At 45.9% G+C, this 121,896-nt stretch overlaps 4 protein-coding genes and 1 long non-coding RNA gene across 5 annotated transcripts; all 5 read left to right on the forward strand.

Annotated features, from left to right (window-relative positions):
* The first annotated feature begins 20,111 nt into the window (after positions 1-20,111).
* On the forward strand, positions 20,112-49,784 carry Canx (calnexin). The gene is made up of 15 exons (XM_052758053.1): positions 20,112-20,258; positions 32,153-32,333; positions 32,918-32,991; positions 33,768-33,826; positions 35,466-35,607; positions 36,025-36,106; positions 37,156-37,348; positions 41,046-41,235; positions 42,368-42,481; positions 43,216-43,372; positions 44,545-44,760; positions 45,310-45,429; positions 46,626-46,749; positions 46,888-46,970; positions 47,946-49,784. The coding sequence occupies exons 2-15, from the start codon at positions 32,160-32,162 to the stop codon at positions 47,997-47,999; spliced, it is 1,782 nt and encodes a 593-aa protein (XP_052614013.1). The 5' UTR covers positions 20,112-20,258; positions 32,153-32,159; the 3' UTR covers positions 48,000-49,784.
* A 1,264-nt stretch (positions 49,785-51,048) lies between these two features.
* Positions 51,049-93,560, forward strand: Maml1 (mastermind like transcriptional coactivator 1). Its single transcript, XM_052758052.1, has 5 exons — positions 51,049-52,874; positions 80,022-81,452; positions 83,224-83,457; positions 87,479-87,575; positions 90,455-93,560. The coding sequence occupies exons 1-5, from the start codon at positions 52,539-52,541 to the stop codon at positions 91,438-91,440; spliced, it is 3,084 nt and encodes a 1,027-aa protein (XP_052614012.1). The 5' UTR covers positions 51,049-52,538; the 3' UTR covers positions 91,441-93,560.
* On the forward strand, positions 64,488-64,907 carry LOC128122458 (stress-associated endoplasmic reticulum protein 1-like). The gene has a single exon (XM_052758054.1). It carries the CDS (start codon positions 64,599-64,601, stop codon positions 64,797-64,799), a length of 201 nt encoding a protein of 66 aa, XP_052614014.1. The 5' UTR covers positions 64,488-64,598; the 3' UTR covers positions 64,800-64,907.
* Positions 93,561-97,490: 3,930 nt separating the features above from the next.
* Positions 97,491-100,463, forward strand: LOC128121954 (uncharacterized). The gene is made up of 2 exons (XR_008222294.1): positions 97,491-97,947; positions 99,987-100,463. It is a non-coding gene; the product is annotated as an uncharacterized LOC128121954 (long non-coding RNA).
* Positions 100,464-118,687: 18,224 nt separating this feature from the next.
* Ltc4s (leukotriene C4 synthase) lies at positions 118,688-120,885 on the forward strand. Its single transcript, XM_052758069.1, has 5 exons — positions 118,688-118,918; positions 119,938-120,037; positions 120,117-120,187; positions 120,279-120,360; positions 120,631-120,885. Exons 1-5 carry the CDS (start codon positions 118,831-118,833, stop codon positions 120,770-120,772), a joined length of 483 nt encoding a protein of 160 aa, XP_052614029.1. The 5' UTR covers positions 118,688-118,830; the 3' UTR covers positions 120,773-120,885.
* The last annotated feature ends 1,011 nt before the right edge of the window (positions 120,886-121,896 follow it).

A 121,896-nucleotide genomic window follows, 5' to 3' on the forward strand; every position in this document is an offset into this window, starting at 1 on the left:
CCGACATTCATCATGACCCATTCGGCCTCGCAGAAGGTGATCCATTTCTTCTTCCTGACAATGACACCTTCATTGTTTCCTCGGGCCTTAACATCGGACCAGTGGTCCTTGGTTAGGCTCAATGGGGTGGCGACAGCCTGTCCCATGGTGGTCTCCAAATAAAGAAGGGTTAAACACACAACGAGAAACAAACAGACAAGACAGACCACAGAATTTTTCGCTGCGCGGCTCCGGCGTAAAACCGAAAGCAAAAACTCAGATGGGGACGTGGAGTGTTTGAATTCTCCGCCCCCTGCCAGTACCACGTATCCTTCTGATGCGTGGGTGGCCCTGAAAAACCGTGCCCCAGAGGGGACTTCCCGTGCCCCAGAGGGGACTTTCCGTGCCCCAGAGGGGACTTCCCGTGCCCCAGAGGGGACTTCCCGTGCCCCAGAGGGGACTTTCCGTGCCCCAGAGGGGACTTCAGATACCCGTGGAACGTCTTCCAGGGTTTCGGTGGGCGAAGTCCGAGCTCGTCAGCTCCTTCAGCCCCCACCGACTCAGACCTGACTTAGGACGTCCGACGAAAACGAAAGACAAGTAAACAGACTGAGACAATACAGACAGACAGTGGCCGGCCAATTTACCTCCTGACAGTGGGTCGGTGGTCCCGAGACGAGGGTCTCCGATCCCGGACGAGCCCCCAAATGAAAGACCCCCGTCTGGAGTCTTCCCTCTGGAGAGACCCTCGCCCAGAGATCACACCGAGACCACAAGTCAGATGCAAACAGCAAGAGGCTTTATTCAGGAACACGGGTACCCGGGGCGATACAGTCCCTCCAGAGGCTGAAGAGACTGGCGCGCCGACGGGCTGGAGTGGAGGGTTTTTATAGGGTTGGGCAGCGGAAGGGCAGGTACAGAAGCAGGAAGCATAGTTTACAGGGTTCTGATTGGACGATTCGTATGAGGCCAGGTTCAAACTCAGACAGTGGTTTTTCCCCGAGCTCGACACGCCTGCTGACTTGGCTCTTATCCAGGGTACAAGTTGTTTTTCTGACCTTTAGTTACTTTTCAGGCCTTGCTCAAAAATGGCGTTAGGCTAAGCAAGTATGCTGGGGCCCTTCATTGTAAAGAGAGAGACGCATTTCAACTGTCTGGATGTTGACGGTCAGTGAGCACTAAGGAATTTGTTGGTGGTACATGTATTATATAAATTTAGTGAAAGTAATCACTCTTAAAATGGGTAACCTTTATAGTGTGTATTGTAGTCCTAGCTAGAGCTGACTGAGGCTGTGTTAAAGATCACTTGACATCAGGAGTTCAGAGGCAGCCTGGGTAACATAGTAAGACACCAAGCCTAAAATAAAACATCATAAAACCATGGGATGATGATAGGGGCATTCCACTCTACACGGGCATGTCTGGATTCTACACTGGGAAAAGGATTCTACAAGTGTGTTAATATCGCAACACAAGGCGGCTAATGGCTTCTTTGTTCCAGTTGATTTTGTTAGCCCAGATGATACCAAGAGGAGCAGAAAGTTGATATTGGCAGATCATTGGAGCTGTCCGTCAGTCCAGAGACACAGTACTGAGAAGTCCACAGAGTGATGGGAGGGACAGGGGATCTCAGCAGCTGACCACCCGATCAAGGTAACACCTAGCTCCTGAATGACTGACTAACTCCTTCCACCCCACTACAAAACTGGCCGGCTATCGTAGTGTTGACATGGTCTACCCAGGGTGCTAAACTGGTAACCTTCTCAGATCATGACACGCTGAATAAAACACAACTTAATTTAGTCTCTGGGTTGGAGAGGTAGCTCCGTTGGTGGAGGGCTTGCCCAGCATGCATGAAGCCCTGGGTTCAATCCCCAGCACTGGTTAAAACTGGGAGAGGGGCGCACACCTGCAGTCCCAGCACTCAGAATTTGAAGGCAAGAAGTCAGAAGTTTAAGATCATTCTTGGCTACATAGTGGATTCAAGGCCAGCCTGGGGTTACATGTAAACTGACCTTGTCTTAAATACATACATACATACATACATACATACATACATACATACATACATCAGTTCCTAGTTCTGCCCACTGGTCTTGGTATTAATAGTAACAGGAAGCATGATGTCCAGTATTCTGGTTATAAATTTATATTTTTTTAAAGTGTTTATTTTTGTGACAGGGTCTTGTCAGATTCCTCAGGGCGGTCCTAAACTCCTAGGCTCAGGCAGTCCCCCCTTTGCCTCAGCCTGCTGAGAAACTGAGGGCGCAGGTTCATGCTACTCATAACTGGCTGAGAACATACATTTTGATTATTTTTTGGTGTCCTCTCCCAATTATTCGTTATTTATTCATTGTGTGTGTGTGTGTGTGTGTGTGTGTGTGTGTGTGTACCACTTCCCACGTGTCAAGGTCAGAGGTCAATGTGGTGAGACCCCAGAGATTAAACTCAAGTTGTGAGGCTTGGCCACAGGTGCCCTTCCCTGCTGACATTCCAGCACCCACCCACCCCTTTTTGTTGTTGTTGTTTGGTATGTTTTGGTTTGGTTTGGTTTTTGGTTTTTCGAGACAGGAGTTTCTCTATATAGTCCTGGCTGTCCTGGATCTTGCTCTGTAGACCAGGGTGGCCTCCAACTCACAGAGATCCACCTGCCTCTACCTCCCAAGTGCCGGGATTAAAGGCGTGCGCCACCACCGCCCAGCGTTGTTTGGTATTTTTGAGACAAGATCTTACTATATAGCCCTGGTTGGTCTCTTTCTGTGGTATTCTGACTCTGTCTCCCAAATCCTGGGATTCCAAGCCTGTGTCACAATAGCTGGCTTACATTTTCTCATTTATTTTAATATTGAGACAGGGTTTTCCTATACTGTGCAGGCTGGCCTCAAACTCTTGAATTGAAATGACCCTTGAGTCTTCCAACCTCTGGGATTATAAGCATGTACCAGCTTACCCTGCGAGAACACACATTTTTTTTTTTTTTTTTTTTTTTTTTTTTTTTGGTTTTTCGAGACAGGGTTTCTCTGTGTAGCTTTGCTCCTTTCCTGGGACTCACTTGGTAGCCCAGGCTGGCCTTGAACTCACAGAGATCCGCCTGGCTCTGCCTCCCGAGTGCTGGGATTAAAGGCGTGCGCCACCACCGCCCGGCTTGAGAACACACATTTTTAATGCTGGAGATAGTTCAGCAGTTAAGAGCACTGCTTGCCAGGCCATGGTGGTGCACAGAGGCAGACAGATCTCTATGAGTTCAAGGCCAGCCTGGTCTATAGAGTGAGTTCCAGGGCAGTCAGGTCTACACAGAGAGAAACCCTGTCTTGAAAAACCAAAACTAGACAAAGAGCACTTGCTGCTCTTGCAGAGGTCATGGATTCAGTTCCCAACACTCACATGGTGACTCACAATCATTCAACCCCAGTCCTAGGGTATCAGACATCCTCTTTTGACACCTATGGGTCTTAGGCACTCATGTGGTGCCCATACATACATGCAGATAATAAATGAACAAACTAGTAAATAAACAGAACACACTTTTCTTTTTTTTTTGGTCAGCAGGTTGGCTTGGTGGGTACAGTGACTCCCGGCCTGGCAAGGTGAGTTCAGTCCCTGGAACCCACATGGTGGGAGGAGAGAACTGACTCCTGCTAGCTCTCCTCTGTTCCCCGCATGCCCCCATGGCAAGTGTATAATCTTCCACACCCAAAACGTGAAAAGCATTTTTTAAAGAGTGTGTATTTTGGTGATGGTGCACATCTTTAATCTCAGCACTTAGGAGGCAGAGACAGGTGGATCTCCTTGAGTTTGAGGCCAGCCTGGTCTACATAGCAAGCTCCAGGCTGGCTAGGGCTACATATTTCTTTGTTTTTCAAGATAGAGTTTCTGTGTAGCCCTGGCTGTTCTGGAACTCACTCTGTAGACCAGGCATTCTCAAACTCATTGATCTGCCTGCCACTGCCTTCCAAGTGCTAGAATTAAAGGAGTTCACCACTATGCCCGGCTTGAGGCCCTGTCTTAAAAAAAAAGAGAAAAAAGAAAAAGAAAAAGAAAAGAAAAGAAAAAAAATGGAGAGTACCGGGCACTTCTCCTTTCTCCAGTCCTGACCCACTTTTACAGCATGTCTAATCAGGTCTGGGTCTGCATCCCTCCTGAGAAGGCAAGTGGCCAGTCCTGACCAGGGTCGTCTCCTGGGACATTAACAGAGTTGGTGCATCTGGATCAGGGGCTGGCAGTGAAACAGTGGGAGGCAGCTTGGTTATTGGCCATTTGAGGAACTGTGTCTCAAGCAGCAGCTCATTTCCTGTGCCATTCTGGGCTCTGCCTCTCTGAGGCCATGGGGTTCTTCTGTTTGATGGTAGTTTTCCTCATTCTGTTTGCCATGTGAGGCTCCATCACGTCACCTGATGGTCCCTGATGCATTAACTCCATGCCAGTCCTGGTGCTGGAGTATGCTGAACTGTACCGTTAAACACAGTCTCTCTCTCTCTTTCTTTTTGTTTTGTTTTGTTTTGTTTTCCCAAGGCAGGGTTTCTCTGTGTAGCCCTGACTGTCCTGGAACTCCCTCTGTAGAGCAGGCTGGTCTCGATCTCACAGAGATCCGCCTGCCTCTGCCTCCAGAGTGCTGGGATTAAAGGTGTGTGCCACCATCACCTGGGTAGTGTTTCTTTTTCTTAGAAAGAAAGAGGGAGAGAGAGAGAGAGAGAGAGAGAGAGAGAGAGAGAGAGAGAGAGAGAGAGAGAGAGAAGGAGGAGGAGGAGGAGAAGAAAGAAGAAGAAAAGAAGAAGAAGAAGAAGAAGAAGAAGAAGAAGAAGAAGAAGAAGAAGAAGAAGAAGAAGAAGAAGAAGAAGAAGAAGAAGGAATCCTACTGACAAGGATTACAGTGTGAACCAAGAATCTGGAACAATATTTTGATTGAAAGACTGCCCAGCACCACGAAATAAAATAAAAGGAGGGCTGGCAAGCTGGCTCACCAAGTAAGGAAGCTTGCTGCCAAGGCCGATGATCTAAGTTCAAGCTCCAGAACCCACATGGTACAAGGAGAGAACTGACTCCCACACAACTGTCCTCTTATTTTCATACATGCTTTATGGCACACCAATGTATGCACACACATACACAGACACAATGTGTTTAAAAAAAAAAAACTCTAAGAGCCAGACCCCAAATACTATAAAGTTGTCTGCCATCTCTCTGGAATATGTTCTAAGGTATTCCTCAGATGCCTGGAACCTAAGATACTGCTGAACCTTTTATATCCATTTTTGCTAAACTCATACACCCATACTCATGGTAAGTCAATTTTATGGACATAATAAAAGCTTAACAGGAATAGCTAATAATAGGATAATTGTAACTATACTATAATAAAAGTTATTTAAAACTTGGTTATTTTTATTTCTGGAATTTTCCATTTACTAATTTTGGAGTGAGGTTAAGTGAGGTAGCTGAAATTGTAGCAGAACTTTGGGTAAGGGAAGGCTACTGAGGATTCCATGTTTATGAAGCTCTACATAAGACAGACCTTACCTATAGGAGCAGGCCAGCTTTCCTGATGCTGGTGGGAGGGAGAGCCTTGGAATGGGGTGAAGTATAGTAAAAACTGTTTGGTTCCTTCCTCAGAGTCCCAAAGCCTTTGACTTCTTGGGGCTGGAACTACCCACTGCCACCCACCCAAAGCCACACTTACATGAACCTTTCTACAGAGCAGATGATTGATTGAAACTTCTGTGATTTTGCAAAGCCAGTGTTTCCAGGTGGGAAGCCAAGTTCTCCTGGGATAGCTTCAGCTCTTTATATAAGCCATGTATTGCCTACCTCTCTGTGTAACCTAATGTCCTTATAACTATTGAGTAAATCCTTGTAGAATGTACCAGCAAGACCCCTATCTTCCCTAACAACGTCACCAGATAACATCTGAGGCTAGAGCAGAGGCTTCCTCAAGCTGCTGTAATCTTCCTACCTGGTGTTTCTACCCATCTATACTTTGATTAATGGGTTTTTTTTTTGTTGTTCGGGTAACCTAAATCTGTGTCTATGGGCCATGGTCACTCATATTGGTTCCCAGAATCACCTTATTTCCTTTAAGGTAAGAGATGAGTTGTTGAGTTTTGAGCCATCTTTTGTACTTCACAGAACCCCTTTCAGCCATTCTAGAGTTTGCGTGCGTGAGATGAGTCCTGATGGACTGTAGACAGCTTTGACATGAGGGCTGGTGGCCAAATCAACCACCATGGAAGCACTGCCTTGGACGTTTCCACTCTTTAGCAGAGAAGAAAGGTCTTGGAGACTGAGTTCCTATGGCTAGTAATTTAATCAGTGATTCCTATATAATAAAACCTCCATATACCTCTCAAAAAAAAACAATAAATTCAAAACCTAGCAGATAGAATTAAGAGAATTTCCCACTCCATCAACAACTGAGGTACCAGGAGAGTGGCACACACAGAGAGAGAATGGAAGCTTCAAGCTCATGCCCTATCACCCACCTCCTGCTCTGTGCGTTTCTTCATTCTATGCTTTAGAATAAACCGGGAAATATAAGTAAAGCACTTCTCTGAGTTCTGGAGTTATTCTATTTAGCCAATTACAGAGCCTGAGGGGAGTGTGTCAGAATCTCCAAACTTGACATCAGTCTAGAACTGCGGCTGGGCAATCTGGGCATCCTGTTTGCAGCTGGCATCTGAAGTGAGTGTGGTCTATGAGACTAAGCATATGGAGCCGGGGCTGTAATGGGGTAGTGTCAGGACAGAATTGAACCGACAGAAGTGGTGTCCATAAACAAGGTGTCACATTGGTCGTCAGGTGACAGCACACACAAGTCTGGCATCAGGAGAAGTGGAAAGAGCATTGGGTAGTAAAATGGTCTCTGTCTTGACAATGGTAGTGGTCACATGGTATGTTTTGTTCATTTTTCAAAATCATGGAAATGTACAATAAAGGTGATGTTTTGAAAACACAGATCAAGGAGTTGGCAGAAAGGTCCATGGGTAAAAGGTGTTTGCACAAACCTGGCAAACTAGTTCAAACCCCTGGGACCCACGCAAATGGTTGAAGGAGAGGACAGAGTTCACAAAGTTGTCTTCTGACCTCCACACAACTCCATGTGCACACCCCAACCCATGCATACAAAATAATTCACAAAACTACAGATCAAGAAGTTGGTGATTTACTCAGTTGATACTATGCTTACTTAGCATGCAGAAGGCCTAGGGTCTCATCCCCAGTACTGCGTAAACCATGTGGCATCTCATGCCAGCACTTAAAAGGTGAAGGTAGGAAGACCAGAAGTTTAAGGTCATCATCAAGTATAGATTGGTTCCAAGGCCAACCGGGTATACTTGAGACCCTGTCTCTAAATAAGGAAATAGATAAATAAGTAAATAAATAAGGGCTAGAAAAGTGATTCAGTGGGTAAAGGTATCTCATGTTAAGCCTGATGACCTAAGTTTGATCCTGTAAAAGAAGAGAACTGATCTCCGAGTTCCAGGTCAGCCTAGTCTACAGATTGAGAGGACATCCTGAACAGCTGGTGGGGCAGAGAACAACACATTACATAAACTGAAAATACAATGTTCATAGCAGCATTATTCGTAATAGCCAGAACGTGGAAACAACCTAGATGCCTGTCAACTGAAGAATGGATATAAGAAAATGTGGCACATATACACAATGGAGTACTGCTCAGCAGAGAAAAACAATGACAGCATGAAATTTGCAGGCAAATGGATGGAACTAGAAAATATCATTCTGAGTGAGGTAACCCAGACTCAGAAGGACAAACATGGTATGTACTCACTCATAAGTGGATACTAGATATAAAGCAAAGAACAATCAGACTGCAACCCACAGATCCAGGGAGGCTACATAGAAGGGGGGACCCTAGGATGACTGTGACTTATAATAAGTTTTGGTTTTACTCAAATCACTGGGCAAGCCTCAGTGAAACATTTCACTATTAGGATAAAAATTTGTACTGTATCAAGCTGATGATAAAAAATAAAATAATAATTTTAAAAAAAGAAAATACAATGTTCAGAAAGTGAGAGGCATCAGAACTTTCCATTCTAAATGGGATAAATGGGATGGCTTCAACAAATCCTTCCCCTTAGGGCTTGGGGAACCTTGTGGAAGAGGAGGCAGAAAGATTGTAAGAGCCAGAGGTGACAGAAGAGACCAAGGAAATAAGGCCTTCTAAAAACATTAGACACAACTTACATATGAACTTGTTATGCCTGTGTCATAAGTGCCCACCCTCCCCCAGACCACAAGGAGTCCGAGTTCATATGCAAAAGCAAAGAGCCTTTATTGCAAGCTCAAGCTTGGGCTCTCTGTCCATTCTGATACAGCGGTTGGGTCAGGGAGAGCTCTGAGCTCAGTTATGGCAGGGTTTTTAAGGAGTAAAGAATGGAGCATCTAGTATTTGTTTGTCTCAATTCTGATTGGTCTCCTGCAGGGTAAAGTTGTGGTGATATTTTCTTTGTGTACCCCAATAAAGTTTATCTGAGGATCAGATGAAAAAGCCAGCCACTATAGTAAACATAGAGGTCAGGCACGTGGTAGCACACGCCTTTACTCCTATCACTCAGGAGGCAGGGATCCATCTGGATCTCTGTGAGTTCAAAGCCACACTGAGAACAGAGCCAGGTGTGGTGGCACATGCCTTAAATGCCAACACTAGTTAACCATAAAGGTTTGAAGGTCTGTACAAATAGACAGGAAGTGATGTAGCTGGGCAGAGAGAGGAAATGAGATAGCAGAACAGAAAGGCATATAGGCGTGGGTATACAGGAAGTAGGTCTCTTTGGAGACTGAGGTGTCAGTGAGGTGAGGTTGTCTGTGGCTTGTCCTGCTTTTCTGGTCTCTCAGTTTGTTTGTTTGTTTTTTTTTAAAGATTTATTTATTTATTATGTATACAGCATGTATGACCGCAGGTCAGAAGAGGGCGTCAGATCTCATTATAGATGGTTGTGAGCCACCATGTGGTTGCTGGGAATTGAACTCAGGACCTCTGGAAGAGCAGTCAGTGCTCTTAACCTCTGAGCCACCTCTCCAGCCCTGGTCTCTCAGTTTTTAACTCAAATATCTGGCTCCAAGTTTTTATTTTTTATTTTACTTTATTTTTTTTTAAAGATTTATTCATTTATTATGTATACAGCATGTATGACTGCAGGCCAGAAGAGGGCACCAGGTCTCATTACAGATGGCTGTGAGCCACCATGTGGTTGCTGGGAATTGAACTCAGGACCTCTGGAAGAGAAGTCACTGCTCTTAACCTCTGAGCCATCTCTCCAGCCCCCCCCCCCGAGTTTTTTATTAATAAAACTGTTTAGCAATTCGTCTTACATACAGTTTGTGGCTTTTCCTGGTTATTGTAACGGCGAGGCCTAGTTCTAGTATTGTTAGTTTGCAGCCTGTTATGGCTGCACTGATATTAAGTTAGGCCTCTTCAAAGTCACTGAGACTATCACAGGATGCACAGTGCCTGCACAGGTATGCACTAGAACAATAGAAATGTACATGATTAATGCAAAGCGTTTAACGCCTTTGAAATGAAATGTTTTTTCCCCATCAATTACTTTGACAGTGTCAGATTAGTATGCGTACAGAAAAATGACCAACGTCAGTGTACCGAGTAAGAAAGGAGTGGGTGGAAATGTGAGTGTTGTTGGTGGCAGTAGGATCGGATCAAGTACAGGAGGTTGGGGGTGAGGGCAGTAAGAGTGGTTTCAGTGGAAGGGTGAGGGGAGAAATTAAGGTTTAAGGAAAAGCTGAATATGAGCCAAGTGGTGATGGTGCACGCCTTTAGTTCCAGCACTCAGAAGGCAGAGATAGGCAGATCGCTGTGAGTTCAAGGCCAGCCTGGTCTAACAGAGTCCCAGGGCAACCAGGGCTACACAGAAAAACCCTGTCTCCAAAAACCAAACCAAACCAACCAAACAAAAAAATGTGAAGCACAAATGGTTCAAGAATTTTGTTTATAGACATTTTATTTTATTTGTTTTTCCTTTGAGATAGGATCTCATGTAGCCCAGGATGGTCTTGAACTCACTATGTAGCTGAGAATAACCTTGTATTTCTGAACTTGCCTCTACTTCCCAGTGGTAGGACTACAGGTGTGTGTCAGCATGCCTGGGTTATCTGTGGTGGGATCCAGCCTACAGCCTTGTGTGTATCAAGCAGGCATTCTCCCATCTGAACTACTGAACTGCACCCCTCCCCTCATTACTTTGTTGTTTTGGGTTTTGTTGTGGTCCTGGGAATAAAACCGAGGGCCTCACATCTGTTAGGCAAGCACTCTAACACTCTGCTGAAGTAGGATTTGTACGGCAGATGATGTGTATGCTTTAAAATGGACAGGATTTGTTTTGAAACCCATATCCTAGCCATCTTATATACCATGAAGTCCTGTTTGATTCTACATCTAAGAACTAAGACGAAACAACCAACCAAAAAAATTCCCAGTCCCTCCCTCCCTTCTTCCTTCCTCCTTCTCTCCCTCCCTCTCTTCCTTCTAAAAGACTGGATCTTAATGTGCTGACCAAGTAATGCCCCCCTCAGTTTTCAGAGCGGCTGGTGCTCCAGGCTCATTCCATCGCACCTGGCTCTGCTTATTTATTTTAACAATATCTCAAAGTTCTTTTTGGATTATCAAGAAAAGAATCTCATTATTAATATTCTGACCTGCCCCTTGGTAGTGCCCTGCATCCTGACGTAAAAGCCTCATTTTAAGCAAAAACCCCTCCTCTTCCTCTCTCTCTTCTGCTTTTCCTCCCAGGAGGCGTGCACCCTTGACCTTTCTCTCTCTTCCTCTCTCTCTCTCTCTCCTCTCTCTCTCTCTCTCTCTCTCTCTCTCTCTCTCTCTCTCTCTCTCTCTCTCTCCTATCTTTCTCTGTGTCACTCTATTATAATAAACCATTTCCACACAGATGCAGCGCCTGGGTTGTGAATGACTGGCCACGGCCCCGCCCCCCATGCCCTCACGGCATAGGTCATCTGTCAGCCCACCCACCGCTGCATCTGCCCATCATGTCAGCATGGTTGCCTGCACATGTGGGACACCCTGGCCCAGCCAGCTGGGGATCCCCCATGTGTTCAAATTCATAACACTCGTTCCTCAGGCTCCCTCTTTGAAGAACAATCTTTAGCTGAAGAATCCCAATCCATAGCTATGACTTGGGCCCAGAGACAGGACTAGCCTCTCTTGCCTTACTTTCTGCTCTGCATTCTACAGTGCACTGCCAGCCATCCAGGCCGAACCATCAGTGTTGGCTCTGGCGGTCATTCTTCAGCAACAACATCCATTGGTTTTGTTTCTATATCCCTGCTAATCCCACTCTTGTATTCAATATAAGAGAAGGCCTCCTCACTGCTGCCAGACTTGTCTGCAACAGCATTAAAATAATTATTCCCTGAATATCTCAATCGCGACCACAATCTGTTATTTGTCTACAGACTCCCTGGCTACGGTAGGCCTTCAGAGCCTGGTCCCACCCCAACTCTGGAGCTGACTTCTGTTCATTCCCTAATACCCTTCTCTAATCAAAATATTTTATTTATTTATTTTTGTTCCCCCCACATCCCATGACAGGGTTTCTCTGTGTAGCCTTAGCTGTCCTGGAACTCACTCTATAGGCCAGGCTGGCCTTGAACTCAGATCTACTTGCCTCAGCCTCCTTGGGATTAAAGGCATGTACCACCACTCCACCACTGGCCTGCAAAACATCTTATTTTTGTCAGGTCCCAAAGAAACCTGGGACAAAAGGCTGAGGTGCCTATTAGCATACCAAAGCAGTTGCTGTCCTCTAGGTTGCCTTGGTACCCTTTGGCTCCCTCTGCTCTTCTTACCCCCACCCCCTACCCCAAACCTCTCCAGCGGGAGTGGGGGTTAGGGGGGTGGGGGTATTGTTCCCATCCCTTCCCCAGCTTGCCTATATAAACCTGCCATTTTGACAACATTCCTGTTCGGTGCTCAGCTCTCTCTTGTCCCCTCTCTGTTTCCCCCTCTTCTCTTCCTCTCTCACCACCCCCTCACCCCCCATGGCCTGGTTCAGTCTATTTCTTTCTTGTCCTGTTCTGGACTCTTCCAGATGCCTCTGGCTGAACTCTCATATCTACAATAAAATCCTTCTCAACCGTACCCTGGAGCAGTCATGTCCTTGTTGGTGTTCTGCTTTGCATGGGTCTGTGGAAGAAAAGGTCACTCCAAGATGAATTTAGGCTTAGCAAATGCTAAGGTGAATCAGCATCCGGTGAACTGACTGCCAGTTGCTTCGCAAAAAGCTTTTTTATTGTTACACGATTTATACCTTTATCAAGTGACTTCTGAATATCAAAACCTCTTATCTGGTGTTGTTTGAAGGAACCATCTACCTAAGCAATCCTCAGCCATAAGACCTCCTCGTGTGCCAGGTCCTCTCATTACTAAGTTTTGCAAAGGTTCTGGAGTCCTTCAGGAAGAACTCAGATAAGAATCAAACATTTCAAACAAAAGGTAACAATCACAAAAGGTAGCAATCACAAAAGGCAGTTCAAATCCTAGGTGCTGAGACTCCAGAATTCAAGCCAGATGCAATGTCTCTGTGGCATCTTTAGCTACATGTCTTTATTTGCATTTATCTGGTGTCTGAAACCTGGGGGAGGGGGCATATATGTGCTCCCTTCTAAGGGACTCAGCTTCTACAAACCAGGCTGCTGAATTTGCTCTCCCAAGTAGATGGGGTTGTAGATGAGGATTTCTGTCCGGCCAGTCAGCTCCCAAATAACCACACAGAGGCTTATTATTAATTATAAATGCTTGGTCAATAGCTTAGGCTTGTTACTAACTAGTTCTTACATCTTAAATTAACCCATATTTCATATCCACACTCTACCACATGGTGGCACCTTTTTTCAGCATGGCATGTTCATCTCCTGCTTCCTCTGCATCTATCTGGCGACTCTGCCTTTTTTCATCCTTGGGCTCTCCTTTTGTCCACAAGTCCTGCCTAAACTCTACCTGCCTAGCTATTGGCCTTTTGGCTCTTTACGAAACCAATGAGAGTAATACATATTCACAGTGTACAAAAGGATTATTCCACGGCAGTGGGTCATTTGTTTCTGCTGGCTTCTGCCACCCACCAAATTTCACTCCAAATTCTAGAGTCTGCATCCTCAGCCTTCTTCCCTCCACCTGCTCTAATTATCCTCCTGTCCTACTCCATTAGTGTCCTCTCTGGCTCCTGAAGTCTGCCATGCCCTCCTGGGGTGCCTGTCACCTGGGCATCTCTCCATCTTTCTGGCCTGCTATGCCCTCATGGGCATCTCTCTGCTTAGACACTTACCCCTCTTCCTCTATTGAAACCCTCCTTTTTCCCAAAAGCCTCTCCAGAAAACACCTCTTCAACTGTTTTCTCATCTACCTGCTCTAACCACTCATCTCTCCTCCTCTACTGGGTGTCACCCCAGTGCTGCCTGCTTTGTCTGCTGTTACTGGGCCTCTATCTCATGGAAAGGGACATCTCCTTTCTGTGACTTGGGACATTTCTCTCTAACAAGTCTTTCAGTATGCTTGGGAATGCCCCAGATTGAAATTCTTATCACCAGGACACTTATCCCTTCTCTCTCCCACCCTTTCCCCCTCTTGGCCTGTTCGTAGCTCCCTCCTGGAGTCTCCCCAACTCCCCCTAGGAGCTGCCTGCTAAGCCCTGTAGCTTCCTTGTGCCCTCCTGGGCCTCTATGATCTTGGAACCCTCCCTTGGGTGGTCTGCAACCCTGCCCCTTCTGTCTATCAGCTCCCTCCTGGAAGTTCCACGGCTCCTTTATGTCCTCCTGAGCCTCTAGCTTCCTTGCATCCTCCTGGGTCTTATGTGAACCTTTCTGTCTTCCTCCTGGGACTCAGAGATTCCATTAAAGCTTTGCTGTCTTACTGCAAACAGCTTGGCTTTATTAGAACCCAATGGCCAAAGATGGCACACTAGATTTTCAAATTTTCTTGTCAGGTAACAACTTCTGCCACTGCATAGACAAATGATCCCCCAATCTCCTGTATCTAAATTTTCTCTGCTCTACCCTTCCAAATCTATTTCTGAGGTTTTTCTACTTTCCACTCTTAAAAATCTTTTTTTCTTTTTTTCTTTTTTTCCCCGAGACAGGGTTTCTCTGTGTAGCTTTGTACCTTTCCTGGATCTTGATCTGTAGACCAGGCTGGCCTCAAACTCACAAAGATCTGCCTGCCTCTGCCTCCCGAGTGCTGGGATTAAAGGTGTGTGCCACCACTGCCCTGCTCTTAAAAATCTTTTGTCGATACAATTTCTTGGCTCACTGCTCTCAAAAAAAAAAAAATATCTTAGAACTACTGAGTAAACTCCTTTTCTCAGGATTTGTAAGTTTATTTGGTATGGTTAAAATATCTGTAAAATTTGTTAACAAAAATTTAACTTAAAACTTGTAACAAAAGGCATACAGTTAAAAAAACTATACATAGGTAATCTTAAATTGCTACAACAGGGGCTGGAGAGATGGCTAAGAGGTTAAGAGCATTGGCTGCTCTTCCAAAGGTCCTGAGTTCAATTCCCAGCAACCACATGGTGGCTCACAACCATCTGTAATGAGATCTGGCTCCCTCTTCTGGCCTGCAGGGATACATGCAGGCAGAGCACTGTATGCATAATAAATAAACAAATCTTTAAAAAAAAGTGCTACAACAAATCATATATGTGAGTCAACTCTTGTTTATAATATACTGTTTATATTAGGGTTTCTATTTCTGTGAAGAAACATCGTGACCATGGCAACTTTTTTTTTTTTTTTTTTTTTTTTTTTTGAGACAGGGTTTCTCTATGTAGCCTTGACTGTCCTGGAATTTATTCTGTAGACCAGGCTGGCCTCGAACTCACAGAGATCTTCCTGCTTCTGCCTCCTGAGTGCTGAGATTAAAGGTGTATGCCACCACAGCCCAGGAGCCACAGCAATTTTTGTAAGAGAAAACATTTAATTGTGGTGACTTGCTTACAGTTCAGAGGTTTAGTTCATTATCATCATGGTGGGAAGCAAGGCAGCATGAAGGCAGACATGGTGCTGGAGAAGGAGCTAAGAGTTCTTACATTTTGCCTCACAGTCAACAGGAAGTAGTCTGAGACACTGGGCACAGTTTGAACATATACAAGACCTCAAAGCGCACCCTCACAATGAAACACTTCCTCCAACAAACCATATCTACTCCAACAAAGCCACACCTCTTTTTTTTTTTTTAAAGATTTATTTATTTATATGTATACAGTGTTCTGTCTGCATATACACCTGCAGGTCAGAAGAGGGCACCAGATCTCATTATGGATGGTTGTGAGTCACCATGTGGTTGCTGGGAATTGAATTCATGACCTCTGGAAGAACAGCCAGTGTTCTTAACCTCTGAGCCATCTCTCCAGCCCCAGCCACACCTCCTAATAGTGCCACTCCCTATGAGCTTATGGGGGCTAATTACATTCAAACTACCACATTCCACTAGCTGACCCCCAAAAGCTTGTAACAATGCCATAATGCAAAATGCATTTATTCCAATTTTAAAACTCCCCATAGTCTTTACAGTCTCAACAATGTTTAAAAGTCCAAAGTTCAAAGTCTCTTCTGAGATTCATGCAATCTCTTAACTGTTATCCCCTAAAATCAATATAAAAAACCAGATCACATACTCCCAACATACAATGGCACAGGATATATGTTACCATTCCAAAATGTAAGAAAGGGAGTATAGTGAGGCAATACTGGATCAAAGCAAGACTGAAAACCAGCTGGGCAAGCTCTAAACTCTGTATCTCCCTCTGTGCCTGATGTCAAAATGCTCTTCAGATCTCCAACTCTGTTCAGCTTTGTTGACTGCAACACACTTCTTTGTCTTGGGCTGGTTCCACTCCCTGTTAGCAGCTCTCCTAGGCAGGTATCCCACAGCTCTGGCATTGCCAACATCTTAGGGTCTCTAAGGCAATCCAGGCTTCAACTTCACAGCCTCACACAATGGCTTCTCTAGGCCTCCATTCAGGGACAACCCTGACACACGCTTGGCCTCAGTGGCTTTCCTTTCTTTCTTTCTTTTTTTTTTTTTAGAGCTGAGGACCGAACCCGGGGCCTTGCGCTTGCTAGGCAAGCGCTCTACCACTGAGCTAAATCCCCAACCCTCTGTGGCTTTCCTTAGGTGCAGAGGGAGAGAGATTCCATAATGTCTTTCTTCTGTCCTTGATTCTAGAGCTAGAACCATGTGGCTAAAGCTGCCAAGTTCTGTTGCCTGCTGGGGCTGGAACATGGCCTGCCTGTTCAATTATATCTTCACCAGCTTTCTGTTTTCCATGATTTCCTTCATTGCCTGAGCTTGGCTGTTTTGGAACTTGCTCTGTAGACCAGGCTGGCCTCAAACTCAGAGATCTGCCATCCTCTACCTTTCTGGTGCTGGGATTAAAGGCATGCACCACCACACCTGGCTCTAAGCTTTTTTTAAATTCCTTTTCACAATTGGAAATTTAGCTGAATGGGATCTTGCCCTGAGGTCACCACTCCCTTTATTCCATTTCTTACTCTGTTTCTCTCCTTGAACACTGGATTTAACTTTATTCCACTTCCTGGTGCTCTTCTCAAATTGTTCTATATCTCATATTTTTTTATTGTTCAGCTTTCTCCTTTCATTATAAATCTTCATTAGAGTTACCACCAAAAACCACAGGACAGTCTATATACCAGGCTGTTTAGAGATTTCTTCTGCCAACAGAATTAATTCAAAACTCTTCACTTTAGCCTCAGGCAGACTCTTCGGACAAGGATAAAAAGCAGCCACATTCATTCTTCACCAAAATATCACAAGAATGATCTCTAGGCCACATATTAATATTCTTCTTCTCTGAAACCTTGAGCCATTCCCCCACAGTTCAAATCATGTTCAGCACCACTGTCTTCCATGTTCCTACTAGGATGGCCCATTAAGCAGCACTTACATTATTCAACTGCTTTTCTTTTCGTTTTCTTTTTCTTTCTTTCTTTTTTTTTTTTTTTTTTTGGTTTTTCGAGACAGGGTTTCTCTGTGTAGCTTTGCACCTTTTCCTGGAACTCACTTGGTAGCCCAGGCTGGCCTCGAACTCACAGAGATCCACCTGGCTCTGCCTCCCGAGTGCTGGGATTAAAGGCATGCGCCACCGCCCGGCTCAACTGCTTTTCTACTCAACAGTCTCAGGGTCCATATTCCTTCAAAGGAAAACATGATCTGGCACATCACAGCAATACTTCAGGCCCTGGTAACAACTTCTTTCTTAAGGTTTCTATTGCTGTAAAGAGACACCATGACCACAGCAATTTTTATGGGGAAAAACATTTAATTGGGGTGGCTCACTTACAGTTTAGAAGTTCAGTCCATTATTGTCATGGTGGGCAGCAAGGCAGCATGAAGGCAGACATGGTGCTAGAGAAGGAGCTGAGAGTTCTTTTATTTTGACTCACAGGCAACAGGAAGTAGACTGAGACACTGGGCATGGCTTGAGCATATGTGAGACCTGAAAGCCCACCCCCACAGTGAAACATGTCCTCCAACATGGCCATACCCACTCCAACAAAGCCACACCTCTGAATAGTGCCACTCCCTATGAGCTTATGGGGGCCAATTACATTCAAACTACCACACTATAAATGTAACTTGGATTTAACTCTTGATTAAAAAAATTGAAATACAGCCGGGCAGTTGTTAATATTCTGACCCGCCCCTTGGGGCCGCCCTGTGTCCTAATGTAAAAGCCTGATTTAAGGAAAACCCCCTCCCTTCTTCTTTCTCTTGCTCTTCATTTCCACGAGGTGTGCACGCTCGACACCCCTCTCCTTCTCTTCGTCTCTCTTCTTTCTGTCTTTCCCTTTTTCCCTTTCTCTTCATCTCTCTAATAAACTCATTTCTGCAAGGATGCAGCACCTGAATGACATGAGGCTGCCCTCCTCCGCTACATCTGCCCAGCAGGTTTCCCTCAGCTGTGGGACTCCCTGCTCTGGCCAGCTGGGGGTCCCCCACGTGCAGTACCATAACAGCAGTGGTGGCGCACGCCTTTAATCTCAGCACTCGGGAGGCAGAGGCAGGTGGATCTCTGTGAGTTCGATGCCAGTCTGGTCTACGAAGTGAGTTCCAGTACAGCCAGGACTGTTTCACAGAGTCTGGGGGGGTGGGGCGCGCGCGCGCACGCGCGCGCGCACACACACACACACACACACACACACACAAACACACACACACACACACACACACACACAAACTCTGTGATATTCTATAATGGTGCACTATGAAAGGATCAGAAAAATAAGGTTCCCAGTTTCTCTGGACTATATACTTTGGAGCAGTCATGTCTTTATTTTCATTTAATTTTTCACAATTACGATTGTGTGTATGTGAATGTGTGTGGAGATCAGAGTACAATTCAGTTCTCTTCTTCCACAATGTGAGTCCTGGTTATCAAATTCAGGTCATCAGACTTGGTGACCTGCAGAGTCTTCCTGATGGCCCCCAAGACATTTTTATAAATGGATCCTTCAAATACCTGAGATTTGCTTCTTGCTTTCCCATACACCTTTTACTCATCTCAAGAACTCTCCTTCTAACTCTACCTTCAGAAATTGTGATTATCTATGGGGTCCAGTCCAAGGCTCACCTCTTTCTCTGTCAGTTTCATACAGAAAGTTTCAGCTCCTCTACCCCTTCACTACTGACATAATACCTTTCTGCAGTAGTTGTTTTTTTGGCTCTTTTAAGTTCAAGGCCATCATGGGTAACATAAGCCAGAAGCTTATTTAAAATTAACTTTTAAAAATATTTTTAAAATTATGTGTACTTATGTAGTATCTGTAAATTTTTAAATTATGTGTACTTATGTAGTATCAGTATGTATCTATGTGTACCTCGGAGTGCAGGTGTCCTTGGAGTCCAGAAGAGCCATGAAATTCCCTGGAGCTGGAGTTATAGGCAGGTGTGAGCACCTGATATGGATGTTGGGAACTGAACTTGAGTCCTCTGCAAGAGCAAGCAAGTGCTCTTAATCGCTCAGCTATCTCTCCATATGCTTAAGGGGATCCTCCTGCCTCAACCTCCTGAGTACCTGGGAACTGGGACTAAAACATGTGCCACCATACCTGGCTTCAAATTTTTGTTTTGAACATCTTTCCAAGGCAAATAAGGAAAGCGAATTCTGTGTTATAAAATTAGGGACTGAGAATTGGCGGTTACTAAATTGACTCAAACATTAAACCCTGACTGCCTTTCCCTTGGGATGGCAGGAATAAAGCTGGTTTTATGTTAGTTACATAGATGAAAAAATATGCTGATTCTTTCAGCAGTCTTCAAAGCTTTGGGTCACAAAACACAACCAGAGGCGATCAGGATGTTCAAAGCCACTCAGTCTTACAGGGTTTTCAGCATATTGAAAATGAAAAACGAGTGGGTTACAGATATGGGTATTTTAAATCTGCACATGGCATCACCCTTTTTTCCCTCAATCTTGTCGCTAGGGTATGTATAATTTTAATGATCAAAATCGGGAAACAACACGGGAACACGGTAAGGTGACTTCATGTTGCATGACTGTGAATCTAGACCGTGTTTTGTTAGGTAGAGAGGTCTCAGACTCCCGGGCTCAGGGCAATGACTCCGCAGGAATGGTGGCGCCTGTGGCCCAGCGGGATCGCACTCTCTGTACAGGCATACCGGCCCGACCTCCCTCCATTTCTGATGGAGGCCATGTGTCCCTGCAACGAAGGGCAGCCAGGGCTGGAACAGGCTTCGTAGCTCAACGGGTGGGAAAGGCGTCTTCTCGCAATGGCCGCTAACACACCGCCCACTGAAGAAGCAGGGCGACCCCATTCGAAAAAGCATGCCAAAATCTACTGGCTCCGGGAGAGCGCACCCGCCCGTCCGTCACGGCCCGCCTTCTTTCTTCCTGCCCAATCAACAACCACTTCCTGCCTCGCTCTTGACCAATCATCACGCTCCACGAAGAATAGCCCTAGGGGGCGTATGGGAAGGCGGTTTGAGCGATGGCTATTTCGACCAATGAACTCGCAGATACTGCGCTAGGGGGCGGGATTTGGCGTTCGTTGTAGCCACTCAGGACCGAGGGGCGGACGCGGGGTTGGTCTTCGTGCGGTGGGGCTCGCTCGCGCGGCAGCGGTAGCGGAGGCCTCTTAGTTCTGCGGCACGTGACGGTCGGGCCGCCTCCGCCGCTGTCTCCACTGCAGCGCGGGGCCGGGTGTGCGGGTGGGAGAAGGTGCGGGAGCCGCCAGTGGTCCCCGGGAGGCTCGAGGTGAGACGGGAAGCGTGTGCGGGAGCCTCAAGCCTGCGACGAGCCTTGGGGGCCTGGGAGAGCGGCGCCGCGGCGGAGGGGTCGGGCGTGGCCGAAGTCTCGACGGCCGAGGGGTCGGGCGGGCGTTCGACCGGCGCAGGCCTTGGCGGACGCTCAGGGCAGTGAGGAGAGCGGCCCAGGGTGGGAGGCAGGCCTGAGAAGCGCGCCTAGGTCGGGAGGCGTGGCAGGTGACCTGGGGCTTCCCTTGACCTCCGAGAAAGCTAACAACTTTCTATGGCTTTGCCGCTAGAGTTTTCTTAGGCCCGGTCCTGGCCCACTTGGAGGTGGACTGAGTAATCCGGTCCAGGTGTGGAACTAGAATCGGGCCTAGTAGCCCCCCGAGTAGTAGGGAAAGGTGAAGTAGACCGAGAGAGATGAGCGTTACAGTTCCAGTATTAGAAAATAAGATGCCCAAAGCGAAGACTGGACCGTAGCACTCCGACGAGGGAGAAGAATGTACTAGAACGTGTAGCGCTTGAGAAACTTGAGGTTTAACTATTAGAGCACCTGCTTATTCGGTGGGGGATAGTAATCCAGTGTGGGTATTCACTGGACCATAAAAGCAGGAAAACCAATCGAAAGTTCAGCTAGCCAGCGGAAGAAACTGAGGCCTGGAAGTTTGAAATAACTGGCCCAAGGTCATGCAGGTAGTTTTAATGGTCACGTTGGGATTGTAACTTGAGGACTAGACAGTCTTGGTTTCTTAGTTAGGGTAAAAGACCCGATCCAAGCACTTTTTTGGGGGGATGGGAATTTGGGAGATTTTTCTACTTGAGTGCTCATTCCCCAGTAGTAGATAGAATGCCTGATGGCCTTGTATTAAATTAAGAGGTGTGGAAATGGGAAGTTGGGTGTATAGTAAAGGTTCAGTGGGTAGTAATTGCAGTGGCTAATTTTGTAGTCTGAATGCCTTGGTCCATTACACTGACACACTAATTTTTGAGTTAAGTCCTGTATGCCAGGACCTGAAGACACATTCATGGCACCTTACATATTAACTGCTGCTCATGGCACCAGAGATTGACTGTGAAGTTAAACTGAGCTGAATATTAAAAGCTTAAGGACAAAGGTGAGCTCCAGTTTCTTTACCCTGAGGAAAGGAAGATTATGCTTTAAAAAAAAAATAATTTGCCCTTTTTTGTTTACTTTTTTTAAATGGGGGGGGAATTGGGTGATCTTAAAAATCTTGATATTTTCCAGTAATGTTTGGAAGGGCATGAACAGAATCAACTCTCGTGTTGTATTTGTGCTTTAATTAAGCTTATGGACCAGGCAGAGTGTACAGGTGAGCCAGGCCCCAAGGAACTGTGTATTGTAGTAACCGTCCACAATAGAAGGTGTACCGACCTGTCTGAAAATGGGTGTCAGCATCCCTTCTCCACCTTGCTATCTTAACAGTGCAATTAGCTCCTTATCTTTCAAGGGACACAAGGCACGTGCATATTGACAGAGTTGCCGCAGCTTTGACAGTCACACTGTTGCTTCCTTGTCCTGCAGAGGTCACTTGCCCTGCAAGAGAGCTTTAAGGGAGTAGAGGGGCAGTTGGTAAGTGCATCTGCAGAATTCTGTGTCCAGCATGGTAACTTTGGTTCCTACACCTTTAAAATGGGAATGAGTCTCCTACCTGCCTCACTTTTGAGGGGGCAGACAATATGAAACTGCGTAAGGAACTGGACAAATAGAATTGGCAGCTCATATAAAGTCGTAAGAAGTGAAGTGCTAAAGATAATTGTAGTCTGTATAGCTTACTGGAAAACTCATTAAGAAAGTGCTTGCTTGTTAAATACTTTGTTGTGGCTACAAGCGCTAAGTGAGAAACATTTTTTAGGTTTATTTTTATTTTATATGTATGTGTGTTTTGCCTGCATGTATATCTGTGTATCATGTATGTGCCTGGCACCTGAGGACAGAAGAGGGCACTGGATCCCTTGGAACTGGAGTTACAGATGGTTTTGAGTTAGTTGTCTTGTTGGTTCTGGGGATCAAACCTGGTCCTCTGGAAAAGCAACCAGTGCTCTTAACCACTGAGCCATATCTCCAGCCCAGAGGCTGCTTCTTCTTCTTTTTTTTTTTTTAGGGACTCCAGAGAATTTTGTATTGGGATATTCAAGTCTTCAAAAAAAAAGTCTCTTTAAGAGTTATTGAACAAAAATGTCTTATGTTTATGTCAGTATGAGTGTATATATTCATAGGTGCCCATGAGGCCAGAAGGGGGCATCATATTCTCTGGAACTGGAATTACAGATAGTTATGAGCTGCTCAACAGGAAACTGAACTCTTAAACCACTGAGCCATCTCTCCATCCTGGGTATTCACATCTTTTTTTTTTTTTTTTCTTCCGAGACAGGGTTTCTCTGTGTAGCTTTGCGCCTTTCCTGGAACTCACTTGGTAGTCCAGGCTGGCCTCGAACTCACAGAGATCCGCCTGCCTCTGCCTCCCGAGTGCTGGGATTAAAGGCGTGCGCCACCACCGCCCGGCTAGGGTATTCACATCTTAAAGTGAATTAATAGGGGGATAAGTTACTAAAATATCACTTGTATGTCCTTTGCACACATAGCCTGCACATACATTAACATCAGTAGTATGCCAGAATGAGTGCATAGCTTACATAGAAATGTGCCATTTCAAAAATTACTTAATATTTATTTTAGAATAACCAAGAACATTAGATCATTTTACTATTCCTGTAATTTTCATAAATGAAAGAAATTAGATTTGAAGTTTCTTTTTGTTTGATTTTTGAAACAGGGTCATACTGACTGGCCTGGAATATAGACCAAACTGGCCTCAAACTGGAGATCATTCTGCTTCTGCCTCTGAGCCCTGGAGTTACAGGTCTGTAACACCATGCCCTGCTTGAATTTGTTTGTTTTTAAATTCTGATAAGAAGTAAAGTCTTTGGGGGCTGGAGAGATGGATCAGTGGTTAGCAGCACTGACTGCCCTTACAGAGGACCCGACTTCAGTTCCTAACACCTACTTGATGGCTAACAACCATGTGTAACTCCAGTTCCAGAGGATCTACTGCCTTCTAGCCTTTTTGGCACCAGGCACATACATGATATGTAGATGTACATACAGGCAAACACTCAAACATAGAAAATAAAAAAAATAGTTTTTTAAAAGTACGGGCATTGGTCAGTAGTTGTAGTTTAAAGGTTATAGAATAGAGGGAGGAGGACTGTATGTAGATGAGCTGACCAAGACCGCACAGAAGCTTGAGAAACCAGAACAGTTTTCCCTGACAGGACAGATTACGCTTCCCCAGCACTGAACTGTCTTCAATAAGGAATTGAAGTTTCAGAATTGGGAGCCTGAAGGTGAGGGCAGAGAATGTGGAGCCTCAGCACTGCAAAACAAAATCTGAAGTTTCCTCCTCTAGGATTTAAGATAGTTCGCCATTCTAAAAGTTAAGTGGGTACATTAGGTAGGTGGTTTTGAAGATTCCTTTGGCCCTGAAACTAGGCCCTGTTTCTCTGTCTTTGCTAAGTGGGGAAGCATGCCAGAGTCTTCATGTTGTAAATAATGTATTTTCTTGGCTTTGTGTTTATATGTCCATGGTTTTTGTTTTATTGCAGGTCATTTGATTACTGGGGAGCAAATCTAGGGCTTTCACATGCTAGACAAAGGCTCCACCATTGATAACATACCCTAAACTTTTTGTGGGTCTTTGCAAGGATGTGTGCACATTCATACGGGTGGCCATGCATGTATGTTCACTGAGGCCAGAAGGCCACCTCAAGGAGCAGTCTACCTTGCTTTTTTTTGGTTTTCTGAGACAGGGCTTCTCTGTGTAGCTTTGCGCCTTTCCTGAATCTCGCTCTGTAGGCCAGGCTGGCCTTGAACTCACAACCTGTCTCTGCTTTCCGAGAGCTGGGATTAAAGGTATGTGCCACCACTGCCCAGCCTCCACCTTGCTTTTTAAGATAGGGTCTGTCATTGGCCTAAGGTTTGCTGTTAAACTAAGGCCAAGTGGTTAGTGATTCCCAGGAACCTCTTTCTCAACCCTTCAAACCCTTCTAAATTCAGCAAGACTAAACTTCATTAAGCTCACATTTCTTCTTTTTAAGTTTAATATATTGGGGCTGGAAATATGATTCAGTACTCTTGTAGAGAACCTGGGTTCTGTACCCAGCACCCATACAGTAGCTTATAGCCATCATTTTCAGGGACTCAGACTTCACTTTCTGACTTTCACAGGCTCTGAGCATGCACATTGTGCACATACTTGCATACAGATACACATAAAAAATAAAATATATTTTACTATTGTGCGTGGTGTGGGTGCACATGCCACATATGCATGTATTTAGGTCAAGAATATAGTTTGGAGCCGGGCGGTGGTGGCACACACCTTTAATCCCAGCACTTGGGAGGCAGAGGCAGGTGGATCTCAGTGAGTTTGAGGCCAGCCTGATCTACAAGGTGAGATCCAGGACAGCCAGGACTGTTACATAGAGAAACTCTGCTTCAGGGGAAAAAAAAAGAATATAGTTTGCAGGAGTTAATTCTGTCCATTGTGTGGGTTCCAGGGAATGAACTTAGATTGTCAGTCTTGGCAGTGAGTGCCTTTATCCACTGAGTTATCTTGCCAGCTTGTCTTTTTCTTTTAGCCAGTCTTGCTGTGAATCCCTGGATAGCCTGGAACTTGCTGGCTTTGAGCTTGTGATGGTCTTAAAGCCACTGCCTCTCAAGTACAAAGCCATCTTCAATGATTTTGTAATATATTAAAAAAAAATCTAAAGTTTTGAGGTAATTATAGACTTAAAAGAACTGGCAGAAATAAACCAGATATGATGGTACATACATTTAATCCTAGCCCCTGGAGGTGGAAGCAGGGAGATCATTAAGTTTGGCTTGGATTACATAGTGAAAATTCTGTCTCAAAAAAAACCAAAGACTAGGCATGAAGCTCAGCAGTAGAATGCTGAGTGCCAGGCTAACATGCAGAGGCCCTAGCACTTCAAAAGTGGCAAAAATACACAGAGCAATCTCTTATACCCAGCAGCCGCTGAGCATCCTTTTACAGACAGGTAACTAAGTGTAAGACCCAAACCAGGCATTTTACATGGGTGTGCTCAGAGTATATTCAGACCACACTCACTTTTACATGTGTAGTTCCTAGTTCTGAGAAGAATTTATTTTTGGATTTTTTTCCCTTTGGCCTTGGCTTTTTTTTTTTTTTTTAAAAACATTGGGGAGGGAGCATTGGGAATGTGTGTGTACATGTCATAGCACATGTGTGGAAGTATGAGGGCTATTTGCAGGAGCCAGGTCTCAAAGTCATGTAGGTTCTTGGGATCTTCATCCACTGAGCTATTTTGCCAGGCTTTGTTTTATCTCTTTGAGAGAGAGCCTGTGTGTCCCTGGTTGGCCTTTTCATTCTGTAACTGCTCATCCTTCCTGCTTAGTCACCTAAGTGCTACCACAGGTATGTACCTCCAGCATTCCGGTTAAGTGTATCAAGTGCTCTGCTAGGCACCAGATGCTGCTTCTCCTTGGTCCCCACAGAGTTTGTGTAGTGTCCAGTTAAGAAATAGTCTTGGACTTGACCAGCTCTTTTAACGTTCTGGATCATAAAGTGTGTCGTGTGTATATGTTAGTCGTTCTCTTTCCACCGTTGGTTTTATTATTTGCTTTAAAAGCTAAGCCATTTCTAAGAGAAGTTTTCCTTGCAGTAAGCTCAGATGTTAAGATTTTTCATGTCTGTGGCTTTGATTTCTAATCATTTGTCTCTTCTGAAGGTCTATGGCACTCACTAGTAATTTGTAATTTCACAAGACAAAGATTTGAGCTGCAAACAGGCACAGGTCTGGTTTTGCTACTCAACACTACCAAAAGGGAAAGAAAAAGTGGGAAACAGATTTTACAAGGACATATACTAAGACAGTTGTGTTTGTATTTGTAACTGGTAGCCATGCAGCCTTGCATTTTCAGTCTAGCTCAAAGGGGCTCTGTGGCAACAAACTTAAATGACAAAATCCTGTGTGCTTGCGTAAGATTGTTAGGGTGAGCCTAAAGAAGATTAGAAGACAGGGCTGAGGTAGTAGTAGCTCATTGATAGAGCATGTGACTAGTGTCTGCAAGCCACTGCGTTCAAGCACTGTAGGAAAAAACAGTAAATGAAGAACTTCAAGAAAACCAGAAAGTGATATATCTTGTAAGCAGAAAATAAAATTATGTTGGAAGCTGGAAAAAATGGTATATAGGAATACCAGAAGCCTTACCTTAGAAACAGAATTGTAGGAAATGTGTTTCTGTATAGGAGTAAGATAATGTCTGCATTGACTTTCCTGAACCTTGCAGTTCCAGGGAGTACTTGCTAACTGTGGCTTCAGAGCTCTCTGCGGACTGTTTTTCACATTGGTTGCAAAACCAGACTTGTAGCATGCCAGGCAAGTACTCTACCATCGAGCTCTAATCTGTCCCCTGCTGCTTGATTTTTTTTTTTTTTTAAATGAAAAAAACTTGATTGCCTGGATGGTTCGGTGGGTAAAGAGGCTTATTGCCGAGCCTGATATCCCGAGTCCAGTTCCCACGTCCCACATGGTGGAAAGTGGGAAAGAGAACAGACCCTAGAAAGTTGAAAGTAGTTCTCTGACCTTCACCCATAATAAATAGATTAAAAACAAGCCTTATTGCTTGCTTTTTTTTTTTTTTTTTTTTTTTTTTTTTTTGGTTTTTTTTCCGAGACAGGGTTTCTCTGTGTAGCTTGGCGCCTTTCCTGGAACTCACTTTGTAGACCAGGCTGGCCTTGAACTCACAGAGATCCTCCTGCCTCTGCCTTCCGAGTGCTGGGATTAAAGGCGTGCGCCGCCACTGCCCGGTGTGCTTTTTTTCTTTTGAGACAGGGTCTCTAAATAACTCTGACTGTATTGGAACTCACTGTGTAGACCGAGCTGCTTTGAGAGTTCAGCCTGCTTCTGCCTTAGGAGACTGTAGATGTAAATATAAAAGATTTGGAGTGAACCAAAAAAAAAAAAAAAAAAAGGAATCATTGTAGACATTAAGATATATGAATAAGCCGGGTGGTGGCGGCGGCACATGCCTTTAGTCCCAGCACTGGGTGGGGGGAGAGGGTGCACACGCACGCGCGCACACACACACACACACACACACACACAGCCAGGCTGATTTCTATGAGTTTGAGGCCAGCCTGGTCTATAGAGATCCAGGACAGGAACCAAAACTACACAGAGAAAACCTGTCTCAAAGAAAAAAAAAAAAAAGATATATGAATAATAGCCAGGAATGGTAACTTGTTAGTCTTGTGTAATCATTAAAAGACTGCTCAAGCACAAAGACGACACAGGTATTACTCAAGTTTCTTTCTTTTTTTTTTTCCGAGACAGGGTTTCTCTGTGTAGTTTTGGTGCCTTTCCTGGAGCTTGCGCTGTAGCCCAGGCTGGCCTTGAACTCACAGAGATCCGCCTGCCTCTGCCTCCGAGTGCTGGGATTAAAGGCGTGTGCCACCACTGCCCGGCATTACTCAAGTTTCTTAGATTTCAGTTTGTCAAACATTTGTTTTTTGGTAGTTTTACTTTCTTTTTTTTTTTTTGAGGAAAACTGAGGAGGTATTTTGTGGACTATGCTGCTTGGGATTTGCCTGTCCCTTCCTTAATCCTACTGCAGACATGGGTTTTAGGGGAAGGTCAAGGGTTCTACTACCCCCTTTGTCACATGGTATCAAGGATGTATGTTGTCAATATGGCCCATCTCTGATCAAAACTGGCTGAGGTAGTCTGCCAGCTTTCTACACTAAACTCCCTCTTCTCCTCTTCTCTGTTCTCTTTAGAAAGCTGTGACAGTGCAGCCTAAAGGTCAGGATTGCTCACAATGCATGAAGGGGCAGTGTCAATAAATTCTAGATTCCATGCAGGGACTTGGTAGGAGTGTATAATCTAGTATTCTAATTTTGTTGCTCAAACTATTCATCTTTGACCCTTCAGCTTGTTCAGTAAACTATTCCTCTGATGTCCTTTTGTGATTGTTTCATTGATCACTTACTCTCTGGCACTATATATTTAGATTTCTTCCCCACCCTCCTCACTATGGAACTGGTCTGCCTCACTTAGTTTCCTGAGTGCCAGGGTTCTAGGCATGTGCCACCACATCTAGCTTCCACGATTGTCTTGCAGGTTATCCAGTTCTCTTAGAATTAGCTATTTCAAAGAGTGTTCTTTCCTTTTGTGAGAAACTAAGAACTTATATTTGGTCCATTGATGGTTACAGTAATGTAGTGTCTTTCATTTCTTTGGGCCTTCTGAGTTGACAGCACGGAAGTATGTATGCATTCCAACTGGTTTATGTATGCAAATACATGCCAACATTTTTATGTAACTGTCTGTATTAAGCTAAACATTCGTACAGATGTCTCTAATTCTGTTTGCATTGCCATATAGATTCTTCCAGCCTCTATTTGCTTATCTGTACATTTTTATTTCAACAGAAAAACTGGCTGCCATCTACTTAATTGTTCAATTACTATTGACACACCTTGCCATATCAGAATCATTGACCAATCTGCCATGGGAAACAGCTCTCAAAGCTGGTGTGGTACTTTGTTTTGGTTTGGTTTTTATTTTTGTTGTTTTTTGAGACAGGGTTTTTGGATGTATAGTCCTAACTCTTCTAGAACTCACTCTGTAGACCAGGCTGGCCTCAAACTCACACAGATCTGCCTGCCTCTGCCTCCCAAGTGATTGCATTAAAGGTGTGTGTCACCACCGCCCGGCTCATGCAGAGTTGATTTTTATGGTCCAGTCTCTTGTTCTGCCCCTTTCAGAATGTTAGTAATTGGGATTCTGCAGCAGTTTGGCCTCTTGCTTAGTTAGCAACACACTGTAGATTCACCTGTCGTCTCCATGTTTGAGCACTTCTCTCAGTGATTAAACAAGATTGCCTAATATGGATGAACTAGTTTATTTTTCCATTCACCTGTTGGAAGTATATTTTGATTGCCTTTAGAATTTTGGGTACAGGTCAATGACTCATTCCGGGCCTCTAAAGTGCTGAGCCATGCATGGTCTTTCCCGCTGAACTGTACTCCCTGCTTTTGCTTAGATTCTAAATGGGTTCTCTCTTATGCTGAGGCTTATTTCTTTGTATGTTTAAATCAAGTCCATCAGATGTGTGTTTTGTAAATATTTTCTCCCAGTTTGTAATTGTCCTTTACTATCTTACGTTTTTAAAAGAGCAGAAGTGTTTTTTTTTAAACCCATAACATACACCAAAGTATTTTTAAAGATTTATTTCTGCTTTTTATTATGTGTATGTGTCTGTAGGAGGTTATGTGCACGTGAGTGCAGATGTCTGTAAAGGCTAGAATTGTTGGATTCCACGGAACTTGGAGTTACAGACAGGTGTAATCCTCTTGACGTGCTGGAAACTGAACTTGGATCCTCTGGAAGAGCAGGAAACACTTGAAAGTGCTGAGCCATCGCTCCCTCTCTTAAAGTCTTAAATCTACATATATGTGTACTATAGTTTATAAGGAATTTGTTGTTCAGCGTTAGAACAGGTGGTTGACATTTATTTTAGAAACTTAATTGGTCAGTAGAGTAAATTGGGCCCATTTCCTTTTCCTTTTTTGTTTTAGACTTGCCTGCAAAGTAAAGATCTTCATTGTAAAGAAGAGAAAAAATAAGTTTCTTTCCTCCCTCCCCTCTCGTTCCTTTTTCTTGTTTTAAAAAAGTTTTTTTTTTTTGGTTGTTTTTTTAAATATAGTTTTAAAAAGAAGTTTGTGGGGCTAGCATGATGGCTCACTGGTTAAGAAAGAGCATTTGTTGCTCTTGTAGAGGACCTGGGTTTATTTCTCAACACCCACATGGTGGTTCACAATCATCCCTAACTCCAATTCCACAGAATCTGACCTTTGCAGGCAAAACATTCATACAGATAAATCTAAAAATTTATTTATTTTGATCTTGTATGCTTGTGAGTGCCACAGCATATCTGTAGAGGTTAGGGGACAACTTTAGGGAATCAGTTTTTTAGGTTCACCATGTGAGTGAGGGGTTTTGGGAAATTACTATGCAGAGCAGCCTGAGAGAAAGAACTGATTGCTAGCCAGAGGATGTACAGGTGTCTGCAGATGCAGACTTCCATGACAGGGTTTTGGGGTAAGGAATCTTACCTGGGTGTAGGGTGGCCTCAGAGAGGAATAATTGAAGCCATGATGAGACAGGATGTCAGCAAGTATTCTGTTGTTGGTAATGGAGAGTGAAAGATCCGGGTTGGCTTGGTGACCATGTGGGAAAGAGGAAATTGTACCCTGTCAAAGGCGTGTTTATGCTTGTACATCATTCACTTGTTTCTTTCTCTTGGCTCTGCTTTCTCAGGCCCCATCTACTCCCAGCTCACTTTGTGTGCTCTTAATAGCTTGCTCAGCTTTTATTTCAATAGAACTGTGATCCTTAAAAAGAAGGCCTACCTACCACCCATGACAGTCTAGTTTAATACCAGAGACCTAAGTGCTTAGGAGATGAGAGATTGAAGTAGCTTAATGTTTTTGTTGAATCTTAGAACACTAATTTTAAAATATGTCTACACTTGAGAACCGAACAGCAGCAACAGCAATGTCTTTGAGTGTGAACTGAATTATTTATTGCCTCTGTCGTTTCGTTTTAATGTTTTAATCAGTAACTGTAAATTAGATGTGAAAGATATTTTGAACGTTATGAAATAGATTAGGAGTTAAGGAGATGGCATGTGGGTAAAGGTGCCTGCCACCAAGCCTGATGACCTAAGTTAGATCCCTAGACTCCAATGGTAGAAAGAAAGACTCCTGAAAGTTGTCTTTTGATAGCTTTGAAGAAGAGGGCACATTGGAAATAACTGTAATAAACTGGTTAATTGAATACCCTTGGTGTATTGTTTGACATCGTGTATGAGAGAAAGAGACAGGGTTTCACGTGGTTTAGGGTGGCCTTGAAGTTAGGGTTTTCCTGCCTGAGCCAACTGAATGTTAGTACAGGTATGTACCAGAACACCCAGTTTATATTGGTATAGTTAGATCTGCTTGAGTGTTGCTTTTAACTAACTGATTTTAGAAAAACCCTTTCTCCCAGGGTTCACCCCCCCCCTCAGCCCCCACTTTTTTTCCTGGTTTTTCAAGACAGGATCTCTGTGTAACTGCTTTGGCTGGCCTGGGACTTACTTCGTAGACTGCGCTGTCCTCAAACTCACAGAGATCTGCCTGCCTCTGCTTCCCAAGCACTGGAATTAAAGGTGTGCACCACCACACCCAGCTCACTTTTCCTTTTTTTTTTTTTTGGTTTTTTGAGACAGGGTTTCTCTGTGTAGGTTTGCGTCTTTCCTGGATCTCGCTCTGTAGACCAGGCTGGCCTCGAACTCAGAGATCCGCCTGCCTCTGCCTCCTGAGTGCTGGGATTAAAGGCGTGCGCCACCACCGCCCACACTTTTCCTTTTTGTTATTTTGTCTTTTTCCCCCCCCAGAGCTGAGGACAGAACCCAGGCCTTGCGCTTGCTAGGCAAACTCTCTACCACTGAGCTAAATTCCCAACCCCCACACTTTTCCTTTTTTATAGTTTGAAATACAGTATTTCTTTTAGTTCCTTAATTTTTTTTTTTTTTAAGATTTATGTATCGTGTTCTTTCTGCCTGCATGTACACCTACCGCCCAGAAGAGGGCACCACATCTCATTACAGATGGTTGTGAGCCACCATGTTGTTGCTGGGAATTGAACTCAGGACCTCTGAAAGAACAACCCGTGCTCCTAACCTCTGAGCCATCTCTCCAGCCCTAGTTCTTTGATTTTAAGCAAGGAGCAGGTGAAGGTTTTATGGGATTTAAAATGGAAGACAACACATCTTATATTCTATTCTTTTTGCAGGTAGATCATGGGAGGGAAGTGGTTACTGTGTTGGCTACTGGTCCTTGGCATTGCAGCTGTTCAGGCTCATGAAGGACATGATGATGACATGATTGATATTGAAGATGATCTTGATGATGTTATTGAAGAGGTAGAAGATTCAAAATCGAAATCAGATACCAGCACTCCTTCATCTCCAAAGGTTTGAAGTAGATCTTTTTGTTGTTGTTGTTGTTTTGAGTAGTAAGACAGGGTTTCTCTGTGTAACCCTGGCTGTCCTGGTAGAAACTCAAGAGATCCACCTGCTCTGCCTCCTGAGTGCTGGGATTAAAGGGTTGGGCCACCATGCCCCACTTGATGTAGATCCTTTTAGCTCTTGGTTTAAAAATCAAAAAATATGAAGCCAGAGTCTAGGAATATATAGTTCAGTGGTAGAGTGCTTGCCTAGTATATGTAAGGCTCTCAATTTGATCCCCAGCAAACTCCCTCCCAAAAAAGATTGTTTTCAGAGGCAAAGCAAACTTTTTAAAAAGGTATTTGGTAAGCCTTCTAGCAGCTTTTGGTTTCATATGGATTAAATTCAGGGACAGCTGTGACAATTGAAATTAAACCAAGAGAGTACATTCTAAGGAATGTTACTAAATGCCCCTCCCCTCCCAATACCACACAGTCTTCTTGTAGCTCTGGATGGCCTGGGATTTGTGATCTTCCTGAAGGACTGGGACTGTGCCATTGCTGCCCGGCTTAAAATGTTACTTCTTAATTACATTTTCATGTTTAACACAGGTCACCTACAAAGCTCCAGTTCCAACAGGGGAAGTTTATTTTGCTGACTCCTTTGACAGAGGATCTCTGTCAGGGTAAGTGTTTTCATGGGGGTAAAAGTTTGAAAGGTGAATGTCTTGTACATAAGAAAATACTGGAAAAGTTCCTGCTCCTTTTGAAGCAGTATTGGGGTTGAACCTAGTGTCGCATGTGGGAGGTAAGTACTCTGCTGAGAGCTACAGCTTTAGAAAGTGGGCCCCTGGGAATCCTGCTGAAGAGAGGGAGGAAGGATTGTAGGAGCCAGAGGGATCAAGGACATCACAAGAAAACTCACAGAATCAACTAACCTGGGTTCATAGGAGGGGAAACTGGTCGAGATATAATTTTTTTTTTTTGGCTATTTTTTCGGGTTTTTTTGTTTGTTTTTTTTTTTTGAGACAGGGTTTCTCTATGTAGCCCTGGCTGTCCTGGAACTCCACTCTGTAGACCAGTCTGGACTCGAACTCACAGAGATCTTCCTCCCTCAGCCTTCTGAGTGCTGGGATTAAAGTTGTGTGCTACCCCCACCCAGCTGGGATGTAAACTTTTGAATGAATGAGTGAGTGAGTGAGTGAATGAAAGAAAGAAAGGAAAGTAGGCCCCTGGGATTTCGTTTAACAGGCATGTGCAGTGGTACAGCTCCAGTGTTGTCTTGGAACTTTGCCTCTTGTTGCTTTCATTCCTGTTCTCCTCTCCCCTACATTTCATTCTTTGGGAATTTTTTGTTTCCTCTTGAGCTTGTTAAGTAGGCTAGATGGACTAGGAAAAAGATGCGACTCGAGGCAGCATTGACTGTTACATGAATTTTAACTCGGGTTTGTCTTAATTACAGGTGGATTTTATCTAAAGCCAAAAAAGATGACACTGATGATGAAATTGCCAAATATGATGGTGAGAATATGCTCTAGATACAGTATGATTTCAAAGAGGCATCTTGTTTTCATGGTGTCTCTTTTAAAACATAACATGCTTTTTAATTTTTGAGGATTTCATATGTGTATATAATGTATTGATCTCTCTCTCTCTCTCTCTCTCTCTCTCACACACACACACACACACACACACACACACACACACACACACACACACACACACACACACACGCCCCTCCCCTGACTCCTCCCTGATCTATGTCTCTTTGTCCCTCCCAACTGAAAGCCCACTGATTCCAGTTTGTGTTGCCGGAATGCTCACACTGGGGTTAACCTCTAGGTCCATGGCCTTAAGACTAATTCAAAAGATGGTTGATGCTAGAGTATGGTTCAGTCAGGAGCATGGGTTGCTTTTCCCAAGCCAAGTTTGATTCCCAACACCCATGTCAGTGGCTTACAACCACCTGTAACTCAGGCTCTCAGGATTAGAAACCCTCTTCTGGCCTCCATGGGTATTCACAAACACAATCACAAACAGAAATAAAAACTTTTGTTTTTCTTTTGAAGCTTTTTTTTTTCTTTTTTTTTTTTTTTTTTTTTTTTGGTTTTTCGAGACAGAGTTTCTCTGTGTAGCTTTGCGCCTTTCCTGGGACTCACTTGGTAGCCCAGGCTGGCCTCGAACTCACAGAGATCCACCTGGCTCTGCCTCCCAAGTGCTGGGATTAAAGGCGTGCGCCACCACCGCCCGGCATCTTTTAAAACTTTTTAATCTTTGAAATTAAAATACAATTACATTGTTTTCCCTCTTTCCTTTCCTCCCTCCAGTCCTTCCCATGCACCCATGCTCTCTTTCTACTTCATGGCCTCTATTTTTTTATTATTATAATACATTTTTTCCTAAGTATATGAATACAACTTGCTAACTTTGTATAGAAAGTTATTTGCATGTATATGATTTCAAGACTGACCACTTGGTAACCAATTAGGCCTCTTCCTAGGGAAGACTATTTCTTCTCCCACTCCTGTCTTGGAACTTGCTCTGTAAAGCAGTCTGTCCTAAAACTCAGAGATCTTCCTGCCTCTACCTCCAAAGTGCTAGGATTAAAGGCTTGTGCCACCTTGCTTGGCTGAAAAATAAATAGTGTAAAAAAGAGATATTTTCAGATTCTTTTCCCCCTTAGGAATTATACCATATTTGTATATGGCTTTAGATGTAATAGAAATAGACCTATTTAATAACCATGTTAGAAATGGAAGTTCCAAGCTGGTTGGTGGTGGCACACGCCTTTAAATCTAGCACTGGGGAGGCAGAGGCAGGCAGATTTCTGTGAGTTTAAGGCCAGACTGGTCTACAGAGTGAGTTCTAGGACAGCCAAGGCTACACAGAGAAACCCTGTGTCGTGGGAAAAAAAAGGAAGTTCCTCTTTAGGTGTAATGAATATAACTAAAGTTATATACCTACAGTTATTTCCAAACCATGTTCTACCCTTTAACAGATAGACACACACTCTACAGTAACTCAGCTTACAGGTAAATGTAATGGTAAATAAACATTGATCATTGTGATACTTACACATCCTGGAATTTAGTTTATTACCATTCAAAAGACCTTAAATGGTATGGCTAACAGTGGAGAGCTTTTTTGTATTGTCTTGTAGGAAAGTGGGAGGTAGATGAAATGAAGGACACGAAGCTTCCAGGTGATAAAGGACTTATACTGATGTCTCGGGCCAAGCATCATGCCATCTCTGCTAAACTGAACAAGCCTTTCACGTTTGACACCAAGCCTCTCATTGTTCAGTAAGTTCGGTGCCTTCTTGATAGTTTGTAGAAAAGGTAATCTTAGTTGATACTTAACATACAACAACAAACCCATGAGATGTTGACAGTGGGAATTTTGTGTGAATTTGAACACGTTGAGTAGTTTGTTTTGTTTTTAACTGCTTAGCAAGTTGCTTCAAAACAGTCTGGTTGTTTACCCTCTTGATAGCAAACAAATGTCTGAATTTTGCATTAAAGATTGATTTTGTTTTGTTTTTTGATTTTTGCGGTTGAGTGGCCCCATGAAAGCAGTAGAGGATGGAACCCTTTGTGTGGAACTAATCATACGACCTGTGATGAAATGTGACCAAACTGGGGAGAAATGAACTGGGAAGTGTGATCTTTCAAAGTGCCATAGGATTTTTTTTTTTTTTTTTTGCTTCTCTCTGAAACTAGGTATGAGGTTAATTTTCAGAATGGAATAGAATGTGGTGGAGCCTACGTGAAGCTGCTTTCCAAGACCTCAGAACTCAACTTGGTAGGTACTCTGTTTATGTAAAGTTTGTTTTAAAGATCTTAAGAGTTTGGAGTGTAACTCAGTGGTAGAGTACATGCCTACCACTCACAGGGCCCTGGGTTCAATCCCCATCATTTAAAGAGAGAGAAAAGTCTATAAGACTTTTGAAAATAAAGGCTGTTCTGCTGTCAAACAATGGAGGCTTGACACTGATGTGCTTGTGACTTGATAAGGTGACTGTTGAAGCTTTAGCTGTATTTTTTTTTAAGATTTATTTATTTATCATGTATACAGAAGAGGGCACCAGGTCTCATTACAGATGGTTGTGAGCCACCATGTGGGGTGAACTCAGGACCTCTGGAAGAGCAGTTGGTACTCTTAACCTCTGAGCCATCTCTCCAGCCCCACTTTAGCTGTATTTTATCTCTGGTTTCTTAATTGGAATTTTTAGGGTTTTTTGTTTTGTGGTTTAATTTATTTTTTGACACAGAGTCTGTGTCAGGCCTAGAACTTGCTGTGTAGACAAGGCAGGCCTTGAACTCCAAGAGATCCACCTGCCGCCTCCTCACAAGTACAGGGATTAAAGGTGTGTATTGCCAATTTTCTGTTTTCTCAAGTTTATTTCTTGTTTTTGAAAGAAGCTTATATGCATGTAACTTTGTTTTCTTAAGCATTTTAATATTTCTGGAGAGTGCTAGTTATGTTTCATTGGTATCTGAACAAGCTCTATAAAGCCATGAGATTTTCTTTAAAAGAAGTAGGTTAATTTGTATTGAGTTTTTTAAATGATTTATTTTTATTTTTTGTGCATTGGTGTTTTGCTTGCATGTATATCTATATGAAGGTGTCAAATCACTTTGAGCTGGATTACAGACAGTTGTGAGCTGCTATGTAGGTGCTGGGAATTGAACCTAGGTCCTCTGGAAGAGCAGCAAGTGCTCTTAACTGCTGAGCCTTCTTTCCAACCCCTTGTATGGAGTTTTGTGAGGAAGTATTATATACTTTTCAAAGTTTGCTTTTTGAATTCTTTGACTAGAGTTAATTAAAGCACTTCACCTTTGTCTCTTAAGGATCAGTTCCACGACAAGACCCCATATACTATTATGTTTGGTCCAGATAAATGTGGAGAGGACTACAAACTGCACTTCATCTTTCGCCACAAAAACCCCAAGACAGGTGTATATGAAGAAAAACACGCTAAGAGGCCAGATGCAGATCTGAAGACCTATTTCACTGACAAGAAAACGCATCTTTACACATTAAGTAAGAAAAACCAGCTGCTTGGGGGTATAAGACATTGCATACTTACCATCTGGTTAATGTTAAGTTTGCAGACTTGAATACTTATGCTTACCAGTAAAAGCCTTTTCTTTATAAAGAATCTTTGGAAAGATCCTATGTACTATCTTCCAATGAAAATGGATAACAGACTATGCTCCCACCTCACCAGGAAACTACTAAAATGCTTATGGGCTCAAAGTAGAATTTGATGGAGAGGAGAAAATGTATGGTGACTGAGAAGGTCTTGATGCCATGTGTGTATATTAACAAGTTCCATGGTCACAGGTTTACTGCAGAAAGAAAACATGTGCTAATACCAGGAATGTGAAAGACTATTCTTACCGAATTCTCCACAGGTACGCCTGCCCTGAAGACATTTCTACCAGGGTCCAGAACAGAAGCTACTAGCGGCTAGGCTATTAATCTGATGGTTATCAAATGAATCTAATAAGCACACGGAGTTCTTTAGTCCATTCACTTTATTCTTCTCAGTCAATTCTATCTGCACAGTTTCTTTTCTGTTCTCATACTTAGCTCCTCTCAGTCCCTTCTCCTGTTCTCTCATATCTATCTAATTCTTTCCATCTCCCTTCTCATCTTTTTTCCCCCAAGCATGCACACACACACACACACACACACACACACACACACACACACACACACATATAATCTCCATTCATTAACAACTTGTTAGTAAAAACTACAAAGTAAACTCTCAGGGACAAGTATTCTGATAAGAGTCACACTTGGCAAAGACTTGGTCAGCTTAATTGGTGACTGACAACAGCTATAGGTTGTAAAAAGTTCTGGCTATCTCTTAAAAGGATAGCTACAAGGGTTACAAGGAAAGAAATTAAACCAATGAGAGTTAAGGAAAAGGCAAAGAATATGTGTACTGTTTTATGTGATTAATAATATTCAGACATGGTTAATCAGTTAACAGCCTTTTTCTGTTAATCACCTGAATCTCAGGACCTATACATAATTAGTCTGCTGAGCCTAAAATCTTGCATTAAAAACTGGTGTAAAAAAGCCGGGCGGTGGTGGCGCACGCCTTTAACCCCAGCACTCAGGAGGCAGAGCCAGGTGGATCTCTGAGTTTCAGGCCAGCCTGGTCTACAGAGCAAGATCCAGGACGGGCACCAAAAACTACACAGAGAAACCCTGTATTGGAAAAACCAAAAAAAAAAAAAAAAAAAAAAAAAAAAGCCTGGTGTAAAAATAAATACAAAGTGTTAATTGTTTTCTGAATCAGAGTGGGGAGGTGTCAGTGGAAGAAGCTTAGGACAACATAGGTGCTATTGATCTCTTGAAAGACTAAGATCTACCAAGGACAGACACCTGCGCTATCACTTCTACTTCACTGTAATTCTTCTGAAGGGTTTTGATCCACAAGGCCAGGCACCTGCACCTCTGCTCTGTGAAAATTCGAGGACACTTAGTCCGACCAACTTTGCCTTGTCAGTGGTGAGTGTCCAGTCCACATGGAACAATAGCCTAGAATGAAGTGCATTTTAGTTTGTTTCTAATCATACAAATTGTACAATTAAATAAGAAATCATCTTCTAGACTATCCACAATTGTGTATGCCCATAAAATTGAGATGTAGTCATGAGATTACATGTAGAGCTAACATGGAAGTGCACAGTAAATGGGGAGAATCATAGCTATTATTGCACAAGAAGTTTGCAAAAAGAAACTGCCAGTTCGTTCAAAAGGCAGTAATTCCATAAGGCCTTGCATAATGTTTCCTCCTTGTTAAATAAAAAATTATAATGAAATATTTTTTCAATATTGAATAGCTGTTGGTTAGCTAATTCCTTTTTCATATGTAGTGTGTTGCATTTATCATTTGAACTACAAAGTTTAGAGCAGATTGTCTTCTGTTCCTTTATATAGTAATAGGAGTTGAAGTTTTTTTTAATGACGTTTTCACAATCTGAGAAAAAAATCTTTTTTTGTTTTTGTTTTTCGAGATAGGGTTTCCCTGTATAGCCCAGGCTGTCCAGAAATTCAGAGATCCTCCTACCTTTGCCTGCTGAGTACTGGGATTAAAGGCTTGTGCCACCACACCTAGCAATCTGAGAAATTTTTAAAAGTACAACTGTGGAGCAGGGCATGTGGTATAGTTGTTGGATGTTTATCTAATGTGTTATGCCTGCATATGTATCTGTTCACCACTTGCATGTCTGGTGCTGACATTCCAGAAGAGTGTATTGGTCCCCTGAAGCTGGAGTTAAAGACAGTTGTAAGCCACCATGTAGGTGCTGAGAATTGAACTGGGTCCTCTGGAAGAGCAGCTGCTGCTCTTAACCACTGAGTCTTTTCTCCAGCCCCTATCAGTGAAGACCTTTGTGGTTTGTAGATAATTGTTGTGTGGAAATCAGAGGACAATTTTGTGAAGATGTTTCCTCTCCTACCCTAATGTGGGTTATTGGGATCTAACTCAGAGCATTGGGATTGTGTGGCAAGTGCCTTTATATGCTGCTGTGCATTTCACCATCCCATTCATTCATTCATTCATTTTTGTGGCTGTTTTGAGACAGGGTCTTATTGTGTAGCTCTGGCTGTCTGGGAACTCATTATGTAGCCAGGCTGGCCTCAAACTCACAGAGATCCAACTGTCTCTGCCTCCCAAGTGCTGAGATTAAAGGCATGTGCCATTCATTACACCTGGCTGTTTGTTGCTTAGGCTGGCTCAGACTCTCTGTGTAGCTGAGAATTATTTTGATGGCCCTGCCTCTGTCACCCAGATGCTAAGATCACAGGAGTGTGCTACCATGCTCAGCAAGTTTATTACTGTTTTTGAGACAGGGTCTTGCTACATGACCTATCCTAGCCTCAAACTTGGATTGCCTAGCAAGTGCTGGTATTAGAGGAATGCACTACCACATCTGGCCTGGTGTAATAATTTTAACTTTTTTTTTAAGTTTTCATTTTATGTGTGGCTTTTGCCTGTGTGTATGTCTGTGCATCGTGTGCATACAGTGCCCTCAGAGGCCAGAGAGGGTGTTAACTCTCCTGGAACTGAAGTTATAGATGGTTGTAAGCTACCATATGGATGTCAGGAACCAAACCTGTTCTTTTCCACTGAGCAATCTCTCCAGCCCCTTATTTATTTTTAATTATTATTTATGTGATGGGTGTTTTTTCTCCATGCATGTCTATGCACCATATGTGTGCTTGGTGCCCATAGCAGCCAGAAAAGGTTGTCATATCCTTTGCTGCTGAAGTTATAGAAGGTATAAGCAGCCATGTAGATGTTGGGAATTGAACCCTGATCCGCTGGAAGAGCAGTGAGAGCTTTCTTAACCACTGAGCTATTAATCCAGCTCCTTTAACTATTTTAATAGGTAAATAATAGCTATTTAATAGCTCCAGGGTAAGAGTGCTTATTTAGTGTGCACAAGACCCTAGGGTTGATCTCCAGATTGGAGAAAAAAAAACCCTTATTAAATTTGTAATTTCTAGGAACCTAAGGCAATGGCACTGGGGCCCCCAAGCTCTTTAGAACTAGGCTTTGTCGACTGGTCTTCTCACCCCAGTGCCCTGAGCTCTTTGTTCCATGACTGCTCACTGGTTCTTTCTCAAGAACACAGGATCTGTTGTGTTGGGTTGATGGGAATGTTGGGATGAATGCTTAAGTCAGTATTTTTAATTACATTTAACTTCTTTTCAGTCTTGAACCCAGACAATAGTTTTGAAATATTAGTTGACCAGTCTGTTGTGAACAGTGGCAATCTGCTCAATGACATGACTCCTGCTGTAAACCCTTCACGTGAAATTGAGGACCCAGAAGACCGGAAGCCTGAGGATTGGGATGAAAGACCCAAAATACCAGATCCAGATGCTGTCAAGCCAGATGACTGGTAAATCTTGGAGCTCCATCATTGAGTATTAGCAAATATTTTGTCTATTCCACATAGCTTGAACACCTAAATGTTGACTGAATGAGATCTGATTGTTTAAATAATCTGTAATCTGAACATTCAGGAGGCTAAGGCAGAAAGATTGTGAAAGTGGAACCAGTTTGGGCTACATGGTAAGACCTTGTGCCCCGATTGCAAGAAGAGAAAGGGAGACTTATGTACTCTATTTTACAGGAGAAAAGTACCAATTACTGTGGCTGGAAAGAACCCAGTAGTGATAGTATAAATTATCCCTCCCCATTTTATAAACTAAAGGATGCTAAAACTGTTGTGGTTTATTTGTACTGACAGAGTTGGCTTGTGGCAATCTCTTGGTCCAGTCATTCTAGGGCTTTTTTACTACTGGTTTTTACTGAGTTACAGTGCTAGGTAGGTATTGAACCCAGGGCCTCCAGCACACTAAACATGTGTTGTGTTACTGAGGAGTGATCTACTACCATCCACATTTAAAGCTAACATTCTGAAATTCCTAATTTTTTTTTTTTACTTATTTTTATGTACATTGATGTTTTGCTTGTATGCATGTCTGTGTGAGGGTGCCTTGTCCCTTAGAACTGGAGCTACAGACAATTGTGAGCTGCCGTGTGGGTACTGGGAATTGAACCTGGGTCCTTTGGAAGAACAGCCAGTGCTTTTAACTGCTGAGCCATCTCTCCAGCCCTCATGTTTTTGTTTTTGTTTTTTTAATTAGAAAAGATTTCTTGAAGTTTATTTTTGAGACAGAATCTCACTATATAGCCCTAGCTGACCTGGAACCTACTGTATAGACCAGGATGGCTTCAAACTAACAGAGATCTATCTGCCTCCCAAGTACTAGGATTATAGGTGTGCACAACCACACCCAGCTAACTTTAAATTTGTGTTTGTATGTTGAGCATCCCTCTGACTCTTGATTATTCCTGTAGTTCCATTAGAGAAATGTCTACTTGATCTTTGGCTGCTGTTTTCAGTTGAGCAGGCCTAGATAAATGATTTAGAAATGATTTCTAGGATGAATTAATTGAGTTTTCTAAGAGACTACATTGACTGATTCTCTGGCCAGTATTGTTATAACTGGTGTTTTCTATTTAAGGGATGAAGATGCCCCTGCTAAGATTCCAGATGAAGAGGCCACAAAGCCTGAAGGCTGGTTAGATGATGAGCCTGAGTATATCCCAGACCCTGATGCAGACAAGCCAGAGGATTGGTGAGAATTTGAGTTTGCTTTTAGAATTACCTGTTGTTTTGTTTTTAAATTAAAAACAATAGATCTGGACATGGTGGTGCAAACCTTTGATCACAGTACTTGGGAGGCAGAGGCAAGCAGATCTCCCTGAGATTTGAGGCCAGCCTGGCCTATAAAGTGAGTTCCAGGACAGCTGTCCAGAGAAACCTTCTTTCTTGGAAAAACCAAAAGTAAATAAATAAATAAAAGTAATAAGCGCGTACACACGAAGAACCCAGGCGTGTTGCTGTACACCTTTAATCTCACCACTCAGAGCCAGGTAGATCTCTTAAGTTCAAAGCCAGCCTGGTCTACAAAGAATTCCTGGACACAGAAAAATCCTATCTCAAAAAAACAAAAAGAAAAAAAAAAGGCAGTAAGTACAGCCAAATGCCCAAGTTTAAGTGGAGAGCTCTATAAACTTTACTAAATTTCATTGTGTAAAAACAAAATTGATTTTTTTTTTTTTTTTTTTTTTTTTTTGGTTTTTCGAGACAGGGTTTCTCTGTGTAGCTTTGCGCCTTTCCTGGAACTCACTCGGTAGTCCAGGCTGGCCTGCCTCCCGAGTGCTGGGATTAAAGGCGTGCGCCACCACCGCCCGGCCCAAAATTGATCTTTTATGAAAGATCATTGCTGCTAGGGATGAGAAATGAGATACTGTTCTGTATCAGCACAGGGCTGGCTGTTCAGTTGTAACTTGGCTTGTACCTCCACAGGGATGAGGATATGGATGGAGAATGGGAGGCTCCTCAGATTGCCAACCCTAAATGTGAGTCAGCCCCTGGGTGTGGAGTCTGGCAGCGACCTATGATTGACAACCCCAAGTATAAGGGCAAATGGAAGCCTCCCATGATTGACAATCCTAACTACCAGGTTTGTGCCTCCTGATGGTTTACTTGTTTTCATTAATCTGTTTACTGTTAATGGTTTACTGTTCATTATCTGGGTAGAAGTCTGATAAATAATGAGGTAGTAGGTTTGATGACTGTATTGAAGCTGTTTCATCAAGAAGAGAAAGTAAATTTAAGAGACAGTTGAATAATAGGCTAAACATAAAACCTAAAAACGGGAGAAAAGTGTTCACAATTGCTGTGTGACCTTTGTTTGAAACTAAAAGTAGAGCTGGAGAACCTGTATACCCTCTTGTCGTCAAGTGTCGGGGTTGCTTTAGCTGCAGGATCCAGGAGTTATATTGGCCATAAGGGAACTGTGATGGTAGTTGGATCTTGCCATGTCAAGTCAGCTTATTGCTTGTTCTCATTGGTTTTCTTCAACTGCCAAAAGACCAGGTGCACATGAAGTGGTAGGAATATGTATAGTGAAGTTGTGAAGCCCCAGTTGTAGTCTGGGAATGTATCTATTCAGATTTTTACCTGGCTTCAGTTTCCAAGCCAAGAAAATTACAATCATTTCCATTTAGACTTTAAGATGTAAATTATAGGTACATCTGTATGCATATACTGTGTATGCTTTTTCTGTTGTAAAATGTTTTTAGTTGTACATTTAGATAAGTAAGATGAAATAAAAATTATATTTTGGCTTGCCGTTGAACTATCTGGATATGTTGATACATGCCTATAATTCTAACACTTGGTCATCAGCATGAGGACCAGGAGTCGAAGGTCAACTTTAGCTATAATTAGGAGAATCAGGAGTAATTTAAGGCTAACCTGGGCCTGAAACCTTGTTTAACAAAATCAAACGAAAATCACCACTGGGAAATGGCTTTACTGACTACATTCCACCAACACTTAATAAGGGTGGAGTGGGCTGCACAGAACCAGGGGTTGGTTCCGAACAAGATCCTGGAGATTGGAAATTGAATTAGGTGGAATCCAGAAATCAGAGTATAAAAACATCATTAGCGTTTATTGTTCTGCTGTTTGTTTAAATTTGACAAAGTTAATGCTTATCTCTGTTAATCATACAAAAATGAGTCTTATAGGTTTTCTTTTATTTTTATTATTATTATTATTATTATCTGAAATGATGTTTTGAAACTTCTTTTCCTACCTCTACCCCCACCCGCCCCCCCAAAAACCTAGGGAGTCTGGAAACCAAGGAAAATACCAAATCCAGATTTCTTTGAAGACCTGGAACCTTTTAAGATGACTCCTTTCAGTGCTATTGGTTTGGAGCTCTGGTCCATGACTTCCGACATTTTTTTTGACAACTTTATCATTGGTAGTGACCCTAGAGTAGTTGACGATTGGGCCAATGATGGGTGGGGCCTGAAGAAAGCTGCTGATGGGGCTGCTGAGGTTAGTGATTGTTCATTACTGTGCATTTATATCTGCTTTTTGGGGGAAACTGATTGCTTTGTGAAAAGCAGTTTTTTTAGTGTTAAGACCTGATTCTATTAGTCTCATATTCTGGCTTTAGAGCCTGTATGTATGTACTGTTGTGTGTATGTGCGTGCGTGCGTACGCATGTATTTACAATTTAAGTATATTTAATGCACTAAAAATGCTGAATCTTAGTTTACTCCTCGTATGGAATTTTCAAATAACTAATGATGTGGCTGAGCTGGGATTTGAAGGGCCAGAGTCTAGCTGGGATGAAGACATTACATTCTTCATCTGTTTTCTGAGTAAGGGACCTTTTGCAGTTGTTACAAGCCACCTTTTCCTGCACCTGTGCAGGTGAAACCTCATGATGGTGAGAGCAGGAAAGTGAGGACTTTTTCCTGTTTTCCTTATGCGCATCTTAGTTTGACTCCTTTGAAAAAGAAGGAACCAAGTTGTGCCCATTCCTTGAGTAACATGGGACAATTAGAAGCCAGTTCTTTGAATTATTGTTTGGTTTTTCAGCCAGGTGTCGTGGGGCAGATGCTGGAGGCAGCTGAAGAGCGTCCATGGCTCTGGGTGGTCTACATTCTGACTGTAGCTTTGCCAGTGTTCCTTGTGATCCTCTTCTGCTGTTCTGGAAAGGTAGGAATATTAGACAGAGTTCTTTGATGTTAAGAAAAAATAATTTACACTGTATTTATTGACTGCGATTTTCTTTAGTAGTAGTGTCGATAAATACTTTGTCATATTTTGCATTGGCTTTTTTTTCTTTTTTCCTTTTTTTAAACAAGATCCCCCCTGGGTTTGAGCCAGGGGAGGTGATGTTTCTATCTCTGCCAGACTTTAAAAGGAGTCTGCTCTAGCACAGGTCACCTGACCGCCTTAAACAGCAATAAAGTAAAATAGAAACCTTTATTTAGAACTAAAGCCAACACTCGAGTGTGACAAACACACCTTTCAGCTCGAAGTAGCACTTCACTAATGGAGCAAGTGTTTTGTTCTGCATAATCAGGCCGTGGTCAAACCTGGGAGAGGGTGCAGGGATACCGCAGGACTGGCAACTAGTCCTCTTTGCCCGGGTCCCTTCTCTAGTGTGTAGGCCATGATTGCATTGACTTGTAAAACATTAGTCACCATTTCTCTGTGGGCCCTTGTGCCCAGGTGATGACAGGATTTAAGAGTCCTTTGTTTGTGATTTCACTGTTACTAGTCTTAATATTTGGTGGCAGCTTTTAAAGAAAAAAGAACAACTTAGATACAAGATCATCCATCTAGGAACACATCATTTTCTCTCCTGATGTTATTTTTATTCTTATATTTTGTTATTTGGTCTTTAATTATTTATCCATTTCTCCCTCCTTGCCTTCACTCTGTCCAAACAATACTTCTCAAAACTATGCATGCAGGTTTTACAGGCTCAACGTTTTTTGTTGTTGTTGTTTATTCAACGTTTTTCTTATTTGGCCCTTGTTGCATGCTGTCTCATAACTTAGGATTTGATTTCTGTGGATGGCACTTTGTCAGATTCAAAGGTCTCTTTGCAGCCTTACCCTCACCACTGTTTGAAGTATCTGAGTCAGCTTGACAAGCTGGGCCTGTACTTCCTGCCTGAGCCTTTGTTCTTACTGTTTATTCTATTTTGGTACCTCTCTCCCTCTGCTCCCCTCTCACTTTCCCTCCCAGAAAAAAAAAAAATGAGTAAGAATATGTTTTTCACATGTCTGCATTTCTGCCCTGTACACAACCTTGGACACACTTTGCCCACAGACATTCAGGAGTTGAGGGGTAATATATTTGTGACAACATAAACATGGTTCTTGCACTTGTTAATAATCCAGAAACAGTCCAATGCTATGGAGTACAAGAAGACGGATGCTCCCCAGCCAGATGTGAAGGAGGAAGAAGGGAAGGAAGATGAGAAGAGCAAGGGAGATGAAGACGATGAAGGGGAAGAGAAGCTTGGTGAGTGGGACCTAGAAATCTGTCTTAAATCCTGATTAACAAAACAAGTCACAGGAAAAGATTGTTTTTAAATGATGCTCTAATTATTGTCAAAGCCAGATGTGAAGTTTTGTTCAATTGTTTTATTTTCTGTCTTAGAAGAGAAACAGAAAAGTGATGCTGAAGAAGACGACGGTGGCACTGGCAGTCAGGATGAGGAGGAGAGAAAACCTACAGCAGAGGTGAAGGGGCTCATCGATATCTCCAGTCATCTCAGCTGAGAGGATGTTTATTAAATGGGTTGTTAAATTAGTGTATGTGGGGTGGGGCGGTATGTATATATGAGTGCAAATGCTTAAAGATGCCAGAGGTGATGGGTCCCCAAGGCACTGGAGTTACAGGTGGTATGGGTCATCTAAAAGAGCAGTATGTGCTCTTAACCATTGAGCCCTCTCTTCAGCACAAAGGGAATGTTGTCACAGATTAATTAATGATCAATATTTTATTTGAATCTCAAGTTTTTCTGTGCACAAATTTTTTATTTTGTTTATTTACATTTTTGTATTAAGTAGAAGTTGGAAAAGAAAAATATGGTTTCTGAGATGGGGAGTGTCAAGTTTCTTAACAGTCCTGTGACATTTATGTCTCCTCACTGTGCCCTCAAAGGTATTTCATGCATACCACTGTATTTTAAACTTTTTAGATAGGGTTTCATCTAACCCACACTGACATTGAACTCTGCAGTCAGGGATAATATTGAACTGCTCATCTTCATGCTTTCGTGCCTGGTATTACATACAGTTCCATGCTCCAACTTACTCTACTCTATGTGGTGTTGTAAGTGCTCTTAAGGGCACCCATATGGTGGCTCACAACTGTCTGTAACTCTAGTCCCAGGGGAATCTGATGCCCTCTTCTGGCTCCAAGGGTACCAGGCATGCACAGGGTGCACAGATACACATCCATGCAAACACTCATAAAAATAAATGAAATCCCCCTCCCAAATTAAATTATTGATAGGTTTGAGGAAAGTGTATGCTTTTGGAAAAGATTGAAATTGAATACCTATTATAATCCCACTACGTGTAACAGTATACTTTTTTCTCCTGTTTTTCTCCAGTTGAGTAACTTATTTTAAATGGTTATGGAAATTCAGCAAAATTTGGTTTTCAAATATGCTAATTATATGGTGATCTTCTCTCCTTTTCATCTAATAGGAAGATGAAATTTTGAACAGATCACCAAGAAACAGAAAGCCACGAAGAGAGTGAAACAATCTTAAGAACTTGATCTGTGATTTCCTCTCCCTCCCCTTCCCCTGCAAGTGTGGTCCTAGGAGAGGGCCTGGTATACCTTAGGTGGGAACTCAGAAAACCTCAAGACGTCACCATCTACAGGTTCCAGTGAATACTAGTCTGTAATTTTAAACATCTAGCAGTAAATAATTGCAATTGTAATGTAAAGGACCCTGTTTCTGTAGAAAAGAACATTTAACATAATGGTTGTGAAATGTAACATGAAGCAACTAACTTGTGTTTTTATTTTAATGTTTTTAAAATCTTTGGGTTTCCCCCCTTTCTTTCTTTCTTTTTTTCCCCCTTTTTTAGATAGAATTTTTGCCAATTTAAAATCTTGGCTTAATTTAATATATTAATCTGTTTGTGCAGAAATAACACCAACATTAGGAATGCTAGGGGGAATGAATTGCAGTTTTTATAACTTTTTTTTTAAGTTTGGTATTAAAACATTCATGTGTCTCTGTCCCTAAAATTGTAATCACGTTCGAGTACAGTCATTTGTGGTTATAATCTTGTTTTGTGTGCTTCCATTACTTAATTCCTCCTAAAGATATAAGAGGAATTGGATGGAAGCCCGAATTTATATCAAAGTTCTCTGAGTTATATTGAATAGACCCAAAAAGAACTAAAAGGAGACTTTGGCTGGGTGTTGGTCAGCTCATAACGTGCAGTGTTGTGTTGTCCTCGGGACTGCTCCATTCACAGACACCTATGCAGAGGACAAGAGCTGGCTTAATGCAGCAGTTCCCACTGTACTCCCCATGGAGGAGGTGGACAGCTCGCATCCTCTGGAGCACAAGGCTTTTGAAGGAATGTTGGTGGTGCCGAAGTTGACAGTTTCATCACTTGTTCCACTGCGTTGACACTGCTTTCCTCACGGATCTCCTCAGTCCCCAGCTTTCTCTGCTATGCATTTTCTTCACAGCGCAGCTTGCAGTCCGTTGCTGAAAATTATAAGCTCTGCATAGTGTTAGCTTTACTGTGATTACATCTGTTTATTTTAAGCAGGCCCACACCTTTCCAGGGTCCAACTACAGGATAGATTACAGACTTCGTTAGTGTCTATTTCTTTTACTCTGTGTAGACTTTAGAAAGTCTAATTCAGAGGTGGGCCAATTCAGAATTGACTGTAATTGAACATAGGCTAAAAGTGTTTATGGGAGGATTGACACATAGCATGAGTTATTTGACTTTTGTAGGATATTTAAAATCTTCATTTGCAGTTCATGTAAAAGTTGTGTCTTAAAATTCACACAATAAAGCAGTCCTGTTCAAAATTTTTTTTTATTGTCGCTTGAAAAATTTTTTAAAGTGAATTTATAGAGTTGTTTTCTTTTTCATGTGGAATGCAGATGGGTGCTAGAAGAGCCTCTCCCGCATCACTATAGTGTAATAATATCATTATTACACCGCATTGAAATGTATTCAGAAACAGATGTTTCAACTTCATTCTTTCTCTAGAGGAGTTACAATTGTACCGATGATACTGTTCCTTGCACTGAATATATATAAACACTCCACAGTGTTTATATTGGGGAGATACTGGGAAAGAAATATATTTGTAAAGGGTGAAGGCTGTGTTATTTGTTGTCTTTTTAAACACTGGTTCATTTCATTTCTTTTGAGGGTGGAATGCAGTTTTCTTGCTGTTCAGTGCTTTATCCCCATCTGTTGTTTGTGGTCACAGTGACCATAGCTTTGTAGCGGGTGTTCCCAAATTGTATAGAGTGAAATAAAGAGTTAATAGCAAGAAACGAATACATGTCTGCAGGTTTCTCCTTGAAGCAAACATGGGGATGATTGCTTTTTTAGAAATCTGTTTATCTGTTTAATCATTCCACATTAACATATTTCATGCCTACTTTATTTCACCCAGGCTGTAAAATGACAGATTTATTTATGTGATTGGTGGTGGTCATTGTCTTTCTGGGTCCTTCTTTCTCCCTCAAGGTGTTGAAGCTACAGCCTCCTTAAATGTCTGACACGTTAATGACCAGCAGTCATCTTATAAAAAGCTTACCGGGCTGGTGTTATAGCTCAGTAGGTAGAACTGTCAAGCATGCGCAAAGCGCCATAGGTTTGATTCCCTGGCACTGAATGAAAAAATAAAGACTCTTATTCTGATATTATGTGCTGGATTCCTTGTCGAATTGTTGTAAAATACCCATGCCTTCAGCTTGTGGTCTTCCATTTTCTTGTCCATAAAGTACTCTTCACTTCAGATTACCATGTTACTAAACGGTGTTATATTAAAGCCCTGTGTTAAGTGTCTGCTTTGACTGGACTTCATGATAACCTAGGATGCATTTTACTGTTTGAATAATGGTTTGATCTTTTCATTGGCTACTATAGAAGAGTTTGATTCAGTCGTGTATTTAACTTCCTCTGTCCAGTAGTGGGTTAGTCATTTCTGTTGTGTAAAATGGACAGCAGCTCAAAAACAGAAGTTTTCTGCATGTTTTTTTTTTTTTTTTCCAGTGCTGGGATTTGAACCAGTGCGTTACCACTGAGCTACACCCTCTCCTATATAATACTTTTTAAGATGTGTGGAAAACTTTCAACGTTTTTATTAGAAAGTAATCTTTGTGTGGGGTGTGGTAGCATATGCCTTTAATCCCAGCTCTTGGGAGGCAGAGGCAGGAGGATCTCTCTCTGAGTTCAAGACCAGCCTGGTCTGCAAAATGAGTTCCAGGACAGCTAAGGCAGATAACCTGTCTTGGAGCCGGGGGATAATCTTTGCTCAGGCTCCATATATGAGGTTATTATTGAAAGTCGTGCCCCAAGATATTTTGTGATTATTGCAATTTTAGATTGTTGCCTGAATTGAAACACTATAGTGTGTGTAGTGCTTCTAGTTCTGAAGATCGTGTACTTCCATAATGGTGCGCCCTGTAACCCCAGCACTCAGGATGCAGAAGCAGAATAAGGCCAGCAGCCTCAGCCAGACAATGCTTTTGAGGCCAATCTGGGGTACCTGACACTTCTATTTTTTTTTTTTTTTTTTTTTTTTTTTTTGGTTTTTCGAGACAGGGTTTCTCTGTGTAGCTTTGCGCTTTTTCCTGGAACTCACTTGGTAGCCCAGGCTGGCCTCGAACTCACAGAGATCCGCCTGGCTCTGCCTCCCGAGTGCTGGGATTAAAGGCGTGCGCCGCCGCCGCCGCCCGGCAACCTGACACTTCTTAAAAACAAAGTTTCATGGCTGGGTGTGTAGTAAGTGGTAATGGCACTGTAGCATGAGGCCCTGGATTCAACCCCTCAGCACTGCACACAAAAATTTAAAAAGTTGCTTGTTTAACCTGAGTGTTATTGGAACATTTACCTTTGTAGACCACTTCTTCCACCAAAAAAACTTGAGTTCCTTTTTTCTACTGCATTTGTATAAAAAATTTGGCTGTTAGCTTTTTCCCTTGTCATTTTTAAAGTAAAACTTTCATGAACCCTAGTAAGAGGTTAAGAGTAACATGTTTGAGTGGCTGGTGGTCTCTTCTAGTGTGCAGCCTCCCATCATCTCCAGATGTCAGTTGGGTTGTCAATATCCATTTAGGGTTTATTTTATTTTATTTTTTTTTTGTCCTTTTTCGGCTTTTTTCCTTCGCCCGTTTGCTTGCTAGTTGCATCAGTGGAGCCCAGCGTCTTCAAGGTTGGATTTTGAGTGACTCAGTTTTACATACCAATCGGTTTTAAGTGTAAATCCCTGGGGATCAAAGTAATTCCAGTTTCCACTAGTGAGGCTGAAGACTGCTTTTCCCTCCTCCAAGTACTGACAGTAACAGTGATTCCTAATAGATCTGTCAACTATAAAGAGAAAACCTCTACTAGCTCAATTATGAAGCTGCATGTAAAGAATTAGGTCAGAAATGGATGACCTCAAAATAGTGTGGGCAGACTGAAAAGGTAGACGGCTTCGGGTGTCTGGGTTTGGCGGCTTCCACCACATTCCGATTTACCCCGCGTTCCTCGCGAACCCGGAAGGGACTGCCTTCAGGGGGCGGTGTTGAGAAAACGTGGCTCCTCTTGGATAGGCTCCTGTCAGTCACAAGTCCGCTCTCCAGCACTGAGCCCGCCTCGGGGCTTCCCTTCCCTTCTTGCCCGAGCGTTCAGTTTAAATACCCGAGCAGTCCTAACGTGCTCGTCCCCACGCCCTCGGGCAGCGGGTTTCGTCTGGTTGGCCAGAGCTTCTGCCCATCAGCAGTGACGCAGGGTTCGCCGGCCCAGGCCCCGCCCTCTTCCGAAAGCCCCGAAAACAATTTTAAGATGGCGGCGGCAGCGGCGCGGAAAACAATGGGGCAGCGGTGCAGGGGACAGGCCGAGGCCTGAGGCGGGCGGCGCGCGCTGGCCTGGAGTCGGGCCGAGCGGGGCCGGAGGAAGACCCGCCGGCGCGCCCGAACCCGCTCCACCGCCCGCCGGGACATGGCGCGGCCGTGAGGCGGACCGGGGCCGCCAGAAGCGGAGGAGCCCTAAGTGCCAGCCGGCGCCGAGAGGCCCGGTCCCGGCCCGCGCCGCCCGCGGCCCATGGTGCTGCCTACCTGCCCCATGGCGGAGTTCGCGCTGCCGCGGCACAGCGCGGTCATGGAGCGCCTCCGCCGGCGCATCGAGCTGTGCCGGCGCCACCACAGCACCTGTGAGGCCCGCTACGAGGCCGTGTCTCCCGAGCGCCTGGAGCTCGAACGCCAGCACACCTTCGCCCTGCACCAGCGTTGTATCCAGGCCAAGGCCAAACGCGCCGGCAAGCACCGGCAGCCGCCCGCCGCCGTCCCGGCCCCGGCATCCGCTCCGGCCCCCGCCCCGGCCCCATCGGCCGCGCGCCTGGACGCAGCCGACGGCCCGGAGCACGGCCGCCCGGTCGCGGTGAGTAAGGCAGCTACTGCCGCAGCAGCCCTTTCTCCCGAAAACGTCTCCCCGACGCGGATCGGGCCTCGGAGAAACTTCCCCGGGCGTCCCCACTTCTGGGTCTGGGTCCTGCGAGGAGCCTAACATGGCAGGGAGCTGGGCGCTTGTCATCTTCGGGAAGTGGCACTGCCTTGTACTTTGGGAAAACGTTACCGTGAGGACTTTGAGTAAAGTCGGTGCTGGAAAAGCAGGAGAAGTTTAGTTGTTGATAGGCTTTTCTCCCAAACTTAATTGCCAACTGTTGAGAACTTCATCTTGGAATAGACCCGCGTTGGAGTTGCCTACCACTTAGGGCGTTCTTGCACAGTAGGCCTGGCCTCGTTTAGTCTTCAAATGTTGATTGGATCCTTGCTCCGTGGAAGGTCCGGAGCTGTAGGCAGGGTTAGGGCTTTAATATGGAAATAAGTCGCCCTTCAGTTGACAATATCCTACGGCTTTCGAATGGAAAATTGAAAAGCCTTGGGAAGCTTCAGTAAACTGTACGGTCTGCTCATTAAATTGCATAAAAAGTATTTCTTTTTTAGGGAACCCTGGAATTTTGTGAACACGAGATACTATACCATTGACAGTTCCCATTTTAACCTGCTAAGCCCGTTTAAAATTTCTGATAATATTAATAGTTGTTGAACGGGGGAAATGACGTTAGTTGTTGGTCAGCTGTGGCCTTTGGTTTTTTTAGTAACTAATCCTGAGATTTATTGGTTAGAAGTGTTGCCTCCCTGAAACTGATTTATAAAAGGGAAATGTGTGTGTGTGTGTGTGTGTGTGTGTGTGTGTGTGTGTGTGTGTGTGTTGGGGGGGTTACTAAATTCTTGGTAATTTAAAAGTAAAAATTTACAATACTTAAATTGTTCACTAATTCTCATTCATGTCTTTATTGCCTTTCACTTGGTCCATTATAATACTCTTCCCTGGGTGATGTAAAACTCATCCCTAACTAGTGGTTAAACTTTCAGTCACTTAATACCCTTCCTCTTGAAATGTTAGAATAGAAGCCTTTCTGTTGCTGAAGGGGATGAAGTTTAATCTTTGGTTGGCTTTTGGGACCAGTCTGACCTAACCTATCTTTCCATGTCCCCCACAGAATTATTGTTTTCCTTCTTTCCCACATTATCTTTGCTGCCGGACTAGAAGACAGAATACCTGGGTTCTGACCCAGCTGGTCAAGTCTTTTCGTCCCCACTTTTCTCACCTGTAAACCAAGGGTATGTTGGGCTTCTTACAAGGTTGCTTGAAGGAATCAAATGAGTATGAGGTCAGGTGTGGTAGTTCATGCCCAGAGGCAGGCAGAAAAGAAATGAGTGTGGATGTGAGTGAATTTCACAAGCTGAAAGGCCGCTAGCAGGATCTTCTCAGCACTCTTCTGAACCATGTCATCCTTCAGCTACAGCCCACCTTCCTTTGCAGTGAGTTTCTGAAAACCCAGCCCACAGCAGAACCTCCTCTATCAACTCAGTTATGAAATAGACCTATGCTGTCTGTTTTTAGCACATAGTTACCTTGCAAGGTAGACTGTAAGCTTTTGGAGTCCATACATATTTTAGGCTGTCCGAATATTTGTTGAGTGATTGATAATGAACTTGGTTGTGCTTTACCAAAATGATTTAACTGAATGAGTCACCTTTACTAACAAATCTTTCTTGAAGGAAAGATCCCCAACTCGCCTCTAATCCCTGCTTTGAATTGAGCCCAGGACTTTGTACTTACTAGGTGTCTTAGTTAGGGTTTCTATTGCTGTGAAGAGACACCATGACCATGACAACTCTTATAAAGGAAAATACTTAATTAGGGCTGGCTTACAGTTGAGAGGTTTATTTAGTCTATCATCATAGCAGGAAGCATGGCAGCACACAGGCAGACACAGTGCTGGAGAGGTAGCTGAGAGTTCTACATCTGGATCAGCAGACAGCAGGAAGAGAGTGATACTGGGCCTGGCTTGAGTATCTGAAACCTCAAAGCCCACACCCAATGGCACACTTCCTCCAACAAGGCCACTCCTACTCCAACCTAATAGTGCCAAATGAACCAACCTATGGGGCTATTTTCATTCAAACCACCGTACTAGGTAAGTTCTTTACCACCGAACTACACTCCTAACTCTACAGAAAGACTTTTGAGAGTGCTGGGTCGTCATCCTAATTGAAGTAGATTATGAAAGCTCATTTAAGAAAAAAGAGAAAAAAAAACAAAACCTTACCTTGGGGCTGGAGAGATGGCTCAGCAGTTAAAAGCACTGACTGCTTTTCCAGAGGACCTGGGTTTAATCCCAGCACCCACATGTTAGTTCACACATGTCTGTAACTCCAGTTCCAGGGCTTCTGACACCAAAAGTACTTGCACATATAAACAGTTGAACACCTCCTAGAAAGAACATTAATAGTGTTTGAGTTTCTGTCTAAAACTATGGTAAAACTTTAGAATTTACATCATTTTATGTTTTTTATTTCTGAATCACTGGAGAAAATTTGAGTTCCCATCCAGTGTTTTAAAAAGAGATGTTAGAGCCGGGGGGTGGTGGCGCACGCCTTTAGTCCCAGCACTCGGGAGGCAGAGGCAGGCGGATCTTTGTGAGTTCGAGGCCAGCCTGGTCTACAGAGCGAGATCCAGGAAAGGCGCAAAGCTACACAGAGAAACCCTGTCTCGAAAAAACAAAAACAAAAACAAAAAAAAAAAAAAAAGAGATGTTAGAACTTGAATCTGACAGGTCTTGGTGGTGCGTGCCTGTGATCCCAGGACTCAGGAGCAGAGACAGGAAGATGGCTACAAGTTCAAGACCAGCCTGGTATATGTAGCTAGGCCAGCTAGGGCTATGTAGGGAGAGCCTGTCTCAAAGGAAGGGTGGGGAGAGGGAGGCTGGAGAGATGGCTCAGCCATTAAGAGCACTTGCTGCTCTTGTAGAGGACCAGGTGTGGTTTACAGCATCCATGTGGTAGCTAACCATCTATAACTCCAGTTCCAGAAGGTGCAGTGCCCTCTTCTGGCCTCTGAGGACACTGGACACATATATGATGTACAGACATTGAGGCACAACACTCAAAAAATTGAAAATAACAACTTTTTTTTTTTGAGACACAGTTTATCTATGTAGCCCTGATTGTCCTGGAACTCACTCTGTAGACCAGGCTGGCCTAGAACTCAAGAGATCCACCTCCTCCTTCTCCCTCCCGAGTGCTGGGGTTAAAGACATATACCACCAAGCCTAGTTAGAAAACAAAATTTTAAGAATCATCTTGAGACTGACTTCTCAGTAAGTCCTTTGAGTGTGAACCCTGACCAGATGTGCCATGTCGAGTTGATGTGACCATGTTAAACCTGAGTGTCTTGTGAGCTTCAACTTTAGAGTGGGTTAGTGTTCCTCTTCAGGCTGCGAGTTACGTGATTCTAGCTGAGCTGTTCTGCCTGGGGATGGGCCCAGAGGTAAGGATCACTAAGAAAACAGTGGTGTTTCTATTTTAGTGGCTCCTTTAGAGGGGAAAAGAGGCCTTGACTCTGTACGATTTTGACTTAGAGAGCACAGCTTTGAATTTTCTTACTCCATTTTTAAAAATTTTATGTGGGTGTATGTGGGTGGGTGTGCATGCCACTGCATGCCTGTGGGAACTGGAAGAAGAGAACTTGCTGGAGTTGGTTCTCCCCTTCTACTAAGTGGGTTACAGCGATTGAACTCAGGGCATCGGGTCCGGTGGCAGCCCCCAGTACTAGCTGAGCCATCTAGACAGCTCAGGAACACAGACTTGCAGAGAGATTTTTGACAACTGTGTGTTTACTTGATCTCATTCATCTTTCCAGAAGGACTGTTAACATACCCCACCCTCCCTCCCTCCCCAGTTTTGTCAAACTGGTAGGCAGTGAGAGCACAGCCAGAGTTCCCTAACTGGCACACCTTGTGTGACAAGATCAGATATTACTAATGAGAGTTCCCCTTTACTTCATGTTGTTTTCTTCTTAAGATAAATACCCACCCAGCCAGGAGGGGAACACACACACCCTAGCAAGGACCAACTGCTCTGCTGTGTTAGAGATGAATCAGGAACAATACTTCAGGCTCTTTTCTATTCTGGCTTTTGAGGAATGAGCCTGTTCGGTTTTCTTTATAATCTGCTCTTGAAAAGAAAAATACTAGTATTCTCCCCTTGCTTGCTTGTTTTGCATGTGTTGGAAGTAGGGTATCTGCATGGGTGCTGGCATACTACCGTTGGAGTGTAGATACTCCTGAGTGTAGATTCAGGAGTTGGTTCTCCGCCATGCGGGTTCCGAGGAACAAACTCAGGTTGCCAGGCTGTGCACAAGCCCCTGACTCACTCAGGTATCTCGCTGGCCCCAAATCTAGTATCCTAGTGGCAGGATGGCCTTCTTTTTATTAGGCTTGCTAGATTATAGAAAATTATCCACCCATTTCATAAACACCTTCATTCTGTGAGTGAAAATAGTCTTTCATAGTAGTGTGAATAGTTTATTTCTATAATAAAGTGTTATAAAGGTTTATTTCGAGTCTCTCTATAAACTTTTGTTAGACTTTTGCTGTTGTGTCAAGAGGAACTTAACCCTAAGTGGTTGTGACAGTTGACAGAATTCATCCCTGTAGCTGCTTTCCTTACCTCATTTATCATTTAACTTATTATTTGTTTGTTTGGTCTGCTTTGGTTTTTTGAGACAAAGTCTCACTACAGACCAGACTGGCCTGGAACTCACAGAGATCCATCTGCCTCTGCCACCTGAGTGCTGAGATTACAGGTGCTCACCACCGTGCACATCTTAACCTGTCATCAGTAGTACAAAGAATCCCTTGTTGCCAGGGAATGACAGCACACACCTTTAATCCCAGCATTCGGGAGGCAGAGGCAGGTGGATCTCATGAGTTCCAGACCAGCCTGGGCTACTTGAGAAACCCTGTCTTGAAAAGCAGACAAAAGAATGCCTTGCTTTGATTGACCTGCTGTCACCTTTGGGTTCCAGTTGCCTTGTCATTTGTCCGTTGCTTCCCTCCCCGTCCCCACTCTGCTTTGTCCTGTGAGCCGCCTGGAGAGTCACACTTCTCTACTCCCAGTTACCCAGTGTGTCCAGCCTAAGAGTAAGACTGGAAACTCATGGAAGAGTTACACCAGTAAATTCAAAGAATACATCCTTCTGGCCAGGCAGTAGTGACTCACGCCTTTAATCCCAGCACTTGGGAAGCGGAGACAGATGGATCTCTGAGTTCCAGGCCAGCCTGGTCTACAGAGCTAGTTCCAGGGCAGCCAGGGCTACAGAGAGAAACCCTGTCTTGAAAAAAAACAAAAAGTAACAAATAAACAACAACAACAAAAATCTTTCTAAGCATAAAGAAACTACTGCACAGTGATCGTGAGGGGGTAGGGTGGGGCACAGTCTTTTGTTTTTAAAGATGACTGATGTGGCTTCAGGATCCCATTTTCCCCCTGAGGCCTCCCACCCTCCCCCGTGGTACTCATCATTTCCTTTCTCACCAGGCCTTTCCCTTAGTTTGCAAACAAGAGCAGACATTCTCTGCACTCAGTCTTTTCTCTTGTGCTTTCTCACTCTCCAACTCCTTCTGTGTTCTCCCTTCCCTCGGCCCTTTCCACCTGACAGCCCATTGTTATCTGTTGTTTACCCTCCTACTTTTCTGAAGTTGCCCCCTTAAAGGACACCAAAGATGGTATTGCCAAATTCAGTGGCGGCTTAGTCATCGCGCTGACTTCCTCCTCTGAAAGACTCTTAGCTCTGTCTCTTCTGATTTTCTTTCCAGCTTTCACTCCGTGTGTGTGTGTGTGTGTGTGTGTGTGTGTGTGTGTGTGTGTGTGTGTGTGTGTGTTTCTCAGTCTCCTTCCTATTTTTCTTTAGTTCATGTAACAAATACTTGAGCTCCTACTGTGTGGGCTAGAGTGCTCTAGGTACTAGAAGTATACCAGTGAAAAGACAAATTAAAACTTGGCTGCCATGGAGAAAAAGGACCAGTAATTTTAAAAGTTAGTTCTACTCAGGTGTGTTGATGTGCACTTATGAGCCCAGCTGCTCAGAAGGTTGAAAGGAGGGTCTCTAGTTTGAGACCAGCCTGGATAACTTAGTAAGACCCTATTTCAAAATAAATAAATGTATTTATTTATAAGATAGGGTCTCACTGCGTAGCCCTGGCTAGCCTGGAACTCAAGGGATCCACCTGCCTCTGCCTCCTGAGTGCTGGGGTTAAAAGTGTGCATCACCACACTATCAAAGATGCTCTGTTCGTTCTTATTTGAATTTAAAGGAGGCCATTGGCTGGCTGAAAGTCTTAGGAAAGAACATTCCAGATAGTCCCACCTGCACAGATTTTCTGAGTGTGACGAAAGGTCAGTGTCAGGCAGGTAGGTGGCTGGCAGGTTATGGTAAGCAGGGATAGAAGTCAGGTTCATTGGAAAGCAGTAAGCAGAGGAGTTGAAACAGAAATACAATCTGGCTTTTCTTCAGGCTTTTATTTTTAATTTTTATTACATTTATGTATTTACTGTATGGGGGAGGGGACATGGAGTTAATGGAGATTTAATTCTCCTTCTACCATGCTGGACCCAGGGGGACTCAGGTCATCAGGCTTGGTGACAGTGTCTTTACCTACTGAGCCATCTTACTGGCCTCTGGCTTTGCTGCTGCTGCTTTTTTTTTTTTTTTTTTTTTTTTTTTTTTTAAGATAATTTTGGTGCCAGGTGGAAGATATTTGTGGTTGGTGAACAGTTCCCGAAGGCAAAGACACAGGTCTGGATTGCTAGACTAGGTAGTTTGGCCATGCTGAGAAATGGACTTAAGAAAAACAGTTGGGGGAGGGGGTGGGCTGGAGATGGCCCAGTGATTTAGAACACTTACTGCTATTGCAGAGGACCCAGGTTTGAGTCCCAGCACTCACAGTAGCTCACAACTATCATAAAACTAATTCCAGAGGTTCTGAGGCCCTCTTCCTACATCTGTGGGCAGTGCATGAATGCATGCGCATACACACACACTCTCTCTCACACACACACACACACACACACATACACACACACACAAAAGCAAAACAGTTATACACATAAAATAAAAATAGAAAGAAAACTTGGGACTGAAAGTATAAGTCAATGGTAGAACATTAGCACAAGCATGACCCTGAGTTCGGTTCCCAGCTCTTGAACAGAAAGGAAAGAAAAGCAAAACAGCTTTCCTTTGCTTTTTTGTGTGTTTGTTTTAGGGAGAACAGAGACTCAGGTAGTCCAGTCTGGCCATGTAGCTAACACTGGCTCACACCCTTGGCCTCCACCTCCCAGTCTCTGGTCTTACAGGCACCACGCCTGGCTTTCTTCCTCTCAGATGTCTTTTCCTTTATGGGTGTGCATATGTGCACACATGCATGCAGGTACCAGAAGAGCGTGTCAGACCCCCTGACATGGGGCTAGGAGTGGAACTCTGCTCATCGCTGAACATCTCTCCAGCAAACTCGACACAAGATCTCACTGTGTTACCCAGGCTGTTCTTGAACTTGTGATCCTCCTGCCTTAGGCTCTAAAGTGCTGGTATTACAGGAATACAGTATTATACCTGGTTCTTTTTTACACATTTGGAAAAATATTAATGTTCCTAGGCAACTATCTCCTACTTTTTTTTTTAAATAGGTGATTTTTTTCCCCTAAGTAATGTCACTGATTCTTTTCTGACTTTGTATGTTATCTGTAATAATTTTCAAATTTCCAGGCAAGATCAATATTTCTGCCAGTCTACTGGCCATTCCCACATTTATTCCAACTTATCTAAAGTGGCCTTCTTCCCTGTCATATCTCACATGTCTTCTGTTTAGTCCACTTAGCTACCGGTATTGCTTTCCAGTGCCTCCAGCTCAGGTCCTTGTTCTTTCAACACCGGTATTAGCAGCTTGATGGGAAGGGCTGACAAAGCTGTGTGAAGGGCGCTGAAGCCTGTGGGACTAGTGGGGGAAGGGATGCCTCCTGAGTCCTGTTTGGAACACTTGAAAAGAACCGGCTTGTCAGATGAGTCTTGATTTAGCCGTGATTTTTCAAGGGTTCAATGGAGCACCAATTTTGTTGGCTATTTCACAAGTTCTAGGGACTGGTGGGATATCTTGGTGGCTCAGTGATGGAACACTTGCCTAGAGGCTCTGGGTTTGGTGTTCAGCACCACACACACATACAGAAACTGGAGTGAAATATTTGGGAGACACTAGGCTAAACAAATGTAACCAGCTTTCATAATTTAGGGCATTACAAACTATAACAGGCCGAACCCATGAAGACTTGCACACTTACCAAAAGGCATCTAATTGGACTTCGATTCCTTTAGGAAACAAAGATTTGTTTCATTTTATTTGTGTATATGTGTTTAAGACTGAGCATATGCCACATGTGGTGGTGCCTATGGAGGCGAGAAGAAGGTGTTGGATAGTCTGGAACTGGATTTAACAGGTGGAAACTTCGGTCCTTTGGAAGAGCAGCAAGCTCTCTTAACCACTGAGCCATTGCGCTCGCCCCTGGACTATGTCCTTTTGAAGCACTCTGAACCCCCTAACCCTTGACATACTAGGCCAGTGCTCTACTACTGAGCTACGTCCCTAGCCTTCTCACATAATTTTAAGTAGACCCCTCAGACTTTTCTTTTTTGAGTTAGGGTCTCACTGTGTAGCCATGGCTGGTCTGGAACTTAGAGATCCATCTGCCTCTGCCTCCTAAGTGCTGGGATGAAAGACGGGCGCCACCATGCTTGGCCAGACCTCTATAACTTTTCGTCTTAAGCCTTTAAACGTATTAAAAACCAAATGCAAGGTTAGAGCAGTGGTTTAGTGTTAAGAGCACTGGCCACTCTTCCTGAGGACCAGGTTTGGTTCACAGCACCCACGTGGTGACTTCAAACTGTCTATACTGCCAGGTGCTGGGGACCCAGTGCCCTATCTTGGCCTCTTCCAGCACCAGGCATACATGGTGTACATAGACAGACATGCAGGCAAAGCACCCATTCACATACTTTTTGGGGTTTTTTTGTTTTGTTTTTTGCTTTTTCAAGACAGGGTTTCTCTGTATAACAGCCCTGGCTGTTCTGGAACTCACTCTGTAGGCCAGGCTGGCCTCGAACTCACAGAGATCTGCCTGGCTCTGCCTCCCCAGTGCTGGGATTAAAGGCATGCACCACCACCATCCAGCTCACATACTTTTTTTAATTAAATATTAATGCATTTATTTAGGCCAGTTGTATACTGAATTACTATAATTCACCTTTAAGTGAAAAATGAAATAAAATTATATGTAACAGCCTTATACATGCTACATGCTTAATATAAATCAGCTGTTTTAGAAAGTGAAATGGTTAAAAATGCTATTTATAGTTGCAAGGAATTTAACTTCCAGAGAATTATAAATATTAACATTTAAAAATAAAATGGTTACATCACTTTTTAAATGGAGCCAGTAAATGTCTTAGCAGCATCAGCATACTATCTTTTAATAACTATTTGGAGAATGCTTTTCTTTAAACAAAATTCTGAAGCTGGCTCTGGTGACACACGCCTTTAGTCCCAGCACCTGGGAGGCAGAGGCAGGCAGATCTCTGTGAGTTTGAGGCCAGCCTGGTCTACACAGTGAGTTCCAGGACAGCCAGAGCTACACAGAGAAACCTGTCTCAAAAAAACAAAAACAAAACAACAACAACAAAAACTTTGAATCATTACTTTTTCTCTTAGAACTTACATTCTTTTATATTTTACACTGACTCCACATATGTATTTTGATTTTAACATAATGTCTATAAAAATCTTTTTATTGATCACTCTTCCATATTTCTCTGTGACAAAAATAAATGTATAAATTGAACTTCAGACTTTCATTGTTTCCCTTCAGCGTGTGTATGGTACAGGGGATTGAACCCAGAGTTTCTTGTGGATTCTACTTCTAAACCTGTGCCCCAAGCTTTTTTGTTTTTTTTTGTTTTGTTTGAGACAGGGTTTCTCTCTATAACAGCTCTGACTGTCCTGGAACTCTTTGTAGACCAGGCTGACCTTGAAATCATTGAGATCCTCCTGCCTCTGCCTCCCAAGTGCTGAAATTAAAGCACTGCCACCACCTGGCTAGCCTTTTTGCTTGTTTGTTTGTTTGTTTGTTTTTTAACAATAAATTAAAAAGAAGTTGGTTCCTAGAAAAGAATACATGTGCAGAATCTAGGGCTTTTTTTTTATGATTTATTCACTTGTACTCCATGCACATTGGGTTTTGCCTGCATGTATGTATGTATGTATGTATGTATGTATGAATGAATGAAGGATCCCCTGGAACTGGAGCCACACACAGCTGTGCACTGCCATGTGGGTGCTGGGAACTGAACCCAGGTCCTTCGGAAGAGCAGCAGCACTCCTAGTCTCCAGCCCCACAATTTGATTTTAAATAAAACAGCCTCTGGAAGGAACAGTGAGAGGGAGAGAAGTGAGAGGTAAAGGGGGCAGTGACTATGGTCAGACTAGATTGTAGGCATACATGACTGTCACGATAACAGATTATTTTGTTCAAATGATGAATACTAATTATTGAGGAATAAAAGTGTGGACATGTGTGTCTGTGTACCACATCTGTTTCTTGAGTTGCATTATAATGATTTAGTATGCAGAGAACAACCAGTGCATCATATATTTGTTTTAGACAGGTTTCTCTATGTAGACCTGGCTGTCCTGGATCTCCCTGTGTAGTCCAGCCTGGTTCAAAATTCAGAGAGATGCACCTGCTTCTGCCTCCCAAGTGTTGGGATCAAAGGTGTGCACCACCACCTGGCTAAAACAGAAGATGTTTTTTTTTTTCTTTTTTTTTTTTTTTAACCAAGACAGGGTTTCACTGTGTTACACATACTGTTAATAGCATCAGAAAATAGCTCACTGACTCTGCTGTTCTGCATACTCAGTGCAATTCCGTCCATGCCTCCCATGTCACGAAAGAAGTGCTGGGATTATGATGCACGCCACCTCGTCCGTTTGTCTTACCTGGGTTCTGGAGGCTGCACTCGGTGATGAGGCTGGCACAACCAGCGCCTTCACCTACTGTGCCATCTTGCCCACCCTGGAATATTGTTTTTACAAAAATTCAGATTTTTTTTTGTGTGTGTGTGTATGTGTACCATGTATGTGGCTGGTGTCAGAAAAGGGTGTCAGACCCCTAGGACTAGAGTTACAGACAATTGTGACCCACCATGTGGGTGCTGGGGAAAAAAATTGGGGTCCACTGAAAGAACAACCTGTGCTTTTAACCATTGAGCCATCTTTCCAGCCCCTGGACTATCACTTTGTTTTGTTTTGAGACAGGGTTTCTTTGTGTAGCCTTGGCTGTCCTAGAACTAGTTCTGTAGACCAAGCTGGCCTGGAACTCAGAGATCTACCTGCCTCTGCCTCCCAGAGTGCCTAGGGGAATATTACTTTTAAAAGAAGGAAATCCTGAGTTCGAGGCTGCCGGCTGCGCTGTCCGGTTGTTGGGCTCCTGCTTCTCGGCCCCGTGGCCCGCTCTCCCTGGCGCGCCGCCCCTAGGAAGCTCAGACCGCTGTGGTTGGCGGCTGCCGGCCCTTCGGTGCTCCAGCGCTAGGCATCCAGGCCCAGTGACCGTCGGTAGCGTAGGTAGGCACCGCGAGCCGAGCCTCCCGGCGGCCCGGGAGCGGCGAAAGAGCGAGTCCGAGAGGTTCCTGGGGGCAGGTGGCACCGCGAAGATGGTCGCCAAGCAGAGGATCCGTATGGCCAACGAGAAGCACAGCAAGAACATCACTCAGCACGGCAACGTTGCCAAGACCTCGAGAAATGCCCCCGAAGAGAAAGCGTCGGTAGGACCCTGGTTATTGGCCCTCTTCATTTTTGTTGTTTGTGGCTCTGCAATTTTCCAGATTATTCAAAGTATCAGGATGGGCATGTGAAGTGACTGACCTTAAGATGTTTCCATTCTCCTGTGAATTTTAGCTTGAACTCATTCCTGATGTTTGATGCCCTAGTTTAAAACAATTCAGTAAATCATCCTGCCTCAGGATGACGTTTTCATATCATCCTTCATGTGGCATTCCAAGGTTTCATCAAGAATCATTCCAGGTTTTCTAGTCCATACCACAGTGCCTTGCAAAAGCACCACATGAATAAAGCAATAAAATTTGATTATTAAGTTAAAAAAAAAAAAAAAAAGAAGGAAATCCTGTCTTTTTAAGTGTGTGTGTATGTGCAGACCAGAGGTCTGGTACCAGATGCCTTTCTGGGTCACTTTTCACTAGTTTTGTTTGTTTGTTTTTGTTTTGTTTGTTTTGTTTTTTGTTTTTCGAGACAGGGTTTCTCTGTGTAGCTTTGGTGTCTGTCCTGGATCTCACTCTGTAGACCAGGCTGACCTCGAACTCACAGAGATTCGCCCACCTCTGCCTCCCAAATGCTGGGATTAAAGGTGTGTGCCACCACAGCCCAGGTCCACTGTATTTTTTGAACAGAGTCTCTCACTGATTCCCACACTCACCAGTTGGCTAGCCTGGCTGTCTGGCAAGCTCTTGGGGTCCACCTATCTTTGTTTCCATTCCCCACTCTTAATCCCATGCCCAGGTGCGTGTGCGTGTAGTTGCTGGTAATCCAAACTCAGCTCAAGTTTACACCAAAGGCACTGTACTGACTGAGCCATCTCCTCGCCCCAGTCTTTTCATTTTGAACATGATGAACCCAGAGGCTAGTCTAAATGAAACCAGTCACAAAAAGACAAACACTACATCATTCCACTTGTATGAGATACTAAAAAGAATTCAAGTGGAAGTTGGCTCCTGGGTCTGAGGGAGTGTACAAAAGAGAATGTCCGGTGGATGTTGACTTTTAGGGCTTTGTGGTGGCTTTGTTCTTAGTGTTGAAGGTTGAACCCAGGCCTCGTCATGCTAAGCAGATGCTCCACCATTGAACATCCTCAGCCTCTAAGGTTTCAGTTACATGGAAGACAAAGACATTCTAGTGATGTTTTATACAACAGTGTCTATACATGTGTGTGTGTTAGTCTCCCCTACTGGGCTTCTTACATGGGTTTTGAGACTGGAACTCAAATGGGCAGGCTTGCACAGTTAACTTTTACCCAGTGAATCACCTCTTGCCTTGGATGTGTTTTTGATCAGACGACAAGTTATGTTACAAATCATAGATCCTGAAAATTTTTCTAATTTGTATGGAATTGTTTTTTTTTTCCAGTTGTGTGTATGTGTATGTGTGCCTATATGTGTAAGCATGTTTGTTTTGTAGGCACTCTTATATAGGGGTGTGTATGCGTTGTAGGTGGAAGTCCCTCAGTAGCTCTTCCACCTTATTCTTTAAGGTTTCTCAATCAAACCCTGAGCTCACTGATATGGCTAGTTTTGCTAACCAGCTTGCTCTGAGGAGGCCCTGTATACACCTTCTGAAGCAGGAATAAGAGGCAGGCTCCCATGCCTACCTGGCATTTATATGAGATCCGATGACCCAGACTGTAGTCCTCAGATGAACCACTGAGCCATCATCACCCCATGCCCTGTTTGGGATTAATCAAAGTGTAGGATATTGCCTTTTTTTTTTTTTTTTCCCCTAGACAGGGTTTCTCTGTGTAGCCTTGGCTGTCCTGAACTCACTCTGTAGACCAGGCTAGCCTCGAATTTGAACATCCACCTGCCTCTGCTTCCCCAGTGCTGGGATTAAAGGTGTGTGCCACCACCGCCTGGCTAAGGATGTTGTCATTTTAAAGGCAATTCAAAGAAACATGTCCATGATTTTCTTCCTACATGTGAGACAAGGAAAATTTTTGTTTGTTTATCTTATTTCATATTCATTTCAGCCTCACATAGTAGACGTTATTTGTTCAATTTGCATGTAACTAAACTGAGACTGACATTGTAGGCTAATTTGACAAAGTTGCCAGCTAAGCGGTAGAACCAGAATCAAACTAAAGACCTGGTCCGGGGTCTTTATCCTCTCACTGGGCTCCTCAGTTTCTGCAGGCGGATCATATATGTGAAAGCACTCTAAGAATTACAGATTTGGCCGGGCGGCGGTGGCGCACACCTTTAATCCCAGCACTGGGGAGGCAGAGGCAGGTGGATCTGTGTGTTCGAGGCCAGCCTGGTCTACAGAGTGAGATCCAGGACAGGCACCAAAACTACACAGAGAAATCCTGTCTCGAAAAACAAACAAATGAAAAAATTACAGTTTTAGGAAATAAATTGCTGGTTTGTATTTTATTCAGTAGAGAACCGTTGTTTTTATCAAAGACTTTGTGACAGAGAGCCATGAGGTCCCTCCTAGCAGCACATTTAACTGTTTACCTCCTTGCTTACCCGCACTGTCCCTACCTTTCACCTTCCTTCCTTCTTTTCATTGTTGTTTGCCCAGACTGGCCTCAACTCTGTGGCTGAGGCTGGCCTTGAACTCCTGTCCTCTTGCCTTTACCTTTCCTGTGCTGAAATTACTGCTGTTCACCATGGATCCGAGGCTCTTCTTTCTGTTGTAATGAGCCTCAGGGATGTGGATATCCTAGCCCTGGGTGGTGTGGGAGTAAGTAAGTGATTAGTTCCAGGTCAGGTCGTTCATGCATCCACATGCACCCTTGCACGGCCTCACAGAGCGGGATACGCTTCCTCATCCTGTTAGTTTGAGTTTAACCATACAATTTTCTTTGGCCACTAAGATTTGGTTTGGAAGCTGGGAAAATACATATTATGCATTCACAGACAGGAAGAGCAGAGTCTTAGAAAATGTTACAATATTAAGTGTATCTGTGGAATTCATACACATGTAATTCTCCCAAACAGTAGAGAACAGGGGCAGCAAAAAGGATGTGGGTGATGCAGGGCTGTGAGACACTGGCCTCGTCACTGTCAGCGGTGCTGAGACCAGGGACTGTGAAGGGTGTGCTCTCTTTCTCGTTGGTCCTTCGGTTTGGTTTTGGCGATTGAGGATTGAACTGCAGGCACTGTGCTTGGGAGGCAGACACTGTACTACTGTGCTGTGTCCTCGGCTTGTTTCAGTTTGTGGAGACAAGGTCTAGCTGTGCCCTCAGCTGGACTTGAACTTGTGATTCTCCTGCTTTCCTCACAGATCCGGGGATGTATGGGTGAGCACCCCCTCTAGCTGCTGAAACTTGTATTTTATCTAGGCATAGATTTACCAGGTAAATGGAAATTTACATTTATCAGGATCTCAGACAGGAACGAGACAGGAGGAGTATTTCATCAGAAACAGTTGAAAGGGAATTTTCAGAGTTCTGTTATAAAGCAAGAAGAGAGAATTGGTTGTGCTGCTGCACAGCTACCCAGCTCATTAGGGATCCAGGCCCCTGGCTCACCACCTCCTTGTCGAGAGGGTCTGTGAGAGACTGAAGGACAGCTAGACCTGTGCACCAAAGTCTGATGGGTAGATCAGCTCAGCATAGTGGACCTGAAGATCCTGGGTGACAGGGGTGGGAGTGAGGGGGTATGTACAAAGGCTCTGCAGAACAGGCTGCCTTTATCCAGGAGACAGATGAGCTGATATCTGTCTCCTGGAGGCAGCCTGTACTCAACAGTGACTTTTAGACTGCTTAACCCCTGCTGTCCTTGAGCGATGAACAGCTCAGTCCTCTCATCCCCAAACAGACTTTTTGTCATTTATTGTTTGAGATGGGGTGGCTTTGTAGCCTAGGTTAGCCTCAAACTCCTGCCTTTATGCTAAGAATTCTAAGATGACAGTGTGTGCCACCATGCCTGGGGCTTTTTTCTTTTTTAAGAAAGTCTCACTGTCACCTAGTGTGGTCTTAAACTCCCAGACTCAAGCAGTCATCCCTCCTCAGCCTTTCAAGCACCTCAGCACTGTGGGGTGCCTAGTTTGTTTGGTTTTTTTATAGTGTTGTCTCGGGGCCTTGTTTTGCTAGGCAAGGACTCCACACTCAGCTATATCATCAATTATCAGCCCTGTAATCTAATTTTTAAGCAAGTTCCCAACAATATCAGAGGTGAGGCCTGGAGGCTGGAGAGATGACTCAGCAGTTAAGAGCATTGGCTGCTCTTCCATAGGATCCAGGTTCAATTCCTAGCACCTACATGGCTCCTCACAGCTGTCTATTATAGCTGGAAGTTTTCCTGTGTCCTGCAGCCGCTTGGTCCCAAATAAACACACAGAGGCTTAATATTAGTTACAAACTGTTTGGCCTATGGCTCAAGCTTATCATTAACTAGCTTTTACAACCTACTTCAACCCATTTCTATTAATCTTAAGTTTTGCCACGTGGCTTTGTGGCGTACCTGTGTTCCCCATTACATCTTGCTCTTCCAGCAGTGCTCAGCGTCTCCTCCCACTCCCCCTTTCTTCTCTTTGTCTCTCCCTTGGATTCCCCTCCTGGCTCAATTCTGCCTTGCCATAGGCCATAGCAGCTTCTTTATTAACCAATGGTAGCAGCACATATTCCTAGGTACAGAAAGACCATCCCACAGTAATCTAACTCCAGGTCCAGGTGATCTGACATTCTCTTCTGGCCTCTACAAGCACTGCATGCATGTAGTACACAGACTTACATGCAGACTAAACATCCATACTCATAAGATTTAAAAAAAAAAAAATGAAGCCTGGGGCTTTCCTGCTGACACTGACCCCTGTGGGAAGTCACTTCTGGGGTGAATTTACACTAGGACTTCAGAGTGTGTGTGGGCTTGGTTTTGGTTTTCAGACAGGCTCTTCCCATGTAACCCAGTCTAAAACCATCTGAGTTCCGGGACTACATGTGTGTACTGTCACCCCTAACTTGTTTTTCTGTTTTGTTTTGTTTTGGAACAGGGTTTCTCTGTGTAGCCCTGGCTGTTCTGGAACTTGCTTTGTAGACCAGGCTGACCTAGAACTCAGAGATCTGCCTGCCTCTGCCTCCCAAGTGCTGGGACTGAAGACATGTGCCACCACTGCCTGGCTTTTTTTTTTTTAATTGAAAAAATAAAACAAAGAAGAACTATATATCAGGTAAAAAAGGGAATAAAGTCAGGCATGGCGGCTTACATCTGTCATCCTAGCACTTAGGAGGCAGAGGCAGGATTGAGGCCAGCCTGGGCTACAGAGCAAGACCCTGCATCAAAAACAGAAAAAGGGCCGGGCGGTGGTGGTGGCGCACACTTTTAATTCCAGCACTTGGGAGGCAGAGCCAGACGGATCTCTGTGAGTTCAAGGCCAGCCTGATCTACAGAGCGAGATCCAGGACAGGCACCAAAACTACACAGAGAAACCTTGTCTCGAAAAACAAAACCAAAAAGAAGAAGAAGGAGAAGAAGAAGAAGAATTTGGAGGACAGCTCAGCAGTCCGAATATCAGAACAATAGAAATAATCGTAAGAGAAGAGCAGCAGGAAATGACATAGAGAATTTAGTTTGACAGCTGCAGGGAGTAAGCAGCGACATTGAAGGGTACGCTTGTGCCCAGCACTAGGTTGGTGTCACAGACCTGCTTCAGGAAGGAGGCTCCTCTGTGACAGGGTAAGACCCACAGCAGCAGTAGGAAGCAGGAAGGGAGCTGAACAGTCCTTCAAAGTCCTCAGAGAGGCTCTGGGGAAATGGCGAATGCAGGAGGAGTCAGCTTGCTGGGTTGCTGTGCTGGCTCACCTGTACCACAGCGCTCAGGAGGATGGGCAAGTGTGCTTTTGACTTAGCCAGACGTGTCAGAGTGTTGGACTCTAGGGTCAGTGGGTAAGGTGGACAGTGATTGAGGAGAATACCTGATTTCAGCCTTGGGACTCTGTGCACACACACACACGTAGTGTGTGGGTCAGAGGACAACTTGCAGAGTTCTGGGGAACAAACTCAGGTTGTTAGTCTTGGCAGCAGGCATCTTTACTCACCGAATTATCCAGCTGGCCCTCTGTCAGTTTTAAATAAGGGCTTTATTGAGATAACATTCACATGCCGTATCCGTCTCCCATTTTAGATGCCCAGTGCGGTAGGCATTTTAGTCTGTTCGTGGAGTTGTAGAGCCAATGTACTGTCAGCTATAGATGGTTTTCATGGAATAGTAAGAAATCCTCCATAGTGGGAAAGCCAACCCCTCCTCCTCCCCCATCATTCCCTCCTCCCCCATCATTCCCTCCTCCCCCATCATTCCCTCCTCCCCATTTCAGTCCCTCCTCCTTCCCCTTTCACGGCCCTCTTTCAGTCTCTCCTTCTCCTCAGCCCCTCCCCCTCCCCTTTAGTCCCAGGCAACTACTTACTGTGTCTACTCTTCAAACTGAGTTTGAGAAAGAATAACTCTCTATGCTCACTCTCCAGGCCCTCCTACTTTGTAACGTCTGAAACTGCTCAGGGAATTTCATCAGTGACGCTCTAATTGCTGGACGTGTACAGTGGTTACCTTTCTGTTCTATTTGGCCTGCCAATCTCCTTTATGCTCTGTTTGCTTCCCCTTCCCTGAGCGATAAGGTCTGCTGCTCATGCTCCAGCCACATGTCCTGCTGAGCTCTTTCCACAGAGCGCATAGTTACTCACTACTCTTAGATATGACTGAGATGAAGTTCACCTTGTTCCTCTTCAACGAGGAGGGTACAAAGGCATTCAAACTAGCTAGAAAGCCTTTCTCCTTCCCTGCAAGTAAACTATAACCTCCTGAATTGTCTCCAGCCTGACTCTGACATACTTCCTTTCCTTTCATGAGGCCCTCTCATTTTTCAGAGACAACTCACACTACTTCAGGGGCTCAACTGGTGGAGTCACCAGCTAAAGAACTTCAAGGCCAGCCTGGGCTATGTGAGCTAGTTTAAGAGAGAAACGGGGAGACTGGTGGACAGAGTGACCTTTCCAGACTACCTTGGTAGTTTCCTCGTGATCTAATTGTCTCACAGTAAACACTTAGGACGGTGGTGGCAAGCAGCTCTCTGGGTGCTGCCAGCGCACTGCCCTTTACCAGTGTACTCAGTGAACCTGTTTTCTTCCTGGAAGGAAACAGTACTGTGTGCATACTGCAGCGTGTCTGTAGTCCCAGCGTTAGGGAAGAAGGCAGCAAGACCCTGACTCATAATAACCCTCCAGAAAGTACTTAGGCACCAAACTGTGAAGTCTCCTGGAGTGAACTTGACATCTTCAGGATGTCCCTGGCAAGTGGAAGGAACCCCTGTAAATGGAGGCAGAGTTTTTCTGTCCCCACTGCCTTGATCCCAAATAAACACACAAAAGCTTCTATTAATTACAAAATGCTTGGTCAATAGCTCAGGCTTATTAACTAGCTCTTACTTTTAAATTAATCCATTTCTATTTATATATTGTCACGTGGCCCGTGGCTTTACCTGTCCTCTGGCATCTTGCTTCTTGGGCAGCTTGCTCACGTCTCTCTGGACTCTGCCTTTCTTCAGCCTCAGTTTGATTGTCCCACCTTACTTTTTCCTGCCTTGCTATAGGCCAAACAGCTTTACTGTTAACCAATGAGAGTAATAGATATTCACAACTTACAGAAGGACCATCCCACAGCAAGCCTCCAGAGGCCTGTGTCTTCCCCATGCTGGGTTGTTTGCATTCTAAATGGTGACTGTTCTAAACTAGAGGCAAATGTATAAAAGCAGCCATTTTAAACGACAGGGTCTGCAGAAGCAGTTCTGTTGTACTCCTTTTCCTTGAAGTATCTTTTGGTTTGGGTTTTTCTCTGTGTAGCCCTGGCTGTCCTGGAACTAGCTCTGTAGATCAGACTGGCCTTGAACTCAGAGATCCCACCTGCCTCTGCCTCCTGAGTGCTGGGATTAAAGGTATTCATCACCACCGCCCGACTTCTTTAAGTATCTTAAAAAGAATTGCTGTGGGCCTCTGTGCTCTTCTTTTTCTAGGGATAATGTGAATGAGGCTCTTCATTCTTTGCTGAGGGGAACATTTGTATGATCTGAAACTCTGATGCATGCCCTTTGCCCACTGGCATTTCATCTGCAAGATTAGATTGAGGGATCTGCAGCAGACTCCAACAGGATCCTTCCCAAGATAGCCAGATAACTGAACACTGAAAGCTGTAGAAAACCTATGGGATTTACTGAGTTTTATTGGATATACAGTAACAATGGGCCTCATGTTCTAGGGTTGTTTGAATATTGAGTGGGATCCTAGACTAAGAAACTAAAACTGCAAACTGTGGTCCCCACATGCTTTTAATTCCAGCACTTGGGAGGCAGAGTCAGGCAGATCTCTGAGTTCGAGGCCAGCCTGGTTTACAGAGAGAGTTACAGGACATCTAGGGCCAGTTACACAGAGAAACCCTGTCTCAAAAAACCAAGGTGGGGGGTGGGGGTATACATTGGCACACACATAATGTTTTTTTCCTAACAGAAACAGAAGTGGGGCCTCTGGGGAAATATATATATATATACACATACATACATACATGCAGAGTAGAGCCTGTAGGGAAAGGAAGAGGGAGCATTGGGTGAAGCTGAAATTGCTAGTATTTAGCAGTGTTTACCTTTAAAAGTTCTAGCTAGGCTGTGGGTGGATGCCTAAACCCCAGCATTTGGGAGGCTAAGAGAGGAGGACCATAGCTGGTGTGGTGGCGCACGCCTTAATCCCAGCACTGGGGAGACAGAGGCAGGCGGATCTCCGAGTTCGAGGCCAGCTGGTCTACAGAGTGTGTTCCAGAATAGACAAACTATGCAAAGAAACCATGCTTATAGAAACTAAAACCACACACACACAAAGGACTGAGTCCAGGCCAGCCTGGGCTATATAATAAGATGTAGTGTGGGGTGGGGGAACATGTCGGTTTTCTTTTGGTTTTAACCTGTGTTCTAGAGGAGTCCCAGGGAGCCACAGCCTTGGTGTGACCCAAGAGAAGGTGCTCAAGGACAGCAAAACCAAAGCTTGGGGCTGTGAAGACCCAGGAGCAACCAGAAGCCACAGAAGAGCATAAAGAAAGAAGTGACCACACATTTGCTAGTCACTGCCATCATCTGACCCTGGAGTCAAAAATGGTGGGAGCTAGGTTGCATTAAGACTGGTTTTAAGCCGGGCGGTGGTGGCGCACGCCTTTAATCCCAGCACTCGGGAGGCAGAGCCAGGCGGATCTCTGTGAGTTCGAGGCCAGCCTGGGCTACCAAGTGAGTTCCAGGAAAGGCGCAAAGCTACACAGAGAAACCCTGTCTCGAAAAACCAAAAAAAAAAAAAAAAAAAAGACTGGTTTTAGAAATGGTTAAAACAGTTCAAGTAAGAGAAGCTGCTGGTGTTAGTGAATGTAACAAGTGAATGAGACGTAGAAAGGCTATGGGGGTATACCTCAGTGGTAAAGTGCTTGCTTGGTGTGTAGTCCTGTTGACTCCCCACCGTTAAGAAAAAAGCTGGGCATAGTGGCGCATGCCTTTAGTTCCGGCACTTGGAGACGGAGGCAGGAGGATCTTTGAATTCCAGGTCATCCTGATCTACATGTATAACTTGGGATGGATGGATGGATGGATGGATGGATGGATGGATGGATGGATGGATAAAAGAGAAAGTTAATGAGGTACATGACGGGAAGATGGAGGAGACCACTATGATGTAAGGGGTAAAGGGACTCTGGCTTCTGTTTGTGTAACTGGCTGGCTAGTAGTGACATCCTCTAAGATAAGAACGAGGAGGAGGGGGACAGCGTAGGACTAGATTTCATCTGAAGGTGTCTGTGTGACCAGGGGCAAGCATGCAGGTGTGTAGAGGGGGAAACAGGAGTCTGTAGAGGTGGGTGGGCTGGAGACAGCACATTCTATCACCCGTGGTTACTGAGTACTCCTCACCGTCCCAGGGATGGGTGTGGGAGAGTGTTTGCTCATCATTCTCTTGGTGCCGATCTACGCGAAGTCAACAAGGAACTAGGAGAGCCCGATTGTGAGGAGGAGGTGCAGATGAGTCACTTTGAAAGGATCAGAGGAAGGAGCTGTTCTGGGCAAAAAGAAGAAAGTGTGCCAGTGCCCTGTGACAGGAATGAGCCTGAACATTTGAGGACTTGGAAGGCTGATGGGGTGCACTGTGGGAGCAGGAAAGGTGATGGAGAGGCAGCTGCTAACTCAGCATCCCAGCCCCTGGGCAAGTGGACTTGTTCCTGGTGTGATGGTCAGCCCTGGAGCGTAAGGTCAGGGGAGTGGCTGTGATCTGTGGGATGACAGTGTTGTGGGAACAGAGGAGAGCACTACACTGCCTCGTCAAAGGACAGGAATCACATAGCTCAGAGGAAACCAAGAAGAAGCAACTGGGAAGGCTGGGTGGTTGTGGCACAGACCTTTAACCCCAATTGAGTTCCAGGACAGCCAGGGCTACACAGAAAAACCCTGTCTTTAAAAAAAAAAAAGCCAGTCAGTGGTGGCACACGCCTTTAATCTCAGCACTCGGGAGGCAGAGCCAGGCGGATCTCTGTGAGTTCAAGGCCAGCCTGGTCTACCAAGTAAGTTCCAGGACAGGCACCAAAACTACACAAAGAAACCCTGTCTCAAAAAAAACAAAGAGAGACGCAACTGGGAGAGCTGATGCTAAAGCAAGACCCTAGGCAGGAATGTGAGGGGGGAGAGGCAACTACATAGACTCATTAGCTGGCAGATGCTGTGGGCATGGATGGCAGAGACGGAAGGACTGAAAGTGTGATCTGTGTTGAACAGCGTGCAAGCCCAGAGTGAGACGGGAATGGAAGCCACCCTACAGAGGACCTGAGGGATGCAGTGGATGATGTGGCTAGAGAGGACAAGAGAGGCAAAGGAGAGGAAGGAGGACCAGCAGGCCTCCAGGGAGCAGCAACAAGAAATAATGGTGGCCACTAGTATGTAAGGGATTGATAACCACATCTTGGCCAGGCACGGTGTACGCACACTTGTAGCCCCAAACTCAGGAACTCAAAACAGCCAGCTGTATGACTAGTGAGACCCTAAAACGCATCCCAAAGAGCTGGGAAGATGACTTAGCAGTTAAGAGCACTGGCTGCTCTTCCAAATGACCCAGGTTCAATTCCCAGCACTGGCAGTTCACAACTGTCTAACTCCAGTTCGAGAGGACTGGCGCCCTCACACAGACATAGATGCAGGCAAAACAGCAATGCACATAAAGATAAATCTTTAAAAAAAAAAAAGTGCTGCTCTTCCTGAGGACCCAGGTTCTGTTTCCAGCACTCACATGATAGCATACAAACACCTTGTAATTCTGGCTTCATTGGATCAGATGACCTCTTCTGGCCTCTGTGAGCATCAAGCAGGAACACAGTACCCTTACATACGTGCAAACATGCACATAAAATAAAAGTTATTTTTAAAAATCAAAGTGGTAGCTGGGAAGAGACATCTTGTAAAGGCTCATGGAGGTGTTGTTGCCCACAGGGCAGGATGCTGATTTTTGTCCACAAGGTTGTGGGTTGTTTTTGTTTTTTTGGTTTTTTTTGTTTTTGTTTTTGTTTTTTTACTTTTTGAGACAGGGTTTCTCTGTAGCTTTGGAGCCTTTCCTGGAACTCACTCTGTAGCACAGGCTGGCCTCGAACTCACAGCGATTGATCCACCAGCCTCTGCCTCTCAAGTACTGGGATTAAAGGCGTGCACCACTACTGCCCAGCTGTCCACAAGGTGTGACTGACTCTTGCTACTAATATTCTGGAGACTGTCTAGAATGGAAAGTGGTGGGCAGCGCCAGGAATCTGAGGCCTTTCAGTGGGAGTGCTGACCCACAGGAAGTTGGGAGTCAGGACTGGGTATGTCATGATAGAGGCACTCGATATTGTGCAGATCACAGCCACCCAATTACACCATCCCATTGAACTAGATCATTCCAGAACTCTGTGCACCTAACTCTGCATCTCCAGGCTGAGCATATACAGGCTCATGTCCAAGATGGAGGGTGGTCTTGCGTTACTGTACAACAATCACATAACTTTACTGTAGTAGTGATGGGGATGGAACATATCACCTTGTTGCTATGTCCCATCTCCATCCTAGTCTGTGACCTTTATTTAACCTGTTCAGATTGTTTCTTATCTCCCATATGAATGTCTGGAGAATGGGCTCCAAGGCTTTCCCACCTCTCCTTCCCCCACAGAGACTTTGCACATGTTGGGCACTCCCCAAAGTGCCTGAGGCTTACGAATCTGCCAGGGCTACCACAATACCCCCACCCCCGCCTACAGCACTCCAGTTACGTTTTTGCCTAGTTGAAGATGTGGCCCAGCACTTCCGTTGGCTAAAAGCAGTGGGTGTTAGAGAAGTGAGCTGTTCTTTTGAAACACATCTGCAGCTGTTTGCATGTGGCTGCTGAAAGAGAGCGTGGCAGGTTTTATACTTGTTAGAGTAGAGAAGGATTCTGCTTTAATCCAAGGCAGCTGACTGACTCAGATGACTTGACCCCTTTGGCGTCCACCTTCCCTAGAAGGATGGGAAACTGACCAGCCCAGACGTGGTTCTGTGGAGCAAAAGATAAAGGTAGGAAAGACAGAATCAAATGAATTGTTAGAGCCCAGTGTGGTTCCTCATGCCCTTCCTTAATCCAGCACTTGAGAAGCAGAGGTAGAAGGGTTGACAGTTCAAGGCCAGCCTGGGCTAAATAGCAAGACCCTATCTTTAAAAACAAATAAAGGAGGAGAAATATTGTCAACTGTATTTCTTCTAACCAATAAAGGGGGAATGGAGGATACATTCACATTCTCCAAATAAAACTTCAAACTGAATTTTATGAAGAATGCGTTTTTTAGGAGGGTGGCTCTCTTATCCCCAGCTACCCCTAGGTGGCAGTAGGAAGCAAAATAACCTCCATGGAAGCAAAGCAACACCTTTGGTTGCAAGGGCTTGTTCTTAAAAAAAGAAAAAAGATTTAATTTATATGTGTACACACGGGCAAAACACCCATAAAATGGAAGAGAGAAAATGTTGATAAGGTGGGAAAGAAGGATGGCAGCAACTGAGACTGAGAGGTGGAGGAAACTGTCCTCAGTGACCAGAGCACAGCCTGTTGCTGAGAGCTGCCGCCCACGTTGTAGGCTGGGGCAGCAGACTCAGGTCAGAGCATGCCTGCACTCTGCCTTCAGGGCAGTGGTCCTCCTGCAGCAGAGGGATAGTGTGGAACTCTGAAACTTAGCAGCTGTTAGGAACTTGTTTTTTAAAGAAAGAGTCTCACTGTGGCCCAGATTGGCTTTGAACTTTCGAGACTTAACTCAGCCTCCTAAGTACTGGGATTACTAGTGTACACCACCACACACAGTGCCAGGCTGGAGCGTTTTTAGTAGCACACTTCATGTGCTCAGGAGTAGTGGGAGGCTGGCGTGGTACTGGGGGTGAGGGGTAGAGGATAAGATATAACTTAATAAAAGTAAGTATAGGAAAGGAGGGCTGAGAGCTGGAGCCCAGGCTGGGGAAGGAGTGAGAGACAGCACCTCCTCCATGCTCTGTCAGTTCTCATCATGCAATCCCACCCTCAACTCTAAGGCACTGATTTTACAGCGTGCATAGGGCATTTGTCTTATTCTGTAGCCATGTCCAGTTGTTCTGTGCTCTGAAAGACCGGCTAGTCCCCACAGCACCTGTCCCTGGCACACGTAGGCTCTTAAGGCTAGCAGACGAAGCTAGTCAAGAAGAAAGTGAGGGTGCCTGAACCCACATGGTCATGTTCAGGGACAGGCTGGATGAGGAGTGGCAGTGTGTGTGAGGTTGGTGACAGGGCAGCTGGTGAGATGGCTCAGTAGGTCACAGTTGCTGCCAAGCCTGACGACCAGAATTCAGTCTGTGGAACCCACATGGTCAAAGGGAGAACCGTCTCCAGCAAGTTGTCCTCTGACTTCTATCGTCATGACAAGAAGCATGGTAGCATGCAGGAAGACATGGTGCTAGAGAAGGAGCTGAGTTCTACATCTTGATCCACAGGCAACAGGAAGTGAACTGTGTGTCCCACTGACCAGACAGACTTGAGCTTATAAGACCTCAAAGCCCACCTCCACAGTGCCACACTTCCTCCAGCAAGGCCACACCTCCCAATAGCGCCACTCCCTATGGGTCAGGCATTCAAACAGGAGTCTGTGGGGGCCGTTCCTATTCAAACCACCGTAGAGGTGATGGGAAGAAAGGGGGACAAGAGCTGCAAAACACAAAGCAGCCCATGTGGTGTGTGAGGAAGCGTGCACCATGGAGGGAAAAGGTGGCTTTGAGAAGGGTACAGGAATGGCAGTTGGGTGGATGTGGAATTATTGTGGCTAACACTGCCACTACCTGAGATACAGATTATACCAGGCAGGGCTCCTGTCTTAGTCACTGTTCTGTTGCTGTGAGGAGACACCAGGACAAGGCAACTTTTTTTTTTTTTTTTTGGTTTTTCGAAACAGGTTTTCTCTGTGTAGTTTTGGTGCCTGTCCTGGAACTCGCTTTGTAGACCAGACTGGCCTCGAACTCACAGAGATCCGCCTGGCTCTGCCTCTCGAGTGCTGGGATTAAAGGCCAGCACCGCCCGGCACAAGGTAACTTTTAAAGGAAAGTAGTTAACTGGGGCTTGGTTACCGATTCAGAGGGTTAGTCTGTGAGTGTCCTGACTAGTAGTATGGTGGCAGATAGGCAGGCATGGCTCATATGGCAAGAGCTCATCTCTGATCCACAAGTTGCAGGTAGAGAAAGAGCAAAACTGGGCTTGGGACAGACTTTTGAAACCTCAAAGGCCATCTCCAATGACTCACCTCCTTCAACAAGGCCACACCTCCTACTCCTTCCCAAATAGTTCCACTAACTGTGGACCAAGCATTCTAATATATAAGCCTGTGGGGGCCATTCTCATTCAAACCACACAGCTCCTTTGGTTGGAAGTAATAGAATCCATGTTAAATCAGTCTAAGCCCAAGGGGGAAAATGTATTGGTTCATATGAGTAGGAAGGGGGGATTGGCACTGGCTGGTCTTGGGTGTGATGATATACAGGATTCCTGTGTTATGGTCTTCTGCAGACCCTCAACCTGGATGACAGTGGCCATCAGCCAGCTGTGTCCTATGAAAGTCCAGCGTCTGATGCTCGCTTCCCACAGCAAGCTAGATTAGCCAGTCACAGATCTGGTGATAGAGGCAGTACTGTAAGGGAAAGCCGCAGTGCAGGGAGGTGTGAACCCCCAGGAGAGTACTGCAAGCATGGCAGTCTCTGATTAAAGTCACTGTTGGAAGCAAGGGAACCTGAGACAAGGTATCCGTGTTCCTAAGTCTATTGTTGCGATGTTTTTCAGCACCTTCATGATACAGTGAAGAGGAATCTTGACAGCACTGCCTCCCCTCAGAATGGTGATCAACAGAATGGCTATGGAGACTTATTTCCTGGGCATAAGAAGACCCGCCGAGAGGCCCCTCTGGGCATCAGTGTGTCTGCCAATGGGCTTCCTCCTGCCTCACCCCTTGGTCAACCTGACAAGCCTCCTGGGGGAGATGCCCTGCAGTCTGGTGGGAAGCACTCCCTGGGACTAGATCCCATCAACAAGAAGTGTATGGCAGACTCAAGCATCCACCTGAATGGAAGCAGCAACCCGAATGAGCCATTTTCTCTAAGCCTGAGTAAGGAACTCAAGCAAGAGCCAGTAGATGACCTGCCATGTATGATAGCAGGTGCTGGAGGCTCCGTGTCCCAGAGCAACCTCATGCCCGATCTCAACCTTAATGAGCAGGAGTGGAAGGAGCTCATTGAAGAGCTCAACAGGTCGGTGCCCGACGAAGACATGAAGGACCTGTTCACTGAAGATTTTGAGGAGAAGAAGGATCCAGAGCCCTCTGGTTCTGCCACACAAACCCCCTTGGCCCAGGACATTAATATTAAGACTGAGTTCTCTCCAGCAGCCTTTGAGCAAGAGCAGTTAGGTTCTCCACAAGTGAGGGCTGGGTCTGCAGGACAGACCTTTCTGGGACCTTCATCTGCCCCTGTGGGCACAGATTCTCCAAGCCTTGGGAACTCTCAGACTCTGTTTCATACCACTGGTCAACCTGGGGCGGACACTCCCAGTCCAAACCTGATGCCGGCATCAGCCCAGGCCCAGAATGCACAGAGAGCCCTCACAAGTGTGGTATTGCCTGGCCAGGGTCCAGGAGCGGCCTCGGAGCTGTCCTCTGCTCACCAGCTCCAGCAGATAGCTGCCAAGCAGAAGCGTGAGCAGATGCTGCAGAATCCCCAGCAAGCTGCCCCGGCACCTGCCCCGGCACCTGCCCCGGGCCAGCTGTCCACGTGGCAGCAGGCAGGGCCCTCCCACAGTCCCTTAGATGTCCCGTATCCCATGGAGAAGCCTGCCAGCCCTCCTGGCTATAAGCAAGACTTTACCAACTCCAAACTGCTCATGATGCCTAGTGTGAACAAGAGTTCTCCTCGGCCGGGAGGTCCCTACCTCCAGCCCAGCCACCCGAACCTGCTGAGTCACCAGTCACCAAGTAACTTGACTCAGAGCTCCGTGAATAACCAAGGGTCTGTGCTAGACTATGGCAATACAAAACCTCTTTCTCACTACAAAGCAGACTGTGGGCAAGGTGGCCCTGGGTCTGGCCAGAATAAACCAGCTTTGATGGCATATCTTCCCCAGCAGCTGCCTCATCTGAGTAATGAGCAGAGCTCCTTGTTTCTGATGAAACCAAAGCCAGGAAACATGCCCTTCCGGTCGTCACTGGTTCCACCTGGGCAGGTGAGTCGGAGCCTTCTGTCCATCACTCTGCTGTGGGCACTAGTGAATGAAGTCCCATACGAAGCTAGAGTCAGTGTGCAAGAGACAGTGGTGGAACAGGTGCTGCTGTCATCCTCTGAAGTGGAAAACGTACAGGCTAAGGCAGGATTGGTCTTTGTGCTTTTGAGGGACAGTTCATTTAGCCCTGGCTGGTTATGGAGCCAAGCTGCTCTTGAACAACAGATTCCCCTGCCTCTACCTCCCAAGTGTGGAGATTACAGGTGACTAGACTTGATCCTTAGGATAGCCGGGCGGTGGTGGCACAGGTCTTTAATCCCAGCACTAGGGAGGCAGAGACAGGTGGATCTCTTGAGTTTGAGGACAGCCAGGGCTGTTACACAGAGAAACTCTTGTCTTGAGAAAAAAAAATCCTCAATATAACTTGATTTGAACTACACAGACATTTGAGAAATCACCTAATTTAGTTCAGTTGTCTCTTTCATGCCAAACAACTGTATAAGACCCTGTCTCAAAGAATAAAAATAAAGCCTGGTGTGGTAGCACATGCCTTAAATCCCTCAATCTCTCCTCAGGCAGAGGCAGAGGGATCTCTGAGTTCAAGGCCAGCCTGGTCTACATAGTGAGACTGTCACAAAACAACAAACCAGTTGTGGTTCACAGCAATCTGAGCACAGGGAAGGTGAGGCAGGAGGGTTGCCACAAATTTGAGGCCAGCCTGAGCTACAGTATGAGGCCTTGCCTGTTTTGTAGGAAAAAAAGAGGGGAAGGGGAGTGTATAACACTTACATAGCCTTTAAGCATGAACTTGAAGGCAGAGTGTACAGTTGGTGGGTGGTGCAGTCAGAAAGGGCTTTGGAGACAGGACCCTGCCAACCTAGCCCCATTGGGAAGCTCTCAGTTCAGTGAGAGACCCTGTCTCAGAACATGAAACAACTGATGTTAACCTCCGGTGCACACAGAAACACTAGACAAATTTTAAAATCTAAAGATATAAAGTATCTGACAAAGCTATCCAGTGCCTTCCCAGGAAAATATGTGTATACAAGTGGGCATTAAAAAATGATTTCATGGGGGCTGGAGAGATGGCTCAGAGGTTAAGAGCACTGGCTGCTCTTCCAGAGATCCTGAGTTCAATTCCCAGCAACCACGTGGTGGCTGACAACCATTTGTAATGAGATCTGGTGCCCTCTTCTGGACTGCAGGGATACATGCAAGCAGAACACTGTATACATAATAAATAAATCTTAAAAAAAAAAAACAGGAAAAAAGAAGAAAGAAAAATGATTTCATGCTGTTTGGGGACAGCCATAAACCAAGTCTAAAGGCAGAGTAGTTTTTTTGGTTTTGTTTGGGTTGGTTAAGGGTGGGGTGTTTGTAAGGCGTTACTTTTTTTTTTTTTTTTTTTAAAGGTGGATTTTTGTCTGGGGTTGGTTGGTTTGGGTTCGGGGCGGGGGCGGGGGGGGGGGGGGGGGGGGGGGGGGGGGGCTTTGTTGTTGTATTGAGTTAGGGTCTCACTATGTATCCCTGACCGATCTGAAACTCAGAGTTCCACTTGGCCTCTGCTGCCCAAGCACTAGGACTTAAAGATGCTGCCACCACACACATAAGGGACATTTCATGTCCAAACTACAACATCAAGGAAGCAGAGGCTTGGAGTTAAGAAAGATGAACAGTGAACACGACTATCATGGATGCAGCTTACCTGGCCTGATGAGAGTTGGGACAGATTATCCATCCCATCTGACTTGGATCCCTTCATCTCTGTTGACAGGAGCAGAACCCGTCCAGTGTCCCTGTACCAGCCCAGACTGCCAGCGTGGGGACCCAGCCTCCTAGTGTCTCTGTGGCCAGCACTCACAGTAGCTCGCCGTATCTCAGCAGCCAGCAGCAGGCAGCCGTGATGAAACAGCACCAGCTGCTCCTGGACCAGCAGAAGCAGAGGGAGCAGCAGCAGCTGCAGCAGCAGCAGCAGTTCCTGCAGAGGCAGCACCTTCTGGCTGAGCAGGTAACAGGCACTTCGTGAGTGCGCTTGCAGCCAAACTCAATGCTGTGTCCTTTAAAATCCCCTTTTTAGCCTAGCAAGAATCCAAAGTAGGTTAAGTGCTTGTCAGCCTGATGACCTGAGTTCAATCCCTGTAACCCACATGCACATAAAAGATGAGAATTACTCCACAAGTAACCCTCTGACCTCCCTACCCACACCATGGGTGAATACCTTCCCCCACCCCACCAACACACAATTAAGATAGATTTTCTTTTTAGAAATTAGGACCAAGCCAGGCAGTGGGGGCGCAAGCCTTTGATCTCAGCACTCAGGAGGCAGAGGCAGGCGGATCTCTGGATTTGAGGCCAGCCTGGTCTATAGAGTGAGTTCCAGGACAGCCAGGACTGTTACATAGAGAAACCTTGTCTCAAAAAACCAAAAAACAAAAAGAAATTAGGACCAGCTGGGCTAGAGGTCATACTGCTCTTGCAGAGGACCTGGGTTCTGTTCCTAGCACCTACATCATGTGGTTCGAAATTGCCTGTACCTCCAGTTCCCAGGGATCCTCTGTGGGCACTGCGTGTATGTGGTACACATAAACTCACACAAGCCAACACACATACACATGTTTGTTGTTGTTGTATTATTTTATATGCCAACCATAGTTTCTTTTTTTGTTTTTTTGTTTTCCGAGACAGGGTTTCTCTGTGTAGCTTTGTGCCTTTCCTGGAACTTGCTTTGTAGACCAGGCTGGCCTCGAACTCACAGAGATCCGCCAGCCTCTGCCTCCAGTGCTGGGATTAAAGGCGTGCGCCACCACCGCCCGGCTCCAACCATAGTTTCACCCTCCCTCCTTTCCTCCTGTTCCCTCCCTCTATCTCTCTACCCCTCCCCCATCCACTCTTCAGAAAGTGTAAGGCCTCACATGGGAGTCAGCAAAGCATGGATCAACCTCCTCCCCACTGCATCGAGGCTAAGGGAGGTATCCCACCATAGGGCGTAGATTCCAAAAAGCCAGCTCATGCGCCAGGGACAAATCCTGGCCCCACAAACAAACCAAACTACTCAACTGTCACCCACATGCAGAGGGCCTAGGTCGGTCCCATGCAGGCTCCCTAATTGTTGGTCTAGAGTCCATGAGCTCCCATGAGCTCGGGTCAGCTGTCTCTGTGGGTTTCTCCATCATGATCTTGACCAACCCCCTGGCTCCTACAGTTCTTCCTCCCTCTCTTCAGCTGGACTCTCAGAGCTTGGAACAGTGCTTGGCTGTGAATCCCTGCATCTGCTACCATCAGTTACTGGATGAAGGTGCTATGATGACAATTAAGGTAGTCACTAATCTGATTACAGGAGATGGCCAGTTCAGGCACCCTCTCCACTATTGCTAGGAATCTTAGCTGGGGTCGTCCTTGTGGATTCCTGGGGATTTCCCTGGCACCAAGTTTCTCCCTACCCCCATGATGGCTCCCTTTATCTAGATAGCTCTTTCGTTGCTCTCAGTCTCCATCCCTCCCCCAACTCTACCATTCCGATCCCTCATGTTCCCATCCCCTCTAACACCCCCACCGCCCCCAGTTTACCCAAGAGATCTCATCTACTTCCCCTTCCCAGTGCGATCCATGTGTCCCTCTTAGGGTCCTCCTTGTTAGCTAGCTTCTCTGGAGTTGTGGGTTGTAGTCTGGTTATCCTTTGATTTACATCTAGTATCCACTTATGAGTGAGTACATACCATGTTTGTCTTTCTAAGTCTGGTTTACCTCACTCAGGATGATATTTTCTAGTTCCATCCATTTGCCTGCTAATTTCAAGATGTCATTGTTTTTTCACCACTGAGTAATACTCCATTGTGTAAATGTACCACATTTTCTTTATCCATTCCTCAGTTGAGGAGCATCTAGGTTGTTTCCAGGTTCTAGCTATTATGAATAATGCTGCTAATGAACATATTTGAGCAAATGTCGTTTGGTATGATTGAGCATCCTTTGGCTGTATGCCCAAGAGTGGTATCACTAGGTCTTGAGGTAAATTTCTGAGAAACCACCATGTTGATTTCCAAAGTGGCTGTACAAGTTTGCACTCTCACCAGCAGTGGAGGAGTGTTCTGCTTCCTCCACATCCTCTCCAGCATAAGCTGTCTTCAGTGTTCTTATCTTAGCCATTCTGACAGGTGTAAGGTGGTATCTCAGAGAGGTTTAGATTTCCTTGATGACAAAGGATGTTGAGCAATTCCTTAAATGTCTTTCAGCCATTTGGGATTCTTTTCTTCTGTTGAGAATTCTGTTTAGATTGGTTTTAAAAATCTGTGCCAGGCATAGTGATGTACTCCTTTAATCCCAGCACTTGGGAGGCAGAGGCAGGTGGATCTCTGAGTTCAAGGCCAACTTGGTTTACAGAGTGATTTCCAGGACAGCCAGAGCTACATAGTGAGACACTATGTCCAACAACAATAAAAGTCTTTAATAATCTTAAAAAAAAAAAAATAAGGCCAGTGAGATGTTCAGTGGATAGAAGTCCCTGTATGCAGGTCTGCCGAGCTAAGTCTGATCCAGGGTCCCACAAGGTGGCAGGAGAGGACCAACTCCAGCAGGTGGTTCTCTGATCTTCACACTATGGCACACATTCATACACAATAAATAAAAATGTGCTTCAAACTTTACTTCGTTTTTTAAAAGAGTGCTAAGAAATGTTTTTAATATTTAAAATAAGTAAATAGAACCTTCCTTCCTAAGGCTAGCATTTCTTAGGCATGTGGTCTGTGGGGACTAATGCAGGCAGCATCTTCATCTGTGAGGGGCATTTTGCTGTGTTTCTGTGCTGGCACACAGGCCATTAGTCACTGTGGATGCCTCTTTGCTATGAACGTGAGGTGGGAGGAGCCAGAGCACGAAGAAGGAAGGAAAGATGCCCTGGTCCTAAGATCATGATGCATGGTTCCCTCACACTGGGTTACCAGAGGTAGAGTGCCAACACCGGGCAGCCATGTCTTCTAACTAAGACAGGAGCCAGCTGGGCATAGCTCTGAGGAAGCTGATGCAGGAGAATGTCCTCCTGCTTAGCTACATAGTAAGTTCAACGCCAACCTGAGCTTCAGAGTGATACTATTATCTCAAAAGAAGAAAAGAGACCAGGAAGTGGCTCACAAGCCTGAGGCCCCGAATTCAGACCCCTGGAACCCATGTAAAGCAGGAGAACAGGTCTGTAACCCCAGGGCTCATTGATGGAGATGGGAAGCAGAGACACATCCCCTTGGGGCAGCAAGTCTGGCTTTAGTACAAAACAGAAAGAAACCCTGTCACAGCACAAGGAAAAGGGCAGGTCCCACATCCAGAGCTGTCCTGATACACACCATGGCCCATGCTTGCCCACCCATACACACATACACACAGAAACCACACTTTGCTGAGGTTGGTCATTGCTACAGTTCTACCATCTCTCTCTCTCTCTTTTTTTTCTTTTTCGGTTTTTTTAAGACAGGGTTTCTTTGTGTAGCCCTGACTGTCCTGGAACTTGCTCTGTATACCAGGCTGGCCTCGAACTCAGATCTGCCTGCCTCTGCCTCCTAGGATAAAGGTGTGCAACTGCTGCCCGGCCCCCCATCTTTTTGTGTTGTTTTGGTTTTTCGAGACAAGGTTTCTCTGTAACTTTAGAGCCTTTCCTGGAACTCACTTGGTAGTCCAGGCTGGCCTCGAACTCACAGAGATCCGCCTGCCTCTGCCTCCCAAGTGCTGGGATTAAAGGTGTGCACCACCACCGCCCGGCTGCCATCATCCTTTTTTTAAACTAATTGCTTATTAGGATATAATTCTCGTCACATATGGTTTGTTTAAACTACACACTTGAGTGGTTTCCACTGTAGTTACAGAGTTGTTCAGTCATTGCCAGAACCCATGTTTATCACCCAGACACTGCACCTTGAGCAGTCGCTGGCCTTCCCTGCACCCCAGGAGCTGCCTGTGAGCCTCGCGCTTGCTTGTGCACCTTGCTTTCCGGCTCGTTGGTTTTTATATCAAGTTTTACTATTTCTGTTCTTGGCACTTTCTAGGAGAAGCAACAGTTTCAGCGTCATCTGACCCGCCCACCCCCCCAGTACCAAGACCCAACGCAAAGCACCTTTCCCCAACCGGTTGGACAGTTCCCAGGTAAGGGGAGATGAAGGAGGGTGTGGGGAAGGCAGCTTTGGTCATGAAGGTGGGTGGAGCTCATGATGTGTGGTGCTGATGAGTTCCCGAGTTGACTTGCTCATGGAAGCTGTGGTTTGGAAGAGAGGGAGGCCTGGATTTTTAGTTCCTTTGTAGCACAAGAAGAGGGTTTCCATGGTTGCCTGAGGATGCTCACAGTTAAACAGGCTTTCGAAGGAAAATGATTACTAGTTAGAGGGTATCTTATGTGTGTGTCCTAATTAAGATAGTTCTTTGTATCTTCAGAAGAACCCCAAAGCTGGGGTAGTGGTGCATGCCTATTAGCCCAGTACTTGGAAGGTAGAGGAGGAGGATCAGGAGTTTAAGGTCATCTTAGTTTGAGGGCGCTTGCCTCAAACAAAACCTACAAAAAATGTCTGATTTTCCAGAGGAAGGTTCCTTCTAATGCACTTGTGTGGCTTTTGCTTGGCTTCTCCTCACTATGGTGTCATAGGGAAGGCAGAAACACCTAACCCTCAGCCGTCACCTCAGATGGATTGAGCAACTTGTTTGGGTAGAGATTGCAAGGGACATGTCAGTCAGGTGTGCTCTGGTCTGGCTTTCTTTTGTGACCTTCATTGTGAAATGTCTCAGAGAAACTGACTTCAGTCATGTAAGAGTGAGTTAGGTGGGGCTTCCCGGTGTGCTGGCTAGGAATATGAAGTTAAAGTCTATAGGTGTCATGGGAGCCTGTGTCTGACCTGGGCTTCCCATCTCCACCCCACGCCACATTGACAAGAGCTGTTAATAGGAGTGAGTCGTCCATTTCAGCTCTCCCCTTTTCTTCACACCTTTTCTGCTTTTTTTTTTTTTTTTTTTTTTTTTTTTTTGCTTTTCTGAGATAGGGTTTCTCTGTATACTCTTGGCTATTCTGGAACTCCCTCTGTAGACCGAGCTGGCCTCGAACTCACAGAGATCCTCCTGCCTCTGCCTCCTGAGTGGTGGGATTAAAGGCATGTGCCGCCACTGCCCAGCCTTTACACCTATGTCTACATTGGGGGGGGTGGGTTTGTTAGTGAATGTGATGCAGGTCCTCATGGAGGCCAGGGCGCTGGATCCCTGTGGAGCTAGGAGTATGGGTAGATGGTGGAGACTAAACTTGGGTCCTCTGCAAAGCTCAGGCCAGACATGGTGATAATCCCAGCGCCTGGGAGATGGAGGCAGGGGGATCAGGAGTTCCAGGTCAGTACACGGGTCTCTATAAAAAAGGAGAGGACTGCAGAGGCCTTAGTTGGTAAAGTGCTGGGAAGGACGAGGATCTGAGTTGCTCCTCAGCACCCATGTAAAAGCCAGGTGCTGTAGCATGTGTGTGTCATTCAGGGACCACAAAAAGTCAGACAGCCCCCGGGAGCTCTCTAGCCAGGCAGTCTAGCCTGCGTAGTGATCTTCAGGCTAATGAGACACTGTCCCAAAGAACAGGGTGGACAGTTTCTGAGGAACTGTGCTTCAGGTCATCCTTTAGCCTATACATGTATGTCCGTGCTTGTCACCATTCTGTCCCTTCACAGCCTTTTCTCCGTTTCAAATGCCCCTCTCCTCTAGACTGTCATGTCAAACCTGCATGTGGGTGCACATCTGTGTATGTGTGCATTTATTTATCCATGAGTTTGTGCTTACATGTGTGCATGTGCATTTGCATGGGTGCATACACATGTGTATGCATGCTTTGTGCACATGTGTGCTGCTTTGCTGCTGGTGATTGAACTCAAGCTCTTGTGCATACTAAAAGTGTTCTACCTACTGAGCTACACCCCCAGCCCTAAATTCAATTCTAAGCCCCCTTCTTTCTGAAGACTTTCCCACATCTTAGGCACAAAGCCTTCAGATCCCTGCTTCCTATAGCCTGCTGCTCAGACTTTGACCCTGTCACACATAGTGGTGGCCTTGCCTTCCACAGACCATCCTGGGGTGTCTGTCTTCAAATCTCTAGTGTCTAACTAGGTCCCGGCTGAGGAAAACTTTGTTGGATGCTTAATAAGGAAATGGACAAGACAGCTGACTTTGCCGCTCTGGAGCTTCGCTCTATCTTCTGTCCCTGAATACTGTCATTGCCCTACTGCCTGTGAGGTGGGAGGGTTCTGACTTCATGCCCATGGAAGAAGAGCTGCAGCTTAGATCTATATATCTCCACCACAACAGTCAGGAATACCAACAGGGGCTGGCAAGGTGGCTCACCAAGACGAGACATTTGCCAAGTCTGATGACCTGAGTTTGATCCCTAAGGACCTTCATGGTGAGGGGAGGAAACTGCACTGACTAGTTTTATGTCATCTTGACACAAGCTAGAGGCATTTGGAAAGAGGGAGTAAGCAAGCCAGTAAGCAGCACTCCTCCATTGTCTCTGCTTCAGTTCCTGCCTCGTGTTTCTGCCCCTGACTTCCCTGAATGATGACTACAAACTATGAAATAAACTGCCAGGTGTGGTGGCACACACCTTTAATCCTGGCACTTGAGAGGCAGATGGTCTCTGTTAGTTTGAGGCCAGCCTGGTCTACACAGAGGAACCCTGTCTCAGGGAGGGAGTGGGGGGGAGGATGAAATAAACCTTTTGCCCCCCAAGTTGCTTTTGGTCAGGGTGTTTATCACAACAATAGAAACCCTAACTAACGGGTTGGGGATTTAGCTCAGTGGTAGAGCGCTTGCCTAGCAAGTGCAAGGCCCTGGGTTCGGTCCTCAGCTCTGAAAAAAAAACAAAAAAGACACCCTAACTAAGACAGGAACCAACTCCTGCCTGTTGTCCTCTGACTGCCACACACTTGTCGGCACATATGCACCTACACACACAAATGTAAAGAAAAAAATGAATGCCGACTTGATTGCTAGAATTTTCTGTCTTCTAGGACCTTCTGCTGCTGTGCCTGGCATGAACAACTTGGGTCCGTCCAGTTCCAGCTGTCCTCGAGTGTTTCCGCCGCCGCAGCCTGGGACTCTGATGTCAATGGGTCCTGGACATGCTCCTGTTTCTTCTCTCCCCTCCAGCTCAGGCCAGCAGGACCGAGGAGTGGCCCAGTTTACTGGCTCCCAGAGCTTGCCTCAGAGCAGCCTTTATGGCATGGCCTCTGGCCTACCCCAGATAGTTGCCCAGCCCCCACCACAGGCTACCAGCGCACATGCCCACATTCCACGGCAGACCAATGTGGGCCAAAATGCCTCCACTCCAGCTGCCTATGGACAGAACTCTCTGGGAAGTGCTGGCCTCTCCCAGCAGCACAATAAGGGAACCCTGCCTCCTGGTTTAACAAAGCCACAAGTCCCAAGGGTGTCAGCAGCCATGGGAGGCCAGAATGCCTCATGGCAACATCAGGGAATGCCAAACCTGAGCAGCCAGACACCAGGGAACAGCAGCGTGAGCCCCTTCACTGCAGCTTCCAGTTTCCACATGCAGCAGGCTCACCTGAAAATACCTGGCCAGCAGTTCTCCCAAGCCATGCCTAGCAGGCCCATGGCCCCCATGAGTTCAGCAGGTGCAGCAGGATCATTGCTGCCCCCAGTGAGCACACAGCAGAGGAACAGTGCCCCTGCACCCACACCTCCCCAAGCAGCCCCTCAGCAGGGCTTGCCCGGCTTAAGCCCCGCAGGGCCTGAGCTGGGGGCCTTTAGCCAGAGCCCCACTTCACAGATGAACAGCAGGGCGGGGCTGCACTGTACTCAGGCCTACCCTGTGAGGACCATGGGCCAAGAGCTGCCCTTTGCCTTCAGCGGGCAGCCAGGCAGCGGTGGGCTGTCCAGTGTGGCTGGACACACTGACCTGATCGACTCACTGCTGAAGAGCAGGACTTCTGAAGAGTGGATCAATGAGCTGGATGATCTTCTAGGGTCACAGTAACAGGAATTCGTGTGTTTTCCGTGGTTAGATATCTTATATTTTTGTTCTCAGACTCAAGAAAGAGCAACTACTTTGGACCAAAAGCCCATGGCCCAGAGAACTAGGCCAGCAGAACTTAAGCCACAGCTGAAGCCAGCTCTGGGCAGTATCTGCTGGTCCACGGGCTGGCCCAGCCCATTGGCATCACTACCTGGGGGTGGGATAGCAGGAGATGGGTTTGAAAGGTGGCTTCCTACCCACATGACCAAAAAGCCAGTGGAAACAATTAAGCCCCATCATGTCAGGCTTATCACAAATAATGTGCTGTGTTTTTACCCAGATTTCTCCACTTGCCTCAAGGCTGGGAACAAATTTCTGTTGAAATTTTAAATAGAATAATTTGCATTTTGTAGCATAGAAGTAACTTTTTTAATTTAAGATTTTTAAGCAGATTAGGATAGGTGGTGGTTGTATTCGTAAGCGGCACTGGAGACCTGGGGTTTCCTTTTGAGTCGGAGCTTTCTATTCCTGCTCTGTCAGCTTTCATGGTCACTGGAAATCACTGCCACAAGTATAGGCTGTGGCTGCAGATGCCAAAATGATCAGGATGCCACAAGATGGTAGATCTAGTGGTCCAGATAGGGTCCTTCCTTAAGCTCCTATTCCTAGCTGCCACTCACTCTTTGGGATACTGGGCCCCCTTGAGGGCCCAGCCTCTGCATCTCTCGACAACCTGTATTTACCACGGTAGAAGTGCCGTTCAGTTGTGCACACATCTTTCCTCCTCCACGTATCATCCCTGTGACCCTTCTTTCTGCCTCCTCATCCTCTTCCAGCCAAACTGGGAAATGGTGATTCACTTTACTGCATTAGAAGGGAGCCTGAAGGCTGCAGGCAGCCCGCCGCCCAGGAGTCACTCTATTCTTTCCCGCCATGCTTGTGCCTCTCCCGCGGCTGACGATTTGCACTTTGAAAGTGGCTTTATAACACTAACCCATCCTTGCTAAAGATGCGAGTGGATTCTCTGAGGTCTGTTGATGACCACAGACTAGAACATGGCGAGGGGGCTGCCACCAGCACTTGTTCTTACCACAAGCAAGATAGTGAGACCTTTAGCAGGATGGCGGAGGGAAAGGTGTTTGCTGGAGTGACTTGCGTGCCGAGTGGTTGATAGAGGAACCACAACTCTGCCCATTGTCCTGGGTCCCAGAATCCAGTGTAAAGAACTGAGCCAAGGAAATGACAAGAGCAGCCAGCACACTGGGAGGTCAGAGGGGGTACACACTGCTAACTAGTTTGCACCGGCAGTGCCTTTTTCACTGAGGGCACCCGTGCTCTCAGGTCCTTGTCTCATAGCCATTTCCCCTACCGCCTGTCCTCCCCAGACACTCAGTTCAGCTCTCAAAGAAGCAGGTGAATCATAAGCCAGTGAAGATGCCACCCTCTGATCATCCCCCAATTGTAGGGGGAAGAGGGTGACTTCAGCAGGTTCTCTACCAAAAACATGGCCGAGGGCTGGAGCCGGATCCTGGTTCCTCTTCCAGCCTCCTGCGACAGCTGCCCACCTCCTGCCCCCATTGCCCAGGGCACGCCAGCCAGCCCCCACTCTACCTTAGGCCCAGGTTGGCCACACGGGCAGTGGGCGGCTCCCTTGCTGCAGTGTCATAGCAATAAAATGTGATTCTTGGGGGTCCCCTCAGAGCTGCCCACGGCTTTATTTATGAGTCTGGCTTTGAGGAGTTGGGAAGAGGTGACCCCACTTCCTCCCACATCCCATCTTCTCAGAGCCATGCCTCAAGCAGAAAAGGGTGCTCGGACTTTCTTCTACACATGTGCTTTGTGTAAATAAATGTTTACAATTTTATATTGAAGATGAAATAAGTGTTAGAGCGTCCAACTGTATATTTTTTACTTTTATAGATTTTAAAACTGATCCTTTATATGTGTTTGGAGCTATGGTAAGTTTTATGGCAAGCAGTTGGTATTGTTAACTTTTTATGGTCATCAAAAGTGCATAAAAGTCCTATTAATCCCCTTATTCTGCTTCCCTTAGCTCTGGTATACACCAAAAAGAAGTCTTTACTTTCCTTGTGTTATAAAAATAATAAAAATATTTTACTAGTATGGAAACCACCAGTGTGTTGGACTTCCGTGGGGTGGACTAGCAAGGGACATTTGACAGGTGCCAATTTCCCTGATTGAACTTTGCTCTCTTCCTCTGTCTGTTGGAGGCTCCCTCGATGGTGGCAGTGAAGATAGGTAGAGCCACTGGCATGCTGCAAAAGAACAGTCCCTTTCACTGTGGTCAGACCAAGACATGGAAAAGAGCACACTCCAGGTAGTCAACGGAAGTGGGCACGAAACGCTGGGGCTGGTGGCTAGCAATGGCACACTGGAAAAGATGAATCTCCAAAGGCCTTCCTGATAGCCCGTAAGAATGATCCTCCCACTTCAGCCTCCTGGGTGCTGAAATTAGACACACCACTGTGCCCAGATAATAAACTCAGCCACTAGTATTTTTTTATAGGAACAGAAAATGAACTAAGGATGCCGGTGCATGTTAAACAGGAAGGGGCAGCATGCTAAGGCACTGCAGGGCATTGCCTGTAGGAGCTAGTCCAAAGGACTGTCAGTGCTGGATTGGGGGCAGGGAGAGCTTAGTAGCATAGCCCTCTGCTGTGATACAGGACTTGCCACCTTGGCAGAACCCCCAGCAAGCAGTATCAACAGGCTTGGCTCTTGGAAGCTTTGAGGAAGCCACCATCCTCACTAAGGGAAGTCACAATGCAGAAGTAACTGTCAGATGGTTGGGGAGAGGGAGCAGACATCTATAGGCGCAATTATTCAGGGATGGAGTGCTCTGTGATTGGTGGGCCCCAGCTCACCAGCCAGATACATCCAGTAGGCCTCAGAGCACATTCCATTTACCAGAAAGAAAAAGCATGCGTGGGAAGCCAGCCCAGGCCTCTCTGTGAAGCTGTGTGTTCCTCCTAGGGCCAGCCTGCCAGTAGAAGAGGTGCCCTGATAGCAATGAAGATTAAGGATCTTGAAGAAATAGGGTCAGGAGGCAGCTCAAGACCTCCCAGAAGCCAGACCGGGTCAATTATAAGCCCATGGGAGGTTGAGACAGAAGAATCACCTCAAGTTCCAGGTCAGCCTGGGCTATAGAGTGAGACCTTGTCTCAAAAACAAGAAGCGGCGCCGGGCGGTGGTGGCGCACGCCTTTAATCCCAGCACTCGGGAGGCAGAGCCAGGAGGATCTCTGTGAGTTCGAGGCCAGCCTGGGCTACCAAGTGAGTTCCAGGAAAAAGGCGCAAAGTTACACAGAGAAACCCTGTCTCAAAAAAACCAAAAAAAAAAAAAAAAAAAGAAGCGAACTCAAGTACATTGGCGTGCTCCTAAGTGTCCAGGCTGGAGGGGCAGCCAGCAGTTCCTGACCTATGGAGGGCTAGGGAGATGTCAGTGGACAGGAGCACAGCCCAGGCTACCTACAGCCAGCCCCGTCGAAGATGCTCAGTTTGTGATCGCTCCACTTCTCCACAGTGGGGATTCGATGTGTGGTCAGGAGCAGCTGCTTCAGAATCTGAATTTGGGTGTTTTCCCAGTCCACCCACACACAGCACTGCCTTCTCACGATGCTTGGTGCTGACGCAAGTGCAGCTCATAGGTGTCACCGCATCCTGAAGGAAAGCATGGAGGCTTTGCATGTTGCCGTTGCTGAGCTGGCCATGTGTACAATAATAAATGTCATAAAGTTTAAAAAAAAAGTGGAGTATGAGCAGTGTGTCGTATGTCTAGACTCTAGCACTCAAAAAAGGCTGAGGAAAAGGCTCGTGTGAGCCCAGTATTTCAAGGCCAGTTTGAGAGAGCACAAAGGAATGAGAGGGAGGGAGGGAGGGAAGAAAAGAAGGAAGAAAAGGAAGAGGTGGAAGGGATGAATTTACAAAGAAAAGATGGGAAGTGGGCAGTCGGCTTGGTGGTTAAGGGCACTGGCTGCTCTTCCAGAGAACCTGGTTTCAGTTCCCAGCACCAACATGGCAGCTCACAATCACCTGTAACTCCAGCTCTAGGGGTCCAACACTCCTGATTCTGGGGGCATCTGGCATGCACATGGTGTACATACATGGGAGGCTAAACAAATCTGCAGACAGAAAGATGGCATTGGATCAATAACAGAAATGGAGAGAGAATCCCAGAGAGCCTGCAGAAGCTGGAGCCTGCTGACCCGGTTACCTTGGCAACCCTGGAAGAGCAGCAGCTACCACAGCACTATCATCCCCTCCATGAGTGGCAAAACTGACACCCAGTAGCCACCAGCTCATACCAGCTCTAATCCGAAGCCTAGTACCGCAAGCAGCACTGGCCCAGGTGGCCTGAAGTCTACAGTGCGCCCGTGACAGGAACAAAAAGGTTATCTCAATCAAGGTTTTGTGAACAGTAGAACGGTTTGATGTAAGCAGTAGATAGGGAGGCCACACATGAAGGCACTCCCCTTTAATCCTAGAACTCAGGAGGCACAGGCAGGTGGATCTCGGCAAGTTTCAGGCCAGCCTAGACTACGCAGTGAAACCCTGTCTAAAAATCAACAACAAAGAACAGACAGCCCCTGGAAGTACTCCAAAGTTTGGAGTCACTGTGGTGGTCAATGCTGAGGTGGAAATGGATTCAGAGGCAGCCCTGGTGGAGGGACAGTCCACAGCAGTAAATGCACAGCAAAGGGAACCACTCTTGACACTATCTGCTTCCTAGGGGTTCTTCACACAATAACCAGCGGGACTACCCCAACGGTGTGGGGGTGGGGGTGGCAGAGCACTCCTGAAGGCCAGACCCAACAAGGTCGGCCCTACTGCAGGGGAAAGTTCCCACCTTAATCTATAGAAGACTGAGCAGACCGGTTTCCAGCTTTCTGTGCTGGGAAGAGTGATGGAGGCCGCTAACAGCCCCAGTGCAGGACATGAGGTTAGACCAGTGAGAGAGACCATGTGTAGACGGTGATAGACCAATTCCACATAGCCTTCCTTGCCAAAGAACCTAAAAAGGATGGCAAGGAAAGTCAGAGCCCAAGGTCAACAGCCACCTCAACATCAGTATTAACAACTTCAGCTGCCTACACAGATGCCCAGGGCACCCCAAACCAAAGGATGGCAGAGACAACTAGCTGAGAATCTGACCCCTCCCGAGGCTGAGCAGGGCAAGGCTGAGCAAAGGCTGGCTCCACATCTCAGCCATCATTTGGTTTAGCCCTCCGTGTAGAAATGAGTGTGCAATCCCAGCTGTAGGAAATGAGAGATCGGGACAGAAAGCCTCCGGGCTTGCTTTTTGCCCGTTGACCAGGTACGCTAGAGCTATCCACACCGTCACACAGCGTGGGGTTTTTATCATTTTTACGCAAAGACATGTCTGCTTGATAATGATGCTCTGTTTGCTTTCCTGTGGCTGTGATAAACACCATGGCCAAGGGCACCTTGGAGAGGAAGGGGTTTATTTCACCGTACAACTCTCAAGTCCCACTGCACCAAACAGAGAAATCAGGGAAGGAGCTCAGGGCAGGAAGTGGTACAGATGTCATGGAGGAACTCGGCTTCCTCCACCGTGGCTTGCCCACCTTTACTTATTCACCCCAGGACCACCTGCCCAGGGGTGGCATGCTACACAGTAGGCTGGGCCCTCTGGTGTCAATCTTTAACAAGAAAATGCTCCACACACACGTCCACCGGTTAGTCTGATGGAGTCTACTACCTCCCAGGTGACTCTAGTTTTTATCAAGTTGACAAAATTAACCAAGTTTACCCCTTGTCAACATCACGTACAAAGCATCACTGTTAGCCCATATGTTTCTTTTCTTGCTGGTACCAAGATCATGTTAATGTTAACAATAAACATAGTACAACTTTTGAAAAAACCCAAACACTCAAGAGGCAGGAGCAGGAGAATCTGTGAGTTCGAGGCCAGCCTGGTCTACAGAGGGACAGCCAGGGCTATATAGTGAGACACTGTCTCAAAAAAAAAAAAAAAAAAAAAAAAAAAAAGTAGCTAAGACAACCTGTTAGAATTCTGAATTCTGCCCTCACTCCAGCTACATGTATCTTACGTCATCAGTGTGCACTGGCGACTACACGCGTCACACAATCAGCGCATGTGTGCTGTAGGTCTGTACCGGGAGCCCTTAAAAGCTGGACGCAGACCCCACCCTCTCTCTGTTCTGCTCCCTCTCCCCCCACCATCTCTCTCTCTCTTTCCCCCGCAAGCGTGGTCCTTTTGTCCCTCCTCCCCTTCCTCCTAATAAAGCTCTCCGCTACTAAGCAACCGGGTTCTGTCGTGACCATGACCTTTCTGCCGGTAACCAGTGTCGCTTATCATTCATTTCATTGGTGCCACCGAGACTCGGATAGGACATTCCGCCCGCTCTGCCTCCGGAGCTGAGTGCTGGAAACCTATACTGAGGTTCATCGGACTTGTGACTGCCCACTCCACTTTTCTCATTTGCCTAGCCGCCAGACCCGCACACCACACCTGCCAACCAGATTGGTGAGTTTGGGGGGGAGGTCCTTGTGCTGTGTACACTCCCAGCCCTTACTCCTCTCTTGATGAAGCGGGGAGTAACCTGTGCTGATTCATAGATTCTTCTCCAACCTCGGGCACGCCTGGAACTGGAGTCTGATCCTGTTTCTTTAATTTTTCTCTCTCGGCGCTGCAGCCATGGGACATAGGGGCTTCCTTCTCGTGGTTCCATCCCTCCTCTGACAAATGCCTTAAATATCCCTAGATACCAGTAAATTTGGCCTCATAACGGCTGCTTGAACTCTGATATTTCACGGGAATTATCTAACTTCTGCCAGCAAATGGGCAAATGAAAAGGGTTACCTTATCCCCATGCTTTTACCCAAGCTCTAAAGCTCCTCTCCCTTTCTGACTCTCTCTCTCTCCTGACCACATGCATTCCCAAACCTAAGGAATCTCTGACTCCAAAGAACCATATCTTATCTGTTCTCCGCTCTGTGCTCTGCTCTCCACTGTCCAGTATTGGGCGGGCCGATTCTGCCCAACCCTGGCTCTCACCTTAACTCACCTTAACTCCTCCCACTCGTTCTCAAGCTGCCCTGAGGAGCACAGACCGGTCTGAAAGCAGGCTAGGATGCATGCAAATAAATTTATGATCAGGACCCACATGGGGATTATAACAATCAGATGGCTCTTTAGCCAGAGATCAGTTTATAGCCTGCCTCCTGGTGGGTCTTCCTAAAGCTGTCCTCAAGCCAGCAGACATCAAAAAAAATTTTTTTTTCAAGACACAGAATAAAATCTGTCTCTTATCTCCCAGACCTCCCCAACATAAGGGCTAAAACTTAGGCATCTGGAGAGCAAGGCTCCTGACCCCACAGGCACAAGTTTCAGCTGTGGCATTTAAGGTGTACCAGGAGAGATGAAAAAGCCTGAGAACAAAATTGCCAAGTGCTGGCACACACTGTCTGACTGGCTCCCAAAAGCCGCTGGGTCCGTTTTAAGTGGGGGCGGGGGGAGGTCACACGAGCTAGTGCGTGCCCTGCCAGGCCTTCAACTGAGCCTTGTTCAAAGTGCCACCTAGAGAGACAACCAGTCAGCTGACTGCACCCAGGCACCAAGGGGCATGGGAGCATCAAGCTAAGACCTCCAGCAGACCTAGGCTTGGCCACAGGCTCTCTTGCAGGGAACCTAGAACGCAGCAGGGAAGTGATCCGTTTCTTTCCTTCTGGACACCAGAGCCACTCACCCAGTCCTGAGAGTTTTGGGGTCTCACCTCTCCTCATTTCCCTATTGTCAGGGTAGGGAGGACAGTCTTACCCACCTCACCAGACTTAATTGTACTCTCAGGGTTACTTAATGGGAAAAGATTTTCCAGCTAAGGCAGGAGCTTTCATTTCATTGCTCCCTCCGTGTGCCTCACTCCAGACCTGTCAGCAGGGCTTCCCATGCACAGGGACACAGACAGAGCCCTGATCTCTGCCCTGTCCCTAATTCCAAAAGAACAAGTTCTCATGCACCACAAGCTTTTCTCTTCCTGGGTCCCTCTTCTAATTAACTGCTCTGCTAATGGTATAGGACCACCACAGAACTGGAGTCCAGGGATCATCAAGTAAGAAACTGTAACAGCTAAAAGCTATTTACACCCCCAGACCCAAAAGTGTCTGGGCTCTGCAAAAACAGACTCTAATGTAACAGTCTATCACTGTTAAATGCTCTCAACAATTGATCACCTGTGTCTCCTGGATGCTAAACTAGTAAAAGAAACAGGTGCCTCAAAATAATCTGTCTCTGATAAAGCTTAACATGTTCCAATCTCTCTGTCTCCCCATTAACACTAACCAATACAAGCAGAGTACTAAACACTACAATGGTCACTAATCTTCTCATGGCTGCTTAACATGTTCAAAATTTTTCCCAAGCTCCAAAAACCAGCTTAAATCCATCTGGACAGGTCAGATCTACTTCAGATAAGTGCCAAACACAAACTCCCTGGTCTGGGAACACTCCAAAGAAAATAAAAATAATAATGATTCTTTTTTCCTAAGCCTTCTCTGTCTCACCAGCATCCTGTCAGACACAAAAGTGGCCAGAGTACCAGGCCAAGAGGGATGAACAGCTCCCAAGCAGCAGGACAGCTCACCATCCCAGGACGTCTACCCCACTGAGCCAACCGACGCCCACCAAGTCAGCTGGAAGCAGTTTTTCTGGGAGAAATGATGCCCCTATTCCTGTTCACTTGCTTTTTTATAATAAGCAATAAGTCTGGAATGTTAGAATTCTGCCCTCACTCCAGCTGCATGCGTCTTACATCATTAGTGTGTGCTGGCGACTACATGCATGAGGCATGGCCACGCAATCAGCGCATGCGTGGTGTAGCTCCATCCCGGGAGCCCTTAAAAGCCGGGTGCAGGCCCCCCCATCTCTCTCTGCTCTGCTCTCTACCCCCCACCCCACCCCACCATCTTTCTCTCTCTTTCCTCCCCAGGCCTGGTCCTTTTATCCCTCCTCCCCTTCCTCCTAATAAAGCTCTGTGCTACTAAGCAACTGGGTTCTGTCGTGACTATGACCTTTCCGCCGGTAACCCGCACCATAACCAGCGCCGTTTATCATTCATTTCACAACTCCTTTGTGCCCTCAAAACCAGTAGCATGAGGGAGACTCTTACACATTCCTAATTCTGCTTCCGGCTTGAGATGCAGTCTTGCCCTCCCTTACCTCAACTGCGCCACAACCGACCCTCAGGAAATACTCCCCAGATGATTTTGCCTCAATGATGCTGGTCTTTTCTTAATCCCAGCTGATTAATGCAGTATCCATTGTCCCAGTGAGGCAAAGGTTTCATTTCCACAGACTCTTAATCCCAAATATTACACGAATAGGAACAGTTCCTGTAGAGCTCTGCTTGCTCCAAAACAGAGGTTCTCAACCTGTGGGTCGCAACCCTTTTATAAACCTTTATCTCCAAAAAAGGTATTTACATTAAATTTATAACAGTAGCAAACTGACAGTTAGGAAGTAGCGATGAGAATAATTTTATGGTTGGGGTCACCTCAGCATGAGGAACTGTATTAAAGGGTTGCATCATCAGGAGGGTTGAGGACCACTGGTCTAAAGCCTCACAAACCGGGCCCCACTGCACACTGCTCTCAGCATTACCTTCCAAGTTCCCACAACAGCTCTTCCAGCTCTGAGCATTCAGTGGCTTTTCCAGTTCAAAGCTCCAAAAGCCTCCACCTTCCCCCAATGAACAGTCCAAGGTTTAGGAGGGCAGGTCCCTCACAGCAACATCCCATGTTCCTTTGACCAAGGTCCTGTTACTGTGATGAACACTGTGACCAGACACAATACAGAGAGGAAAAGGTTGATCTCAACTTACAAGTCCCAGGTTGTAACACCACCACAAGGACATCAGGGCAGGAACCTGAGGACAGGAACTGAAGCACACCCACGCAGGAACCTTGTTTACTGGCTTCGTCAGTTTGCTTGCTTATACAACCCAGGACCACCTGTGTTGTGGTGGCACCACCCACAGTGGGCTGGGCCCTCCACATCAATCATTAATCAAGAAAATGCCCCACAGGCTTGCCTACAGATCACTTTTTCAATTGAGGTTCCTTTTTCTCAGGTAACTCTAGTTGGTGTCAAACTGGCAAAAAGTAGCCAGCATAAATGATAAACGTTTTATTTTGAGACAGGGTGTGTACCCCTGGCTGGCCTTGAACTCACAGACATCCTCCTTTCTCTGCCTCCTGAGTGCTGGCCTTAAAGCAGGTGCCCAGCCAATAAACATATTTTTTTGTTTTGTTTTGTTTTTTGGTTTTTCGAGACAGGGTTTCTCTGTGTAGCTTTGTGCCTTTTCCTGGAACTCACTTGGTAGTCCAGGCTGGCCTCGAACTCAGAGAGATCCGCCTGACTCTGCCTCCCGAGTGCTGGGATTAAAGGCTTGCGCCACCACCGCCCGGCCAATAAACATATTTTTTAAGGCACAACTTTTCTCAAATCATTTTTAAATGTTTTTAAAATCACTTCATATCTGGTCAAGATGTGATTTTTTTTTTTAAGAACTCCATTTTTAATTTCTAGCAAAAGTTTACAACTTGACTTTTTTTTTTAAATCACTTTTAATAAAGGTCTTAAATGATTTTACAAAACCAAAACTAAAGCTGAGGTTGTTCCTTCGGTCACACACGTGCTGAGCTACAGGAAGGTGGGTACTGGGGACACTACGGGCAGAGGTGTCATTCAAAGAGATGTCCCCTGAAAGAGCCACGATGTTACCCAGCGTGTTCTTGACATTGCTGCAGACAAGTCAATTCTGTTTTGTTTTGTCTTTATTTTTCTTTTATGTGCATTGGTGTTTTGCTGGCACATTTGTCTGTGTGAGGAGATCCCTGAAACTGGAGTTACAGACAATTGTGGGCTGCAATGTGGATGCTGGGACTAGAACTTGGATCCTCAGGAAGAGCAGCCAGTGCTCTTAACGACTGAGTCATCCCTCCAGCCCCTTGTTTTGTTTTTCTAGACAGGGTTTCTCTATGGAGCCCTGGCTTTCCTGGAACTCACTCTGTAAACCAAGCTGGCTTCAAACTCAGAGAGCCGCCTGCCTCTGCCTCCTGAGTGCTGGGATTAGAAGTATAAGCCACCACTGCCCAGCTGGTTCATTCACCCATTTTAGATACCCAGTCCAGTGGGTATTTTGGTATACTCATAGAGCTGTGGAGCCATCGTCCAGTCAGTCATAGAACATTTTCATTAGAACACCCGGCATCAAGTCAGTTCTGACCAAGAGAATACATGTGTACCAAGCATGTATTAAAGCATGTATTAAAGCATTCTAAGAGAGGAACATGATGACACAGGCTGTGAGCTCTTAACATCCAGGAAGCAGCGGCAGGAGCGTAGCTGTAAGTTCAAGGCCCGCTTGGTCTACATGTCAAGTTCCAGGCCAGCCAAGGCTGCATAGCAAGATTCTGTCTCAAACACAGAAGTAGGGGCCAGTGGGACAGCCTATCAGATAAAGACACTTGCCAGCAAACCTGACAATCTGAGTTCCATCCCCAGAACCCATGCAAAGGTAGGAGAGCACTGGTCCCTCAAAGCTGTCCTCTGAGCTGCACAAGCACCCACATTATAACTACATGCACACACAATAACAGCAACATTCTAAGAGCCCAGACAGCTTCCTGAACTGGTCAGAAAAGTAGGAAACCAAAGAGAAAGATGTCTGTCCAGCTTCAGCCAGCCTGCTTCATTCGCTGGGTTGATGGCATGATGGCATAAACAATAATAAAAGACACTGGGTTTTAAAAAGTAAAAGTAACTTTAGGTGACAGTTTCGCCTGGTCCTTTGAGTTTCTCATGCCAAGAAAAGAGCCCAATGGGAGAAGTTGAGCCTGAGCCTTAGGAGGGGAAGTAGACAGACTAAAGAGTACCAAATGTGAGCGAGGCACAACTCCACCTCTGTCCTCTTAGGGACGCAGCATATGAGAGGCTGAGGCAGGAGGATTCCGGCAAATCTGAGGCTAACTGGGACTATGTGAGACCCTGACCCAGGAAACGATCAAATAAAAGGTGAAAGACAGGGAAGTCAAGAAGCCCCATGTTCAGATGCCGTGGGGACTCTCCCGACCTCCACCTTCATGCAGACATCAGCTCTAGTGGGGTAGGTCATTCCAGGGACAGAGGTCAGAACCTGCTAGGAGCAGTGCTGCAGTTTGGGCAGTTCCCTTTCTGCCGTCTGTGCAAGGCTCACTTCACAGCAAGCATGCAGCAGATGCCACGCCAGCGCCACACTTGGTACCACCATCTGCAGGACAGACCGGCATCATGTGCTTCCTGTGATAAGACACTGAGAACCCTTGTCAGCGCTACTCTTGTCGAGGGGGCATCAATCAGCTTCCGCCCTGCAGAAACCTCAGACTCTGAATCAGCAGACTGCCCAGCAGCCAACGTGAAAGACTCATGAACCCAGAGACTTCTCCACACTACCGGACATAAAGATTCAGGGAAACTTGGGGTGTAGCTCAGTGGTAGAACACTTGTGGGGACCTGGGCTGGATACCCAGCTATCCACATACAAGATAAAGAAAGGGGATAGAGAGATGGCCCTGTGTTTAAGAGTTCTTACTGCTCTTGCAGAGGACCCAAGTTGGGTTTCAAGCATCCATACTGAAAGGCTCACAACTAGCTGTAACTCCAGCCCCAGGGAGATCTCACACCTCTGGCCTCTGCAGGCATGTGCACCCATGTTCACATACCCACATGCATATACACAAGTCAAAATGAATCTAAAGAGAGAAAAGAAAGAGAGCCAGGCATGGTGGCTCAGGCCTTTAATCCCAGCACTCTGGAGGAAGAGGCAGGTGGATCTCAGTCCAGGGCCAACCTGGCTATACTGGGAGTTCCAGGCCTGCCAGGACTACACGGTGACACCCTGTCTTGTCTTTTTTTTTTTCTCCCAAGATGGGATTTCTCTGTGTGACCCTGGCTATCCTGAAACTTGTTCTATAGACCACACTGGCCTTGAACTCAGAGATCTGCCTGCCTCTGCCTCCTGAGTGCTGGGATTAAAGGTGTGTGCCACCACTGCCTGGCTCTGTCCTATTCTCTTTATGTCTAGGTACAAGACCAGAAAGGGCCGGGCGGTGGTGGCACACGCCTTTAATCCCAGCACTCGGGAGGCAGAGGCAGGCGGATCTCTGTGAGTTCGAGGCCAGCCTGGGCTACAGCGCGAGATCCAGGAAAGGCGCAAAGCTACACAGAGAAACTCTGTCTCGAAAAACCAAAAAAAAAAAAAAAAAAAAAAAAAGACCAGAAAGGCCTATCTGGCCTGAACTAGTTTTGGGTGCACATATAGGGCAAAACTATATCCTTAAGTGATTTTTTTAAGGAGACTCTCCTATTTACCATCTTATGCCTATGCATGAGTGGGCATGCATATAATTAAAATCAGATGCATTATGGGAAGGGACATGCAATATAGACAAAAACAACTATATGGGCTGGGAGGTGGTGGTCTACAGAGAGAGTTCCAGGACAGCCAGGGCTACACAGAGAAACCTTGTCTTGAAAAACAACAACAAAAACAAAACAACATTTAAGGATAGCATCATGTTTCCCAGGCTGGCCTCACACTTTATGTTTGTGCTGAGGATGCCCTTAACCTTCTGACCCTTCGGTCTCCACCTCCCGATGACTAGAATTACAGGCATGTGCCATCAGGATTGGTCTGTGAAGTGTTAAGTGTCAAACCTAGGGCTTCAAACATGCTAGGCAAGCACTCTCAGCTAAGCTAGAGTTTCTAAGATGACTTTCTCGAGCAGTTTGTCAGGGCGACAGAAAGCTAACCCAGTTATAGAGCTTCAAAAGATAACGTGGGAGACTGTCGTGATGATCTGAGAGGTAGAAAAAAATCACTTAGCTCAGATACAAAAATTAACTTGTTAAGATTAAATTAAGAGTTTGTGTGCACCCTTTAATCCCAGGACACAGAGGTAAATTCAGAATTCCAGGCTAGCTGAGGCTACACAGTGAAAAAGGGGCGGGGGTTGGTTTGGAGCTGATGGTTAAGAGCACCAGCTGCTACTCCAGAGGAACCAGGTTCACTTCCCAGCACCCACATGGCAGCTCACAACTTTCTATAACTCCAGTTCCAGAGGATCCACTGCCCTCTTCTGGTCTCCATAGGCACTGCGTGCACATGGTGCACAGAAACACATGCAGAACAAAATATCCATGTACATAAAAAATAATCTTTTAAAAATCCACCTGCCTCTGCCTCCCAAATGCCGGAATTAAAGTGTACACCATCACACCCAGCACAAAGCCCCTTCTTCCTCTGAGCCCCAGACACAGTTGGCTGCCTTTCCTCCTGTCTAACTAGGTCATTATAGGGTTCCCAAATGTGAAATCTGCTGCCTTCAGAACCCAAAGAGGCCATGTCTTATGCTCCATTCTCAGTGGTAGGCAGTCAAAAGCCCAATAATTAGCATTTCCTTTAAGGAGGCATCTGGCACTGCCAGGCCTGGGACCCTGAATGTGTGCAGGATTTCTCACCTTCTGCAGGGTTTCTCACCTTCTGCAGGGTTTCTCACCTTCTGCAGGGTTTCTCACCTTCTACAGTGCCTTTGTTCTTCAAGACCTCCAATGCCCTCCTTGCCCATCATGTCAATTAACATGATGCTATCAATGTAATGGCCCAAACAGATGCTACAGAGAGTCTATTTCCTCTGAACCAAGATGAATTAAAATAATCTTGGAGTCATGTGTAATGCCACACACTTATAATCCAGCACTCAGAAGCAGGAAGATTGCCATAAATTGGACACCAGCTTGGTCTTATACTGAGCTCCAAGGCAGTCAGGGCTATGCAGATAAACTTTGCAAAACAAAGCAAAACCCCACACCCAAACAAACTAAAGAGGGGTTGCAGGAGAGGGTGTAACTTAGCTGGTAGTGTGCTGGCCTAGCCTGCATGAATCGATGGGTTTGATCATTACATCACATAAACCAGATGGACAGAAGAACCAGAAGTTCAAGGGCATCCTCAGCTACATAGAAAGTTCAAGGCGAGCATGGGATAAACCCAGTCTTCGAACAAACAAACAACATCAACACGAACCAACAGCTGTCAGGCAAGACTGTAAACATGGAAGGCTGTTCATTCCACAGGCAGGTGCATTGTCTGGTGAGAGGTGGTTTCTGATAAGAAGGGATTCGAACTTACCAATAGCTGAACATCACACTCTGGAACCACACACAGCCATGCAGCTGGCACCCAGCACCTATTTGGCTGAGTCTACAGTAACCCACTGCTAATTAGGGCCTGCTTGCTTCTTACAGGGGCCAGAGGCGAAAGAACTGAGGTCATGATGGGAACCACCCATCCTCTGCATCCTTCAAGGGTGATGCTGAGTCTTCCTTCCTGGATACAATAATATTTTGATGTTTTTTATTTATTTATTTTTTTTTGAGACAGGGTTTCTCTGTTTAGTTTTGGTGCCTGTCCTAGATCTCCATCTGTAGCCCAGGATGGCCTCGAACTCACAGAGACCACCTGGCTCTGCCTCCTGAGTGCTGGGATTAAAGGCATGTGCCACCACCGCCCGGCCCGGGGTTTTGTTTTGTTAATTTTTTATGGTGCTGAAGATCAAAACCAGGACCTGGTGGTGCTAAACAAGAGCTCTGCCATTGACAAAGTCTCACCATGTAGCCCAGGCCTTGTACCTATGATCCTCTTGCCTTCATCCACACCTAACTCACAATATCATTTTTGAAACTAAGTAGAGACTTTCTGTATACATGGGTTCCAGATGTGAGGAGCCAACCAACCTTGAATGACAGCTATTCAGAAAACAAAAACTTGCATCTGTACCGGACATATGCATGGCCCTTTCCCTAGTCCTTATTCCCCCAAACAGTAAAAGCATTTGCGTAATGTTGATATTGTATTAAGAATCATAGGGGGCAGTGGCACATGCCTTTAATCCCAGCACTCGGGAGGCAGAGGCAGGCAGATCTCTGTGAGTTCGAAGCCAGCCTGGGCTACAGAGTGAGTTCCAGGACAGGCTCCAAAGCTACACAGAGAAACCCTGTCTCAAAAAACAAAACAAAACAAAAAAAATTATAGGGGCTGAAGAGATGGCTCAGTGATTAAGAGCACTGGCTGCTCTTCCAGAGGACCCAGGTTCAGTTCCCAGCACCCACATGGCAGCTCACAACTGTCTGTAACTCCAGTACCAGGAGATCTGACACTCTCACACTAATGCACATAAAATAAAATTAAATAAATTATTTTTAAAAAAAGAATTATAAACCAGCCGGGAGATAGTGGCACATGCCTTTAATCCAGCATTCAGGAGGCAGAGGCAGGTAGATCTCCAGGAGTTCAAGCCCAGCCTGGTCTACAGAGCAAGCTCCAGGACAGCCAAGGCTATACAGAGAAACCTTGTCTTGAAAAACCAAAAGGAAAAAAAAAAGAATTATAAGCCATCTAGACATGGTTTAGAGTCTACAGGACATTGTATGTAGATTATATGTAAACAGTACCCCATTTTACACAGACTTAAATGTCTGCAGATTTTGGCATCCAAGAGGGGGCCCTGGAACCAGTCCCTAGTGGATACTCAGGGTGATCAAATTCTTTCCACAGTGGGTAGCAGTTCAGATTCTTCTTCCTCTGATTCCTCTTAGTCTGCACGTCAAGGAACCAAAGTGGAATTCTGCCTGTTTCAGGGAGGATCCCTAGCCCACTAACTGGTGGGGTGACCTGTTGGGAGGATACTCAACTCGAGTTATGATTCATGATGGCGAGTGGACACAGAGTGGGCTGGAGATGTAGCTCATTTGGTAGCATGTTTCCATGAAGCTCTGGGTTCAACCCCCAGCATCAAATAGAAGCCAGGCATGGTGGGAACACCTGTAATTCCAACACTTAGGAGGTAGAGGCAAAAAGACCAGGAGTTCAGAGTCATCCTTGGTTGTGAAGCGAATTCCAACCTGAACTATGTAAGACCACAATCCCCCCTCCCTAAAAAAGCACAAGTAAACCCATGGTTGGGTCCCTACATTGGAGACCAGAGAGGACAATGAAGACAAAGTGTTGCCATGACAACAGCACACACTACCAAAACTTCGATTTTGCAGCTGAGGGTCAGAAGAGGGAAGTTTGTATCCAGGACCACATGGACAGGAACCCCAGGGTGGGAGACTTCCTTCAGAGCTTGTCAACTGTGGACACCATGTCTAGACATGTGATGTCATCACAGATTACAAAACTGTGGGTTTGATTCTGCTTGGCACCAGTAAATGACCTTTCACTAGATGTCAGTTCTCAGTTGGGATTTGAACGGATTCAGCCATGACTGAGTTCCTCCAAGAGGGAGGCGAGCCAAGGTGGTTAACAAAAGTGAGACCTCCTCTTCCTCCCACTGTGCGTACCAGACAAGCATTCAACCTCTGACCTCGGACCTCTGAGCTCCACCCCCCCCAACCCCCCAACCCCCCAACCCCCCAACCCCCCCCACCCCCGGTCTTCTCACTTTTCTGAAACAGGGTCTGTTGGGTTTTGTTTGTTTACTTGATTTATTTTTATTTTATGTGCATTGGCGTTTTGCCTGCATGTATGCCTGTGTGAGGAGGCCAGATCTCCTGGAACTGGAGTTACAGGCAGTTGTGAGCTGCCATGTGGTTGCTGGGAATTGAACTCAGGTCCCCTAGAAGGGCAGTCAGTGCTCTTAATCACTGAGCCATCTGTCCAGCCCCTATAAGTTGGAATTTTTGAACTTGTGGTCCTCTTGCCTCTGTCCACCAAGTGTCAGGATAACAGGTGTACACTCCAAGCCCAATTCAATACGGCTTTATTTTAATGATAGTGACATAAAGTTTATTTCAAAGATTTAAATTAAAATGTTGATAATTCTCAACAAAGACTAATAAATGGAGTCTGGAAATACATAAAATAATTATATACCGTGATCAAATAGAAACTATAGCAAGAAAGGAAAGTTGGTTTAACATTAAAAACAAAAACAAAACAAAACTGAAGCTGGGTGGAGGCAGCAGCCGCACACGCCTTTAATCCTAGAGCTCAGAGAGGTAGAGGCAGGCAGATCTCTGTGAGTTCGAGGCCAGCCTGATCTACAGAGAGTTCCAGGAAGACAGCCAGGGCTACACAGAGAAACCCTATGTCAAAAAAACAAAACAAAACAAAACAACCAAACACCAACAACAATGTATGCAGCCAGACATGGTAGCAAATGCCTATAATCCCAATATTTGGGAGGAGGAAGCAGGAAGGTCAGGAGTTTAAGTAATATTATAAGTTTGGGGCCAGCCTAGGCTCCATTGGTACATGAAACTTTGCTTCATACCACCCCACCCCAAAATTACTGAATGCACTCAATATACAATATTGATTACAAAGACACTAGACAGTGTCAAGATCCTGAAAAACAAAGGCCAGGTGTTGTGTAGCACACAGCTGTAGTCCCAGCACTTGAGAGGCAGGCAGACCTCTATGAGTTCCAGGCCAGCCCGGCTACAAAGAGAGACTCTGTCTCCCACCCCACCCCACCCCCCAAAAAAAAAACAAAACCAGACAGAGGACTTGTGTCTCACTTTGGACATAAGGACACATTTCAGCAAAATACAGTAGACCAGAAAGAGGACACTCTGAGATAACTGTGGAACTTTGAACATGGTCTATGCTGTAATCATTTGTCCCCTCCAAATTCATGCAGGAGTCCAATCCTCAGAGTCCTGGGTTCATGGTGTTAGAGAGTAAGATGCTAACCCGGTTATCGTACCTAAGGTGAGGCCTCAGGACATGATTAGGTTAGATCTGTTCATGGGAGTGGATCCCTTAGGATTGAACCCTTGAAGCTTCGTAAAGAAAGGTAGTGTGACTACGCCAGGTGGTGGTGGTGGCGCACACCTTTAATCCCAGCACTCGGGAGGCAGAGCCAGGTGGATCTCTGTGAGTTCGAGGCCAGCCTGGGCTACCAAGTGAGTCCCAGGAAAGGCGCAAAGCTACACAGAGAAACCCTGTCTCGAAAAACAAAAAAAACAAAAAAAAACAAAAACAAAAAACAAAAAAAAAAAAAGAAAGGTAGTGTGACTACAAAGAGATGCCCATGGACTTTGAACATACAGATATGGACACACTCATGCTATGGTGAGACACACAGAGCTCTCACTCAGCAGCTCCCAACCCCCAGAAGCCTGTACCATGCCATTTGGACTTCATGTCCCTAACAAAACCTTTTCTCTATAAAAAAAAAAAAAAAATAGCTTGCCTCTAGTAATGACAACTAACAATGTACCCATTGGTGAATAGGCTCACATCAGTGTTAATTTACTGGAGTTGATAACTATATTGTTAATTTTTTAAAAGTTCCCATCTGGGGAAGAAGGCATGGGTGAAAAGAATACATTCTTTGTAGTACTTTCATTTATTTGCTTTTATGTGTGTGTTTAATTTCTTGAGAAAGATTCTCAGCCTGTAACTGGTTACAGTCCTGGGTCTCACGTAGGGTTCTCAAACTCTCAGCAATCCCGTCTCAACCTCCCAAGTCCTGGGATTATAGGCCTGATCCACCGAAAATGGCTTGTACTGCTTTTGTTGGGCTCTCTTTCTCCGGGAGCAGCTTAGTCCAATCAGTGTTAGTGGGTTCTGTCTCAGGGAGCAGTTGTTCCCAATTGATGCAGGATGGGCTTATGGCTCCAGTGGTTGTTGGGTTCGCAGGGGCTGGTTTTTTTTTTTTTTTTTTTTTTTTGGTTGGGGAGCAGGAAAAGATAGCTATCTGGTCCCTGGGACTCCGATGGGTAGGGCCTAGGGGCTAGAGACCTGGTTTGCCGGACCGGAGATGGGGCCTTACCTGTTCCCAGTCGTAGGGTGGGCTTATGATTCTGGTGATCGGGTTCAGTGGCTGGGCAGCTTCTGCTCTTGCGTTCTCAGGTAGTGTTTTGCTTGCTCATCAACTCCTCAGCTGATCTTGTTTCCTCAGACTGCAGACTGTAGGCTTCTGAAACCTCTCCCGAACGGATCTCAGCTGAGCAGGTTGATCAGTCCCTCGCCAATTCCTCAGCTGATCTCGTTTCCTCAAACTGGAAGCCTCTGTGTCCTCAGCCGAATGGATCTCAGCTGAACTGCTGCTCAAAAGCCTGAAAGCTTAACTGGCTTGTACTGCTTTTATTTTTTTTTAAAGATGTATTTATTTATTTTATGATTAAGTGCTCTATCTTCATGTACACCTTAATGCCAGAAGAGGGCATCAGATCCCACTAGAGATGGTTGTGAGCCATCATGTGGGTGCTGGGAATTGAACTCAGGACCTCTGCAAGAGCCGCCAGTGCTCTTAACCACTGAGCCATCTCTCCAGCCCTTGTACTGCTTTTAAAAACAACTTTAAACCAACAAATTATTTTTAGAGTGTTTACCAAAATGTGCAAACAATACCATAAGTCACTTTTACACTTGACCTTAGCCAAAGGCCAAGAACTGATCATAAACTTTTGAAACATTTTGGGAACTGGAGAAATGGCTCAGAGTTATGAGTAATCGTGTGACACAGACTCCACCATCTCCGACTGGACCAAAAGAGCCTTCATCCAGTAACTGATGGAAGCAGATGCAGAGATCCACAGCCAAGCACCTGGCAGAGCTCCAGGAGTCCAGTCGAAGAGAAAGAAGAGGGATTCTATGAGCAAGTGCATCAGGATCATGATGGGGAAACCTACAGAGACAACCAAACCAAACTAGTGAGAACTCATGAAATTTAGATCAACAGCTGTGGAGCCTGCATGGGACTGGATTAGGCCCTCTGCATAGGCAAGACAGTTGGGTAGCTTGATCCATTTAAGGGGCCCCCTGGCAGTGGGATCAGGATCTGTCCCTGGTGCATGAACTGGCTTTTTAGAGCCCACTACCTATGGTGGGACATCTTGTACAGCTTTGGTGCAGGGGGAGGGGCTTGGACCTGCCTCAACTGAATGTACCAGGCTCTGCTGACTCCCCATGGGAAGCCTTGCCTTGGAGGAGGTGGGAATGGGGGAAGGGTTAGGGAAGAGAGGGAATCTGTGGTTGTCATGTAAAATTAATAGAAAATTTGTTAATGATAAAAAAAGGGGGGAAAAAGAGTGATTGCAAAATCATGAGGGCTGGAGTTTGGATCCCAGCACTCATATTACAAGCTAGGAGTTCAGTGCATGCTCGTAACCCCAGTTCCAAGCCAGGGCTTGCTGACTTTCAGCCTGAGAAAATGTGAGCTCTGGGTTCAGGAAGAGACCCTGCCTCACAGAGCAACCAAGGAGAACAGGTGCCCTCTTCCAGCCTGCATATGTGCATGCCCACACATACATGTCTACATACATACACAAATAAGTAAATACTCGGGAGTTTTTTTTTAGGAAGTAATGGAGACTTTTTAGCTGGCCTGGAATTCACTATGTAGATCAGGCTGGCCTGGAACTCACAGAGATCTCCCTGCCTCTGTATCCCCCGAGTGCTGGATTAAGGGAGTGTGCTGTCACACCTTTCTTGGTCTTTTAAAATGGTCATGGGCCTTTTGGTGCAGGCCAATAATCCCAGCTGAGGGGAAGAGCATAGTTCCAGGTCCTGCCTGAGCCAGAGTGAGTTTAAGGCCAACCTGGGTAACTTAGTGAGATCCTGTCAAAAATGTAAGGTAAGCCGGGCGGTGGTGGCGCAAGTCTTTAATCCCAGCACTCGGGAGGCAGAGGCAGGCGGATCTTTGTGAGTTCGGGGCTGGCCTGGTCTAGAGAGCGAGATCCATGAAAGGCGCAAAGCTACACAGAGAAACCCTGTCTCGAAAAACAAAAAACAAAAAATAAACAAACAAAAAAAAATGTAAGGTAAAAATGGCCTGGGGACATAGCTGAATGGTAAAACACCTAAGGACGTGTAAAGCCCTAAACTCAACCTCCAGTATCTCACATACACCCAAACTATAGCCACCCAATGCTCTCAGCCCCAGGCAATCACAGAATGTTTTCTTCACCATCTATACTATAATTTGCCTTTTCTGGCCACTTCGTGTTTATAGAACCAAACACTACGTGGCTTTGTGTGTCTGACAGAACTTAGCATCTTTTGAGGCCTTGGTACTATTTGTGGAACAATTGATGAAACGTGAATAAGACCTGTAAAACGGCCTGGCGGCATTCTATCCATGCTACTTGTGTTGGTTTGCAGGCTTGTAGTCTGGTTGCACAATACAATACTTTAATATTGGAGGAAACTGGGGAATGGTATGTGGGAATCCCTACCTGCATTTTTTTTTATAAACTCTAAACTCATAAGCAGGTCTCTTAGATAGCCCAGGCTTGCCTGAGACTCTCCATCCTCTTGCCCCAACCTCCCAAGTGCAGGTATCATGGACCTATATGCAACTTTCACTTACACTTTAGAGTCAAGGGTCTGACTGCACCACTGCTGATGTCCAGTGCAGAAACAGTGACTTCTTTCCATCCTCGTGGTCCGCTGACCTTCCCACCTATCAGAGGTCATTCACGAACGCAGCATCCAGAAGATTCCGCAGGGCCATGTAAGGGCTGAGTCAGGAAGGGCACATCTTTCGGGGTTCAAGAGGATGCTGTTGGTGTCTGCAGGACTGGCTCTCTGGTCAGAGGGTGGGCAAGCCCAGTGGAGCCCTCAGAAGCTAGGCAAACTCAGAGGACAAGACAGAAGGATCAAAGGAGGTCGAGAGGGAGTCAGAGACTGAGACCCTTGTCTCTACCTTGAGCATCTGCTCAGACTTGCTGATGTCAAGCCTCTATTTCCTGTGGCCAGGCCAGAGAGAGTGAACTTGGATGGGTGGACGTGTGAGCCGGAAATGCGAGCTCGGCAGAGCAGAGCCTGAAGCGACACAAAACACAGACCTGCTTGCAGCCTGCACCCATGATCACCCAAACTCACAGGTGGAGACAGAGATATGTTCGTGTGCTGATAGGCATTCAGACAGGCACAGCATTCACGTGGGCATATGGGAGCACAGCCTCCCAGTGCCGTGCCAATGCCTGGGCTCCAAACTTCAGGATATCCAGTTGGCACTGGAGGGGAGACAGATAAGGAGGCAGCAATTAGGGCAGCTTCAGGGATGGAGGGAGGGGGTTAAAAGGTAAGACAGAGCATGGAATGCCTGTGTCCCCGCCCATTCCTCTGTCACTGAACACCAGCTACTGCTGTTATACGTTGGTGGAGAGCAGGGACCAGCATGAGACCCCACTCTGTCCTGGAGAAGCCTGCAGAGCGCCAGCTGGGAGTCATCAGGTTTCCTGGGCACAATGATGAACAGAGTGGACAGAAGGGTTTCTGGGGGAGCCCACGGGGACCAAGGCCTCAGGCTGGCCCTTGGCCTTGAGGGCAGCAAGGAAGGAGGCTGGCTCTGTGGCAGTGGTACAGCTCCCGAGGACCACCCTGATGTCTTAAGACTCCCGTGATGTGACCAAGCTGGCTGCAGGGGCCTTAGGAGGTGAAGAGCTTGTATGGGAGGTGTAGACTGGGTCATGAGGCAGTTAGCTCCTCAGCATCAGCCCTCTCCTGTCCTGTGCTGGCTTGTTCCCTTCACCTGTGGCTCTTCTAGACCAATCTGGAATCCACCACTGCTGACCAGATTCACCTCAAACCAACTTCATCAGAAAAGGGAAGTGACTGTTTTACAAAGCAAAACAGTGCAGAGGCACACACCAGAGAAGGTGGTCCCAGGGCCCCAAGGGCTCAACAACATGAATCCTCAGCTCCCATACCCTCAGCTTCCCTTCCCAAACTGCAGGTGAAGTGTCAAGAACCAGGTCTCTCTTCCATCAGCCTTGGCACACACGTCTATACCACAAGGTTGGCAGTGGAGGAATTTTCAGCTCTGTCTGGTGTGGGAAGGGCTGGGCTAAGGAAGGAAGGATCAGTGCCTTGAGCCAAGTGGGATGCTGGGCAGAGACTGGCAAAAATACACTGGCCTAGAGACAAGTGTTCTCCCACAGCCCAAGCAAGGATGGAAGTTGATATTCCTGAGCTGTGAGGTTCTGAGGGTGGTGGGCCTCAGGATGCCTAGAAGGAGCAAGAATATGGGTAGGTCCATTGTGGCTGAGGACCCCTGGACAGCATTATGAAGCCCAAGGGAGTTGGGAAGGATGTGTCAACACTATACATTACAGAGTAGCCCTGGATGGGGGTGCAGATACAGGTTATACAGGTTGAATAATTGTAGGGGTGGGAGAGGTCAGGGCTGGGAGCCTGACACTGAACCCAGGATTAAGGGAAGGTCTGAAAGGCCAATGGGAAACTCCCGAGGGTGCAGGGCCTGGGTGACGTGATAGTTGGAAGCACCCGAGGCTAGGGTGGGCCTGGGTGAGCAGCTTGGGCGATGCCATCACAGGACTAAATGCAGAAGGGTCAAGAACTGTAATTAGATGTTTCCTGTCCCAATCGCCCAGTCCCAAATAAACACACAGAGGCTTATATGAACTATAAATGCTCAACCAATAGCTCAATCTTATTACTACCTAGCTCTTACATTTTAAGTTAACCCATATTCCTTATTTACACTCTGCCACATGGCAGTACATTTATTAGCATGGCACGTTCATCTCCTGCTCCCTCTGTGTCTGGCTGGTGACACCGTCTGACTTCTCCTTCCCATCATTCTTAGTTTGGTCGCCCTGCCTATACTTCCTGCCGGATATTGGCCAATTAGCGTTTTATTAAACCAATTCAAGTGACCAATCTTTACAGCATACAAGAGGATTATTCCACAGCATTTCTCCCTTTCTGTCTAATTAAAAAGGAAGGTTTTTAACTTTAACATAGTAAGATTATACACAGCAAAACAGTTATCAAGTAAGAATTGCAGTTATAATATCCAGTCTATTTATATTTGACAAAATCAGAGAAAATATTTAACTATCTATACTATCTTGGTGAGTCCAAAGTTTTGTATCTAATTTACTCTTTCATCATAACTAAGAAAAATTATGACTATCTAGTCTTCAACTCCATCAAAGACTCCAGAAGGATGAAATGTTACCTAATGACAGGGACATCACCCTGGACAGTCACCCAAAGTTTCTCTGCAATGTTGGGGCATCCATCTTTGGCCTACAGGCCTAGCATATCTGACAGATTTATCTGTGAAGCAGGATTTTTGAAGGACTGTCTCACCTTGTCTTGGTAAAATTGGGCAGTCACTTTCTTTTGTGTGCTGCTTGTCCAATTTGGACAGCATACTGTCAGCAGTTAAGGCAAGGACACTTTCTTGCCCAGTGGCTAATTTTTGCCACAAAGAAAGTAAACTCCATATGGAGTTTCTTTGATGCCCATTATATTCTCTGAAGTAGATTGGTGCTGCCAGGAGCAGATATGTCTCACTGTCATAAAAACAACAACAACAAAAACTTATGTTATTAAAACATCTTAAATGCCATATTCCATAGATCTCTGAAGTGTCTGAAGACTACCTGTCTATCTAAAATATATCTGTTTAACCTTGAAAACATACCTAACATGACTGCAAGCTTGATTGTAATAGGTGACTAACTACTAACCTGCATTTCTTTATTATCCTAAATAGTTTGTAATAATAACTTTCAAGGACTAGAAATTGACATTACATTGTTAAATGAGCTGTACAGGTACAATACCTTGAACAAGAATAGAAATGTATGTACAGTATGCTCTAATTAAAAATAACCTTAAATTTGTATCAATATACAAAAATATTTTAAACAAGAGTAGAAACATATATACAGTATAACAAAAAATCTAAAATTTGTATCAATATACAAAATCCATATCAATGTAAAATATTTAAGACTAGTAGTTGCTTTTTTTTGTTTAAAAGTAGATTCAATAATCTACCCTTTCATCTTATTTCTATATATCCCCTTTTTCTTTTTAGAACAAGATCCCTGAATCTAATCTCCTTTGTTCAGCTTTTTTCCTGACCATTACCAATAACAATTTGTAAACAACCCCCCTTAAATGATAGTAAATATCCATAATCCATTTTTTGGGAATGTGGGCATAGTTCTCTAGACTACTTCCGGTTGACTGGGGGCACTGGTAATCCTCCAGGGACTCTGAGAAAATTTAGGATTATGGTGAAATCTTGTCTGGAGTAGTTTGGAGGCTGGACCCACTCAGCCAGTAGCCTCAAAGCTGTTCTGGATGAAGAATTGCAAGGAAATTGCAACAGAGGTATTTTGAGATGCTGGATCAGCTGGGCCATTTGTTTTCATTGGTATCTGGTCCCCTCGTTCTGAAAGTACATAAACTTTTTTTTTTTTTTAAGATTTATTTATGGGGCTGGAGAGATGGCTCAGAGGTTAAGAGCACTGGTGCTCTTCCAGAGGTCCTGAGTTCAATTCCCAGCAACCACATGGTGGCTCACAACCGTCTGTAATGAGATCTGGTGCCCCTCTTCTGGTGTTCAGGTGCATGCATGCAAGCAGAACACTGTATATATAATAAATAAATAAATCTTAAAAAAAATATTTATTTATGTATACAGTGTTCTACCTGCATATATGCCTGAAAGACAGAAGAGGGCGCCAGATCTCATTACAGATGGTTGTGAGCCACCATGTGGTTGCTGGGAATTGAACTCAGGACCTCTGGAAGAACAGCCAGTGCTCTTAACCTCTGAGCCATTTCTCTAGCCTGAAAATACATAAACTTTTAAAGGTAATATACATATCTGCATTAATAGAGGTATAGACTGTGCATTATACACAAGTTAGCCAAAGATGATTTTGTTTTATGTTTGAGCAGGTAAAATACACATGATGTGTCTTGTAGTTCTTCTGGGTTTATTTCTTTATGTCTGTAGCCAGGATTTCTGGGGGTCTTCCTCAATCAAACCTGATTATTATTTTTTTTCCTTTTTTTAGTTTTTCGAGACAGGGTTTCTCTGTGCAGCTTTGGAGCTGTCCTGGAACTCCCTCTGTAGACCAGGCTGGCCTCAAACTCACAGAGATCCGCCTGGCTCTGCCTCCCAAGTCCTGGGATTAAAGGCGTGCACCACCACAGCCCAGCAAACCTGATCATCTTTAACTTTGAACGAATCCAGTCTTTCATTTTCTTTATTGTAACTTAAAATATAAAAGCTAGTTAGTAATCAGCCTGAGCTGTTGGCTGAGCATTTATAATTCATATACGCCTCTTGTGTGTTTATTTGGGACTGGGTGGACAGGAAACGTCCAATTGCAAAGAACAATTGGAGGGAAGTGACCAAGCTGTCCACAGCCCTGGTTTCTACCTTCCCAGCTTGGCCAGGCTTCCTGCCTCTGTGGATACAGTCATGTCCCCACCCTTCCCCGCCTCTACTGAGAAGGGGTGGAGAGGGCGCTCTCTTCCTCTCCTGGGCCAGCATCTGAGTAGCACACTGGCTGATAAGAACTATGCAGCTAACTCTGCCCGTGGCTGGTACCATGAAGGAAGACGTGGCTCTTCTGGCTACCGTTACCCTCTTGGGAGTTCTGTTGCAAGGTGGGTTGGCTCCTGTCTGGGAGGTGGGTGGATGTTATACCCATAGGCCTGCTTTTGGCCTTCAGGCTCTTGGGGTAGGGAATGGGGGTGCTGGCAGCCCTGAGCCCAGGCCTGGGTGGAAGACAGGAGACTTCTGTGTGCCAAAGTCCAAACTCTTCAAGAGCTACTAGAGTCTTGGGTGTCAAAGGGCCTGAGTCCCGGCGAAGGGACCAACACCTCCTGGAGTGGAGAAGTCGTCCCAAGGAGTGTCTGCCAGGGAGCAGTGGAAAATGTGCATGGGTGAAGGTCTAGAGTGTCCAATCAAGGGGGATTGTGCACAATCAAGGGACCAGCTGAAGGATGGTAAAGATTGCTGAGGGGTCACTGAGGAAAGCCTGCCTTGTGGTGGGGGCTGGCATCTGCTTGGAAGTATGATGAATAGCAGGATAGCTATTTAGATTGGGAGAGTCCTTATTACAACCATCTGGAGCAGGGTATCTGCCAGAGTTAGCGCTGGGCCTATGATGTCTAAACAGAGAAACTGGGACAAGAGTTTATGCTATTATTTGGTGGCACTGAGACCCAAGCATGAGTGACTCTGGCCTGAGGCAGGGTCCCTTCTGGCTGACTCTGTAGGAGGGAAACCAGGGTCCCTTAGCCACAGGACGTGTGCTTCCTGTTCCTTGTGCCAATTCTGTCCTAGGACACTGGCTACTCAGGGATTTTTTTTTTTTTTTTAAAAAAATGGGGGGTCCAGACCTGCAGAACGGGAGGTGAGCATTTGCCTGTGCTTTGCAAGTCAAATAGTTCAGAAGTCTCCTGGGGCTCCTCCCACCGACAGGTGTTACTGGAGCGTGCATCACCCGAGCCAACCCTCAGGCGGGCAGGGCCTCTCCAGTGAACATCGCTGATGGGGCAGGTCGGAGGAGGGGGTTAGAAGGGAGTCGCTCAGCGAGAGGCAGGGAAAAGGAAACTGGGGGACCGGGCCTGCCCCAGGTATGGGGGCGCCACACCTAACTTCCACATCCCCACGGCCGTAGCCTACTTCTCCCTGCAGGTGATCTCTGCGCGCAGGGCTTTCCATGTGTCGCCGCCACTCACTTCTGGACCTCCCGAGTTCGAGCGCGTCTTCCGAGCCCAGTGAGTGGGGCTGGTCCGGGAGGGTTCGGGTGTTGTCAGCCCAGCCCGACCGCGCGCTCACCCAGCCCGCCCCACGCAGGGTGAACTGCAGCGAGTACTTCCCGCTGTTCCTCGCCACGCTCTGGGTCGCCGGCATCTTCTTCCATGAAGGTGCGGGACAGCGCGGGGGCGCGCTCGGGGGGGGGGGGTGACCCTCGGGTGGCGGGCGCGCGTGTTCACCGCGCTGCCTCGCCTTCCGCAGGCGCCGCAGCCCTGTGCGGACTGTTCTACCTGTTCGCGCGCCTCCGCTACTTCCAGGGATACGCGCGCTCGGCGCAGCTCAGGTAACTCGGGCCGGACTTCCGGGGAAGCGCGGCAAGGGAGGGTCACTCCCGGACGCGGCTCCATGGGTGGGAGGCGGTGATCGGCGGCAGAGGACCGGTGGAAAGAGATGGCCTTTGGGGACCGCAGGTGGGCGGACCTAACCCGAGGGAGCGCGTCTAGCCCGGTGGAGGAGGGGCCTGAGCCTGCGGGGCGGAGTCTGGGTCTGTGGGGGCGGGGCCTAGCTCTCGGGGCGGGGCCTTGGCTCGACTCCCGCTGAGCTCTGCCCGCAGGCTGGCTCCTCTGTACGCAAGCGCACGCGCGCTCTGGCTGTTGGTGGCGATGGCTGCGCTGGGCTTGCTGGTGCATTTCCTCCCCGGCACGCTACGGGCAGCGCTCTTCAGACGGCTCCAGGCGCTCCTGCAAATGGCCTGAGGCGAAGTACCTCCGAGTCAGCGCAACTGGAGAAGAGCTTAGAGCAAAATGCAGGGGTGCCGGCCTCCGAATCCCAGTTTCTAATTAAAGTTCCCACGATGGTCCCGCCTACATTCTCTGGGTCAGAGAAGGTTGCTTACCGAGAGCTGTAAACCCTGGAGGGCCCCAGCCACCGACAGATGCAGCCAGGCTTTGGGAAGCGGCGTGGGCCGGCTTGGATTCGAGTTTCTCTCACTATACCCTCCTCTAGACAGCGACTTGCCTGCATGGCTACCTCTGCCGTGACATTTATTTCCAGAGATAGCCACCCTTCACCCTCCTTTCTGTGCTCGGGGCTCTCCTTTCTCTCAGGCTGAGCCTCAGCTGCCAAATCATGTGTGCCTTCTTGTCCTCTACACCCAGCCCCGACTTCACAACTAGAACCAGTTGATCTTTCCCCAGATGAGAACTGGGTCCTGTTATCTCCAATATCAGTTGGGTGTAGGTGTTCAGGACACCCCTGCAGAGGCCTGCAGAGCAGTGAGCACCAGGAATGCAGTCAGTGAGACATTCTCTCAAGGAGACCTCAGGGTGCTTGAGGGTCAGACTTGGGGAAGGCCTACTGACCAAACATCTCTAAATGACTTTATCCTAGCTGGCCAGCGAAAATGCTTCTCAAACAGCTCCAACAGTGTGGGCAGAGGCCCTGAGGTGGGTGGAGATGGTCCATTTATTTTAGAGAAGGCCATAGTATGAGCCAGGTGATTTCGGTTCATGGTTGTAATCCCGTGAACTTGGGAAGCTGCGGCAATGTCTCAACCCCTCTGCTACTCCCAACTCCTGCCCCTGCCACACACATACCACGATCCTATTATTTGAGACCAGGGGAGGAGCAGGGAGAAAGATACTGAGGACCACCGTGAAAGTGTGTGTGTGTGGGGTGGGGGAGAAACCAACAGACAGTTGGCCAACACCTCCTCCAACTGAGGCACTCGGGTTCAGGTCTTTACAATAGTTGGGGTGGGTAATGTGATGCCAGCCCAAGATGACACGAGAACACTTTGGGAGGGGATTCCTATAGAACAGGTAGGCACAACTTTGGGTGCATAAAACCCCCAGGTACTGACTGAGTGGCCAAGACCTTC

The sequence above is a fragment of the Peromyscus californicus genome, unplaced genomic scaffold (assembly GCF_007827085.1).
Source record: "Peromyscus californicus insignis strain IS unplaced genomic scaffold, ASM782708v3 Scaffold_3__1_contigs__length_106647218, whole genome shotgun sequence".
In the NCBI taxonomy this organism is placed as follows: domain Eukaryota; kingdom Metazoa; phylum Chordata; class Mammalia; order Rodentia; family Cricetidae; genus Peromyscus; species Peromyscus californicus.

Coding starts and splice junctions, on each gene's coding strand:
- Ltc4s (XM_052758069.1), top strand. CDS start 118,831: ATGCAGCTAACTCTGCCCGTGGCTGGTACCATGAAGGAAGACGTGGCT. Junction 120,188..120,278: donor CGGCATCTTCTTCCATGAAG/GTGCGGGACAGC, acceptor CGCCTTCCGCAG/GCGCCGCAGCCCTGTGCGGA. Junction 120,361..120,630: donor GCGCGCTCGGCGCAGCTCAG/GTAACTCGGGCC, acceptor CTCTGCCCGCAG/GCTGGCTCCTCTGTACGCAA.
- LOC128122458 (XM_052758054.1), top strand. CDS start 64,599: ATGGTCGCCAAGCAGAGGATCCGTATGGCCAACGAGAAGCACAGCAAG.
- Canx (XM_052758053.1), top strand. CDS start 32,160: ATGGGAGGGAAGTGGTTACTGTGTTGGCTACTGGTCCTTGGCATTGCA. Junction 32,992..33,767: donor GACAGAGGATCTCTGTCAGG/GTAAGTGTTTTC, acceptor TCTTAATTACAG/GTGGATTTTATCTAAAGCCA. Junction 35,608..36,024: donor ACCAAGCCTCTCATTGTTCA/GTAAGTTCGGTG, acceptor CTCTGAAACTAG/GTATGAGGTTAATTTTCAGA.
- Maml1 (XM_052758052.1), top strand. CDS start 52,539: ATGGTGCTGCCTACCTGCCCCATGGCGGAGTTCGCGCTGCCGCGGCAC. Junction 81,453..83,223: donor CACTGGTTCCACCTGGGCAG/GTGAGTCGGAGC, acceptor CTCTGTTGACAG/GAGCAGAACCCGTCCAGTGT. Junction 83,458..87,478: donor AGCACCTTCTGGCTGAGCAG/GTAACAGGCACT, acceptor GGCACTTTCTAG/GAGAAGCAACAGTTTCAGCG.